This window comes from Gasterosteus aculeatus, chromosome 3 (genome assembly GCF_964276395.1).
Source record: "Gasterosteus aculeatus chromosome 3, fGasAcu3.hap1.1, whole genome shotgun sequence".
In the NCBI taxonomy this organism is placed as follows: Eukaryota; Metazoa; Chordata; class Actinopteri; order Perciformes; family Gasterosteidae; genus Gasterosteus; species Gasterosteus aculeatus.
Window position 1 is genome coordinate 11446038 of NC_135690.1, and position 115927 is coordinate 11561964.

Sequence of the window (115927 nt, forward strand, 5' to 3'; positions counted from 1 at the left end):
GTGTCATTGTCATGCAGCTTTTGTGTCTCGAAGGTGCTGCAAGTCTCTGGGATCAAAAGAGTGCCGACATTTCCTGCTCCGGTCGTCTGATTCAGTTCAAGGTTGCTTGACCAGAATTAGCCACGAATAAAGCACGAGCATCCCAGTTTATAGACCAAGCCTGCATCTTGAGGAAAAACACTTGTCAGAAACTAGTGAAAAGACAATAAGAAGACCTAAATCAAGTAACGCAAGATAACAAGAAGATTCATGAGACAAATGAAAACCACCTCCAGGCCTACGGCTGACTTGCTGGGTGAGTTATGGTGGTCTGACGATGATAAACGTTGAAGGAAAAAGGGCAGAGTCCCACAGGATAGAGAGCGGGGCGCTGTCTGCCACGGCTAGTTGCCCTCACACATTAGCACTCTGGGTAATAGAGCACAGATGAAGGGAAAGGCAAACGTATGGGTGTGTCGAGCTGGTATGGGTTTATTTAGGCAAGATATAAGTTATTTTGCATGACGGAAAAACAGATGTTAGTGATCAGTTCCTACCTAGAAACACCATCACATGACTTTTTAGAAGTTTTTACGAGTCTGTGCAGATTTTCATGCTCTCAAAAATGCAAAAGAAATAAAATGTGTCGTAACACTTTTGGTTGATACTTGGACGAATGCATGACAGTGTTGTCCATCAAGCTGTTAAGTCTTGCATTAGTTATAGGCCGCTAATCATTGATTTTCTTTTGAGATATTAGGTAAATGGTAAATTAAAGTTTGTCATTTGACCGTGGATATTGCAGGTTTTAATTTTTTTTTTTTTAACACTGTCCACCTTTGCCTTACATTAACGGGCATGTGTGACACAGGAAGTCTGCCAAAGCGTAGCATCAGGAAGCTGTAAAGGCTACCGGGCTGCATGTGGTGCGCAGACAGCAAAAATGTACAGAAAGCAATTATTCTCAAAACTTTGCCCTCAATGCTCAAACAACAATTACTTCAATGGAAAGATACAGCGGAGGTATGAGAGAACTGGAAATATGGTGAGAAATCTGCATCTGGAAGCAGTCCTGCCTCGTTTTGACTCCATCTGCTTATAAAGCACCCAAAGGCGTCCCACTGTTCCTGTGCTGTCTGGTACTTCTAAAGGTTTTAACTGAGCTGATAACTTGTGTTTGGGTTAAAGGCTAAATGAGGTTGTGCAATTATACTGAATATTAAAGAATTAATGTCCTTACGATTTGATAACGGTGATTTCTTCCTGGAATGCAACATACTGCTTATGGTGAAATACTTCCCCCCAAAGGACAGAGACAATCGTTTTTGTGGAATTAATATTTATTATGACTTCACATTTTTAACATTAGATAAGGTTGACAGTTACTTCTTTCAGAATGACAACACAATTGTATATATTAGTCTTATACACTTCTGTAATCTGAGGTTTAAATAAAAGCAATGATGCTCTAATTACATACACGGTATCAGCGGTCGTGCTACGAGGAAATCCATTCTATAATAGAATTATCAGCTTACAATGCTGATTGCACACTCATATGTAGGACTACAACTATTAGGAAAAAGGCAACTGTGATAAAGTGTGTAGATACGAGAGACAGCGTGTTAGCTGTGACTAATAACATTACAAACAGTTAAAAATCCCACACAACATTTAGGGACATTTACAAAATCCCAAGTACTTAAAAAGAGTAAGCTTTTGATATGCAGGTGGTAATATATTTAGTATAGAGATATAAGATCAAACATAATTCGGCACTTAAGTGTTGAGGCATAAAGTAAACTTGCATTGCGTTCATCTTATCAAAGGCATATTGGAGGATAATGGTAGTTAATTGTCGGTCATGGGCAGAGAAATTAGCAAGGTGTCAAAGATAAGCGGCCACATAATCTATGTTGAGCAGCAGCAGCCTCTTAATGTTTGCAGCTTTGGTTAATTTGGATAAATACATAAACACAGTGCTCATCTGCACAACTTCCACACATTTAACAACGCGGCCATAATATTGTTAAAGGGAATTTCACACACACATTCATTGTATGTTGGAACAGAAATATGACAATTCCCGCTGAATGGTTAACGACTATGAATGCGTTTGTAAAACGCTGTATGATATAACAATGAATTGGGGTTTTTTTGGTCCGTGCTGCAGTGGGAACCGTCAGAAAGACGTCCACGAAAGGGAATGAGTAATATAAAGTATAAATAAGAGGAGGAAGGATGAGAGGAACTTCTGCGTCACATTGGTTAAATGCGGCCTGCAGGAGGAGGTTTTAGCGCAGGATCTGGATGAGGAGGCGCTTGAAATCTCCACCACACTCTGAATCCAGGGCGTCCTTAAGGGTGACGTCGTACTTCTCCAGGTACATGTCCTTCACCGTCTCCAGGTCGATCTGTGGGTTCACAAGAGAATACTGCTGAAACAACTAAATCCTCTGGCCTTTTTGGTTTTAAAAAAAAACCATTAGCACACCCCAAACATACTTTTACAGCACCTTTAAGACCAAAGTAACGTTTCGGTCATCTGGAAATAAATGAAGACACTTGACTCACCTCAGAGCGGCCTACGATCAACCGAATGAGCGTGTCTTCATCGGTGCCCAGACCCTTCATGGCGGCATTAAGGCGCCGGGCGAAATACAGCTGCGGGTTCTTAGCGCACCGGACTTTACAACAAAACCCCAAAAAAGGCAGCGGGTTTATTACAATAACTGATATTTGATGAGTTCTGTCTAAGAATTACAGTAAAACCAACCCAGCGTTATGTAGCAGTCCTTCAGAGTTCCTGTTGCTTCGGAGTCGATGGTGTCCAAAATGTCTGTTCCTGAAAGCTGCAAGACAAAAAGTTAACATCATAACTCAACATTTAGAATATCAAAATGGGGCAGATAAGAAGTTATCATTACCGACTCGTAGATCTTGAAGGTGGCCTGAAGCTGCAGGTAGTTTCTGCGTGTCAGGATGAAGTTGAAGGTGGACTCATCGGTGCCAAATCTGCCTTCTCCTGCCTGACCGTGACAAGAGAGGGAAATGTATGCGGCAACATCGGGGAGCATTATGGACACGCTTATTTATTTCATGACAATAATGCAGCATGTGAGATGAGAGGAACCGGAGGATATTTACATTCTCACAACAGTTAACTTTGTTGGCGTGAAATTTGAGATGAAGCTTCACACCGTAGTTGTGAATTTCCCACAATCCTTTTATGTAATAAAACCACATCTTTGATTTAATAGGATCTGTACTTGGGATTTGCCAGTCACTCTCGGCTCACACGCTCAAACAACTAAATCTAGGATCACATTTCCCTTCCAAACGGTGGTGTGATTTGGGAACGTACCTCAATCAGAGACGTGGCATCCTGCTCGGCTAAACCCTCATCCACCTCATAGCCCTCGTCCCTGCTGGCCTGCAGATGCAAAGGGACACGAGGAGAGCGAGACACAGACATGTGGAGGGGAGGAAAGGTCAAGAGGACGGATTACAAAATAATCTCAGGCATTAAACGGGAAAACGTGATCGGCTCAATTGGAAACATTTGGAGGCCTCTTTGGAAAGACGCCCCTCGACAACATGAGTCACAGAGCTCGTCTTTTCTCTCCGGGGGAAAATAGGCAGAAGCGGTCTGGAAGCGCTGAAGCAGTTGGCACGGAGGACGAAGCATGCCAATGATGTGACGCGTGACGCATGTCTCCGTGGGCGAACAATCATTCATAGCGCCAGAATCAAGGTTATAAAAGAAGGATCAGTCTTTGATTCATGGCTTTTTATTCAGACTTTTACCAAATTGCCCCTAAAATTTTGACTTTTTTGTTGTGCAACATACATACATACATAAATATTTCAATGTTAGCAGTGTAGTCAATGGTCTTTACCTGCAGCAGCGACGTCAGCAAGTTCCTCACGTCTCCACTGGTGTCATCCTCAATGTCTGCCTCCAGGTCACGCTCATGCACTGTGAGGCACATCAGCAAACGCACAAAATCTGTTATAAATTCCTAAAAGCGGAGTGCTTACAACCCATTTTTCATCTAGCTGAAACAACGATACAATGAAACTGTACTCATAGCCAGCAAGAGAAGAAAACATGGCACATAACTCGCGTGATTCATTCCTAAAACACCCACAACATTATGACAAATGTAAAACTTGATGTGTGTCCGTTCCACACACTGGTTGAATTATGGGTCTTTTCAAGTGGAACATCAGATTTTAAACAGCCAAGAGGCTACATGACTGAATGGAAGCAAACTCACCCTTTGCATACGTGTCCTTGTAGCTCAAGATGTCCTGTCAAAAAGAAATAAGACAGTCAGCAGTAAAAAAAAATGTATGTATTCGTCCTGTGATTCAGATCAGTCACAACATTTACATGTTTTTTTTTTTAATGAATTCTGCTGGCAAAAAAAGAAACTATCACAAACCCGGTACACGAATACCTCACTTGTATGTATGAGCCAAAATGCAGCATGAGGTTTTCTTTGAATACAAACTCAACCGGCAGCCACCGTGTAGTAACTAAGGCATTAGAAGAGTAACCGGCAGTATTATTATTAGTATAACTGCATCCCTTGTTGACCGACCTCATTGGTAGCTGTGCACAGGATCTCCACCAGCACGTCTTCGTCCGTCCCCGCCCCCTTCATGGCCTTCCTCAGCTCCTTGGCAAAGTAAATGTGAGGCGGCTCCAACATGGCCATGGTGGCCTTCTCAAAACTACCCGTCAGCTCCTTCTTCAGGACCTCCTCCAACTCCTGAACAAAGACAGAATCAACTGCACGTACGTGCGAGCGTATCTGGGAGCGACGGAGAAGAAGGTGTCGGCAGGTACTTACGTCGTCGTACTTCTCAAAGTACGCCTGTTTGATTTCCACACGCTGAGCCGCAGAGCGATTGGCCAAGATCTGAATAATGGCCTCTTCATCGGTGCCTGGAGGATATACAGTGCGCACACAGACTCACATCAACGCAAGGGCTTAACACATTCATCTACACACACATCAAGCAGGTTGAAGTCTTTAGACAGGCCTTTTAGTCAAGTGTCAGCCGGTAAAAATGGGGAGAAATTAGTGTTTTTATGCATCGACAGATTGCCTGAAAATGTTCTGCATGGTCTCTGGTATCAGTCTGCACAATTTGTTTGTTGTTATTGCTCCTTTCTGATTAAGGAAATATGTAGGCATTGTAAACACATTCTAATTGGGTGATAATGGATGCAATCATTTCACAAAAATAGCAAATACATGACTAAAAAAAAACTGAACCAATTACAAAACTACACGTAGGAGGAACGAGTCACTTACCAAAACCCTTACATGCCTGTCTGATGGCCTTGATATCAGCAGTGACATCGAAGTCCTCATACGGGACTATGGTGGGCTAGAGAGTGAGAAGTGGATGTATTATTGGAAACATACATTTATAAAATGCACTTAGATTAAATCAACAAATCATTATGTCTACCCGAGCCATGCACTATTTGGGATTAAAACTTCACAGCCTGCAAAAGTCTTCTATATTTCGGATCACCTAAATATGTACTATTTTAAACTTTATTTCCGCAAACGTTCACACATGGATCCACTCGGATTAGAGTGCGCATGTGGAGGCTGTGCGGTGTTGCAGCACACGCAGGCCGCAGGAACAGGGCGCAGCCTGTGTGTGATCGCTGAGTCACTGGGCAGCAGCAGCATGGAGTCTCGTCTCCTCGTCTCCTCTCCTCCTCTCCTCGCCCACCCTCCGTTTCACACAATGCGGCCTTATTGATCAGCGTTTCGGGGGAAAAAATTCCTCCCTGCTGCTGAACTCAGCGCCTCTGCTCAACTAAACTGCGCAGGTCTCCACTTCTCAGCACTGATTGTAAAAAAAAAGGGTCTCATTAAATCTGGTTAACTCATGGCTGAGTTTAGTTTTTTGTTTGCCATGATTGAATAAAACACGATCTCTTCCCCCCCGTCGCAGTTTTATTTCACTCGGATTAGGAGTTAGAAATTCTTTTTTTTTTAAAAGCTGCAAATAGGCCATCCGGTGTTCCTACCTGCACGTTTCCCATCTTTGTTCCGGACCACTGCGTCCAGACGGGAGCTGTTCGTTTGTGCTGCTCTGGACGTGATGTGTCACGTCGGGTCGGCTTCTCTCCTGAAAGGACTCAGCTCTGTCCGGTGCCGCAGGGGTGACGTCACTGCCGTTTATTCATTTGCGCTGGGGAAGGGAGGAAGGAAGGAAGGGAGGGAGGGAGGATAGGAGGGGTATTATACATGATTCCTCGAGGTAAACAACACCCAGTTGCCGGATTGGTTCCAGTGAATCATTTTAACTACGTACAAAAACAAATCTGTTACCGAAAGCTGACTTGTGCACTTGTTCGTGTCAAGTAGTCTAATTGGGAAGCCTATTGGTACTCTACACATGATATGTGTATTTTTATTTTATTTAAGGCCCATTGACAGTCGCAGAAGCAGTGTTGTTGACCCTCCTCCTCCCGATCATCAGGTGTCCCTGGTGTTGGCGGTTACCTGTTGCAGGTGCTGATTGGAGGGATCGCCGGCTGGATGAGCCACACCTGAGCCGCTCATCAGTGATGTTCCACCCAATAAATACTGTTTATGTTGGCAGCCAGGCCACACGTCTCCCCATTGTTGATGATGTAAAAGAAGAGCGATGCGAAACGACTCTAAACCTTAACCTTAAATGATGGCTGATTGGTTAAATTGATTAAAGTTCTGGAAAAGCTTTAACCAGGACTTGACTGTTAATGAAATATAATGCTGCTTGAAACGTTTCCAGATGCATCTATTACTTTTGACCCTCCTGCCTTTGTTTCCAGAGAAGCCACTAGCATGGCGTCATGCTTGACTTAAGTGGCCTCTAATCTGCTATCAATACAATATTATAACTCCTTTCAGTCAAAACAAAAGCCGAAAGCAGATTCAGAGCAGCAGGTGTGTTTGTGGTCGCAGGGGGGCAGAGCTCCATGGCGGGAGGAAGATGATACTTATTGATGCTTGCTTTTGTTGAGTCCACCGCCACTGGTTGTTATTATAATCAGCATTATATCACCTGGCATTCTTGCAATAAATGCTTGAATCCATCTTAATCAATGCCCGAATAAATGCACCACCTGTCCAGTCGTGGCTCGCTGCGTCATGGCACACAATTTATTTTACTTATGTAAAGTATGTTGTTAAGTTACACACTTTATTTGTGCTAGTACTTTTTCTTGAACAAATACAACAGCAACCATTAGATTAGCCTAATCTCGCAATAAATCAGGTGAAACATTACAACATAATCCATCATTATTAAATAGTTGTGAAAGCATGACTCGTAATGTAATACTTAAAAGGTGTCATGTTGTGTTTAAATATATGTTACTTGCACTTGACCCCTGAAATGTAGCCGTCATTGAGTCTGATCTCTGCACTAGATTAGGATTAATTCAAATGAATCCACTCAGTGGTTGAGTCCCAGTCAGCATGATCACCTGTTATTAGGTCATTGTCATGCTTTGAATTTGAGAGGTGGCAAAAGTATTAAATATTTACTTATAATTAGCAATAGACCTTTACTTTAAGGTAAGTCCTTTTGCAAAAATATGAAATCATTGTGCATAATTGTGCGTATTTCACTTGCACTATTTGAGTAAGTAGTTCCCTTCCACGCCTGACGAAACAAAGCCTTATTCTCCTCGTGGTGGCAGTGTTGCGCAGGCAGCCACCACTAACAGATCACTAGAACTTGTTTGGTTGCATTTGCGATGTGGCAAACACAAGCGGGTATTTTACGGTTGAAAGCATAAAGGATTGCGTTGATTTTTATTTGTATTCCTTTGTTCAACCTTTTTTACCCTTTGATTTATTATTAAAGCTGGTTGTGATGTGCATTGCTTTAGTAAATTAAAGATTTGTTTATGATTGGTATCCATGGTGATCTATTATTGACTGATCTTTAGAAACATTTCACTAACAATATTGACAAAATCAATGATATGAAAAGCAAACTTTATATTTATAGAAATATTTAATCCAGAACTGAGAACGCGGTATTTACTGAATGTACATGCAACACATTATGAATGTACCATATAAATACTCCCATGTGGACGCTACAACATTTTGTAAGATTTTGGAGAAACACTTTACAGGATAACAAGCATAGAATACATTTAGTGGGCAAGATACAACATTGCATTTTCAAACCATCCGATAGAAAAAAAACGTGTGAAAGTTAGAGAGATGATTGATTGATAGTGATTATTCATGTTTATTTATCGAGCCTTTTACTTCATGGCATCTTCATAAAGTCATCTGATACAGGAAGGTCTTGATAACCACACGATGTCTGACATCTCTATCTGATGTGCTGTTAATTACGTATTAAGTATTTCATAATGAATGCAATCATTTTTTTTATTCTCTGGTGGATTTGCTCATTACTCTGGTACTTTCAGTGTCATGCACGCGTAACTGTAAAGAAGCTTAACCGACTATTGCGTGGCTGTATTTCAGGTGTAATTTGGTGGCTTATTACAGGACAGAAAGGGGCTATGTTTTTTTTTTTTTGGTGAATGTTAAAATGACTATTCGTATGCTCATGACAAAGTGACAAAAAAGCTTTGGCCATGCATAGTTGTTGTTCTAGCGATTGAATATGTGAAACGCTGTAAGAAAGTGTAAAATGGACCACCAAGTGACAGGAAAAAAATGCATTATTCACAGCTTCCTCCCTCGTCCGTCTTCACTCGTCACTGAAAGACCATCACATTATTTAGAGCTGTGTAGATACTACAGCCTCTTTTGAGAAGCGACATCCAGGGCTCCTGTAGCGCGTAAACTTTAAACAAAAATCAACCAAAGGGAGCGATGCACATCGTTTCAGAAGCCGTGTGGTACGTGAGCAGACGCATACCATAAGCAGCGACACGATCCAAAATGACCGTGTGCACGTTAACCGATGAACATTATTAACATCTTCATTTTTGATGCTAGTGTGCCACATGCGATTGCTTTTTTTTAATTAGACAAAAAAAACAACGACTGTATACTTTGCTGAAACATACAGTTTGGCTCCTTTTTAAAAAATACAGTACCACAACCCAATGTTATTCCCACGTTTCACTAATCAAACATAATTTTCATGCCATTCATTATGTATCTGGCCTGAAGCTGAGGCATCATAGCTGTGTCTGGGGCTCATATCCCATTCGCTTCTTTAGGGCTCGTGTTTCTCTGCCACCTGCTGGTTTTCATCATCACCATCTGATGCAACAATCTCCACTGGCCCAACGTGGAACTTCCTCAACGTAACAGGAAACAGTAAGCTCGATAGGCGTACTGTCATTGCTAAAAACGATTGTCCGACTTGCTCGTAAAATACAGCTTTGTTTTCATTTAGAAACTCAACGTAATAAAACATAGTTAAAATGTAAGTTTGATGAATGTGCAAGCGAAAGTGACCTCGAGGTTACAACAATGCGTTTGCTATTCAGCATTTATGTTCGTACTGCATTGATGGACAGCAGAATGAATATTCTTATTCTTCTCGCAAAACCTTTTTTCCCTCATCTATGTCATCCGGAGAACAATGTTTTTGTCCAATGCAACGTGTCATATTGGTCATTCAGTGGCCTCTGTCCTCGGCGCCGTCAGTCTGTGAATACAAAATAATCAAGGATCATCACAACAGTCATCATGCCCTCTCTCCAGAGTCTTGCTCCTCGAAGTCCCAGGGGCAAACGTCGGCCGCCTTCGCCCCGCTGACGGCTCTCACAGAGTTCTCCCTTTTCTTCTCTGTGGGTTTTTTAGTCTGAACAAAGCCGCCGTGCGAGGGCTGCTCCGTCTCCCGGGAGGGAACCTCCGCCCTCCTGACCTCCGTCACCTCTGGGTCTCTGGTCGAGCTCCTCCGCCGCTCGGACGCCGGCCCGCTGCACTCTGATGACTGGCTGACGCGTCTCTTCTCGGGCGCCGGCGGCTTGCTGGAGGAGCTCCGTCTCTCTCTGCTCTTCTCCCTCGCTTTCTCCCTCTCGGCCTTGTGGTTGGACGAGCAGGAGCCTTTCCGTTTCTTCTTGTGTGTGGTGGTGGGGCTTTTGCAGGCCCTTTCCTGCTTGGGCGAAGGCGGGCTGGTGTAATCCCACGGGCAGATCTCCACCATCAGGGAGGGGGGCTGCAAAAGGCTCCCCGTGGACTTGGAGTGGTCTGAGTGAAGCCCCTTGGGCTTCCCGTCGGTGGGCGTGACGCTCCTCTTACGCCTGATCCTGTCCGGCGAGATGGACTCTGAGTCTCCTCCGAGCGCGGGCTGCTCGTCGAAGTCCCAGGGACAGATGTCCGGCTTGAGAGGGAGAGGTGACCTGGGCGGGCGGGGTTTCCGCACCTCCCGCCCCGCCTCCTCCCTCTCTGCTCCTTTATCTTTGGAGCGGCGTCTGTTGGCAGGGGACTGCCCCGCCTTCTGCCTCTGCTGGGAACGGCTACCTTTGCTTATTCCAGCGCTGCTGCTGCTGCCTCTCCGGTCCGCCGTGGTTTCTCCGGGAGCGATGGAAACGTGTTTCTGGGTCTTGGCTTCTGTGGGAGTCTGAGGTTCTTCCAGATCCCAGGGACAAACCTCGGACACGTCGTAGAGGTTCCTCCCCGTCTCGGAGCAGATGGATGGCTGGCTGCCACTCACCTGTTAAAGGTAAACAGTAACATATCCAACAGGGTCTTTTCATGACGCACGTCATGAAACAAACAAAAGAAAGACGCCCCAACTCAACCTCTCTGCCCCCCCTCCTCAACCTCCTCTCTAATCTGTGTATGAGGGTTTCCACCCTCTAAAAATATATTAAAATCTCTGGAAAAAGGTAGTAAGTTGAGGTTGAGGTGCAATTTTGAGTTAAGGAATACTATTTTCAAAATATCTTTGGTCAAAGGGTATTTTATTCCAAACATAAAAACAACAAAACCTTAGATTTGAAGAGCTGGTTAAACAGAATGTATACATATATATATATATATATATATATATATATATATATATATATATATATATATATATATATATATATATTAAAAGGTGAATCAGAATAAGAATCAGAAGCCATTTATTGCCACACATGTTACACATAGAAGAATTTGACTTGCAATGTAAGAATAAAATATAACCCAATAATCGTTACCTAACCCCCCATTTTCTGTTGATGGACTGATAACTGAAGTAAACACTAGAGCTGAAACTCAATCAATTTGGATTTGGAATGTAAATGTTGACCGTACCTGTTGTTTCATGATTCCCATCTTCATAGGCGTCTTGGAGTACTCCACCGACTGGCTGATGATCATCTTGGGGTAATGCTCAGGCGTCTCATCCACCTCGGACAGCGTCCTCTCCTCCTGTCCCTTCTGACTCTTCTTATTGGCGTCCTCCCCGGCTTGCGTCTTGTTGGTCATCCCCGGCATCTTCTCCTTGGCACTCGCAATCACACTCAGAGACTTCTGCATGATGGAGGTCCGCAGGTGGACGGGCTTTTTCTCGTGCGTCAGGTTGTGGGCGCTGGCCGATTTCCAGAACAGTGGAACCGACTCGGTGGACTCGGCCGGTTCCAGCCTCGGCGGGGTGGCGGATGGTTCCAGCTGCTTCTTGGTGTTTTTCCGGCCAATCAGAGAACCCAGAAGAGATCCTTCCCCGCCACCTCCAACGGGAGTCACGTTGTCTCCTGCTGTCGAGTCGGTTTGGCGCTCGGTTTCTTCCTCCTGGTCACAAACATGGTCGTAGCTGAGGGACTTCTTCAGGCTTATTACTTTGTTCTTCTGGGAGTCGTCCCGAGGTTTACCTGAGGAAAGATTAAAACAGTAAATGGAAAAGTTGCAGCCAAACGGCTACTTTCACACTAAATTCTACAATTTCCCCCCCAAAAAGGTGGAGCCGTGATCTCACCGTGATGACTCGGTTCGAATGGGTTTCTCCTCAAGGTGCTGCGATTGCTGCCGTGTTCACTGCCGTCCTCGCGGCTGCACTGGCGGTGTATGTGCATGCTCTCTGGGATCTCCGTTATCCGTTTCATCAAAGTGCGTCCCAGCCCCTTCTTTGAGTTGCGTTTCTTTTGGAGGTGAGGGTTGTTGGCTAGCATCTTCTTATGCTTGTAGACCTCCAGCTGGGCATACAGCTTCTTCAACTCATCCTGAAAAAACGGGATTCAGACCGTACACGTCGGGTCTCTTTTGAGTGATTACATTAGTACTGTTTGATTCATATTGTCATGACGCTATGATCCTCAATGCTACTTTACCCGTATATCCTCAGGGTCCAAGCTGTGCTCACTCCAGGCCGAGGTAATGCTGTTATTGGGGTAAGAGCCAGACCTTCCCATGTCCAGCTCCTCCTCATAGGGCTCAGTGGCAATATCGTCCCTGGCCTGAGTCCCTTTGGAGAAGAACTACGACAAATGGAGAGCAAGAACCAATAATGGCATCACTGAGCCTGCCGCTGAGAAAGAGATGTCTAATTGGTAATGTGGTGTCTATGATTCAATTGAAATGAATAACACAAATATATGGATCTTATGTTATGGAAAAAATCTATTTCTTGAACACTGAACATTTACTGCGTTCTTTATCTGCATTTCAATAAATGCCTCCAACTAAATAAACGTTTAACTCTAATTTCAGCTTCTGTTGACTGCTGGAGCAAATGAGCTGAAACACAACAATATCAACAAGTTTTATTCTTTTAAATAATGCAAGTGTGAGTTAGAAGCAGAGCAAGTACATTCCTATATAATTTACTCTGTGTACATAGTACTATGCAAATCGTGTATATCTATTTAATGCATCTCACTAGGCACTAGTCTCCTCCATTCAAATAACACATTCAATTGAGAGGAGGGAATGAGCACTAATGATCTGTTGGTTTTGACTTTTCATGGCCCACTTATTCATGTTTGCTTAAAAAACAAATCTGGGAAACGAAACGAAGGCAAATATTTAGCGGAGATTCAGGAACAGAAGCAGTGTAAGAATAACTTCCTTCCCTTGTGCTTAATTATCCTTGTGTAGTTAACTGACTTGCACTTCTGAGGTGACTAATTATGAAGCGATGAAGGAACAGAGAGCGCTGAAGGTGTATTGCATTTTTTACACAGCAGGATAATTAAATGTTTTCCATCAGACTTCAGAGATAAAGACACCCACAAGAGTGCTTAGCTAAATTACAGTAACTACTAATGCAATCTGAAGGAGTTTAATGGCAGCAATTGTGCCTGCTTGCCTCTGTGTGTACAACACACGCACACACACACACACACACACACACACACACACACACACACACACACACACACACACACACACGCACAGAGGCAAGCAGTAAGATCAAATCAACTTAAGATGACTAATGGACACACAAGCTACAGTACAGAACAAGCCATCATGGATATCTGCCTGCACTCAATGTAACGTGTGCTTTGCAGATATTAGAAAACATTTAACAGCATAACAAATAGATTTTTGTTTGCCAAAATCTTATCACAATTTGCATGAGGATGCATTTGCATTGCTATCTCAAAAATGGGTTTTTAACAAGGAATTTTTCTCATTGACATCTCATGAAGAAGAATCTAGGCTTTGCTTGTTTCATGGGCTCATCACATGTTTTTGTATATAAAATCCCAATGAAAGAATACTATACACGCCAAATCAACGTACTGTAGTAAGAGTTCCTTCCAACCACTCACCCACAACCCAGTACACTAAAACCTGTTCACGGGGCGTTACCTTTGGAACAAGCAGCAGGCCGAGGGTCACAGTCACAGTCAGGTGAGTGTGAGCAAAGAACAACATGAGCATCCAGTCGGGGTGAAGGCCCGGCACCAGAGTGAACCTGCAGAGTGCAGCGAGAGAGAGTCAGAAGTGTACAGAGAGGTAAAAGTAAAACGGAGGAGAAATTATTAAAAGTGCTTGTAAACTGAGCTCAATAGTGATTGCCAACCTTTTGAACATCAAAATTGAACTTCAGTTACTCCACTGTCATTTTCAGAAAATCCTTTTGTAAAGAGTTTCCAGCCTCAAACTAAGCCAAACTAACACTAAATAAAAAAAGAATAAAAAGAAAAGAAGTACAATGAAAATAAGGAAATGGTATACAGACTGTGTAAACAACTATCTATTTATTTACAATTTATCCGTTTAACCATTAGGAACGATTATTTTCCAACTATGTCAAACATTTGCACACTTTCACACTTTCCTTTGCTAAAACAGATCATATTAAATGACCAACATAAGGTATTGAAAAGTACAAAAGTACCAGAAATAACAGCTGGGGACAAGGACACCAAGGCTGGACGAAGAAAGTCAAAGCAGGGACAGGACTGTTATAGGTAGATGTACATGTATATATATTACAAAGAAATGTCTATATTCAAGTCAAGTGTTCTGTGTATTGTTAATAATACAAGTAGTAAACATTGAGTGGGTAAACAAACTGATTATTTACACTATGTACAAGCAGTTTCTGTAGATTTAAAGTCATCCACAGCTGGTCTCAACTTAGGAAATAATTGTTGATCTCAACACGGAATTATACTATCTGCTTTGGTAGCATGTCAAATGTAACGTGTATCTCGAGCCCGGACAGAGCAAATATAGTAAGGATGGTGCCCTAATAAGCCCTTTTGCATCTACTCAAATAGTATCCGAGATAATGGCCTCCTCCCAAACACAGACTTTATGTGGAACCTAGAGTGATGTGGTTTTTTACGTCCTTGCTGCCCTTCACTGGGTGACTGATAACTTTGAAATAGATTTCACTGCTGGCATTTTAAAGCTCGGTGTAGCCTTTTTTTATTTGTAGTTGGTTTGCTCCCTATCAGTCTGATGGAAATCCTCCAGAAGGCACACGATAAAGAATAAGTCTGCTATTATTGCAATTTTGAAAATAAAACATTCCTCCAATTATTATGAATTAAAATGTATGAAGGTGAACAAAGGCATTTGTTTTGTGCCACCAACAAACAAGTTTTTATACACACAACCTGCGTAGCTTGTGGTTGCTGCTTTTGATCGGGACATAATTTCCATTATTGTGGCATTTTTCATCACACTTTTCACTGTTTTCACAACCAGCAGCACAGGTCATCACTCACGTTATTTCTGGACAGTAAGAAGAAAACACAAAAGCGTCAATAGCTTCTAACAACATGCTCCACAATGGCCGAATGACTACAATTATTAGGCAGAATCAAGCTGTTAAGTGCACTCGGTCCAAAGTCTGTGAAACGATTCCTCCGTGTGTAAGTGTGCGTTGTCGTACGTGTGCTTGTGCACGTGTGAGTGTTTTCCTGGAAGCTTGTCAGTGATCCACCAAGGTGGCTGAGAGGTTATTGGTCCTTTGTGTCGAAATCCAATTCACATTCACGATTCACATTAGACGTCCGAAAGCATTGTGTGCATTGCTTTCCATCGACCCAGACACACACACACACACACACACACACACACGCGTCCTGCTTGAGTCCAGCCTTATCTCCGGGACGCAGCAGGAAAAAGAAACATTTGTTCTATTCCCCAGGAAGCGACAACAGTTTGATTTATAAGAGTTTCACACCGTTGGTGAAGGTGTTCCCGTTGGACTTTTCACTCTCTCGACAGATTAAAAGGATGTGATCTTCTCCTTTTCTTCCGACTGAACACAATAGAGCGCTGCAACAATGAAAGAATATTCAATCACCTGCAGTTTTATCGGAGAGTGTGACAAATGGAATTTTCCGCCCCAGGCTACTCTGGACAACAATGTAAAATACGTGACCGGTTTTATTCCCACTGCAACAGGATGGACAAAAGTATTCTATGCTCCGGGAGTCTTTTGTACCCGTTCATTTTTTTCCCCCCAACTTAGATAGTGAGAACTGATATTCAGACATAAGCACGTAAGAAAACCAGCCTGTCCTCTGATAAGCTCCCACGAGGCAGACAAGGACGCGTAGTTGTGGGTGAGTCGGGATCAGGCGGCGACCCGCGGCTCTAAAAAGTGAAGCCGATGCGCAGCGGCCTTAAACTTGCGTTGTCTTTTGCAGGCATAAGAAACGACTCCTCTGGTTGTAAAAATAAGCCAGGTTGCATCCGGGGAAAGGGACCTGTGCTTCTCACTTGATTCATTACTGTTTACTAAACATGTGCTAGTTTCTAGTCATCAATGCAGCGTGGTGTCGCCATCGTTGGGTGTGGTAGTTGTCCACGATTTTCTCTCAGAACTTCCACCCTTTCATTGTGTGTTACGTTTGTGTGCGACAGTTGTGGCCTTTTAAAAATGTTTTATTCAGTGTTCACTGTTACTTAATTTCACCCTCTCGTGGCCTTTCTGCCAAGATGGCGACGGCCAAAATGTCAAACTCAAGGCTTTAAAGTGGCTTTTCACAAACCAGTGGATGATGTCATAATGACATATATACATATATCTATAGATATAGATATAAATATATATCTATACATATTTAATTCTAGATCTTTCTGTTCAAGTCATTTAGAATATAACGTTAATTTCATACATTTGTTTTTACAAACCTTCCTTATGCATTTTATAACAAAAGACGGGTTTTTCTTTTTCCAACCAGATGTTACCTTCAACTGTGTCACTTCTCATCAACACTGTACAGTGTAGTAGAGCTGGAAGGTGAAAACATGTATTATGCATCTCATTCAAGTTTTCAAGACTCTGTAAGCTGATTTACATGCAGCACAAACATGAAAAGGCTGCCTGAAGGCAGAGAAATAACACCCGTCAAACCAGCCCCCAGTATGCTTTGCGCAGCATTCGACACAGTTTGTTTTCAAATGCGTGATTCTATTTGCTTCCAAAGTGTTGAGACGTTTAGTTTGAGCTCGAGACTAACTAGGCTGGTAAAAACTTTATTGTTTTGTGTGTGAAATGACGAGGAGGAAACTACAAGAATTTTTATTATAATAATGTATCAATTATTAAAGTAGTATTTGTGTAAGTCAACAGTTGCCTTATTACATCTTCTCTCTCCTTTTAGGGCCACAATATCAAATAAAATAACGTTTAGATTAGTTCGCTTTAGAAACTGAGCTGCGTTACTGACTCTCGTTGCCCATGTGTGTACCTGCCATCTGGGACAGAAAGAGAGACAGTCCATTAACGGGTAGAAAGGGTTTATTTTGGGCTCTGGCACTAAATGCTGTGTCTCTGCCTTGCGAAGCAATTTCTATTCACCACTTTAAGTGGTCTAAGCCCGGCGTTATTGTCATATTCCCTCATTACTGTCGCAGAGTTGATCATCAAGGAAAATAAGAGAATTATTCTTCCCCTTTTAACCCTCTGTGAAGACGTCATTATTAGTGCACCGTTCTTTACTCGTTCCTCTCACCCACCTGATGATATGGAAGATGGCGGATATGAGGAGCTCGTTGTAGATGGCCACCGCCATGTAACGCGGCTCGTGGAAGGCCGACGGTACGGTGCGGACTGCGTAGCAGAGGTAGACGCCCCACAGCAGGAACAGGAACTCCGCTGGGACATGAAAAAAAAAGGAAATAACAAGTTCACATGGCGCGTTTGAAGACTGATTTTAAGTGTTTATTGTCTTTTATTGCGTACACAGCCCGCATGCTGGAACAAGCCTATATAATCCAAGAGATGTATCTTCACGTATAAAGTGCCTCCTTTTGACATTGGATATTCGTCTCTCGCTCATGCGCCAAACTCAATAAAGTCATTTCAGTCTGAGGGTGAGATGAGAACAGTAACGCTTTTAATGTCTCCCAGTTAAAAACGAAAGCGTTAAAACGGGGGAACCGGAGGGATCCGGCTTGCACGGCTCTGTCCGAAGTTCTAAAACAAGCCCATCCAGCATTTCCAAAGCCCACTAATTAAAATGTTGCATCTGCTTTGTTCTGCTCAAGAACTTGACAGTATTCAAATGTGACCACATTCAAATGTGTGGTTTAATCCATAAACAAAAGATTTGTGGTAAACACATTTTAATTTACTGCCGGTCATGATGCAACCAGACAGTGATTCTTAATTCTATTTAGTTGAATTAAGTTTTCTTTGAGTAGCGACTAAACAAAAAGTTTTTTTTTAACCTTTAGACAGGGAACATCTGTTTCCCCCAGTTTCCACCATGAATCACCTCACGTATCTCTAAAAATAAAGAACTATTCTTTGTTGCGTTGATTTGGTCTTTGTTTTTATTTGCGTGTTAAATCCTTTCTGCACTGTTGCTCTACAAACACGGGGCAAAGTCACTACTATTGAACACAGCAACACACTCATTCATCGCACACTGTATGAAACAAAGAGTTAAACAAAGTTGATCCTCCACTCTGCGTTCAAAGCGATGATGAAGCTCCAGATTTAGCATTTCCTGATCTAACAAGGATTCGCTGTGTTTCCTCGACAATGTTTTGACACCTTGCTGCTTTCGTCTGATCTCACCAAGGTCACACAGCAGTGCAATTTTACAGTGGAGATGTATTTAGAAATTTAGCCTTTAACACACAGGACGGGATTACATGCGCACAGATGTAGGTTGGCTTTTGGAGGTAGCAAATGATGTCAGCCCTGATATTTGCTGCACTGCGTTGTAGAAAAACATTCTTACTTTACAAAAATAAAAAAGTTTTCTATATACTGCACATGAAAACATCAGATGAGCATCACCGAGCGAGAGGTTTTCCTCAGAGTTACACGCTACATGAGCTTATTGTTTTGTTTGTAGACATAGATGAGCACCAGAAAGTGTGCCAGGAGTGTGTCGGCATGTGATTCCTTAACGTCCGTACTGTGATTACCGGCCATTAATATTCATGAACAGCCCTTGTCAATAAATCATCACTAATGCCTCTGAATCAAGATACATCAAAAGCTGTGTGGAAGAAGCAAGGAATAAAAAAATCCAACTAATGCAGATTTATTCCAGAATCAAGTGAATTGCTTATAGTTGGATTTATAAATATTGTTTTGCCTCAACTCCAATTTGAGACAAAATCGGATGATTTTATTCATTTCCAGACAAACATGTTTTCCCTTGTCGGCGTTACAAAATCACATGCTTTATTAAAATCCCTCAAAGCAGCTTTGCAGGGCGCCTTCTGTCCTTCAGTGCAGCCTCAGCACACACGTGTCTTCTGGCTGTCACAGCCAACACACACACACACACACACACACACACACACACACACACACACACACACACACACACACACACACACACACGCACAAACGTGAGGGATTGCGATGCTCTACGTGGTTTATTCCATAACGTTTGCAGAAAGCCGTCGCAGCAGGAGCCCACCGTCGCTCCCTGTGAAGACGCCTCGTGACTCAAGTCTTGCGTCCTCAGTGTCCCTTCACTTTCTCCTTCTCCTCCTCTCAAGTTCTCCCACTTCCCCAGCCGGTAGAAAACTCTCCGCATGGTTTCACACGTCCCTTCAAGCTTCATGTACTTCCCCAAGCCCCAACTCTTCTTACTGCCGGCAACTTCCTTCTCTCTCTCTCTCTCTCTCTCTCTCTCTCTCTCTCTCTCTCTCTCTCTCTCTCTCTCTCTGTCTGCCTGTCCATCAGTTCTCTGAAGAGGACCAGGCTTCTCTCAGGGATCCATCCTTTGCCTCTTTCCAAACAGGATTAGTCTGCCCTGCTGTCAGGCCGTCTTGGGTGAGGTGCCCATCACGGCCTCCTGCTTCCCGGATCTGTCATTGGGAATCTACTGTTTCGCACACACAAGCCCTTCTGGCTGACCTTCGGACACATGAAGGAAAGAAGCTGAAACTTCTCGGCAAATGCATCTCTCCTTCTTTCTATTCTTGATTTAGCGATGCATTTGATATTAGCTCCAAATCAAGGATAAATGATTTGGTGTTGCAATTTACTTAGAAGTTAAATAATGTTAATGTGCCTGTGTTGTTTTTCTAAGTAAGACACACGATTGAACAATTTATATCTGTCATGATTTATGGAAACATGGGAAAGAAAAGAAAGGGACACTCAAAGTGGTAATATAATGGAGTGGAAATTAAATAAAAGAGAAGTATGAGAAGTCAAGGTGAAAGGCAATAATATAACAAATGCACATTCACTACAGTGTCCAGTGATAAATTAAACCATTTAATTCTTCAATGAATGGTTATCTATAAAATTGGATAGGATTTGTTCAGTTCATCCTTCGAGACATGCTTTTTGGTGAAGGGCTGAAACAAAGATGTGTGGTACCTTCTACCTTCTTTAGCTTTAATGTCGGCAGCCCGAGACATAAAGATGTGCACTTTATCTTCATTAATTTAATATAGGGCATATTCCATTAAACTATTTGAGAACAAACCCTTCAGGGAAAGGTGAATTCAATAATGGACTCGGCCCTTAAAATTGACAGATGCATTCATTTTCCAAAGCAGATTTTTCTCAAAATGCCGCCTCGAGGCCAGACTGCTGAATAAACAGGCCTATTAGAGCATAATCACGTCTTAAGACAAGCAGGTGGCATATTTAGGAGCATTTTTACCTCGCTTGAATTAGTGGCTCTATTTATCTGCAACAAAAAATCTCCTAAAGCAGAGAAGGTTATTGCTTTTTTTCCCACACCTGTTTTGCTGACGGGATTTGTCACTTGAACAACAATGGGTGTATTGTGCAAAAGTCTCCCTGCAAGTTGCTAGAGAAACACTTTTCGTGAATGTGCATCTACAAAGCATTCAACGCAGAGTCAAACAAAGGTTTCCATAAACTGTGTTGGCGAATCAGTAGATGTCACCTGAGGTAACGGGCATTTATTTCCCCCCCGGAAGCCTTTTTACGAAAGTTTAAAAACTAAAACTTGTTCTTTAGCCTCACCCAAGCAGCCTCACAGCTTTAAGTGGTAAGAAGTACAGTAAGCTACAGAAAAGAAAAAAAAGCACTTGCACGCACTCACCGACGGCCATCATGTAGTCCCATCGATCCAGCAGACACATGCTGAACTGCAGGCCCTCCGGCGTGAGGCCTGCAGTGATCACGGCCTGGCTCAGCTGGGGGTTCTGGCACACCGAGGAGGTCCAGGCCACCAGGAACCACAGCACCACCACCAGGATCACCACTAGCAGCCGCAGGACCCGCCAGCTGGTCATGTAAGGCGTCCTCTGGGCGGTGCGGGACAGGAACACCTTTAACACCCTGAGATCGGAGCGCATTGAAGAGAGACAACGTCATCGTCCGAAGCCTTGAGGCGGCTCGGTGTGGTCGTGATGAGCGGTGTGGGTGAGTCACGGATTCTCACCCCCCCGGCTGTTGCTGTTGCTAACGTGCCCACTTGAATTAAAAGGATCAGGGAGAAAAGGGCGCAGTTATCTAGTTTCATTCCGCATCTCTTTCCGATGGGGGAAATAAAGGTAAAAGTCTAGGATGAGATTACAGATTTCTTAATGCGGTTCTTTATATCTAAATATAACATTCCAACAACTACGAACTTGAACTTAATTCATTACTGCAGAGGCAGTTTATTTGTAAGCTGTACAGTATCTCCACCGCATTTACACAAGACAATTCAGCCGGGGTCACATGAATTAAAAATCATTCAGCTGGGATGTCAATTTAAATGGCACTTAAACGCACTAAATGGGTTTAGTCTTGACAAATATAAATGCAATATAAGCAACTTTGCCTTTTCTGAAATGTGGAACAATTTGTTATTTGTTGTCTTATTTTCTCTTTACTATAGCTGCCTAATACGAAAAACCTGATTAAGCAATGGAATAATCTCTATTTGCTTCTAGAGCGGGAACAGTTTTAAAGTGATTTCATGCTGTGCAATCAGAGCTATAGGGGACGTTATATAAATATCCCCATCCAGACACCCGGTTCGCTATCATCTGTAGGCCGTGACAAATCTAAACTCAGATACACACTCGTTGAGACTGGGCTGTACGAGCTCGGCTTCGGGGCACACTTAACACCCAGCGAGCTCGGAAGAAAAATAAAAATCCCTCTCTGCGACACTTTCTCAGAGGACAGAGAGCAGGACAGGAGTTTATGTGTCTCAGCAGATGCAGAAAGACCTTCCCGATGGCAAATTGATATGTGCTTATTAACTGCATTAACTGTGTGTGTGACTGCAGACGGAGAGAAAGGTGAAGTATTGAAACACTACAGCTGACTCAAAGGGCAAGTTAATATCTGGAGAAGAGAGGACGGATGGGAGGACAAAGGGAGGAAGCAGATTAGAGGGCGAGAGAGGAGGGGGAAAGGAGCTAGGAAGAAAGGAGAGGAGATAAGGGGGTGTAAAAGGTAATTTGAAGAAAAAGAGAGGCAACAGAATAACATAGAGAGAGGATGGGGTAGAATAAAGGTGAAGAGTCAAGGCAACAGAGAGGAATTAGAGGAGAGGAGGCAAGGAGATCAGAAGATAGGAAGAGAAGGAGCAAGGAGCAAAGACAGAATCATATAAGAGATGGGAGAGAGGAAATGTCATTTCTCATATGATCTTTGATCCAGATGATTTGAGTCCACAGTACCTGTAGAGCTTGAGGATGACAGTTCCGTACATAACGGCGAAACCCAGGAGGCGAACCCACCTCAGGAGGATACAGCGAAACACACTGGGATGGAAGTACATGATCATCACCTGCAGAGTGGTACAAGACTTGGTGTTCACACTGAGGTACACAGATCAGCCGTATCATTTCTTTTTTTTTTTTTGTTTCTTTGTGACACTCCCAATGTTTCCGCTGACGGAATCAGAAAACGAAAATGGGTCTTGTGAGACGTGTGAGAAGCAGAGGTGGAGGCCTCGCCGATGTCCTGCGCTTCCAGAGCTCCCGCAGTAGTGCCTCAACAGTGCGTTGTTCCTACGTCGGCCTCCGGAACCAAATAGATGTGAGAGTTTCAACGGTTGGTTCTTACCTCCCCGGTGGTATTTAAGGAGCGATTGCAGCAAGTGTTTGCAGGTTTATTTGTATTAACGGTGGGTATACGGCCATCTGATTGGGCCCCGCGTCATTTTTGGAGTATTTTACGACACCTCATAACATGTCGGCCTTTCATTTCCAGCTTGTAGTGGGCTTTATTTCTACCTCTTACTGTTGCGTCATGTCCAGCTGTGCAGATCACAGCTTCCATTTGCACTCCTACTGCAGGTTTGTTCTATTTCATTAGCAGCGTGCACCTCAAAGAGACGCCCCGCGTCAAATCTCCAGTGACACGCGTGAAGCTGTTGATCCATCGCAGGGACTCTATTCTCATTTCCACTGAAGCAAAGAAAATGTGCTTTACTCACCTGGCGGATGCACATCCTGCAGGATGTCAAAGGACAACTCAGTCTTGCACATGCAAGTCACGTTTAATATACACGTTGTTAATCCATGATGTCCATCTTTATACATCCTCCCAAATTGTACTAATTCATTATCTCTGAGATGTAGCCGATACCGAACACACAGAATGGAGGAAAACATTTGACAGAAAAGAAGCGCTTTTTTGGGGTTTACAGTACTTGATTTTGTACTCATTCTTTCTTGCTCTGTTTGTTGTTAAAGCATCTCAACACGTCATGTTCCTTATCCTACTCCATCCACCGGAGGTTATTGTTTACCATGTGACATCATTTCAAATGCAGCAAAAATGCATTCCAGGAAAGTACAGCCTGTGATTCATCCAAACTCCTGGGATGCCTCGGCATTCAAGAGACGGCAGCTATCCAAAGTAATTGAGCAAACAAACAACAGCACCTGTAACCTCTTTTCCGTCAGAAAAGAAGCAGAACATCTGCGGCAAACTGAGCTGAAACCAGCCGACCCGGAGGCTGCAGAAGTATGAGTGTAAGTTATGTTCTAAGTAAGGGGAAACTAATGTAATGTACAACTGTTGGTTGTCTCAGGAAACAAATACAGATTATTCCATTGCTTTATCCTTTTCATCTGTATCAGGCAGCTATAGTAAATGTAGAAAAAAACATAAGACAGAACAACAAATTGTTCCAAATTTTAGCAAGGCAAAGATTTATTGCATTTATATCTGTCAAGCCTAATAAAAGCTTTTGCATTTAAATGCCATTTGTACTTACATTGCATAATAATTCCCCTATCTCACGAGTAGTTATATTCTGATTCTGGTGACAGGAGCATTGTGGGTAATCGGATGAAAACGTCTTTTGGCCATTTAAAAAAGATATATATATAATTTTAATAATAGTATTACTAGGTTACCATCTTAAAAAATGGTAATTAGCATTTGGATAAAAGCGTCAGCTAAATGACCTGTAATATACTTCTTGAATACTTCCACTGTTCTTAATCATGACTGAGTTAGTTGTATTTAAGTTTTACGCAAATCAGGGAAACCTTTGTGCCTCAATCCTTTTCCAATTCTGCCACATAATGCGTAGAAACATGTGCACCTGAATATCAAGCCAATAGGACTCTTTTAGTGATAAAATAATAGCGCAGACATACAAGTAAAGAAACAAACGTGTAAAGAACAGATTAACGAAGCAAATGTTGCCCACAATTCACAGAGCACTCGTGTTAACCCGCAGTCAGGATTACCATCCTGCTTGGCACCCTCGTCTCTTTGCCTCCTGAGCAAACACCCCCCAGCGCTCTGGTATAACCTACATGTCAGACAAAAAACTATAAATCACCTCCACAAACACAGAGAGTAAAAGTAGGCCACGCTGTTTCTTACACCCACATATCAATGCACAAATGCAAATCCCTGCACAAATGCACAAGCACACATTCACAGGATAAACTTCAAATTCAAAGCCAATCCATCCCGCCCGTAAACACACACACACACAAACATACACCGAGAGGCAGACACGGACGGACCCTTTCTGCTACCCGAGCGGACTACACAGTCCCCAAAAGCTACATTTTTATATTTCTCAGAAGAGAAGGTGGCCCTCCTGGTTTGCATCCAACCTCCGCCAGCGCCTCCACCATAAATTAATCAGCAGATTTTATTTTTAAAACAAGTTGTGCTGGAACTTGATGGACTGTTAAAAAATGCATCGAGCACCAGAGCGGAGCAGCTGCGCTAATCTTAGCTGAGAGGGCTGCACGGCCGTGGCTGCAACAAAGAAAAAGCAGCAGCAAAAAAAAAAACGAACGTTAGGCAGTGAGATGAGAAGGACACAAAGACGGGGCGGCGAGAGGACACGCAAAAGGGTAATGAAGGAAAAACATGGGGGGAAGGATGGACAGGGAAGAGGTGGTGATAGACAGACATGGTGCTGGAGAGGGAGGAAGAGACGCTTGATTGTATCCAAGGGTCTGTGAACATAAGAGAACAGCAGGATGACTTTAGGGAAGGTTTTTTTTGGAGTTATCGGGGAAAGAAAGGGGGATGGATGGCTGCAAAAACAAGTCCATTTTGAGCATCACACCTGAGGTTGGCCAATATTTAAACTCCCAAACTGGCATTATTGCTTTAAAAATAAATATTGTTTTGTTTTATTTTGTTCAGAGGCTCTCTGTGGATGCGTGGCAAACTATTTTGTTGCCTGTGAGTTCTGCGTTTGTAATTGAGAGCCGTGGAGTCCGTCTCTAATCCAACCCTGTTAATTGCTCAGCTTAAAAATACCTTGGCTCACATTCTCTGGCTTTCCTTTTCCATCTTCTCTGCTGGCTCCACGGGTAACTAATAGTGTATCGAATTGTTCAAAGCTTTGATTGTTCATTCACAAAGTGGTATTCAATAACTTTCGGAAAGTATAAATGTTGTAAACTCATCTCGTCATATAAATACTCCCTCAAATCAGACTCTTCCCTTAAACATCTGAACTGAATTCTTTAAAAGAAGACGCCTTAACTGCAGGCATCATTTTATAAAATGTTTCTTTTATTATACCTTTGCAATTGTGTGATTATTCTTCTAAACTATTATACGGTGTTTGTTGATATGCACCAATCTCCCAAGACCTGTTACATGGCGCTCGGGCTTGTTCCATCTGTTTCTCTGCTAAAGATGGGCTTCTCACTCGGTGCTCCAGGTGCACTATGGGCTGTGCACACGGGGGCCAAATACACACCCACACACAGCGCACGCTGGCACCAACCTGGACCTGTTTACGCATTCAGACAACACAAAGGCTGGCAATGGCTCACGCACAAAAAGACACACTTGTATTGATCATGCTCACCAAGTCTTTTTTTTTGTCCAGACAGTAATCAGAAGTACAGTACTGTAACAGTACAAGTAAGCACGGTTTACTGCTTTTTTTACACGCTAATATATTCTGAACAGGAATCCATTTTTAATAAAAAAGCGGTAAATAAACTTGCTGAGCAGGAGGTGGGTGCCACTGGAGATCAGAACGCATACTTACTGGAAAGTAGAGCAGTAAAGACCCGAACAAAATGGCTTCCAGTAGAATGAGACCAGATGTACGGATCCTCTGTTAATTAAAGAAAATAAAAGTTAAACAATCAATTAATCAATCACTGACAGGGAAGAATTATGTATTGTGTCTTAAGGGAGTTTGAAAAATAGTGTGCTGTCATAACATATTACTTCAAATATGATATAACGTTTCCTCAGCTTTGTGAATTGGAGTAAAACACAACGAGACAAATGTGAAAATGCATAAATTACAATTGAGAAATGCATAAATTCTTGCTTTAAATCTTGTATTGCTGTTTGTTTGTCATACACACTGGCAGATACATATACTTGCCAATGTTTTGTCTTCCCCTGAAACAAGAATATAAATGACAATAGCACCTTTTCTGGGTTGGATTTAATTATGTTTTTTTATGTAAATTCAAAGAGCTCCAGGGATATTTCTTGTGAAGAGTGAAGAGATTTTGTGAAGCGATTTTGAGGCAACACAAATGTCTATAAATAACACGCGGAAAAACTCAACTGAACTTAGAAGGGGGGGTTGTAATAATGCTACACTGTGAGGATCTCATATTTATTTTACTTCATTCTATCAAATGTCTATTCAAAAATATTTTTCCTCTGGGATTGGATTACATCCCACTGGAATGCCTCAAAGCTCCTATTGTTCCCATGGTAACTAAAATCAAAATCCGATTTTTAGATTTTTATATGCAGTCCACCAAAATTCCCCAAAAAATGGAATTATTTTTCCTTGTCTGAAGCGATTCAGACAAGGAAAAATAATTCCATATGATGAATTATGCATCAACATTAATTAGTGTGCACTGTTGCTTGCAGAGGGTTTGAGCATTGGCCTATATGTGGACACCCATATACAGGCCGGCTGCAAAAGTTGGTTCCTACAATTCCATTAATGCAATGCAATACTGTCTCTTTGTCTCTTTGTTGAGGTAATGCCATACTGTACATGTGCAATCACAGCACGCCAGCTACGTGCTGTTGAATTCACAGCATTCAATCTGCATCCGACACCCTTCCTCAGCGACCGCTTTGTCCCCCTTCACCTTCTTCCTCCTGAAGTGGTAGACCAGCACCATGCTGGCCAGGTCCAGCACCATGCACAGACCCTGGAAGGAGGCCAGCGTGAGCCGCAGGGGACCATCCTCGTGCACCAGGCACGGCGCGTCGTCCCGGCAATAGGAGCAGCCCTCGCGGCACGGCATGCACTTAGTGGACGCGTCCGCCGTCTCGTCTCTGTTAGAGCCCTGCTCCTTACCTGAGGACGTGGACATTTCGGACATTGTTGATTATTTGCATGCTATAAGTTAAAGCAAAGTAAAAGTGTTTGTTCCCTTCTAACCGAGGAAAAAAACATTTGATTAAAATTGCAACTTAGAGCACTAGTCTGATTTACTGTAGTGTTTTCAAGGATGATCAATGTAATTTAATTTGGTGTGGCTTTCACACTGACTTCTCATTAAATGCTCAGTTAATCAATTTGAAGGAATCAAAATCATCAGTCCAATAAATCAAAAGCCCTGGGGGTGATAATTACAGGAATGCAGCATTTAATTAGACAGATGAGGGAATAATGAAGGACAGGACGACACGCTCCCTTCATCACTCTGGGTTGGATAATTGTTGTTATACCAGCTTCAATGCGGTTTACCATATCTCATCCTATAACACATCTCATTTGAGTGGCCTTTAAAACCCAATTTTAACCACATACAAGTCAAGAAAGGACAGGCAATAGCAAAGATAGAATTCTGGAGTTAATCTTTAGCAGACATGGTGCTGCTTTTCTTGATATACAATATTTAATAAGAGCATGGAAGTCCCAGATCTCTTTCACTATACAAACACTGCAACAGAATGAGCAGAAATGACTGCTGGATGTATGTAATAATATACAATAAAAAGACAAATGATGAATAATTCAGGCACAGATTTAAGAAATCACACACAGTGGTTAAAGTTTTTCTAGTTAGTCTCATGTGTTTTAGGGTTTGGAAAAGATTGGAAGCAGGTGACTCGCGCTCTACCTCCTCACCGTCACTGGCCTTACAGCTGCAAATCCCCGTTTATCTTCTTTAATATTCGTGCATCTACGGATGTGAGTTTCACTGGTGTGAGGGAAAGCTGCCCGGAATGTTGCTGCCCACCAAAGACTATTTTCTCCCGGCACTGTTTCATAATGAACCTAAAATAGTTTTCCACCTTTAAACGATTTGGCGGGCCGGCCCTCTGTGGGAGCATTCTCACCACAGCATTGCACCGCGACCTGCTGGTTCTGACCGTGTCAACTTTACATCCCCCCGGCGAGTGATGGAGCCCCTTCCGCCTACAATTCTCATACATATTTCTGCCGTTATGTAACATCCCAACCGTACCTAAAGATTTAAATGTAATGGTTTCAAAGTCTAAACTCTCCACACTTGTCAACAAGTGTTTTTTTTCACTTTAAACCGCACATATAACAAAAGTAGAAGAAGAATCAGGTATTAATAAAGTACTTAAAGGAGTTGAAAGGTTTTCCACAGAATTGTTGAGCAATACTTGTATGTTATGGCTTCTTTGAGTGCAAGTGAAGCGTGAGGGAGACAGTCTTCACCTTCTGTGCTGGGATGTATTACACAGTGAAATTGAATTTACGAGCGGTGTTCAATTACAGAAGGGATCTCAATCAAATCTTTTGCATTTGATTAGATTGTTAAAAAGTGTGTCCACTTAGAATGTGAAGTGATCCAGAGCCACAAAGAACTAGGGCTTCACATCCATCTCCCATATTGCCAAAGGTTGAGCGTAGATTGATGCATGGATTTGATGACATCATCCCTTGAAATTGGCTGTTACTAGGTGACCTAAGCACATTTCAGACCTTGTTTATCAGGACGAGGATCTGGGCGATCTAAAATGGTTAAATATTACTGGATTTCAATGAATTATGTAAATATTTGTCAGTTTGACGTGTGTTTGTTTTGTTATTCAAATCGTCTGTTGAGCTGACCAACTTGTGTCATTGTGACATTCTGATGAAATTAAATTTTTCATGAGGTTCTACTGCGCACTTTATAATACTACATTGCTTTCCCCCGTTTGATATCTGTCCTATTGGCTTGTTGCTAGGGAACAAAACCAAATCTATTTCTAGCATGGTCTGTTTTCTGGGATGCACAAGGAATAACAGACAGGTTCCGGTGGGAAGAAACCAGGGTTGCGGAGTACCGCGACTCAATCTGAGCAATGACTTTTAATGAGTGGGTCGGCATTGGGTCACTTCATAGACTGAAGAGACACATCATGCTGCATTACAATAAAGCTCCAGCTTAGCATATTGCCCCCCCCTCGGGGGACTGTATTGTTTGAGTCATGGATGAAAACCCACAGCAGTTGCTTGATTATCTCGCTCATCGGGGCCGAGCTCTCCGCCCTGCATCGCTTTCAGTCGAGGTGTCAGAATACAGGCATTGAAAATCACAGCAGGAGCATGGAGGTAGAGCGACGGATGCACTAGAAAATAATACGAGCGACGGCATCAGAGGAGAACCTTTCCGAAAACAAAGTTTCGTGCAAATGCTCAGATTAGAAAGCTTTCGGCCCATATTCATTGTATCTGAATAAAAGAAATCGCAGCCAGACAAAGACAGTTAATACCAATTGACCACAAGATAAACTCATCCCTCAAACAGTGACTGCCCAAGATTTGATTTAGCAAAACTTTGGATTTCTCAATATAAATTATATTTCATTTAAATCTTTACTAATATAATATAACTATAATCCTCGGGATGAACATCTGAACTTGCAGATACATGAACAGTACTGCTACTTCATTTCCATATTTAGGCAGGTGACTAAACCTAATTGCGTCATTTCAGCCGCTTAAATCCAATGTCGTTGACTTTTGTTACTTCTTGCTGAAATCAAATAGCTTTTGTTTAAAAACATTACTTAGAATGATGCTCGAATGGCCTAGCAACAGTAACTAAGGGTTGGAGGGTTTATATCTACATCAACATGCGCACTCTGTCAACAGTGCACAGCCCTCAGTCCAACAGGTCTGTGATTCAGAAGCCACCTCTGAATAGAACCATAGCAGACATTTCCACAATAACAACAGTCAGTAAGTCCTTTGACTGAAGCTTGAGGTTTCATAACCTCACAGGTCCCAGGACACACATTCAAAGAGAAGAATTTCAAACTAAATGTCAGCTGAAAAGCACCAAAAATAAAACAGATGCATGTTGTTTTTTGCTTTCATTTTTCATGAATCCCAAAAGCGTGCTTTTGAACAAGTCAAAGTTTTGAGCTCAACGCGATAATATCACAAGAGGATATTGGAGGAACCTACTTTTAAAGCCATTGAGCACCACTCGGCTGGAATGGTAGAATCCGCTCCTGCACTGGCACTTGTACTTGTCCAACACAAATCCATGGCCGGCGATGGGAATGCACTGGGAGAAAGAAAAACAGATAGACGTTAAAAGAAGACAAGAAAAGAGAGCTATGTTCACTGATTTTAGTTGTTGATTCAATATCTCAGGTGTTAGTTGCATGGGGGCAACACTGAGAAGCTGAAATGGAAAACATGTGAAACAGCATGGAGGCGGGTGACCGACTTAGCCAATGCTTCATTTCTTTGCTTCTTCAATCCAAAAGCCAAAAGGGAGTAAAGTGATGACCTTTTTTCTGGTATTTAGAAATTTAGAAGCAGAATGGAATATTATAGCAGTCAACAGGAACAAGATATTCCCAGGACATTGTAATAAGCTTATTGCATTAAATATTCAATGCTTCAATCATGTTACCGAGGCTCCTCCTTCGTTTAAATGCTCCTCTGCAGTGTGAAGCAGAAGACGCTCCTATTAACATACCCCGTGTCACTTGAAATCACAGGGCTTTGCAAAATAACAGGGAAACTAATTAATATCTAAATTAAGAATAAAGGGTTGTTTGCAATTCATACGTGTCGGCAGAAATCCAGTTTGCATCAATAACTGCAAGCTACATGAGCTTACACACCATCTGGAGCAAAAAAACACTCACACAAAGGCACCATGTGGGTTCTGCACTCTCATGGGAACGCACACGTCCCCGTACTTAAATAAAGCTGCAATAAATTTGACATGAATGTTCATGAATAGTGCATTGTGTTGCATTGCTTGCAAAAACAAGTATATTTTCTGAGGGACGGTTACTGGATAACAGCATTTATACTGGAGAAATTTGTCACGGTGGCCGGTTCCAATATGTTATTAATTTTCAAATCAAAACGCCATGCTGAAGGAATTTACATTTTGGGAAACAGGCTAATTAACTTTCTTGAGCGTTGGATAAGAAAACTGTTATCATTCTTATGTCTGTGCGCTAAGCATGGAGCTACATGTACGGGAAGCAATGAGCCAAAAATCTTAGGCTTCTTACTATTATTTTGATTAAAAACAATGTAGTGCAATATATACGCATTTCTTTTTCAATTTGTGTTACTTTAAAGCTGAAGTTTACTGCTAAACTCCTGCACGGATCGGTATTTTCTCAAAGCTGAGAAACAGCCCTAAATCTCTGAACTGGGAAGCAGCAGCAGGGCGGATGAGTTGCTGTGGGTATAAACGCCTGAACTAAAATGGTTGAGAAAATAAACATGCGGTAAATTTCCCCCATGGAAAATCGGCTGATGAATGTTTCCACTTATTGGAGGAGAGTATTAACGTGAAAACTCCTCCTGATTCGGTTATACATTCTCTTATAGCCATTGTAAAGCTAGTCCTGCACAGTGCTTTTGCACAGTCTATTAATAAGAAATGGATTCTTTGCACAGTAATCAGCCACTAAACAAGAGTACACATTTGTAGTTCTACATTTTTAATCAAATTTAGAACTTCCTTAGACCGTGAGTATGCACAATAGAATATAGCCAACAACTTTTAATTAAATTCATTTAATACATAAACTGCATTCATTTGAAAAGGCTTTGATAGACAACATCACAAATATGTTTACGAATGCATTGGCCAGATGTATTAAATACCTGAATGACGCCATTTCATCCTCATTTGGTATGATCATGCTTCAAATATACTGTGTATATCAAGGCTTTTATATATAACACAAACATTTGATATTAAGATATTGATATTTGATGTTATTTTCGATATCATTACATCTATCTTTATCATCTATCATGTTGATGGGACTTTACAACGCTATGGAGGTATTTTAAATGTGGGATGTCAACGTTATGAATGGAGCATCAAAGTAATCTGTACAGGCCTTAAACCTCTGTCGTCCCTTTCACCCTAAATTCGTTTGTATAACAAATGCAACGAGTGTCCTATCTTGGCCTGACAGATCAGATTCCTCATCCTCCTCTATTTGTTCCCTTATTATCTTCTGCTCTGTTATTTATGTTTCCACCATTTGTTTTTCCATTTGACCTGAGGCACGACCTCAGAGGACACAGCATTCACCACTTTTCAGCCAAAGCCTTTTTTACCTTTTTTCACCTTAAACATAATTTCCTCAACCGCTCTTTATTAGTTTTTTATTTAGGGGCTGTACTTCTCTCTTTCACAACAATTTAAATGATAAATCTCTGGGCAAAAGTATTTTATTATATACAAAAGTGAAGAGAGAATTGCAAATAGAAGCCTGTCAGTTTAGAGGGTTTCTGATTCATACGCACAAAGGTAAGAACTAAATTGGCATTGGAGTCATTTTGCGATTGCAATCCTTTTTTACGAGAACATTTTACACCTATTAGCAAATGATGTCCTTTTTTAATAAAGACTTCTCTGTCGACACAAGACATGAATAGAAATTACTCGTGAATAGAAAGAAAAGCGAAATTCCAAGCTGCCACAATGGAGGGTGCATATAGGCTGAGGAAAGCTGGACACCCACACAGCGGTCGGTGCTGAGCTTCTCATAGCCGGGATGAAAAAAGCCTCTCTCCTACAGGCAGATGAGTCATGTAGTCTTTCTTTTTTTTAACTCCAAGTACAATTTGCATACAAAATAAAATTGGCACCTAGCAATCATAAAACAAAAACCCATCTGCTGCTCATCTACTGGCAAATCTATGTGTGTGTTGTCTCCTGTAAAGTCTACAAAACAAAGAAAGGGGGCCTTCATTTGAACTACAGTCTGCTCGTTCATTGTTTTTATAACAAGAAGGAATAAGGGTTTTTTTTGCCAGAATGTTTCTACCTCTCTGAGTGTTGAAGCCGGTGGTGAGGACTCAGGCTCCCGTAGGGCCGCAAACACATTAGGAGTCCAACTTTGAAACAGAAAAGATAAAAGACCTAGATGGATGGATGGAGCACGTAGCGCGTGCATGCATACATAAAGCGCACAAATACTGTATGGCAAATTGAGAAAAGGTCCCAACCACACACACACACTCACACACTCACGCTAAAGCAGACATAAAAATACACCACCAGTATTTGTTGTGAACTTATTTTTTGCTTACTCCAAAGGAAGTGGATTCTCATTACGATAAAATGCACCCAGGGACACTGAGGTGGGCAAGGATGAAATATTATGCTTTTTTTTATCTGGCTCTGTGCATCCAAATCGTTGCAATTATTGAAAATGTCTACACCATCGCAGCGGAAGCAATCTTGGTTCCCAATTCCATTTGAAAGCCCAGCAAATACGTGTAGAAGAAATAACTGCTCATTAATCCGGACATCCCCACTAATTTGAATCTTGTATAAGGAGCGTAACATTCTTTCCAACCTACAGATTTTTAAGAGTATAAATCTCTCAGAACTAGTGGAAGTGCAGATCCCAAAGGGTTCACGGGGAGATCGACAAGGGCCATCAAAACTACATTAAAGCCAATTAATAGTCAAAAGCACACAGCTCCATATGTCGTCTATCACCAGTGCTGCTTTCTCCAGTAAATCACACACACTCATGCCACATTAAGCGCACACAGACACACACACTCAGTCATAGCTAAAGGCTGAGGGTTTCACCGTGCCACGGGCGGCCTCTCTTTCCCTCAGCCACCATGAAAGGGCTGTGAAACAGTCGTTTGACGTGTCTCAGTTTGATGGATCACCTTCGACAGGCCGCAGGTTGAAAGTGAAAAAGTGTTTGATAATTGCTCCGTACTTTGGATGCAGCCAGAGACTCTAATTCCACTTTTTCTCCCCCCCATAAAGCTCGGCAGACAGGGTTCAAGGTTGCATTTTCAATCACACAAAGAGCAAAAGACTTTTAAGAAGGACATCCTGAAGAGAGCATGTTTTATTACAAGCATGGAGACTCCATGCTTGATTTTCTAAAAGATGTATAGTTTTGTCGAAGGCACCTAATCACTCAGACTTTCATTATTTTTTCCCCTGGGGCCAAAGATGGATATTGAGCAACAAGTCAAGACAACATGAATTGCAAGTGATCATATGTTTATTTATGTAAATACAAATGTAGATTTGACGTATACGTGTTTGTGTGATAGAGACATAATGAGAAATTGATCCAACCATGACTTCTTTTTTTGGAAAAAGTTAATAAATGAAACACTATCCAATTAAACTTAACAAATGACAAACAATCCAAACCACTATCACAACATAACAGCCCTGTGAATCCCTGTGAGCGGTTGCTAATCTGCCCGACATGTGAAAATCCACAGGTTTCAGCAGAGCCCGCAGCACAACAACGCATAACAATATAATTATATAAGTGTAAAACATACTTCACATGCGGACCGAAGCGCGAATCCTTCAAAATGAATTATCTGTAACTTTCACATTGAGGACAGCCTCACGTTTTTGGACGACAGGCTGCTGCTTCAGGTTTCTCGCCGTACAATTGAATAAAAAGCTGTGAACATGACACCAAGACGGTGGGTGTTCGCAAGAGAGGAGCAGAGGGAGGCAGAGAGAGAGAGAAAGAGGGAGAGCGAAGGAGCACTCTGCGTCCTTCAGAGATCTATAAATACACTAAAAAGCATTAAATCCTAAAAGCATTACTATCACCATGTCCCCTGGGTGTGGGATCTGCCTGCTGCTGTTTCACAAGACACCCCCCCCCCCCCCCAACCACTGCAACCGTGGCTGCCTGAGGAGAGGAAACCTTGGATTTAAGCCTGTCTGGTATTTCTCCATCAATTTATGAGGCAAACACTGCGATGAATAACCGCTTATTGATTGGTGGCCTGTCGCGCTTACGGTGCTGTGACTAGAGACGGAGTCACCGGCTGAGAGACGCTGTTTGGTCCCTGTTGTGAGACTTGTGAGTAACCCTCGGTCTCCCCACACAGACATCTGAGTGGGTGGTCCCCGGCTGCCTGTACGCGGACTCGATTGGGAGGCTTCATTCAATTAGGATTCAAATGCTCTCGCCGGCTTGACGAGCCCCTCTGCTTCTGGCCGTGGCAGACGCTGAGCTGCAGGCGGCAGATTAGGGGGTGTTTTTCTTCTGTGGAGGATGAATCCTTCCCGACGACTGCTGTCACTCCTCGTCCCTCCCTCCCACCCCGTCTCATCCTGCTCCGCATCCTCGTCCTTCTGCTCTCCTTCCCCACTTCATGCTACAATGCGTCACCAGTCGCAAGAGAAAACGAGAAATGTGCCGGACTTGACAGAAGACGCTACAAAGTATGCGCACTGCTACCTGCAGCTTTGTTAAAAAGAAAAATATTATGAATTTATTTATATACTTACATTTTTATATACTGTTAACGATAGAGCGGGCATTGAAGGGCACATTTCAAATGAAAAGTTGGGGCACTTGTAAGAGTTTAAGAAAGTGTCCCTTGTGTTGCTTCCTGTTAGCAGGGTGTTAAAAAAACATCCCCAACTCTATTAACAGATCAGATCCAGCTCCAGTTTTAATAAAAAATGAACCACATTAGTAATTTTTGGAAACTTTTTCAGAGAGGTTATTTATTTTCTTCTGTAAACTGTTGATGTATAAAAGTTGATGTGAGCTGTATTGATGCGATGCAGCAATATCACAGCCTTGGAATTATACAGAAAATCCAAAGCAAGGACATTAACAGAGAAATAAACCAGGGGGTCACTGTGACGGCATCATCTCTTCAGATGGCGATAGGCTTTACACAAGTTACAGTCATGCTCTTCTATGTGCATTCCCAGCAGCCCTTAGTAGAAACAAGTTTTTTTCAATGTATGTACATTTTCGCGGGCTGTATACTAAAGCTCGCTTTGTGAATATGAGAGTTTACTTACCTACGTTTGACCCCCTTTTTTTCAATGCAGCTTCGAATATTAACACTGGTGTTCTGTTTGATGATGAAGATGAAAAATCTACTTTAACGCACACATCCAGTGCCAACTGGTGTACAGATGCAGTGAGTGTTGCAACACTTCATCCCCGCTTTAGCTGTTGAGCTCCAAACTCCCCGAGGAGAGAAGGAAGAGCCTCTGGCAGAGCAAAACACAAAGGGGAGAGTGAAACCGGGAGAAAAAAACGGAGCAGAACTGCTTATTTTATGTCTCCTCTGCTCCTCAAGTCACTGATTTTAACTATTAGAGATGAAGCAGGTTAAAAAAAACCCCCACATCTTGCGAGTGTCTGCTTCTCTGACAAATGCCGAATGACATATCTAAGAAAGAAACCCCCAAAATCCAGCATATTCCCTCAACCTAACACTCCATTACTGCTATAATTCTGCACAGGCGTCTGCTGTCTCATTCGGTTGGATATCCCTCTCTTTACATGCAGTATTTATACCGACTCTAAGACTTTTGAAGCTCAAATCCTTTTTTTTTTTCCCTCCGCAATGTGCCAGAGACGATAAGAATTGCAAAGAGACTGGCAGTAGGGCAGAGACAAATATTTAATTTATGTCCCTTTTTTCACCTCATCCAGCCTGAGACTGCGGAGCCTCCATTCCTCCATTCCAGGACCACATGTGTATACTTCATTATTATTTTTTTACGTTACGAATAAAGGAACTCACATCACAATCACATTGTGCTCTCTGTCTCTGCCTCTGCATGAAGGTGTCTTGTTGCAGCCTTCTCAACGGTGCCTCGATTCAACTCAAATGATTATTTCCTGCTGTGTTAAAACTGGCAACGGCGGAGCAGGACACGCAGACAGACGTGCGGGTCATTTCTGACTTGTCTTTCTGCACTCCTCCCCACTCCGAGGAGTTAATTAGCTTCGAGAAATCGGCCGCAGAGAGAGAGCAGTGAGGGCCACGGAGACGGCAAAGTGAAAAGCCAGAGAGCGGAAAAGAGAGAGAGAGAGATGAGGAGGGAGGGGTGGCCAAAGATCAGAGGGAGATGTTTGGGAGAACGTGAACGGCCATGGAAACTGCAAATGCTGCTGAGGGGAGGAGGGAGAGCGGGAGGAGAGACGGGGGGGTAAACCCTCCTTGTCTGTCACAGCAGTTTAAACTCATTAGCGGAGCTCTGCTTTTGAAGTCCTTTATCTCCGGCGGCACGTTTCACAGGACAGACGGATAAAACACACACACACACACACACACACACACACACACACACAAGAGACACACAAAGACGCTTACTTACATTTTAAAAGCACACACAGAGAGAAATAAATAAATATAAACCTACTCAGATGCATCACCTCACAAATCCCCCACACTAATCATTCCTATTCTCACAGTACTCGTCTAATTATATAAGCAACGGCTCCTTATGTAAGCTGCTTCCTCTACGACTGACTATCCATAATGCATGAAGTCTTATTTGGTTCATGGTGACACATCCTACCTTCCTCCACAGACTCGCCTCCTATCTGGGAGTACGAATAAAAAAGGGCCGAGAAGAAGATGTAAAAGAAGGAGAGGAAGAAGCTCATGCAGCTGAGCACACGGATGCTCATTTGTGGAACCAGCTAACTTGGTTTCTATATTAAATTGGTTTGCTTTTTCAGTTAAACTATATGTACTCAAGAGCCTAAAGGTGGAAGAATCCCTTTTATGTATAATTACTATGGATCAAATGTCAATCTATATTGTGAAAAGGGAAACTAAGATAACTATTTAACTACTCTGGCTTCCCCTCAACAAGAGGAACTTGAAAAAAAGATACAGTGTATAGTTTGCTTTAAATCGGCTAAATCAATTGCATTAGCATCAATAATGGATTTGACTTACTACAAGTGAAGGCAGATTCGCAGCCATTCTGTCAAAGGTTTGTTAACAGTCACACAGTTCTTTGGCTGATTGAAAGAGATGTTTCAAACATCCGAGTGAACAGTTTCAATTTGCAATGTTTTGCCAACAATTGCCGACGCGGCTGGAAGAGACGGCCACCAACTTTCCCGAGTTGTTCAACTAGAACAGGTGATGTACATAACGTACATGTACATCACATTATAAACTCATAACGTATTGTTAGTGGACACACTCAGCAGCCACCGCTGGCGGTTGAATGTAGTGGAGCTATCAGCGAGCCAAACTGAAAGGAGAGTAAATATTAAACTTGCATCTGTCATTGTGTCAAAGACACGACTCCAGACGAACGCTGCAGGATGTTGCTATTTGTTTGATGGCTCTTTCATTAAGGAACTGCGCGCCAACAACAATCCTCACTCTCATTAGCAACTGGTGGATAAAAAAACCAATTAACGCTCGGACTGTAAATTGCCAGACATTAGGGAATCCTCTTAGGTTTTTGTACCAAACTGCCTTCACAACAAAGCCGAGGAAGCTCATATTCTCTATCGTGCCGAACAAAGTTGTGAAACTGCAGTGGTATCATAATAGTTGTTTGGTAACAAATGAAGTCATTAGGTCTGCACGGCGGTGAGAAGTGTACCGCCGTGGTAGAACTGTGCCGTGTCACACGCTGGAGAGTCTTTATGTGTCTCTGTGAGACGGAGCCCTCAAGGTGCGTTTGTTCTCAGCGGGGAAAGCAATGAGCCTCACACTGACTTTCCACAGCCCATTTCCCCAAAAATGTATTTATCGTGATTTAGAAATGAAAGTGCTTTTTTAAGAGTGTCTTAGGGACAAAAGGCAATTTATGCGTAGTCTGCGAAAACCAGCCTAGCCGTAGAATTCAAATTACCTTTTTGATGATTTGGACGGCACTGTTTTGACTTTGATTTGAAAGAAATCAAGCAATCAGCAATAGATTATATAGATTAGGGTAGAGTAGGCAAAAAAATGAAAATGAAAATGAAAAGAGAGAATGTTAAGAGGGAAATACCACCAGAGGAGAAATTACATGAGGAAGGACTATAACTGTGCTGATTCCCGTTTCTCGTTAAAGAACAAGATGTAAGTGACAGCTCGGAGACGTTACAGACTGTCAACTCCAATGAAACTATGTCTTCCATCACGAGTGGCTCTGTAAAAGGGTCGAGGGTTGATTTAAACCACTTGTCGACTTTTGGATGCATTGCCATTGCTGCCATGGCTATTGACTCCTAAACCTGTGTTTCAAAGCTTTATAATACAAATCACTTCTGCTGAAAAACCCTTTGTTGTAAAATCCTGAGAAACTGTATACATGCAGTGGACCGCTGTAATACATCTACATTTATCCTCTCTTCAAATATGAATTCCTATCATTTCTTTTTAGGGCTGTCCACCAAATACACTATGGTTGGTTTTTAGTTTTACTAAAACTAAAACGATTTTGATGACAAATTGGTAACGGATTAATAGACGAGTCAGAAAAACTGAGTTTATCCACAAAGAACCACATAAAAGCATCACTTTAAATGTTGCATTTTCCAGAAATGTAGAAGACGTCATCCAGCATGAAAAAGCATGAAGAGCCACTAGTAGACTAAACAGCTAAATGAATAATCCATCAAAGGAAAATATTAATGGCATGGTTAGACACAGATCAATTTTATTGGTCAATACAATATTTGTCCCCTAAGACGTTGCAGCAATGCAGCTTTTTAAATGATTTTAAATGATTACTTCTTGTATTCATAACAGAAACAATGAACATTTCTAATTCAAGACAACGCTGAATTATTGACTGCAGCTTAGCCAAACATGGTGTGTGAAGAAGAGTCATCAGAGGAGGAGAGTAATGAGCGGTACGCTCTGTAATGATCCCTCTGAACATCTCTTCTAATGGTCTTTCATGTTCAGGCTTAATTTTATCCACAGAAAATAAGCAGTTGCAATGTTTGCACAAAGCAGAAGGAAAGAATATATGCACGTAACGTATCAAATCATGTAGAAATGATTACAACCAAAATCCACCTCCTATGAAGTAGACTTGAATGGACTGGTTACGACGGTCTTGGTTGCTAAAATGATGGTGCTACAATAAAAAGACACCACACACTATTTTCACACACGAACATATCTGAACTAATATAAGATATAATTCAATAATCGGCGCCATTCAGATTTTGTCAGACAATAGCGATGAGAGAGGGTTGCTTATGACGATGGAACGATGCAGAAGAAAAAACCGATCTAAACGTGGCGACAGACCGTGTTTTCTCGACAAACCGAGAACGGCTGAGGCACACGGACAAAGAGCATCAGTCAATTATTCACCACGTCTTGCAGCCATCCATTACACTGCATGTATTATACATCGCGTGGCCGGCAACATGCCACGCAAGCCCCCTCGGCAGCTACTCGGCCTCTGGTGGAGGAAGAGAGGCTTCATGCAATACCTCACGTAACACACGCGTGCACACACACGGGCGCTCTAACAGATAACAACATGATGTACGGCTGCTGCCAGCTCCTTCGCACCGGTCACACAGGTACAAGCGCCGTACCACAGAGAGGACACGCTCACATACATATCAGCATCACCAGCACTCATCGCCACAGATACGCAAACCGCAGCCCACTCAGCCGACATCAACAGACACACAACTGTGACGCCACTGAGACGATCCCGGTGGCGTTTTTGCCGTGTTCGTGTTGCTGCGCAATGAATTACATTGTCAGCCCGTCAGTCATTACGCAGCTTGGATATGTGTTTATGTCTATGCTTCTCCTCTATTTGCCGTGGGATTTGTGACAGCGTTCATGGTCCCCCGAGGATAAAGTCTATTGATACATACGATCCACTGGCTTCTTCTCTAGCTCCATCGAGAGGTTCGCTTTCTTTTGTGTGAAATGTCTCAACAACTATTGGATGATTGAAGAGACATTTTGCACTGATATCCATGGTACTCCAAGGATGAAATGATTGCTGGGACTTGACCACTCTGGTGACCCCCTTTGACCTTTTGAACAGCACCACTAGCACAAACAAAAACCTTTTGATTATTCAGTAAAATAACATTGATCATCGATGATGAACCCTGATGTCTTGATGATGATCTGCTGACTTTTGCCCAACCAACATCATGGGGTTGATTCAAACAATCATGTTCCCCTCAGGAGGAATTGTTATTACTTTTCTACAATCCTGTACATTTTGATTTGTTGAATTCTAAATATATGCTAAGTTTATTTATTATTTATTTCTAGTCAGCTAACGCGAGCATGGTAACATACTAAACGTAGATTGTGAAGAAAAGATTAAACCTGCTACACATACAACATGTGAGCATGTCACTGTACTTGCATTTACATTTGGATAAATCACTTGTTGAACTTCTCTCTTTTTAACATTTTATACACTGTGGTCGAGTTGACAGACAGCTGTACTCTTAAGTTTACGTTTTTTTGCGATTTAGCTGATGCTTTAAACTAGAAAGCTTTGCAGTAAGTTGGCTGCGTCAGGGACACTTTATAATAAATAGTATGGTTATGAGGGGAAATGGTGAACAACACTAATGTCCAACGGGAAAGATTCTTGAAAAATGCCTCCTTCAAGTCTTTACTTCACGATATTTCAAAGCCGTTGATCATCTTTTTACTCTTTCACCTTGATGCACATTTGACTGCTGTGATCGCAGTGATTGATGTATTTTCTTTTACAAACAAAATGTTCTATGGTTGCACATGTGGTTGAATGCAACAGTGATACTGTTACTGGTGAGCAGACTCACCTCCATGCTAGTGAGATTACAGCGGTGAGTCCCAGCGAACCAGCCGCTGCTGGAGCACTGGTCGATGTCCACATCCTGCAGGTTCACGTCCACACGAATCACACCCCTGCCAGAGAGAGAAAGGGGGAGGGAAGAGGGGAGGAAATAAGGAGAATGGGAAGGATTGATGAGAACAGTTGGATGAAATAGTGAGAAAATCCATATGGATATCGGTGCCAAGATAGAGAAAAAATATAGTGGAGCCACAGAAATGTTATAAAAGAAGGATGAGAGAAGAGGATGGAAATGATGAAGAGGGCCAAATTAAATTAGGTTTGGGTAAGAATTAAACAAAGTAAAAAAAATGACATTACAAAATGAAAAGATTGGATTAATGATAACAAATAACACAGGAGAGACCGTAATATAATGTAGAAAGGAGTCATGGGAAATGTAATATGTGAGTAAGAAAAAAAAACGGGAATGTGGAGAGGTGACACAATAGTGTGAGGTCGAGCAGATCAGTGTGACGGGGGGGGGGGAGGAAATGGAGACGGAGAGAAAAAGAACGGAAGAGAAATAAATGATCAAGAACGAAAGAGTGGCGCTCAGGGGAAGTAAGGTCAATGGTGGACGAAGCAGCGAACGGGACGATGGTTATAAAGAGGAATGAATTTAACAGATGGGATTCGGAAAACGGAAGTAAGAGTGATGGAGGTGAAAGAGAGGAAAATAGAAGCAAAGAAAAAAGGAAAACAGATTTCAATCAACACAACACATACAACATCACACTATCCAACAGCAGACATTCGAAATGCACTGAGAGATATATAACGGTTAAATGGTTTAAAAACAATTTAGGTTTCCTCTTGCTTTTTAGGAAGAAAAGAAAATTTGTATTCTCATTCTCTTCGTTCTTAAACCTCCATAAACACAATATGTTGAGCAACGTTACTGTTTAAAGGAGATGCTTTATCACTGAACACTGTTTCTACGTTGTTAATGTTGTTAGGTTACGGACATGGGGAGACGTGTAACGACCGCTTCCCAAGGAGCCGGCCCAATATTTTGCACCAGCTGGCCTGAATCTCTCCCTCTCTCCGTAAACGCCAAGCTGCTCTCAGCGAAGGGGCTCAGATAAACCCACTGAACACCTGCCGACCACCAACTGCACAAAAACAAAGGTTCCGACAAACTGGTGAGCATAGTTGAGCAGCTATGGGGCCAGATATTTTACTGGGGAGATGGAGGAGACCAAAACAGAGCCAAAAGACGAGTGAATATGGAACTTGAGTTTACCACAGTTATCCAGAAGTCCAAATGAAAAAAAAAAACATTGTCGCTTGATGTTAGATTCTTATAGAAAAGTGTTTCTGCTTTCTAACCTGCACCCGTAAAACTAATGAAGGATTGAAGGGGTATAAAACCAGACATATTATTAGAGATATTGATTAAATACCTGCATCCAGTGCAAATCATTATGGAAGTAACTTGTCTTTGATTTGTGTTTCAATGTAAACGTTTAAAGACTTCAGTTAGACTTGAATTCTCTACTGTTCACCAACACTGCCACCATAAGGTGTTTTCACACCAAACCTGAAAAAGATTCTCACGTTTCCTCTCCGCTTGAAAACCCAAACATGTCTGCAGGACGTTGGCACAGTTCAAGACTCGTTCAAGACTTAAGTTCCCTTAAGCTGTTGACATTAGAGTTGATCTACTGGGTGTAGCCGAACGTGGTTCATCTTTCCCTCTCCCCCCTCTCCCTCACATATCCACATGAAAAAGCATGCTTTGTCTCTATGATTTTCATCTCATTCCCACATTCCCTCTTTCCTCTCTCTCCCTCTCTCTCTTTTTCGGTCTGCTGGGTGAGTCCGACACCACCAGCCTGCCTGGAAGGGGAACAAACAAGCATGGAGAAAGGCTTCGGCACCACCAGCTGTCCTCAAGTACACAACCACAGAGGCAAATGTATTGACACCTAAGTGACAACACATTTTGAGCTTCACAAATCAAAATATGGACATAATGATTTGGTTTGCAGAAACAAATGGGCTCTTTTCTGTGGTGCGAAAGCCGCTATCAGAACCAACTGCACCGGACAAAGACTGAGGTTTAAATTGGCCTTTGAAGGACAGAGAGAACAGGAGGGGAAAAAAAGATGAGAACGATGTTGCTTTGAGGCAGAGAGTATCAGAGATAGTGGAACTATCTACAGCGGCTTATGCTCTGTTCTCAGCCAACCAGCCTCCTATTTTTAGAAATGTCGCCACAGGACCGAGATGAGAGGCGGAAGTCACATAAAGTTGCGGACCACAAGCCACTTTATAAGAAGTGGAGTGAGGAGGAGAATAACATAAATCCAGCTCAGTCGTATAGTTATACTCAATTAACGAGTGCATCACTTTATGAGTCTGATCTTAACCGACCACTTTAGCGTGTTCCCTCTGCTGACATCCGAAAAACTCAATCTCCTCTTTCTACATTTTTCTAGAGCTTTCAACTATTTGAAATGGTTTTCATCAGATGACACTTTCTACTCGGCTGTCCCCAAGATCGATCTGTTGACATGCAAGCCCAGTGTTATGGATTCATAAATGATGAATAAAAACTAAACTATAACCTGTCCGGAGCAGCTGGTGGCTCCGTCGCGAGCTTCACAGAGGGGACTGTCTCTGTAGCAGGTAGTGATGTAGCACTTTGCTTAGGGACATGTCAGCAGGGTGGATGCCTGCAAGGCCCAAATCCGTAGCACTCTGTATTTTATAAATTCAATTTGGATCAATTTTACTAAACATATGCATGGTGTTTGTGAAGTATTTGTGGCTTCAGAAAATGAAAAAAATGTTTGTGCACTTAATCATTTCTGATAGAATTGGACTGGCCATCTGGGAGATACATCTCCAGACAGCAGTAAGGGTTTAATGCACCTGTATTTCAGAGTGTTGTCGTAACGCAGCGCGTGATCCTTCATTGTTATTGAATTAATTTAGATTTTTCTTTTTACAGGAGATCCTTGGTTGGTTTTATGCACCTATAGCATAAGCACACAGATGGCCACTTTACCCTCCACCAACACACGCACTTTGCAAAGCTTGCAGTGCTCATTAGATGCAGAAGAGAAGCGCAGCTGTGCTTTGACAGGTGAGCATATTCTATGAAAAAGGTCTACCTGTGTGCGAAGCCACTTTTGCACCACTTTTGCACCATCTGTTTCTTGCATCGATCCTTCATATCATGATCAAAATTTACATTTAGCCTCACTGAGTATTAATACAAAATAGTACATGACTGTTGAGTGAGTGTAATGTTGTGAACACCTATATTCGCCAAATGACACTGCATGCATCTTTAAGCACAGACTGCATATAGTTTTTTTATTTTTACATACACACGCGAACCCCCCTCAGCTCACCTGAACTCTGGTGCAAAGTCGCTCTTCAGTCCATAGAAGCCAGCAGACAATGTGAGCAGCCAATAGGGCACAAACGCCCCGTGTTCGCACTCCAGGTACGGTGCCGACCACTTGATCTGGTTCTTGTCGAGAAGGTAACTCCCACTCTTCGTGCCCGATAACTCCGGGACTCTTCTGTGCATGTGTGGTCTCCTGCCGTCCCTGAAATCATTGAACCAGTCCGACTCCGGGCTCCTGCTCCTCAGGTAAGGGTGCGCGGAGCCGGTCAAGTCCTGCAGCACCACCTCCTTCTCCGTCCTGGTCGCCTGGAGGAAAACGCTCGGGCCCTGCGTCGGTGCGTCCGCGTGGAACGTCACCACCGCCCTGTGGATTTTGGGGTCCCCTTCGAGGATACTCTGGACCAGCGCGTGGTACCAGTGCACGTCCCTCCACGAGGTTTGCTCCCGGGACCTGTTGGCCTGAAGGATCATGTTCAGGAGGTTTGTGGCGTGCGCCACGGTGTCCAGGATGCTGTGGAGGGAGTAGTGGGAGGCGACGTGCAGGCCGCCTCGCAGGCTGCTAAGCTCGTACCTCCGCGAGCAGTTGACCTGCCTGAGCGCCGAGGAGTCCCCGGAGTGCAGGAACGCGGTCACCACCCTCGGGAGGTCCTCCTCGATCTTGTGCGCCACCACCGCGCGGTCGGTGGCCGGCAGCGGGGAGTAGGTCGGGTGGTGGGGCGCCTCTCTGTTGATGACAGACGGGTGCTTCTCCTCCCGCTCGCTATCCGACCACTCCACGTACCCGTAGTTCGATCCCCAAACGAGCCCTGTCTGCAGGAGCAGCGGGACGACCAGGAGAGCCATGTCGTTCCGTTTTACAGGCACAGAGGAGAGACCGCGGGCACTCGGAGAAGTGTGGCGTGCATAACAAAAGCTACTCTGTTTATTCTTCGCTCAATGAGAAACACTTGAGGAAGCACACGTCAAAGAAAGGACGTCCTACATGTCGTACCGTTAAAGCGACGAAGCCTCTCCACTGACGGTCCTGTGCGCATTTTATCCGCGAAAACGCCGACTTTTCTTTTCCTCTTTCCCGTTTTTCTTACAGTGGCACTGTGTGATCGAAACACCCCCTCGGCCTCACAGCTCATTCAACAAATCCAACAACACTGACTCCTCATCGCCCCCCTTGTCCACCCAGAGGCGTAACGAGCGCTCGCAGTCTCTCTCTCTCTCTCTCTCTCTCGACTCCTTCTCTGAGAAAAAATCCACGTGCACGATGACAAGACGCGCAGCAGATTGTTCTCCAAGTCCCGTCCCTCCCAATATAACCCTAACAAGGCCACTTTTAGGTGTCGCCCACCGGTGCGTGCCAGTCTCCGGAGGTGGGCGGGGCGCGGGTGATACCGGAGCTGTCCGGTGCTGAAAGTAGCCGCCGTGGGAAAGAACCGTGAGGGCAGCAGGTGGCGGATCGAGGCAGGCTGCTCCTTTCGGTCGTCTTAAAGCAGAATAAAAAACATTCGTTTGAATGTGGGAGGGGGTGACAAAAAGCAACCACACAAGCCCGTGTTCACCTTATACCAACACAGTAAATCAGTTAAAAGCTGCTCAGCATTGTACTCAGTGAGCAAAGTGATTTTTACCACTTACTTTTACTCCCTATGTCACAGTTTGGGTTTATTTCCTGTCTTATTTTGTAGTTTTCTGCCTCTTGTCTCCCTGGGTAACTTCCCTTCCTGGCTTTTCCTGCACCTCCCTAGTATATTTAAACCACGTGTGTCTCATGTCACTTGTGGCTCATTGTTATTGTCCCATGTTGTACCCTCTGCGTTCCTGGTCCCCGTCTGCGGTTTGCCCCCTTGGCCTTGATCTTTTGGATTTTGACTATTAAAGTCTTTTTGTTTCCTTGAACTCTGCGTTTGAATCCTGCCTTCCCCGCACCCTGACATCCTAGCTTTGTATTTTGTGTTCTTTTCACCACTTGCCATTACTCGGTCATTCTGTTTGTTACTGTGTTATGCTTGTTATGGCCTGTCAAAGCACCACAGATTAACTGAAGCGTTAATCTGATACAGTGCATCAAATGGGGATGTTCATGGTTGAGCTGTACATGGTCCTTTTCAATAAACTATATTGGATTGAATTAACTTATCATATACGTTTTTGTGTGCAGTTTAGGAACCAAAGTATGTTGAAAGCTTAACATTCCACATTAGAGATGTTGCCATTTGGTTCCTAAAACTATCCATGTTTTACTTTACGGTTTCCCTCGAAAATCAAGCATTTTAATACAGCATCCTGGTGTGCTGTATAGATAATAAAGCACATTGAGTTTATTTATTTCCCGTACCACACCTCCCATTTGAAATGTAACAACACGCTCTGGACTACGCAACTGCATTTAAACTTTTACAGTTGATTTTGCGGTCAGCAACATTTGTATTTTGAACCTTAAATATACAGAAGATTTACAAAAATTGGAAATAAAATATAGCACAAGATGGCTCTTGGTATCTCTCACAACCTTCCACAGTTTCAACTTTGGAGACCTAAACTGAAAAGTGGCTGAATCTGTTGCGGAGAAGAATACCTTTTACTGACAAAATTATTCAGTCAGCAGTAAAGAGGATCGTTTGTTTTGTCATATCGTCCTCCATGATGGGTGAGCTGACAGAAGTATAGTGGCCGATATTGTAAGTTTATGTTCAGGAACTACAAATCAATACATTATGATAGCCATAATGCACACATAAAAGAAAATGGGAACAAGAGAAGTCAGAGAGACGACCATTCGTGTGACATCTGCCTCAGTGTTCATCAGTAAAACAAACAAACAAACAAACATTGATTTGGTGTCTGTCTCGTTTTGCTCATGAGGCTCATCAGGAGACAGCCTTGGATTTTAAATGGGCGTTGCGGCGTACTTCCGGCCCGGGGTGACTCCTGGGCCGTTGCCGTGGCAGCGGAAAGGTGACGACCGCAGAGGCCCCCCCCCCCCCCCCCCCCCCGCTGACTGCTGCAGCAAGAGGTGAGGAAGGTAGCCTGTCGGGACCTGCAGCGTAAGATCTACAGTGTACACCTCCCACACACATACACACCGACCAATCTGTTCCAAATCATTGGAGGTATATGTTCATAATGCCAGATGCAAACGCTGATGATAGAACAGATAACACTGAGAAGGAATTGTCCGAGAAATCACTAGGAACTCGTTCATTCAGTTTGTACATTGGTTCAAACGACTAAGCAGCCTCAGGGCTCCCATCCAAAAAGGTGTGTATGTGGTGGAGGTGGTGAATTGGGTGGAGGAGAAGAGACGGTACCAAGCAGTGAGAGATCATCACAGGGAAGGAGACGAAAGACTGTAGGAAACGATGGCTCCTGCCCCCTCTATTTCATCTTCTTTTACAAGCTGCACTGCCTCCCCTGCCCCGATGAATATTTGATGGGCATTTGCTGCTTCATCTGCATGCTTTACAACTCGAGTCCATCTGCAACAGTGCATGAGAGACTGCCGTTCTATCACACACGCTATCTGTTCTCCCAAAGGTTCCTCATGAATTTCCTCAGAAAAAAGCAAAATACTCATGACCAGAAGAATATATTTCTTCTGGCTGTTTATTTTTAAACCACACCCAAATCTGAGCAAATGAAGAAGCTGTCAACAACATGAATGTGGGAGATTCTTTTAATCTTTGGTTGCTGTGCAGCAAGACTGTTGGAAGTTGCCTGCTGTCTTGGTTGATCCTCAGTTTATTGCATTTGGGTATTCAAGTCTCCATCTTTGACCATGCACCTGCGGATATTAAAAGGGTAACCAAGAGATGAAAATAAGAAAGATGTGATATTTTAAATCTTATTTTGTTCAGCAGAATTCTGAGTCAAATCGGCCATCTTTGTGGTCCTATAAAACAAACAGGGTATCAAGATTATAATTAAAATAGAAAAAAATAGGAAAATAGTATAAGTTTCAAATTGATTTTGTTACCAACGCTAATGCTCTGGCTGCCATGTTATCTGCAGTTGCCTAATGAAGATGAAAAACGGTATACATGCTGATTTCCCCAGGTACAGTTTGTCAAAGGGAGGACAGTTAAATCAACTAATGCTGGTTGAGAATGTTCCAAATGAGTTTCTTTGTTATGGTATCTGATTTTGGCAAAATACTTTGTTCTTTAGCTTTGGACAAGAGTCCCCTTTGTTATTAGAAAGTGAAATAAAGAAAAATACGAATATCCTATTACACATTTGCAGCCTGTGTAAATGCCAGTCAAACACTTTCACATGCAGGGAGAAAACCCATCAGGAATAATACCTGAGAACACATACATGATGGCTTGGTATTCTCAATCTGCATCTAAACCAAATGCAAGTATGATGTAATTGAATTTATAAATAGATAAGTCTTGCTATTGGTGATAAGGTCCTTCTATTGCCTGTAAATCATGGGGGTCCCTCATGACCCGGCCTCAGTTAAAGTACATTATTGTATGCAGCAGTTTAGTACGGTGTTAGTTCAATACTTGAGCAGCAGTTATTTACATACATACATACATACATACATAATTAAATCATATATCCAATTGCGGCTCTATCACATCAGCTCTGTTTGACGAGCATCGCTGCGTATAGGGTGGTTTATTATAATTACACAGCAGATGTTTCCACAGACATAAGATAGGGTTAGGGTCACACCACATGCAGGAGTTGAGTGTGTAAATGACAATAAAAAATCTTTGAATCTTTGAGTGAATTCAGCTTTCGCAAACTCGTGTTTTTTTGAACGTCAATGACATGTGGCATTTAAGATAATAAAACATATTTCCACCAATCACATGAAGGTCGTACTCTCAATAACTTAATCACAACAGCTTTTGAGGGCATTTTGAGGGCATGCCTCATTGTCCATGCAGGAGTCAGAAGACATTCTGGGCCTTTGTCAATATCCCCAAAGAATTACACTGTGGAATGCGTGCGTGCATGTGTGTTCTCAAAGGAGGGGTCATAAATTATCTCCTACTATGCAAGCGTGAACAGGTGTGAAATCAACAACCTCCAGCTAAAATAGGCGCTAACTGCTGTGTACATCGTGTAGAATAAACCATGCTTTCACACAACAGACATCACACAAAAGTCTCTGTCTAACTGATTTTCGAGTTTACTCTTACCCCTATCGTTTTTATTGGACGGGATAAGATGTTTGCGCAGCTGGCACACAACGAGGTGTCACTGTGTGTAGTTTGCTGCCCTCTAGTTGTTGTTGCCCTCTAGTTGTTGCTTAAAATGAGACAATTGCCGCCAGGCGGTTCCAATTGTCTAATTTTAGTGTTATGAGTTATGTTTTATTATACGACGTAGCACAGGATCGTCCCTGAATAATACATAATGATAATACACACTACATTGATACTGAGGAATATTGCTAACGTTATACCACAGATGATATTGCACACAGATCTTGACCGCGTTGCTGTGTGTTTCGTTATTTCCGATAGCACTCAGAGGTAGCATGATTGTGACGGTGCATGACGTCAGAGGAAGTGAATGTCAACTAGCATTTTTCCCTGCGCGACAGCGAAGTTACTTAACTTACACGCGGTGAATACGGTAATGTTGAAGATTTTACGTTTGACAATCCTTTTCAGCCATTTCAATTGGTTAGTTGTGGTAAAGGTTGTAGTCTGTGTGACATAAAAGTAGTTCGATAACGTTAAACCAAATCCTGCCGTTGCAGTTAGTATAGCTGATGCTAGTCGGGCCGTGCTAATAACCGTTTGCTAACGTTAGCTGCTTGGAAGGGTATGCGCAGAAGGCGTTCTGAATCTCGCGGGTTGTTACAAACAAAGACAATGGGATAATACAGAGTTTGTTCATTAACTTTATGCAATGTTAAGTTTATTCACTCAACGTGTACGTCAGCAATGCTTACTATTGCTAAAAGAATTTGCGCTTGGTGTGAGGATAATTGCCTTATCCAACGGTTACGCATACTGTAACTGGTAATTGCCTTATCCAACGGTTACGCATACTGTATCTGGTTATAGAAGGTCGACACTCATTGTGTATATCCTTTTGACATTTCAGGGACATCATCTTTTGAAGATTGCCATATGGATTCTCCTCGGCGGGCGAAGAACCTGAATCGAGAACCAAAGCGCACTCAAAATCGGCCAAGCAATCCTCCCCAGAAAGATGCCTATGCCAGGCTCCTCGGCCAGCACCGCAGCAGCAAGTTCAGTCTGTATCTAGAGCAATACGCGAAGGACACAGAGTTTCAAAGGGAGGGAAATTGGCCGAGTCCCTCGCCAAAAGCCCAGAGTGACAGGCAGAACATACCACAGAAACAAAGGGATCAAGTGCCACATGATTTCTCTGATTCAAGTGACTTTTCCCCCTCTTCAATGAAACGTAAAGGAGAAGAGAGTTCGCTGTCATTGTACATGGAGAAAATCAGCACCCGCACTGCTCAGCAGGACTTTGAAAGGATGCCGGGTGTGTCTGACCGACAGCGATGCGGACAGAGAAGAGACACTGCCACCAGCCAAGATGGAGACGTGGAGTCTGGTGAGGAGCTTGGCTCTTTAAAACCCAATGAATCAAGGAAACACCAGAAGCAGCAGCGGAAAACCAAGGACTCTAACAAAGATGTTCCCTCAAAAGAGACTGACTCATTTGTTGCACGTCCCCAGTCCCCAAATACAGCTGGTACAAGTGGACAGGAGCAGGAGAAGATGAAGAAGTCAAAGAAAAAAAAGGCTCATTCAAGGCAGCCAGAAGAGGACAGAAGCGGAGAAGCATCATTCCAATCTGGGATGGACACTCTGACGTCAAGGCCAAAGTCCCCTCCTGGTATAGAGAGAAAACCGCAGCAGCCAAGATGTAAAGAATTTTATTTTGATTTTAAGTCTCAGCAGGCGTTATATTTTATAATATTAATATGATGTTAAACATTTTTCAGCTTCAAGTGCCAATTCTCCTGCTGACAAGGGTAAGAACAGAGGAGCCAGGGGATCAAAGAGACCGGTTTTTGAATCCTACATGACATTTGAGGAGGTTTCCCGTGGTCTCAAAAGAGGAGAACTCCTTCAGGTAGAAACCCAGAAGTACTATATTACAATCTACAGTGCCATGCAAAGGTGTGGACTCATTTTCTCTTTGAATCATAGAGAAAATGAGTCCAAGATATTACACTTCCAAGATATTACACAAGGTGGTCAATTTATTAAACCAGTGAATATCACAATATTAGTGGACTCATTTCTGAATTCTACACACTTTCTCTGCAGGGAAAATTAAGGATCAACCCCAAAAAATATCATGACAGTTTCATCCCATCTCCTGTAAGTTCAACCCTAAATAAATTTCACAATTAATGTTTTATTGCCTCATCAACTCTCTGGAATGTTTTACGAATTCCCAGTCATGCAGGGGAGTCAGCAGTCTCTTTATTTTTGCAGGATGACAGGCGAGACGTATTTCTGGATGGGATTGTAGCTCGTAACAGAGCGCTGAATGGTGACATAGTGGTGGTACAAATTCTCCCTCGGGAGCAGTGGAAGGTAGACTACGCTTAAGTATCTGTGTACAATACAACTTTAAGTTGCATGTCTGGAGCTCTGTCTGTTTTAGGGCACAGCCAAAAACACCATGATGAGTATGTATTTGTGTATGTTTGTTTAGGTCGTGAAGTCAGATACTGATTGTGAAGGCACAAGTGAGTCAGACACCCAGAAGGAAAACATGGGGCCAACAGTGCAGAAGAGGACAACAGAGCGTACGCCCAGGCCTGCTGGTGTTGAGGATGACCAGTGCAGCGACCAGGACGAACTCATTCGCAAATTGCAAAATACCGCCCTCACTGACACAGGTGCTGTTTTGAAATCTGAGTTATGATTGTAACAGCTGTTGCCTACCAAATCAAAATTGTTCCTCTCATCAAATAGAAATAGGCGAACATCTGGAAGACCCCTCAACCCCACGACCCAATGGGGAAATACTCCAGAAGACTGCTAAAGTGAGCGTCTCAGCTATTAGTTTTGCCATATTCTTTACTCGACCGCCCTTTTAAAAAAAATATTCACATAAAAATGACTACAAATAGCAGGGTTTATGCCTCAATTTCCCCCCAAGTCTTTAATTCTAAAAGCAAATTATTAAAAAATAGGCTGAACCGTCTTCAGCCTATTGACATGGCTGCAGGGGCATGTAGCCCCGTGTCTGCATTAACAATATTCCAAGGAAATCAGGAAAATATTGTCACTCGTATTCAGAATATTAAAGAGTCTTCTTTTTCTTGCAGGTGGTTTACATCGTTGAAAAGAAGCACTCGAGAGCCGTGACCGGCTTCCTGAAATTCTTACCAGACAAGCCTTTCGCCATGTTCTCTCCTGTGGACCACCGGGTGCCACGGATTAACGTTCTCCTCGCCGACTGTCCCGAAGACTTTAGTTCCCGTCCGGGCGACTACGCCAACACCTTGTTCATCTGTCGTATCACCAACTGGGCGGCCGACAGCAACTTTGCTGAAGGGTGAGTGTTTATATTCAAAAGTTGATGCGTGGAACCATTTGAGCAACCAAGCCGACTCTTTCCTACCGTGTTGTCCAGTCAACTTGCCAAGACGCTGGGTCAAGCGGGAGAAATCGAGCCAGAGACGGAGGGCATCCTCATAGAGTACGAGGTGGACTTTTCTGAGTTCTCAGATGCGGTGTTGAACTGTCTGCCCAAGAACCTGCCCTGGACCATCCCTGCTGAGGAGTTGAGTAAGAGGAGAGACCTGAGGTAACACATCTATATTCTGTAATGTATATCTGTGTCTGGGTGGGAACGCCACATGATCCAGCTTTGCACAAAAGGGGAAACGTGCGCTCTGTAGATTCCCATTGCCAGTGCATAACTGGGCTACTGAGAATTTCCATTCAATGGCAGAAAACAAGTATTTTTTGTTGAAAAATAAAGCACTTTTATGTATGGTTTGTAATCTCTGTATTATCATGCATAGGAAGGAGTGCATCTTCACAATCGACCCTTCTACCGCCAGAGACCTGGACGACGCTCTGTCCTGTAAACGGCTCCCCGATGGTAAACTGAAGAGCTCAGTGATGAAATTGAAATAATGATTTCTGATTTATAGATCCATGCACTCATGTGTCATATGAAGTTGTGTCATAGACTGTCTTTCGAAACACAGGTAACTTTGAGGTGGGAGTTCACATTGCTGATGTGAGCTACTTTGTGGGGGAGGACAACGCTCTGGATGCCGTCGCCAGTCGAAGAGCAACTAGTGTGTACATGGTGCAGAAGGTAAATGTTCCTTGACATTTATTTTTTTGAATATCCTAAACGAAATGAAGCAGCGATGAATGCTAATGCACGCACATGTCACGTGTTTTGTCTTGTCAAGGTGATCCCCATGTTGCCCCGGCTGCTGTGCGAGGAGCTGTGCAGCCTCAATCCTCTCACTGACAGGCTCACCTTCTCTGTCATTTGGACGATCACACCGCAGGGGAAGGTACGACCTTTGAAACAGGTTGATGGATGGAGCTGAAATTGTGATGCTGTCTTTTTTTTCGTTTCCTCACTGGTTCCACTTGGCCTAACTCCTCCCCACAGATCCTGAGCGAGTGGTTTGGCCGCTCGGTCATCTGCTCCTGCGTGAAGCTGAGTTACGACCATGCCCAGTCCATGATCGAGGCCCCTGAAAAGATGTTCGCTGCTGAGGAACTGCCCCCCGTGGACCCCATGCACCCCATTGATGAGATCCATCAGGCGGTGCTCAACCTGCACTCCATTGCAAAGAACCTCCGCGCCCAGCGCTTCACAGGAGGAGCCCTCAGACTGGAGCAGGTCAGCCTCCATTGTTTGACCTGTGTCGCTGTGGTAGTTTCCTTCCACTGTCTTTGTAGCTGGTGTTCATGCTTTTTTCTCGAGTTCTTCCAAGAGGATTAAAGATTCAACCAATACTATGAGTTTGCTAACATAATATAACCCAGTCCTACGTAATAGAAAAACGTATGGGAACAAGACTGATTATTTAATTTGTCAGCTTTACATAACTTTTTTTTTTTTTGTTTCAGTTGAAACTGTCCTTCACCCTGGACAAAGAGACCATGATGCCTCAAGGCTGCTACGTTTACCAATACAGGGACAGCAACAAGTGAGTGACGCATCCTCCCCTAACCCTTTAATCTTGTTTTGCTTCCCAAAAATGAAACTTCATTTAAGGTCACTGTACATACTCCACATCTCAATCATTCAGTGAATTATTTCTGGAGCTCTGGTCATTTTAACCAATGTATCGTTCAAATCTTTGTTTGGTTGTAGGTTGGTGGAGGAGTTCATGTTACTGGCTAACATTGCTACAGCCCACCACATCCACAAGAGGTTCCCCCAGATCGCCCTGCTCAGACGCCACCCTCCACCCAAGGCCAAAATGATAGATGAGCTGCAGGAGCATTGTGACCAGTTGGGAATCAACATAGATCTCTCCTCTGCAGGAGCATTGAATGTCAGTACTCGCAGTACGGCAAACGTAGCCCAGTTTCTTCTAATATCTCATAAAAACTAGAAGTTATATTTTGTGACTCGTTTAGTTTGTCCTTTTTTAGTGATAACATTTAAATCAGCATTAAATGCATTTTATTTAATGATTTTTACCGTTCTATGTAGGTAGTTCACTCGGGATCTGAAGCAACAAGTGACTGAAATATTATTCGCGTTACTAAAGTATAGATTGGTATTAATGATTTTAACCTTTCCTTTTCCGACATGCAGAAGAGTCTCAACACAAGTCTTGGAGATGATAAGTATACCAGTGCCAGAAAGGAAGTCCTCACCCACATGTGCTCCAGGCCCATGCAGGTTAGAGGCCCACCTTTTCTGCATCCATCTGTCAAGCTTGTGTGCAATACGTTTGCTTTTTTGTGTTTAATGGAAGTTTCTTAATGGGGGAAATTGGTTGATGCCATTCATGAAAAATGGGCCATCTTAACAAAAGGGGCAGGCAATTTGATCCAAAAGAATATTCAGAACTATTTGATCATTCTCAAGTTTCAAAAGCCTTTTTGTTTTGTCGGACTCAAATTGATTTAATACTTTAAAAATGTTTTTTTTTTTTACGAAACCTTTCCAGTGACTTTTCTGTAAGTTTCTGTATTCCATGTGGGATGTTGTTATTTTGCAGATGGCGTTGTACTTCTGTACCGGTGTTCTCAAGGATGAGCAGCTGTTTAAGCACTACGCACTCAACGTTCCTCTCTACACTCACTTCACGTCCCCTATCAGACGCTACGCTGACATTGTTGTCCACCGGCTGCTGGCTTCTTCGCTGAGTGAGTAAAGTCTCACATTTAAATAGAACACGGAATGTCCCGCTTGCTTCGTACAGTGTTGCAGTTGTATTGAATTGAAATGCACAAGAGAACAAAGACGCCTGAGGTCTCATTGGGTGGAAGCATTGTTGTGTGTGTGTGTGTGTGTGTGTGTGTGTGTGTGTGTGTGTGTGTGTGTGTGTCCATTTGAAATGTGCCTGGTCTTTTCCAGTACTCATTATGTGCATTGACTGTTTACCTGCAGATTGTGGGCCTAGTTTGGGGCTGTCAACAGAAGAAGTCGAAAAACAGGCATCGCACTGCAATGACAGGAAGACCGTGTCCAAGCGAGTCCAGGAGCTCAGCTCTGAGCTCTTCTTTGGAGTGTTCGTAAAGGTCGGTGGCAAAAGCATAGCTGGGGCACATACGTTCTATATTTGTTCTATAACGTTAGATGCATATTAAATACACATGTATTGAAAGGTGCTTCATATTACTCAGTGTTTTAGAGTAATATTGTGGTGGGCTTTGGTGCCGGGTGAAGTGATTTGAAACTTTTTTTTTTTTTTTCCCTCTAAAGAAAAGGGGTTCAGCAGTTAATCTGGATAATATACCTAAAATAAACCGGGGTTTTAACTAGTTGAATACAATAATAAAACGATTCCATCGATACACTGAAGTACTTTATGTTTTTTGCTCCATAGGAGTGTGGCCCTCTGGAGTCTGAGGCCATGGTGATGGGGGTCCTGGATCAGTCCTTCGATGTGCTTGTTCTCCGTTATAGAGTACAGAAACGCGTCTACTGCAAGGTGAGCTCCACTGCATGGTCTAAAGAGCAATATTGTAATAAATTAGTCGTCAAACCCAACCTCTAACTTTAGAGTGCGTACAGTTACATTCTAGTAACAAATGCTTGACGGGCACAGGAAGAGGAAAATGCTCTTCCTCACCTTCCAAGTTCAACCAGCATAAGCAGAGGATCCTGCAGCCACTTAGCGTTGCAACGGCAAACTTCAACTTTATGTCCTCTAGGAAAAATACCACCACTTACTACAGCCATGCCCTAATTTATAATCCCGGTTATTTTATCAAAGCAATGTGCCTTCTTTGAAACAATTGCAGCCACAAAGTTTGTGGCACCCCGGTGTTAATCTATCAACACCGAAACAAGTTCACTCAGGAGAGACTAAGTGAGTAATGGATCGAAAACTGTTTGTTTGTTTATTTCTTCCTTCAGTCTGTTGTGGGTCTGGACTCATTCCACCATCGTAAAGTGGGGAAGACATCTGAACTCACTCTGGTCTGGACAGCAGAGGACCGAGAGAAAGCTCCGGTAGAGCAGGTGAGAACTGCAAAAGCTAGAAAGTGATTCAGTTCTGTCTCAGGAATTGTATATTTTAACATTTTGATTCTAAAAACAATTGACGGCATTACAAATACAATATTTGCAACTTTTTTTTTGAAGAGATGGACCAGTTAGCTTGAGTTAAGACAGACCAAGCAAATTAACAGAATGTACATTGCAATAATCCCTTATTTCTTCGTTCCACCTGCAGGTCATTTCAGTCTTCACGTTGGTGGAGGTGCAGCTCAAAGCTGACGGTGCACCCATGAAATACAGTACTGTGCTCAGGAGGCCCGAGGAGAGCAAGTCAGACTCTGAAATGCGTTGAGAAGCACTCAAAACACAAGAATGGACATTTTGAATTGCACATTTTCTTTTGTTTGGTAGAAGCAGCGTTGCTGTGTTAAGCACTACTGAACAGGTCTCGGTCCGATTTTAAATTAATTTTCCATTGACTTTCGTTCTTAGTGTGAAGGCCCATCCGGTCTCTCTTTTTTTGTGGTTAAATATCTTTTTATGAGCTGAAAAGGGAACTCTGCGTCCCGATTTTCTTTGGTTTATGTTCATTTCCACAATACATGGAAGGACTTGCAACATGAACCCATTTGACACAAAAGGCAAGTTGAGTTTCATTCTGAAGAAATGAAAACATAAATGAGTCTATAATTTGAAAAATGTTGTCAATGTGACATTTAGGATTTGTAGTTTAGTGAACTTATTGGCACACTACCTAATGTAACTCAATGGATGGATTTGAAATCTAATTGTCACCCGGGTCTAATAAGAAAATAACCAAAGCAGCATTAGTTGTATTTTACTGTTTGATTTATTGAGGTCTGTATTGTTGTATTTGACTATTGTACGCGGTTTAATGTGCGAAAGCTGCTATTTCAGTTTAACATCAATATATTCCACACTTACACCACACTTTTGAAGCTGACTTTAGCTGTCCTGACCTGCTATGCTGGCTGTAAAATACCTCCCCGGATTGACAGAACAGCGATCGTAACTTTGTTTTGGGGACAATATAACAAGTGCCATATAAGCCATCCAGGATTTTCTCGGTGTCGTATGTATTTATTGTTTTATACCGGTTGATCTTTGCGACTCTTCTTTGTTTTTTTTGTTGTTCACAAAAAAATGTTTCCTGATTCTTGTGTGTGATTTGAGGGCCTTTTCAGGTCCTTCGTGTCACAGTCCTGAATCATAGGATTGTTCTTAAACGTATTGTTCTTGTATAAACTAAGCCACGTTTTCTGTTCTTAGTTTGCAAGATGGGCCGAGGTGTAATCTTTTCTCATCTAATTCTTACTGCTTTTAAAAGACAACAGGAATTGAATTGCCTTGAAAGTGACTGGTGGCCTCGGGATATTGATGAGCTTGTTTGGAGGCCTTTCCTTTGTTGTTTATTGTGGATTTACAAAGAAGTACTTTGTGGACCTCATTAATATCAACTGTGAACTTTTTAGCCTTAATTTAAGAGAGCTGAAAACTATTTTGTGAAGCTGTACATTTTTTAGTATGTTGTCCCATTTTGCTTTCAGTCTGTGTGCCTCTTAAGTTATCGGTGCCAATTAGTGTCATAAAGAAGCTGCTACCTCTGCACTATTTGTTTTATCTTCATATGTCTCAATGAGTAAAAGGCCTGTCATTTTTTTTTCCAATACCATTGGATAGCTTTTAACTTTCTTTTGCTTCCATGGACTTTTACTTTGTCATGTAAACTTTACATTCATTTTAAACCGTGTTTGTAACTGTGCAAAACGTCTGTACTGATTTAGTGTCTTTCTGTGATTTCACGTTGACAAAAAAAAAATGCCGTTAAATCATTCAAATATAGTACAATGTCTGTCTTTTGAAAAGTTCTATTGAGACATTTAACTTTGATTCATGTCTGTATGGAACGTTCATCTGTACTTTGTGCTTTCCCATGTCACAGAGAAAATAAACGCATACGTGAATGACTCAAACTAGTGTTTCTTTGCATACCAGTTGAAGTTGACGTACTGGTGGCGAGGAGGAAGCACCAAGCAGTGAGTAATCGCGGCTGCCAGTGACACATCGATCACCCCAATGAACTACTTTGTGGCACTGCCCTCTTCGGTTTAGTTCATATTGCAAACAAACTACGTCAATCTGTTGTTTATGACTAGGGAGTGTTTGTAAATAATCCACCATTAACCCACTGCACCGTCATATAGAAGATAATGAAGGAAGAAAAGCGGAAAGTTGTGTCACAGTTGATGGCCGCGCCTTTTATCGCAACAGGTATCCACACCCTGAAATCTCAGCTGCGTGTAAAGTCTTGACTTTACACCCACAACCATATGACTAACTTTACAACAGCAGATAATAAGATGCAGGTTTCCCTTGAGGTACAAAGACCAACTCGGATAACTGACTCAGTTTCATTAGGATTTGTATTTCCAAACTTAAAAGCCCAAAGTTGTCCCTCCTCTTAAATAAAAAGATGGTTTAATCTCATTTACATGACAGTCGGTGAGATTCCACCTCTGATTAAGCCGCCGTCCAAAAGCTGCACATAAATTCATTACGACACTCGTTTTATGACTTACAAGAAGACCATATATATATATAAAGGGTTGTTTGTTATCAATATATGAAATGTGCTCATTGTTTTAAAAAAATGGTCTGAAATGGCATCCGATTTGTATTTTTACATTTGCCATGGTTTTTCTTGATTACTTATCAGAACGCATTGCAGATTTACTCATCAAATAAAATTTGTGTGCAGTCAAGACCAGCCTGCTATGAAATAACCTCTGTGTAAGACCAGTCTCCTCCTCTTCCTTTTGCCTTACAGCGGGTTCAAAGTCGCGCCATAAAAATAAATGCGTCAGTCCAAGGAGAGCTGCGTCCGTTCCTTCATACTGAGACGGATTCAAGAGCTCGTCGGGTCATTCGGGAGCAGGACAGCGCGCTCGAAGAGCTGGAATTAATGAAGACCGCCGATTCACCATAGGTAGATCTCCTCAATTTGAACCAAACGTGATTCTTTTGCCACCATTTTTTCTTTGAAACATCCCAACTCATTATATGGATTTCTTTTTGTAGGAACGCTGAAAATTGGTGATGTTGAGAAAGGTAAGAGGAAAAAAAAAATCAGATATTAGTGTGGATTTTATAGATGAGATTACTGCTCAGCGGAAAAAAAGACCTTCCAGCAGTTTTTCATTCAAGAGAAGGCTTTAAACTGATAAACGCTGGTCATTAATCATTAATTCAGTATGCTGACGGACATTAAAACACAACAGTGGAATTGTTCACCTTTTATTGTGCTGCGTGTTTTCAGGGGGAGTGGGTGTGGGTGGACTCCGACATCGGGGTACCCATCGGAGCAAAGGTCAAAGTAACTAAATCTGGTCGGCGGTTACTGGTGGATGATGATGGAAAGGTAAACACTCGTTGGAGTAAAAGTCATGGGTTGAAGCATCATACACGCGTTTCCAGCCGGGATCTAGCTTCTGTAAAGCCTTCTCGTAAATTTGATACGTCGAGAAGGCCTGGAAGGACTCAAAATTCACTCGAACCTCCTTTCGAATTTGAGGACAAACTAGATTTCAGATTTTTTTGTGGTCATAGTTTCCAAATCTAAGGTCAATGGGGTTCTGCTCCGTAGAATTCTTTTGGTAGTTCCAGTTTCTTTGTTTTCAGGCTGATTTTGTGGATTTTGAGCCGGTCTTGTTGTGTGAAAAAGATATTTGTGATGTGTACGTTCCTTAAACTGTGGAGCTAATATTGGCAAATAACATTAGCACACTTATGCTAAACAAGCCGAGGAAGCTAAATCGAATGCAATACATATGCTGCTTTTAGCTTTATAATGATTGTTTAGTGTCATTCACTTTTACACTGCGATCTGTAGGACACAGCGTCTGTCTTTATTTTCTTAACCAGAATCATCAATATCCTTCTGTCCCCTTCTCTCTGAAATTCTCCTGTGTTTTATCTATGAATCAGTTATTCAATCAGTGAGTGCAGTTGGGGACAGTGTGAGCTCCACAGTGACGTCAGCTCTGACAGCGTTGAGGACGTAGCAGAAAGGGGCGGGGCTTAGCATCGTCATTTTCACGTCTGATGCGATAAAATGAGGATGACGATGATTTGGTGTGAACGTGACGTAAGCTGCAGCTTCATGGTTTGAGGGAGGCGCAGGACCACAAGGTGGTAATTCTTCTTTGACCTCCCAGGAAAAGAGTCTTTCCCAGGAGCAGGAAGCGTCCCTCAAGATCATGCACCCCACATCAGTGGAGGGTGTGGATGACATGATCAAACTCGGGGACATGAATGAGGCCGGCCTCCTCAGGAATCTCCTTCTACGACACAAACGAGACATCATCTATGTAAGGCACACACGCAACAAACAAATCATTTTCAAGTTCAGTTTTACCAAAATATTGTATTACAAATCAACACTGGGTTGAAGTATCTTCTCTTAATACAGTTACATAATTTTTCTGAAGGCTGGTTTATTGTTATAAACAAGATCTGATCCTGGTATCCTATAAATCTTGACAAAATAAACTGTCGTACATAATAAATGTTTTACACCCCCGTGTTCTTCTGTTTGTAGACCTACACCGGCTCCGTGCTGGTAGCAGTGAACCCGTATCAGGCCTACCCTCTATATTCAGTCGACCAGGTGGGGCTGGTAGAATCTACTAATAGCACAACAGTTTCTCATCGTTTTCCTGTAGATTGCATTGGCTCTTCATGTGTGCATCCTGCTGTCCTTCAGGTTCAGATGTACCACGGTCGACAGCTCGGGGAGCTCCCGCCCCACATCTATGCCATCGCTGAATCCGCCTACGGTAACATGACACGTAATCTCAGGAACCAGTGCTGCATCATCAGGTCAGAACGATCACTCTGCCGGAAACGGTTGCAGATAGGCAGTCTGGAATAGAGTTGGTATTCCGTATTTTCACCTCCTGATTCATTTTTTTCTCGCTTTTCCTCAGCGGGGAATCAGGAGCAGGGAAGACCGAGAGCACGAAGCTTATCCTGCAGTACTTGGCAGCAGTCAGCGGTGAGCTCTCCCACCAGCAGATTGAAGAGCAGATCCTGCAGTCTAACCCGATACTAGAAGGTACTACATCAACACAACTACTGCTAGTACTTCAATGATGCACAGATGTGCAACAGCTGTCAGCTGAGATAAAGAAAAATAACTCAAATGTCACTGTTCTTTCCCACGCAGCGTTTGGAAACGCAAAAACGATCCGAAACGATAACTCCAGCCGCTTCGGGAAATATTTAGAGATCTTCTTCAACAAGGACGGAGTGATCGAGGGCGCTCGCGTGGAACAGTATCTTCTGGAGAAGTCTCGTGTCTGCCATCAGGTGAGTTGTCTCTGTCCAAACACCTGTCTCCTGTTATCCGGGGCAGATTTATGCCGCAGACCCATAAAGCCAGGCCGGTTAGATAAACCTGCACTTATCCACGGTCAACAAGCTGCATCCTGTACAGGAAGTCAATCATTCCATGTTGCCTGTCACCACGCTCCTGCTCCGTGCTTAGGTTTGATGATACAAAAAAGCCACATGAAATGTTACTCGCTCAGCCATTTGCCAGAAAAGTGACACCATTTCACACGCCTTTTTATTTTGTAGCAATAATAGCGCATTGTCGTTCCACAACCTCAGGCGCCGCACGAGAGAAACTACCACATGTTTTACTGCATGCTGGCAGGAGTCACAGCAGAGGAGAAGAAGACTTTGAGCCTTGGAGATGCAAAGGAGTACACATTCCTCTCTAAGGTATTGCAATATCTACCTGTTGCTCATTTTGTCGCCTCAGGCAAAGCAAACACATTATCAATCGACAAGTGATCCATCTAAACCTCCCGTCTCATTCGCTGCAGGGCGACACTGTTGACTGTGAGGGCAGGGATGATGCTAAAGACTACAAAATCATTTGTTCCGCGATGAAAGTCTTGACCTTCTCAGAGAGCCAGTGTCAGGAAATCCTCAAGCTGCTGGCAGCCATATTGCATCTGGGGAACATCTGCTTCAAGGGTGAGTGTTAGCGTTTTAGATTTTTCTCTTAAAATAATCATTTTAATATGTCGATAGAAGTGCGGCGGCATAAATTCAGTCGTACGTACAAGCAGTGGGGATAAACAGCCGATGTGCAGGTTATATGTAATCATGTGTGATGCATAAATGTATAAACAGCATTTATTACAGGAAGTGAAAAAGATGTGCTGTATGTTTTGTGTACATTAACCTAAAACAATACATTCCACTTCACAAAATCACCAACGGTTTTGTTCATGATCATCTGCAAAGTAACTACACCTATTGAATAAATTAACTACAACTGTTTCCCCCTATATGTGATGGAGTAGATGTGTAAAGAAGCATGATTTGAAAGTACAGCACCTCCTCATTATAGTTCCTCAGATGATAAACCAGGAAGTTGCTCCATCAAATACTTTTTGTGTTGTTCTTACGTTTGATCATGTGTTCCCACCAGCAAACACGCAAAATAACTTGGAAACCAGTGAGGTCAGCAAGTCACAACACTTCAGCATCGCAGCATCAATCCTGGAGGTGAGTTCGTTTTTCTTTTTGTGTGTGTGCGTCGACACGAGTGAACCTTAACCTGCCGCACCATTAATCTTCATTCTTCAGCATTGAACAAGGAAGTTCCTGTCTGCTCTTTTCAGGTCCACAAGTCGTCCCTGGCGTCGAGCCTCACCCATCGTTCCTTTATGACCAACAGAGAGAGGGTGACCAAACCCCTCAGTGCCGAACAGGCCTCAGACAGCAGAGACGCTTTCGTCAAGGTAATGAAGCCAGTAAATCAATGTTTCATACTTCCTTATTGGATCTTGATTTTCAACCAAGGAGGAAACATGTGCACATTACCCTTTGGATGTTAGATATTGCGTAAGTCATAAGGAAGCGTGTCCAGTTCACCTACATGACGTGTTTTGAACTTTGATTGTAGAGAGAATAATTGAGTGGGACCTAAATAGCAGCATTCATTCAGTATAATAGAAGTGTGTGTGTGTAAGGAAGGGGGCAGAGTTGTTGGGACAGTTGGGATTGGAACAAACAACCATACAGTCACAAATGCATTTTAGTGGTTTATATTCCTTGGTTTCGTGTGGCTGATCACTCAGGCAATCTACAATAAACTGTTCGTGTGGATCGTCGGGAAAATCAACAATGTCATCTACAAGAAGTTGGCCAACAACCCCAAATCCTCCTTCCTTTCCATCGGCCTGCTTGACATCTTTGGCTTTGAGAACTTCAAAACAAACAGGTCAGGACATTTCTTCACTCTCCCTTCCAGCAGAGTGTAGCGCGACTCGCAGCTAAAAAAAAACCTGACGTCGTCCTGCTTCACAGCTTCGAGCAGCTGTGCATTAATTTTGCCAACGAAAAGCTGCAGCAGTTCTTCGTGGGCCACATCTTCAAGCTGGAGCAGAAGGAGTACCGGAAAGAAGACATCGTGTGGAACAAAATCCGCTTTAGTGACAATCAAAACATCCTGGACGTTCTGGCTGTGAAACCCTGCAACCTGCTGGCTCTTATCGATGAAGAAAGCCATTTTCCAAAGGTGACCATGCTGTTTTTTAGTCAATTCACACGCGCCAAAGACTATGCTGTAAAACCTGCTAATAAAATATTTTCTCTTGTTTTTGACTGGAAATATGTTTTGGTGTACCACAGGGCTCCGACCTAACTATGCTGAACAAGATGAACCAGCAGCACAGTGGGAACAAGTCCTACATCGCCTCCAAAAGTGAACACCACACAGACTTTGGGATTCGCCACTTTGCAGGCGTGGTTCACTATGACTCCAAAGGTACAACGGCAAAATGCAAGAAGAAGAAGTCCAACCGAATGAGTAATGTTAGGCGCTTAGCAATGTTCTTGTCTCTGTTCAGGGTTCCTGGAAAAGAACAGAGATGCCGTCAGTTTTGACATAATCAAGATGGTCGATTTGACCACCAACAAGCTGCTTCATCAAATATTTGAGACTGAGCTTTCAACCAACGTTGGGAAGATCGGTAACAACAGCAAGGTCATCATGACACCTAAGAACTCTCTGCGGGTAGGAAACAATAACCTCATCAGCAATTTGTGCATTTTGCTACAAATATAAACCCCTGGTTTTGATGGAGATTCTTTTTGTGGCGCATATTCCAATTTCCAAATCATTGCCCATTTTCCTAACGCGGGTCTCATCTCTCTCATCCGTGCAGGCTCAGAGTGACAGCCGTAAACAGGTGACGACGCTGAGCGCTCAGTTCCGTCAGTCCCTGGACTCCCTCATGAAGGCTCTGTCCGCCTGCCAGCCTTTCTTCATCCGCTGCTTCAAACCAAACAATGAAAAGCAGTCGAAGGTGAATGGCACAAGAGCTTTTTTTTCAGTATGTTCATTAAGCGAATGAGATTAAGGTTGAGAAAACAAACATCAAGACATTTCACGTAAATTAGTTTGTTTCCTAAAATAATGAAGGTGTTGCCTTAACCACATGTTTTAAATGAATTTTCCCATCTGACATCTGTCCTTGCACAGGATAACACTTACCTGTTTTGTGCCATAAAGTAATAGACCAAATTTCCGGCAAAATATCACCTGATGATATAGTTGGGGTCGTAAACTGGAACATTTTACGACCCCTTATCAATTAGTATGGTTTCTCTTCATTCATCCCCAGAATTTGTTTTTTAATCCTATATTACTGTCATGACTGTAGTGAAAGAAATTGGTCGACCATTTTGCCACTGATGGGAGTAACAGTAACTGGATGATTTTTTTGTATATTATTTTTGTTGATATGCTGCTGAAGGAAGAAAGCATTAATGCTGTTCTATAAACTCTACAATATCCTATAATTCATCTCCTGCAGGTGTTTGACAGAGAGCTGTGTATGCGTCAGCTGAGGTACTCCGGCATGATGGACACCATCCGCATCCGGAAGCTGGGGTACCCGATTCGCCACACCTTTGTGGAGTTCCTGCATCGCTACAGGGTGCTCCTGAAGACGACCGTCTGCGACCCCAAAACTGTTAGTCGTCATAATCACACGTTTGATCTCACAAATCCTCTGTGGGCGGTATTCCTTTCTCGTTGCTAAATGTCTCCCCATTTGATACTGTGCACGCGATTATTACGGCCACGTGATGGTTTACTGCCTTTGTTGGAATTTGGGCTGTCATTAGTGTCTCTTCAGCAACTTTATTGTCTCTCCAGGAAACAGCTGCTGCCTGTTGTGAAGCCATCTGCCAGACGGCGATAGAAGGAGCAGACGAGTGGAAAATAGGCAGGACCAAGATCTTCCTGAGGGTGAGGAAAATGTATAACTCCAGCCGTGCTGTTCCAAAGCGTCGACATAGTAGAACATTGCTGCATATTAGCTGTAATAACATTAGCTTAGAAAGTAGAAGCAGCTTAACGGTTGACATTACTTTCTGTCTTTGGTTCCCAGTGTTTACTGTGTGCTGCAGTAAATTTGATTTAGTTTTTTTTAATTGGATGACTTAATCCAAGATCATTATCCCACCTAATAAGAACAACAACAACAACAACGTTTCTCTGTATAAATTAGAAATTAGAAATGCGTCTTTTTTCACTTTGATTCAGGACGCTCATGATGCCGTCCTGGAACGACTGAGGGAACAAAGGCTCGGCAAGATCGCTTTGGTGATCCAGAGGGTCATGCTGGGACACAAAGACAGGTACAGCGTCTAAGGAGAGTAAAAAGGGAACTCTCATAGAGATAATGAGCTCAGAGCTGAACGAGGTCATGGCTACATTCTATTTCTTTATCTCAAAAGGTCTGTTTATCACTATAGATTAGGGACACATTGCGATGTGTTATCAAGATCTGTACTTTCACATGAAATATGGTGTATAAGTTAAAGACGTGTGTGACATAGAGTAACGGAGGTTTCTTTTGCCTTTGTCTGTCTTACAGGAAGTCTTTCCTGAAGAAGCGGAGGGCTGCTGTGGTGCTGCAGAAGAACTGGAGAGCTTACAAACAGGAGAAAATTAGGAGAAAGGTCTGACGATGAATAACCAGTCAGGGCGTGTAGCTGACAACATGCGCTCTCTTTGATGTTTGCATTAACTCCAGCGACCTTGTCCGTTTTTTTTTTTTCCACTCCTGCTCAACCAGATCCAGAAAGGCTTTGAGCGGCTGGTGTCAAAAATCCGCAGTCGGAAGCTGCGGTTACAGCACCTGAGACAGCGGGAGGCAGCACTCACCATACAGAGCCAGGTTCTTACTATACATAGATTCATTTACAGTGTTGTTTTATTAATCATTTTTGATGTCCCAAGTACCTTTGTTGTAATGAAAATGAACATATATATTTTGGTTTCACTCCTATTATTATTGTCAGTGCTTTTGCAACAAAAACATTTAAAGAAAAAGATTAGTTCATTATTTATACTATAATGATTCATTTCTGATGTACTGTAGGTTCGGGGCTACCGGGAGAGGAAAGGCTGGAAGCAGAAGAGAGAGGCAGTCATACTGCTGCAGGCTTGCAGCAGAGGACTCCTGGCCAGGAGAATAGCTGAGAAAAAGAGGAAAGATGTGAGTGCAAAAAAGTCCCAAAACTAGAATTAATTTAATCAATGTTAAAGAATAGGTGTGTTATAGAAATAAACCGTCCCACCTCCTGTTTCTATAGCTTCTCTTCACCCAAACCCCCTCACAGGCCTCCCTTCTGCTTCTGGCAAAAGAGAACCAACAGAAGATCGCCTCAGAGCTTCAGCAGCGCCTGGCAGCTATCGCTCGGTTACAACCAGCGCACCAGGAGCCCGAGCCAATCGTTGAGCGGGATTCAGAGGACGACGCAAGCGATCTCCAGCCCACGCCTCCCGTGGAAGTGATAAAACCGGAATCACCCCCATCCAATGGATTTCAGGTAAGACAATGAATAATTTGCGTGGTACCGTAATGTGATGCAAATACGCATTAGCCTTTTATCACGTCTAGTTTCCCAAACTTACCTTTTTTTCAAGAAGAGAAACGTGCCAACGCCGGTTGAGGAAACATCCGTTGAGACATCAGAGCAGAAAATCGTCACTGCGGCCTCATCAACACCCACCCCATCAGTTGAGGAGGAGGAGGAAGACAACGAGTTTGACGAGGGCAGCGATGAGTTTTCCTTCAACGCGTTCAGCAGCCTACACTTCCAGGGCAACGCCGACCACACGCACTTCAACCAGAGACTCAGGCAGCCGCTTCTGCACCACGACGACGAGGGCGATGCTCTGGTGAGGGGACATGGACCGACAAAGGGACAGCTGTCTTACTGCCAGAGATTTCAAAGACTTCTAGCTTTTTCCAAAGCTCACCCCAGTTTCTCCTCGTTCTTTTCTCATCTTGTCCCTCAGGCTTGTCTGACTATATGGTGGATCATACTGCGTTACATGGGGGACATGCCGGAACCGAGACCTGTGGACGCCACGTCCCAATCGTCCACCATCGCGTCCCGTCAGCTCCCTCAGAGGCAAGGCAGGAGGCTGAGCAGCCTGGTGGGCCTCGACCAGGTAACATGTGACAATCAGCTGCTGCTGCTGTAGTACAGAAGATCCCCCTTGAACGTCAAAGAACAGTCAGTACCGTCTAATCCTCATGTAATCTCTGAATAGAAAATAATGAGGAAGAACAAGAAGAAGCTCGGAGGTGGAAGCAGAAAAGCGTCCATGATTCCGGAGGAGGTCAGCACTAATGTCGCTATGAGTTGAACGGCTTTTTCTGTGTTGATTCATGTGCTAATTCATAGTAATTAATTGCAGCCAGAGAACTTTACAGAAGAGGACAACATTTTGATCGGAGAGGGCCCGACACTGGATCGCCCACTTTCATCTTTGGAGAAACTGCAGTTCATCATTGGATACGCTCTATCGAGACCAAACATCAGGTAGAGAAGGGATGATTGTTGACATGATGGAGAGAGAGAAATATAAATATCTAGATATATAACATTCATATACATTGGAGCAGCATTTTTGCATCCTTGTAGCACTGGATTTATACTATTCCAATGTGTTTTGTTTTACCCATCTTTAACATTCCAATCAATTTCTGAATTTCCAAGAGGTTCTCTTGCACTCATTGTTCACTTCTTCTTATCCTCTAATACGGTCTTGTTTATCGCGGTTTATTTCATGTTTCTTGGCCTGTGCAGGGATGAGATCTACTGCCAGATCTGTAAGCAGCTGGTGAACAATAAGAACAGGAGGAGTCGTATGCAAGGTTGGATCCTTCTTTCCATCTGTCTCGGGATCTTCCCCCCCTCAGAAGTCTTTATGAAGGTCAGTCTGCGGAACGCTTTCATTGAAACAGCAGCTTGAAATCCAAATACTTGATACCCTGTCTAGTGCCGCCTCACCTTGTAGTTAATGCCCACCCTCTGTGTTGATTTAAACAAAAGTATAAAAATAAGATAAAATACCTTGGATGCATCTTCAAACGTAGTCAACTAAAATTGACACCTTTGCTCAGCGTACATACTTACCTGAACGTCATGTATGTTCATTGCAACATAGTCAAGTCAAATGTCTTCTCATCTGCTCATTCTTTTTGGCATTTTTAAATATTTTTCCATGAAATCATTCTTTATTTGGTGATGTATTTAGCTGACCCTGTTCTATTCTTCTCTGTTCCACAGTATTTGGAGCGTTTTGTCTGCAGAGGTCCGGATGGTTACGGAAAGTACTGTGCTGAGCGACTGACTCGGACAGCAGCCAACTCAGCAAGAAAGGAGTTGCCCTGTTGGACCGAGGAACAGGTAGAAACACAGAATTTTCTTTTTTCTAATTATTTTCTTTTTTTAAAGTTTTTTGTTGAAGAAAACAAGCACACCTCACATGTATTAAACTTTAAAATATTGAATTGTTTTACGTAGTCCTCGATAAGCCCGGTCTGAGGGCGCAGGTGTTACACTCCATAACAGCAGGAACCCACATATCAGTGGAAATTATTCACAGGTGATAATGGCAGACTGGCAGTTGAATAATATTCTATAAACTGCTTATTTTCTTTTAGTACTAGTCCTGTAACTTTATTTCCACCACCTAAAGTCACCCTTTTTTCAGCTTCCTCTGTCACAAGCAAAAGCTAACCTCCGGTGGTGCGTGCAGTGCGCTACAAGAACGTGGAGCCTGTGTGTTTATCATCTCGGCCTGATTACAATACAGTCTTATCTGTGTTACCCTTACTGACAGGCTGCAAAGTCCAAGAAGCCAATAGATGTGGCTGTGACCATAGAGGACGATCGTGCCATCAGGTTACAAGTGGACTCCGCCTCCACCTCCGCTGAAGTCTGTCAAGCTGTGGCTGACCAGATTGGTCTTCGGGACACATATGGATTCTCCCTGTACATCAGTTTCAATGAAAAGGTGGGCGGCACTTGCACTCCTGTTTATTCGTTCAGAACTTCTGAGTGCACCTGCTTTTTGTTGACCCATAAAGTGAGATTCCAGTTTCTCAATATCGTTTAAATCGGTGCTCAATCGCAGTTCAAAGGATTGCAGGGAATCCCACTTAGTGAAACCGTCTCTCGTCTCCAGATGTGGTCTCTGGGCAGCAGTGGGAGACACGTATTCGATGCAGTGTCTCAGTGTGAGCAGGAGATGAGGAGGCAAGGCAAGAAGGAGAAGGATGCCCCCTGGAGACTTTCAATCCGCAAGGAACTGTTCACACCCTGGCACGACACCTCAGTCGACCCGATCAGCACCGACCTGATTTACAGACAGGTTATCAAGGGAATCAAGATGGGAGAGTACACCAGTGACAATGTGAGGCTTAGAAATACGAGGTCTTTACTTTGACATTCTTATCATAACTTCATTTCTTCAAAAAGACAACCCAGCCAATTTGTGTCGTCGCTGGTTATAATTTCTCTGTGGAAGACGATAAAAATATCCAATCCAATAAAAATATATTGCATCTCTCAGGACAACGATTACGTCCATCTGGGAGCGCAGAACTATTACATCCAGTTTGGGTCTGCCTGCAACAAAGACAACGTCGGAAAGGTGGTCGAGGAGTGCATCTCCACAACACTTCTTGAGAAGAAGTCAAAGACAAAGTGGATCGAACTCATCAACACAGCGCACATGGAGGTAAAGTGCATGCAATCAAAAAACAGTCCAAAATGAGATTCTTTCCCTTTATTTTCTATTGGCTACTATAGAAAGAGTCCCCAGGGGATAATTCTTACCTCCTGGTCCTGCAGGGTCCGTATATCAACGGGAACCAGACGTCAGACAGCGTAAAAGGAGAACTGGTCAGCAACGCACAACATGCATGGCCCTTGCACTTCTCCAAGTTTTATGAAGCTATGTTGATCTCAGGTGAGTCATCATGCTGCTGATAATACCCACAGGATTTAACATGCAGGTTCAACACCCAGAGGGGTCTTAAATGTTTTTCTAAAACGACGTTGTAAGGGAGTAAACAACATATTGTTACTCTAACTGGAGATTAAGCTTCTGTAACTTTGCATTTCCAGATATGTCCACAGGACCTTCTTTGCTCAAAAGCCGATTTTTTGTGGCTGTAAACTCGAGTGGCGTCTTCTTCATGGACGGCAGAGACAAGAGTCTCCTTCAGATTCCTTACCTCGAAGTAAAGGACGTACGCATAATCAAGTAAGGACCATTTGTAATTCTGCTGAAACAATCATTAATGCGAAAAAAATTGAGTAAACGTGTCAAACAAATAATACTTGGTTGTATACAACCTGTTTAGTGACAGTCATTTTAGTGACACAGGGTCACTGAGTTTGGCCACAGTCAAAGGAGAGTTTGTCCTGACATCGGCGGACGCCGTGGAAATGGCTGCCCTCATTGAGAAAAACCTCGACGGGCTGAGACGGCGCTCCGTGTACGCGCTGGCTCAACAGGATGTCGGTAAACCAGGTAGGAGCCCACAGATCACCGTGGCGGTGTTTCGTCCCACACGCGCAGTAAAAACACAGTTGCCTCTCTTTCTCTCGCCGTCTGCAGACGACCCCGCGTTCCTGCTTTGTAAACGAGGCGACCTTCTGCTAGTAAAAGATAAAGGCGGTTTTCCCGACAAGAACGTGATGAAAGTTACAAACCAGCGGACCGGTGCCGAGTGTGCGGTCCATAAGGATACGGTGCAGTTTCTGCCAACTCTTGAGAAGCCCACCGACGTTATGCTGGTAGAGTTACCCATCTTTTATTGTTAAATAAATGCATTTCGGCATTCAACTTTGGGTGAATACAAATGTAAAATATGAATATAGAAAGAGGGTTATCTATAAATTCCTTTAGTCAAATTGTTTTTAGTATTTACATAATGTCATTTTACGTGAGCTTTTAGGTGTGCGGATAAAGCCGTGGTTCCGTGAGGATGACGGTTTCCCCCCTTTGGTGTAATTAATGAACCACCTCTGACCCCTCAGGAGCTTCTCTGTCCGGGCCAGAGGAAACAATCAACCGCACAAAACAACAACCTGAGAAACGATACGGTGGCCCCCATCTCTTTGAAAGAGTTTGCATTTGATTACTTCAGGTATTATATTAATCACTATTTAGTTATTTTTTACCCATTCTGAATATTAATCTAACAATATGACAGACGTCATCACAACATTTTTCAAAGAGCAAAACTCTCTTCTTGGAAGCTTCCAAGACCGATGCGCTCACGCAGTTTGCTCGATGTCGCAGGCCCGCAGCTAAAGAATCCGGGCGACACGGTGCCGGTAAAGTGGTCGTCAGGGAGAGACTGTGGGCTTGCTCCAGAGAACCTCTCAAACAGCCTCTCTTGAAGAGCCTGCTCGGCAACTCTGATCTCAGCAACCTGGCCTGCAGCATCTTCACTGATATCCTTGGAACTAATGCTTCTCTGGTGCAGGCGAGGGCGAAGTTGGAACGCCCGTTCCACTCACATCCCCGTTTTCAGGAACATAGCCGAAACATTATTCATAGCATTTGATTGTTATACGCTATCATGCACCAAATGAATGGCGAGAAAACTGCGTTACATGAAGATTGTCAGGTATTGTAATAATATTTTTGTCAGGATGAGTCTGATAACCAAATGTGATATTCATTCAGCCGTAAAAGGTGCTCTGAATAAGCAAACTGGCTTCCCATTTAACACTAACAGAAATGGGAACCGGTCCGTTTTTTTCTAAAAAAGGTCATCCAGTGGGCCAATTTCTTTTCCTTTGGCCTTGTGTTTAACACCCCCTGGTCTACAAAACACAAAGGACTGTGTGACAAATTACCCGGTCTGTGTGAATCCTTGACCACGGCTGCCACCTGTCCTGAAGTACATGGGCGACTACCCCATCAAACACGCTCGCAGTCCTCTGGAGCTGACGGACCAGATCTTTGGTCCCGCCACCCAACATGAAGCTCTGCAGGATGAGGTCTACTGCCAGATCATGAGACAGATGACCAACAACCCGAGCAGGTGCTCCCTCCGCCCGCACTTCTGTATGTTGAACCGTTCACACAAAAAGAGCCGACGAATAAAATCCCATATTGTCCCCCCCCCTCCCACCCTCTGCCTGTTGCGCTCGCTCTTCCTCCCTCTCAGGTTGAGTATGGAGCGTGGGTGGCAGCTCATGTGGCTGTGTTTGGGCTTGTTCCGGCCCAGTCCCAATTTGCAGAAACACACTCAGCACTTCCTGGAGTCGCGGCCCAGAGACCAGCTGGCTCCTGGCTGCCTGAAGAGGCTGCACCAGATGTTCAGGTCAGGCTATAATAAGAAATGATTTGTTGTTCCCGTTTCTTTGCACCTGTGAGTTGATCGCTGTAATAGAAATCATCAGCGCATGTTGGTAAATCACAGTGGTTGTGCTTTGTGACCTCAGAAAGGAGCCCAGAAAGCTTCCCCCACATCCGGTAGAAGTGGATGCCATCCAACAGAACAGCACCCAGATCTTCCATAAAATCCACTTCCCGAACGACACAAGTGATGTACGACACAACACCCGCCTCCAGACACTCGGATGGGATATCCATCAGCGTGCACTTGATCATACTATTGATTTTATCTAGCATGATTTAAAAAATATATAATTTCTAATGGAGAGAGTTTTGAAGCTAAAATGTATTTTATTTCGTTATCAGTTTTTGGTGACTGTTTCCATACTTCAATATGTTATCACAGTCTATTTTCATATCAGCAAACGTTTTGTATTCTTTATGTTGTGCAGATATTTGAAGTGAAGTCGACGAGCACAATCGAAACCCTGTGCCGCAGCATCGCCATTAAGCTCAAAGTGAGCTCCGCTGAAGGATACGGCCTGTACCTAAAAACGCCAAACAAGGTCAGGTTGGAAAATGTGCCTGAAGAAGTTGCTTTTTTTTTTTTAGCCATTCATTACATTGTGTTTTGACAAAAAAGACAGAGATGTAATAAGATATGTTGATCATATACAGTCCAAGGTGACATTTCCTTCTATGGATTATATGACTCATTCAAGAACATTGACTCAACAATGGTGAATTAAAAATCTTCAGTTGGTGCCTGATAATTCCACGGATGTACTTCTAACCTGTTTCATAACATATTGACATTATTCTGTTTTTAGCTCGTAAGCATGGAGGAGCAGAACTATTTTTTTGACAGTTTAAGGCAGACTTCAGAGGCTCCAAAGAAAGCGAAGAAAGTGAAAGAAGGTAATTCTTCAATAGTAACACCTTCATATGTTTATAGTCGGTGGTTTTCCTTATTTATAACTGAGGTTAAACATCCCAGGCAACCCAGCCATGGCGCCGTACCGGGTGATCTTCAAGAGGAAGCTCTGGTTCAACGTGAGCCCGGGGAAAGACCTGGTCGCAGATCTAACTTTCCACTTCCCACAGGTATGCAACCAAAACGCACTCTTCACTTGGACGGCTTTCACTCCATTTTTTTCTTCGACACGCGCAGTATGGTCTTGTTTTTGCCGCCACATAGGAGCTGCCCAGGTACCTGCGTGGATACCACAATTGCACGAAAGAGGACATGACCAACTTGGGCGGGCTGCTCTTCAGGGTCGAAGTAGATTCGGACAGGTCGCAGTTCGTCATGATCCCCAGGATGCTGAGGGAGCTGGTTCCTGCCGACCAGTTAAAAATCATGTCCCCCGAAGAATGGAAGAAGGTAAAGGAAAGGACGTGCAGAGGCGGAGCAGACATTTACGACAATTCTTTTTTATCTTTTGAATAACTCTTTTTGAGAGGCACCAGGAGTAAACTGCCGTTTAATCCTATGAATCTGTTAAGGGAAGTTCACTGGGTAAAACTCTCTTTGCTTCTTTTTCCTGCTTGCAGCACATCGTATCTGCCTATAACAGGCAGAGTGGCATCACGGTGCAGGAGGCCAAAATCGCCTTCCTGAAAGACATTTCGAGTTGGCCGACCTTTGGCTGTTCCTTCTTTGAAGTCAAGGTGAGTCCTCAGGATGAATTTACAGCGTGGTTTGTCAGACAACAATTTGAGGAAACTGTTTGGCCTCATTAAAATGTTATGTGCGTTTGACTTTGCAGCAAACTTGTGACTCTAGCTACCCAAATACAGTTTTGATCTCCATCAGCAAGCAAGGGGTTTGCTTAATAGACCCAGTTACCAAGGTAAGTTTATTTAAATGATCCATAACATTATGCATCCTCTTCCTTATTAGTAATGTAACATATGGTATCTTGTCAGGTTTCTTTTTAGTATTTCCTTTCACTTATTAAATCTAGTATGTTGCATATTATTTCTGTATATTAAGCATTAGGGGGAAAGGGGGGGGGGGGGGGGGGTAATTCTCATGTATCCTAATCATACTTTAAACCTTTTAGGAGCTGCTTGTTATGCACCCATTCAGCCGCATCACAGAGTACCAAAGCGATAGCGGCTACTTTGAGATGACCATCGGCACCATGGGCAACATCTTTGTCTGTGAAACCACACAGGTTAGTGGCTGTTTTATATTTATTTTTAATAATGGAAAAATGCACAAGCAAATACATTATTCTATTGATCAGTCTGTTCCTGAGAGTTCATTTTTATTGTTTTTATTAATCGTTTCTTGACAAGGCCCACACAATGGAGGACCTTCTTAGATCGTACATCACCATGTACGAGAGGCAGAGGCAGAACTTCCGACCAAGGAACCAAATGTTTTCCTGAGGCTTCAAGAGCAACGGTGCATAATTTATATGTACTTTTGATTAGTATCTTAATAACTATTGCATTCCTTCACATTAAAATACAGTATACAGAACAAATATATTGTTTGCTTAATTCCATGTTTTCGTATATAAATATATTTTCTTCATCTGAACGCCCTCTTATTTCACTATTTTATTTTGGATTTGCACACTCGATTAATATAATACTCTGCCTGTACAATGAGGGGTATTATTTGTGATTTAATTTAGAAAAATAAAATATATATGAACATACTCAGAATTCTTTCTCATTTAATAGACTGCACACTGTAAACTTGTACCCTAAAGTATGCTAAATACAAGATTCTATCTGTCAAATTCTGAATGAAGACGTTTTCAATCGTTATTTGTCAAACTGTTCATCCACCTCCACAACTAGAAACTCTTCAAAAATATTAATAGATTTATTTATTTATTATTGTTAGAATTTTCCACTTGGAAAGTTAGCCTACAAATGTCAAAGATGGATTGCAATTCATGCAATCAAACTTTATTTAATAAACATTGGGTTTATCATATGGCCCCAAAAAAACATTCGAAAACACTACATATGTTTATACCTTTATATATTGACACATTTGCCTATCAATTGTTTAATGCCCTGGCAATTAAATAACTGGAAAACAATCCAGGGTGTAGCCTGTCTCTCCCCCAACGCCAGCTGGCATAGACTTCAGCCCTCCCACGGCCCGCTAAAGATAACCAGCAAAGAAGATGAATCAATCAATAAATCAATGGTTGGATTATCATCTAAATCCATGAACATGTCATTACATTGAATATTCATATCCACTTACATTGGACGTTGTAAAAATGCATACAGCATCATTAAATGTTGAGAAAAGTGTCTTTTTGAAATTGCTGACTTTAGTATACGATGTTTAAAATGACAAGCCAATTATTTAATGCCCGGGAAACTGAAACTATTTCAACAGAAAACATCTGTTTTTGTGCTTAAACTGTTCTTTGCTTTTTGCTGGATTAATGTTTGGTAATACGAATATCTGTGTTAAGACAGTTATGAAATATTATACCATGAGTAAATATACAACGTATTTTTCTCTTTGATTTGTTTTTTTTTTTAAACTTGTATTGATATTTCAAGAGCCTTCATTGTTTTTGACCTCAGCTGTGTGGCTGGTACACAAGCTGGAGACAAAATCAGCCAACACTTGTGATTTTCCATCAGACATTTGATGCCTCTGGAATGTCCCGACGCTGCTTGAATTTCAGTAAGCAGTCACTCTTTTACCGCAACACAACTCAAACGTCATACCTGAAAGGACATCACAAATGCGTTGTGCGATGTACTACATATAGTAGCACGTAGTAGTGTAATTGTCAACCACTTAAACAACCAGCCTCGTTGCCTGTCAAGACCATTGCTCTGTTACCATGGAAACCATGTGACCAAAAAAATCAGGTTACCGTGGGCAGGTGCATATGAGGTGCAGTATTATCGTCTGTGCCTCAGAGCCAATATTTCCAGATGAAATCTGACTGCAAGTGGAGCAGACACGAGACCCTATAGCAGTGTAATCACTGTAGTTTTAAAGACTATCTGAACCAATGAAATTACCCTGGATATTACTATTCAGATATTAAAGGCCAACATGCCAACAGTATATATATATATATATATATATATATATATATATATATATATATATATATATATACACATATATATATATATATATATATATATATATATATATATATATATATATATATATATATATATATATATATATAAAGTTTAATCTCACTCTGGTTTAAAGTAAATGTATTGTGTTGCATTCAAAATAAATGTAGAAAGTAATGTAAAAGTAAGATGTAGGCCATTCAGTTGAATGTCGAAGTCTGTATGTTTTGTGTCTGATGCCTTACAAGAAGGCAAATGCATTTTGATGCACTGCACCAAATTTGGAACAAAAGACCTTATAGCCCAGATCACATCACTATCCTCCCACCTGCATTAACCCCCCCCAGCCTTATATTTTAAGAAATTGTTATCGAGACCATATATATATATATATATATATGGTCTCGATAACAATTTCTTGTATATGTGTTCATATGAATAAATATAGTTGATATTTTATCAATAAATATATACATACATAAACACGCACGCACACGAAATACGGCGTGCGCGCACACGTGTGTGTGTGTGCGTGTGCGTGTGTGTATGCGTGCGCACGCTCATATTTTCTGTCATTCTCCTCAACCAGAAGAAGACAAAACCTTTCAGCCATTTTTTTTCCGGGGTGTTTGTTGTTCACGCAACAGACATGAGGCTGTTCTCAGGTCGCCGCTGAGATGCGCCTTCCGGTCGACCCGCGGCCGGCTCCGAGGAGGGTAAAATGATCCCAGATCAGTTTCTGTTTCGGTGTCACCGCCGCGGCTCCTTATCGCGCGGCAGCCTCGCGATAGCGCCTCGCCTTCCAGAATCAAAGCTTCCGTTTCGCGAGCTGGATGCTGCTGACAGACGCGCGGCGCGGTCGTCATGCAGAGGCTACACCGGATCCGCTCCAGCGAGTCTCTGAAGAAGCTGCTCCTCCGCCGGACCCGCACGGAGCACAGCGCGCGAGACGTCTAGCGGACGCCAACAACAACAACAACAAACAAACAAAAAGCTCGGGACTCGCGTTTTAGCGGCCCGTTTTGGCAACGGCAGGTGTCCGAACGATGGACGAAAGTTTAGGATTCCCGCAGACGGCGGTGTGTTCGCTGGATCCCATCAGCGGTAAAGTGGCTTCATGAGTGTCCAAAGTAACAGTGGAAGTGGTGGTGGAAGTTTGGAGGCGACGCCATCTTGGTCGCAGCTCTCCTCGTCCCCAACGATTTCTCAACAACATATAACGGCGACCGCAAAGAGCAAGGAAGGTATAATGGCTCGCCAAGTGCACAACTTAAAGCGCGGCCTTCACCTTAGAAGTGGATTTTATTTTCGTGCCGTGCCGCGCTAACGTTTGTTGTAGTAAAAAAAAAAATGGATGTCAAGTTCACTGATGTCGTGAATTCGGAAGCCAAACGTCAGCTGTCAGTTGGGTTGACGGCCAGCCCGAGTAGCAGCAAAGCTATCGTGTTGTGCACAAAGGAAGCGCCGGCTCGTTTTTTTGTTGTTGTTTTGTCCTTCTCACTTTGAAGTGGCCACTGTTTTGTAGCGTTCTCCTTCCCCGTCAACTGGCACCTAGATGGCTGTTCAATAACACGGCTAATGCACGCACCCGTCAATGCATCGACGTGCACGCAGAAACTTGCGAGCAGGCCCTGGCTTTTTGTTGTTGTTGTTGTTGTTTTGCATATTCGGTAGCATCTGACTATCCACGTTGTTGTCGTCGTTTTTGAGACTATTCACTTTGGTTGCCGGGTGTGATGTGCTAGAAGTTATCATCTTCCAGTTACGTGTATTGATTAACCCGCAGGACGTGATGTGTTAACGGGGACATATTGAGACCGCAACGGTGTAACAGATAATTCGCTCTGAATGACTGAAAACGTTACGGAAGCAATTGTGTAATGCGTGCTGGTCCACCGGAGTAAACGCTGTAACGTGAAGCTCTTGCTAGGATCATCGAGCTAAATCTCCCCCCACCCTGTCCTTAGGTAACCCCACACAGGCGTTATGGACTCACAATGTCCATCTTGCCTTTTTAACAAAACTTTTTTTTTTTTAGGGCTTGCCCCTGTGCAGAAGCTATGTAAAGATGTCAGCCAGGAAACGTCCAGCAAGGAAACAAACATTTGCAGGAGTCAGCAGGGAGCAGATGACCTGTGTGTGTGTGTGTGTGTGTGTGTGTCCCTGGAAGCTGGTTGTCATAGAACCAGGCCCAGTCGGGCAGCGTGCACGTCTCCGCCCGATGCTTGTGTTAAAGTCATGGTGTTGACGTTGTAGTGCAGATTTGCAGTGTTATGGTCCACCACCCCTGACGTCTGCAAATCTGCCCAATACAGGGAGGACATTTGGACGCTGCGAAGGTCTGTTTGGCAGCGTAACAAAAGCTAACTCTTGATTCAGCAGCAATCCGGAACATTGATGCAGATTCCTCATTGACTCTTGACACTTTTAGAGAAATGTGACCCTCCAAGCCTCCATTTTAAAAAGCTTCTTGCTCTGCAGGACCGGTTGGGCCTAGCCTAGACTCGTCTCCCTCCCGACTTCCCAGTAATGGAACGATCTTCCTGCTTATGTCAGAAATGAACTGTCACTCATCTGCAGTATCTTCCATCATAGCTAAAGCGCTACCTCTACTGCTCTTTGGGTGCAATCCATTTTTTCATGCAATGGTCTCCCGTTTCTTCTTAGTGCCCATTTTCTTTCTCTCTTGTAATCTGATCCCAAACAAATGTTCAGGGCTCAATAGCTCTTACTCCTTTTTTTTTTTTACTTGTCATCACCGTTTGCTTCCTATGGCGATAATGTAACCATCTAACCTCCCGCTGTTGATCCCTTAATATCAGGCCCCATGGAGGAGCTGCACAGCCTGGATCCCCGGAGACAGGAGTTGCTGGAGGCCAGGTTCACAGGAGCTGTCAGTGGTAACACAGGAGGCAGCACTGGGAGCACCAGTGGAGGTGCTAAGGTAACCGCGACACAGGAAAAACTGAAGCCTCGTTTTTGAGATGTGTCACACACACGAACACGCTGTGGATCCCGGGATCTAAAGAGCTTCGTGAGCTGAAAGTAGGATGCATCGTTTAGAAAACAATAAAATCTCTAACCTTGAGTTCTAACAGCAACACTAGCGACGACCAGTGCTCGCTTGCAGCCAAACGAATGCTGTAAACGAGCTGTAGTTTTTCCTTTAACTTTTATAGCACCTTTCACTTGTGGACAAAATATTCCTATGGTGTGCGTTCACTTATTGGTGTGACTTCTCTATATGTTCAGGGTCTGGCCAACGAGTCCTCTAACCACAGCTACGGCAGTCTGGGCTCCTCTAGCGACAAGGAATCAGAGGTAAACACACACACACACACACACACACACACGTCACTTCTGCAGTGGGTGTGGGTGACTGTATTTTGATAAGACGGAACAAAAGAAATTGAAAATGATTATGTCTTAATTTAATTATACAAATGGCAACAATGAAGCAAGTTGTCAGTACATCCTTGCACGGCCCACTCGTCTTTCTGTCTCTCCCACGGCCTCCACCTCTCCTTCTCTTCTCTTCCCAGAACTCTGATTTGAAAAGAGGGAGCTCCCCTGCCTACTCAGTATGTACTCGTTCTTCCTGCTACTCTTCCCCGCTGACCACCGGTGCTCGAATCGTCTTTTGTTAGGTAAAGCACAAGGGATTTATGCCTCTATTCTTATTTCATATGGATTCACAGACGCCGGAGAAAAAACACTCTGAATCATCCAGGGGGAGGAAAAGAAAAGCAGACACCTATTCAGAAAGCAGTCAAGGTACGACAAACACCTGCATGCAAGACATCTGTAACACGTAGAACACCTGCATGCAAGACATCTGTAACGCGTAGAGCACCTGCATGCAAGACATCTGTAACGCGTAGAACACCTGCATGCAAGACATCTGTAACGCGTAGAACACCTGCATGCAAGACATCTGTAACGCGTAGAACACCTGCATGCAAGACATCTGTAACGCGTAGAACACCTGCATGCAAGACATCTGTAACGCGTAGAGCACCTGCATGCAACACATCTGTAACGCGTAGAGCACCTGCATGCAACACATCTGTAACACGTGGAACACCTGCATGCAACACATCTGTAACACGTGGATATCGATGCCTTCGAGATCGGCCTACGTTAAATCTTTGTTAATATTTCAATGCAGGGAAGACGTCCACGCGAGGGCCCAAGATCAGTGACTACTTTGATGTGAGTATTAAAGCAACTTCCATTCTAAAAAGTTCCTCCTTAGTATTTTTGAAAATAATTTTTAAGGAAATGGCAAAATCTATGCAAAGTTCCAGAGTGGGAATGGTTCCAGTCCAGTCAGGGGTCTCCCCTCAGCCCGCCGCTCTCCACAGAACTCTCACTCTGCCCCAGGCTCAATCGTGAGTTTTTTTTTCCCCCACAAACGATACAATACCTTACATGAGGATCATTAATCCTCATAGTTGCACATGGGGTGAATGTGATTGTCAGTGTTTCATTGGTGTTTAAAAGTCCCTCTTTGTCTGTAGATCCGACAGAATAGCTCCTCTCCTACGAGTCTGTGTTTTGGTGACCACAATCCTAAAGCTTCCTCCAGCAAGTGTGTCCAGGTAATGTGATGCATACATTAAACACTGACATGACACCCTATTGCATTATTTTTAACACACCTCTGACTGATGCATATCTGAATTCTTCAGACGGATCTAACGGGGCTGAAACTTGCTGCTCTGGAGAGCAACAAGAGTCTGGACCTGGAAAAAAAAGAGGGGCGTATAGATGACCTGCTGAGAGTGAGTTCAACATCAATAACCTGAGTTGTGACGCCGAGTGCATGAAAGTCTAATGTACAGCAGGTCATCAAGTCAGATTTGTACTAATGCACTCTCTGCTGTTTTCCCTTAACAGGCCAACTGTGACCTGCGGAGGCAGATAGATGAACAGCAGAAACTCCTGGAGAAATACAAGGAGAGGCTCAATAAGTGCATCACCATGAGCAAGAAACTGCTAATAGAGAAGGTATCTGTCTCTGCCTGCATGGACCCCTCTGTGTGTTCATCATACAAAAAAAACGTAACTCCGTTAAGATGTTTTTGTTCTACTTTGGGCAGAATGAAAAACTACCCGAGTTCCCTCTGCGTCTAAGCTTGTATAGAGACACTATCCTCTAATCGGGTTCTTACTGTTAATGCGTTGGAAGATTTGCAATGTATTACTTGCAAAATAAACTGCCTATTTGCACCTGCTACTAACATGGAGCAGCAGCTTTTCTGATAATCCCTTCAATGTTCTCTGGTGTTTTTAGCTCTGCTTTGGTCCAACCCCCCGAGGGGTCTGTGGGTTGGTAGATCTTTGAATCTCTCCACCAATTACCCGTTTTCAGCATGGGCTCCACACTTATGGGCTGCAGGTGCGGTTAGCTGCACAGTAGTGGTGGGATTTATTGTGCAAGAAACCGTTTCACAACATGTATTTGATAGAGATTATAATATATTATCTTTGGCATTTTTTGTATTGTGGGATTTGTTGAATTTTAACTGGTAAAAAAAAAAACGCCGTCCGGAGCTGCTCCAGCAAGCGCTGTGTTGAGCTTAAGGCAGTAAATATTACTGATTTCAGTCGTAATCCTCTAAAATTAACATGAAAACACCCACATACGTCTGGTAAAGTTGGATGTAGCTGCAGCTGTGATTGTTCCTATATGATCGCAGTGCGGTGAGGACACAGACGTACACCAGACGAATATAATGCTCATTCAACCTTGTTGTATCCATCTCATTAGTCAGCCCTCATTAGTTAGTAGATACTTCAGTCCGCACTGTAGTTCATATATAAAGCAGTTATCTTTTGCACCATTCAACTTACGGTTGCACTAAAGTTATTTTAAAAAGGCCCATGTTGGTGTTGACACATTTCGTCTGGGTGGAGGGAAGTTGTAAGGGGGGATGGCTTTTTGTCACTCGTCACATCTTGTTTCTCCCATGCCCGTTGTCGTGAACAGAGCACCCAGGAGAAGCAGTCGTGTCGCGAGAAGAGCATGCAGGACCGCCTCCGTCTCGGTCACTTCACCACCGTCCGACACGGAGCGTCTTTCACGGAGCAGTGGACGGACGGCTACGCATTCCAGAACCTGATCAAGTGAGTGACGGCCAACGCCTGCTCCCATTTTTACACGAGCGCTGCAGCTCTAAACCTTGTTAAAAGGTCAGTGTAGTGTCTTTTGAGGGGATGCTTAAGTGGATCCTATGCATGCTCCACTTCACAGCCAGGGGCAAAGCATATGAAAGGCTTCTTATTGTCTGCTACAGTATGTTCCGCATGGCTCATTTCCTATGTACACTTCTGTGTAGGCAACAGGAGGGCATCAACCAGCAGAGGGAGGACATAGAGCGACAGAGGAAGCTGCTGGCCAAGAGGAAGCCTCCCAACCCTGCATCTCCCTCCCTCTCGGTTGCCTCCACTTCTGAAGCCAAGCAGCGGAAGGCTAAGGTGGTCAACGGCAACGACTCGGACCCGTTTCTCAAGCCCTCGCTGCCTCAACTGTGAGTACACTCAAATAGCTACACACTCAAATAGGGTAAAACATCTTTGAGTGGAGCTATTGGAGTGTGTCAATAGCTCCACTCAAAAATGTTTTACTCTTTAAAGAATGTGGGGCGATTGTCCCGTGTTTGTATCGTCTGTAGAACTCTTAGGCCTCTTTTTATATCTTTCCAATTCTGGAGTTTTCTTAAACTTGTCTGTCCCGCGATTTTGACTTGTACATATTTTGTCAGACTGACGCTCGCGGAGTACCACGAGCAGGAAGAAATCTTTAAGCTTCGCCTCGGACATCTGAAGAAGGTTGGTAGACGAAGAAAACAAAATCAATCTTTATCAAAGTTTATCTATTGTGTCAAAATGTCCTCTACATTTTAGAATGTAGTCAAAACAACGAATCGGTGCATTAATTCACTTGAATGGCTGCTGCAGTATTGCATTGTTTGATTATATACATGGGTTTTAAGTCCAAACGGGAAGAGAACAAAGTTCACCTGGTGTAATTCTACAGGAGGAAGCAGAGATCCAGGCAGAGCTGGAGCGGTTGGAGCGGGTGAGGAACCTCCACATCCGGGAGCTGAAGAGGATAAACAACGAGGACAGCTCTGCGTAAGTCCGCTCTACAAGTAGCCTAACAGTCGAGACCTGGGCTAAAAATCTGCTTCAATGCCAATGCACACGTTTAAGTAATGGAGGAGGCCTTTTGCAATTATAAGACATAAATCAAAGAATACTGAGGTGTGTTAAAATCATTTTTTTTTTTTTGAAGCAGTGGATATGACACGTTGTGCCTCCTTACAGTTTTAAAGACCATCCCACCTTGAATGAGAGGTACCTCCTGCTGCACTTGCTGGGCAGGGGTGGCTTCAGTGAAGTCTATAAGGTAACGTCTGCGTGGTCGGATTCCATTTTCTGTCCCCTCTCACATGAAGGATGTTTAAGAGACGTGTGCGTGCGTGTGCGTGCGTGTGTGTGCGTGCGTGTGTGTGTGTGTGTGTGTGTGTGTGTGTGTGTGTGTGTGTGTGTGTGTGTGTGTGTGTGTGTGTGTGTGTGTGTGTGTGTGTGTGTGTGTGTGTGTGTGTGTGTGTGTGTGTGTGTGTGTGTGTGTGTGTGTTTTTTTTCTTGTCACACAGGCTTTTGACCTGTTTGAGCAGCGCTACGCAGCTGTCAAAATCCACCAGCTCAACAAGAACTGGAGAGAAGAGAAAAAAGAGAACTACCACAAGTAGGTTTCACACACACAAGTTAGGATGCATAAAGATGAAATGTTTCTCAGCAGCTGGCACACTACTTTGACATTTATTTCCTCTCAGGCATGCATGCAGGGAGTACCGGATACACAAACAGCTGGACCATCCCAGAATAGTCAAACTCTATGACTATTTCTCCCTGGACACTGACACGTGAGTCACCTTTGACCTCTCTCTGCTGCAGTGCTGCTTCTGTGACGTGTCCTGTGTTCATAAGCATTTTTACACCAGTTTGAAAACGGCACGGTGCACCTTCGAGAGGCCCGACCCAGAGTACGTTTTTATTTTGCGTGTGAAGTTCTACACGTGAGCGCAAACATCACCGGCGGGTTATCAGATCGGGATGATCGTAAAAGCAGTTCCAAGAAGAACGTACAATTCAACGTCAACAGGCCGGACGATGGCTGTTTGATTGTTAGCTAAGCGCGTGAACTTTAGTCACCGTAGACGATGCTAGATGCTGTACGTCGGCTCAGATAAACCCATGAAAACATCTTCATGTTGGGTACAAAGGTTGAGCTCATTTAGTACCGCGCTAGCAAAGCTCTCCAGCTCACATTCCCGACTGGAAGCGTTAGTCATTCTCATTCAGTCGGAGAGTGCTGACCTACTGTGCTGACTCTGACCCTCGACCTCCATGCGGAGGAGGGGAAATTTCCCCCCTCAGCGTTCGGTCTTTTTCCGGCTCGTGCATCGAACTGTCTGCGCACTGCTCTCCCAGGTTCTGTACAGTTCTGGAGTTCTGTGAAGGCAACGACCTGGACTTCTACCTGAAGCAAAACAAGCTGATGTCAGAGAAGGAGGCGCGCTCCATCGTCATGCAGATCGTCAGCGCCCTGCGCTACCTCAACGAAATCAAACCCCCCATCATCCACTACGACCTCAAGCCCGGTGGGTCACCGGTTTAAAAAAAAACATATGTTCTGGATGAATTGCTATTGATGCAGAATAACAGACTCACTGTAGTCTGAAGGAATATGGGTCTTTTTTTTACGTGAACCTGATTACTGAGTCTCGTGATGTGATGTGCAGGTAACATCTTACTGGTGGACGGCACTGCGTGTGGAGAAATTAAAATCACAGACTTTGGCCTGTCTAAGATTATGGATGATGATAACTACGGTGTGGACGGGATGGACCTCACCTCACAGGGGGCGGGCACCTACTGGTAAGACACACACGTGTCCACAAACCAACATGGGCTGACAGTTACTTGCAATAAAGCCTCTTTTATGGTCAATCTGAAAGGTTCCACGCACTTTATCCGACTTCGATTCTGCAATATGTAACAAGAATACATTTCATAATCTTATGGAGAGTGGATTTTTTTGAATGAAATGAAATACTCATGAGAAGGTCAAGGAATCTGACTTCTTTGACATTGTATGAAATGTTTTTGATTCCGTGTGTGTGTCAGGTACCTTCCTCCCGAGTGTTTCGTGGTGGGGAAGGAGCCGCCTAAAATCTCCAACAAGGTGGACGTGTGGTCTGTGGGAGTGATCTTCTTCCAGTGCCTCTACGGCCGCAAGGTACGACACCTAAACGTCACGTCTTCCTCACGTTGGAGAAAACTGGGAGAAGGACGCTTGGACCGATTGTCAGAGGCACTTGGTGGTGATTGTGGACGTTTTGTTTTCCCAGCCGTTTGGTCACAACCAGTCACAGCAGGATATTCTCCAGGAAAACACCATCCTCAAAGCCACGGAGGTCCAGTTCCCTGCCAAACCACAGGCTAGCACAGAGGCCAAGGTAGAGCACACACACACACACACACGGCCTTGTATATGTGAGCTCAATACGATGTTTCAGAAATACTAATGATGAGAGATCAGATAAGGACGTTAGTGCTACAGTCCCGTGGTGTCAGAATAATCCGATGAAAGAGTTCCAGATCATATTGAATGGTTCATTTGATCGGTTTGCTATGTTTGTTCCTGTCAGCAAACAGGAAAACTGCTCTCAATGTCTTACATCAGAGTCGGCGGCAGTCGCGTGACTATTTGTGCCCCCCAGACGCTCCTGGCCGCCTTCCTATTTGGTGTTAGCGTTCGGGGAGCTCTCTCTTCAAGCATTCCTGATTTAACTTTCTCAAACATCACGGTCTATCAACAAGTCTATAAACTGCCCCATGAAGTAGCCCTACTGAGTGCTACTATTCTGTTTAAAGGGGGAGGGGGGGGTGCTTGTGTTAAAAGGATGACAACCTCAGTCTGAGGAAAGCGACAGCTGGCAATAGACTCATCGCTCTGTCCTACTCTCATAGCTATCGTCCTAATTTAAGTATTAGTGAAGGAAAACTTTTGAACATTTTTTAAATATCTTCACGGTCATCTTCAATGTTCAGCTATTTCAAATAACATACTTTGCGTCCATGTGGGCTAAAGGTGCAGTTTCTCTGAGTAAATATATATGGAGTCTACAAAAGCACACGGCACCCGCAGCTCTTTTTCTGACATCACCTTCTGATCTGCAGGCATTTATCCGACGTTGTCTGGCTTACCGCAAGGAGGACCGGTTTGATGTTCACCAACTGTGCTCGGACTCCTACCTCCTCCCTCACATGAGGCGTTCAAACTCCTCCGGCGCCCTGCAGTCCTCCGCCTCATCTCTTTCTACCTACTGACTGGCTCTCTCGCATCATTAAAAGTAGCCTCTGGCTGATCTCAAGACAGGGTTGTTGGAATTTAAAGATAATGGATGGGGCTCTTTTTTCTTCTTTTTTTTTTTCACCTGAGCTTTTCCCAAATGGATGAATAAGCAATAGAGCAGAGTTTAACTGAAAACACAAGATGGAAAGGAATGAAGAAGTGGAAGAAGGATACTCCCTTTGCACGGGTCGGCCAAAGTTGTGCCTCAGAACTCTACTGTGCAAGAGAGGGGAAGGAACATAACTGGAAAATAGGGGAGAGCGATAAAGCAGGGCAAGAATTGAAAGAGAGGCTCAGCATTGTTTGGACCCCGAAAAGAAAATGATGAATCTATGGACTTAATTCAATATTTCAACAACCGTAGGAGGTCTTCGATGCCGTGTGCAAGCCCACCTCTCTTGGCTCTACGCCACAATAAATCTCACAAGATGGCGCCACATTTCTTCAGCATGAAGAAGCTGTTGTAGACAATATCTCCAGCAGCAGGAATCGGAGTGAAAAGAGCAAACGGGTGTGCGTTGCAGAGCGAGTATGAGTGACAGAGCGCCAAATGTCGGCCAGCGGCTCGTATAAACTAAACTGCACATCATTGTTACGAGGCACAAAATGAGGGCTACATTTGATGGAGTTATAATCCCATTACTGATAATCCCACTTGTACATGATGGGGTTCACTTGAGAGAGAGAGATGTTGTGACCTCCACGTAAAAAAAAAAAAATGTCTGTGGTTGATTTGCACGTCCGGTCCGGGTGATCTGGTCTCGCACGTTTTGCCGTGAAGTACTGCAGCGCCGGCTTCTTCTGAACTAATCAGGCGCCCAAGTCCTCTGTTCACGTTTTTCTTTCATTGCAAGGCAATTCAGATCGACCGCTGTGTTTACAGGAAGTAGGTCTGTGAATATGTCTTAATCACCTCCGTTGGTCAGGTGAGAGTCTTAAGTATTACAGTACCATGTCTTCATTGGTGTCCTCATCGTCCGGCCCGAAGATGGAAGCTGGACTGACCTGAGCGACTGCATCGGCTCTTACTGTACCGCAAAGACCTGGGACTGAATTTGTGTGTACATTTCACATGCAGGAGACATTACTCACTAGCAGATCCATAATAATGAGGCTTAGCCTTCCTCCTCAGCGTCTCACTTTGCTCTCCGTTCATTCGTGTCTCCTCCTGAAAGCTGTTCTCAGTTTGCTGCTATAAATTTTGCTTTTAGTTTGTGACGTGTGAATGGCTTTTTTTTTTTTTGTTGCCTTGAATATGTGCATACTTGAACTGTGTTAAGAGGGAGCACTCATAACCCACCCCCACTGTGCTATTCGGGGTGTGCAACACACTTTAGTGCCACAAACACCAATGACCACATGTGTTTTGGTTTAATTTTAGGTACAAGTCCAAACGAGGACATACGGGGGCACAGTCCCAGTGTGCTGTGTTGGGAGGAATGGTGTGTTGCAGCATCTGTTTACTGCCACTCCTAAATCAAGTGGATATATCCCAAATGTTTTCACCCTATAAATAAAACACTTACCTGTACGTGGTTGTGACATGACGAAGCCTCTGAACTCCGTCCGATAAAAGACACGTGTGAGTTAGAGGGCTGCAACTTGTGGGAGTTTCTTCTCTCTTTGCTTCTGACTGCTTCCAAGCTTGTGATTGATTTTTTTTTTTTTAAATTTATGTGCCAACAATTACTTGAACAAACCCACCAGGCATGTAGTTACAGAAACATTAAACTGCGGGAAGCGATGAAGCGCAATGAAGGTGGTTATTTTCTTCCACTTCGGTGCGGTAAGGCCTAAAAAAACAACTCCTGTCCAATTGTTTTCTCCCTTCCATTTGAAGAAATAGCTTTAAAAAGTCATGGCAAGTGTAAGTGTTGGCATCAAAGGCTCGTGGTTAGTGACAACCTGGTGTCTACTGATGTGAATACAGCCAATAGGAATAAGATCAAATCACATTAGCAGTGACCTGAGGCCCCGCTGTTCAGATGCAATAAAGTTTCCCTGATAAGACTTCATGCTGCGGGAATCGTGTGGTAGATTATGCAGTGGGACTAGAACAAAGACATGTCGGTGTAATGGGACTTTGCGCCCCCCCCCCCCCCCCCCCACACAGTTTACAAAAAGACCTTTTTGGACCCCATTCAATTTGTAGAGTTAATTATTATGTAATATAAAATACAAATATAAAAACGTACGTGTTGTTCATTCAAACAACCAGCCAGCAGCTGAACAGAACATATGTCCAAAAAATAGTAAAAAGAACGTGATAGAGTTGACTTCTTTGGTATTGTCTTGCCAAAGAAGCGTCTTTGACTGGAATGGACAGCATGTCAGGTTAGTGGAGCTAATGGAGCTAACGTGGCAGAGGTTAGCGATGTTATGTATAAAAGTACTCTTTCTTGGATAGTTATCTTATATTTACTCGAATGCTGAATGAACCCTGATTATTGTCGTCAATGACTTAACACCCGTCATCACAGCCCCATTTGCTAGCAGCTAGTTAGCTTTCCCGGAGATGAGCATTTAGCCTACAAACCAAGTGACGTCAGCTCCGGGATTTCCTCCTACGTTGCGTTCAAAGACCAAATCTGGGCCCCATTTGAAGAAATAAACGCAACACCCTGCGATGGGAAACTCCCATAAAATTGCAATAATCCGGCCGACGCAGAGATAGGAACCGAGCTCATCTTGCAATTTTACACGTGAAATGCAATTATATACATTGAACATTGTAAATAATATATATGTTTTGATTGATTGACGTGGGAATAGTACAGCGGCCGGGCATATTTTGAAATTATATACATCAAAACATTATTGTAGACTGATCCAGGAGCCATCATCCTAAACATGTTTCTTTGTATTTTAAAATGTTGAAATATTATGTTTGCCTTTTATTAAAAAATGTTTTTGAAAAGATACAAAATTCATCCGAAACAGGACCATTGCAAATCGTAGTGTGTTGTCGCCACCTACTGGTGGAGTTAGTTATTTCAGACCTGCGCCACCTTATCAGGAACTAAATTGTGCTACTTGTGCTATTGGTCCCTCAGTCACAAAATGAGATTTCAAGTATTCAACAGAGAGACACAGGTTGTTTAGGACGAACTGAGTCCAAAATAAAGGGGGTATTGGAGGAATAGGCCTTCAGCATGAAGCGGACTGTGAACCAGCTCATTGCACTGTTTTTGAAGCTGCAGTACAAGAGGCCTTATGAAGCACTTTGTGTAGTAGACGGACACCTCGTCTCATTCAAGCTGTAGTAGTCACACACTTCATCACATAGAAAAGCAACATGTTAATAAGCTTATCTCTGAGGTGTAAATCTGGTAGCAGAACCTCCTGTTGGTGTCTTTATATTGGATGAATAGGGCCTCATTTCAAAGGGGATGGTGCTGCAAAAAGCCGGTCTGGATGTCCCTTTATACGAGTCCACAGGACCACGGGCACAGGGGATTGTCACACAGATTGTCTCCTCGGGTCTGAGGTTACGTGACACTTTTCAGGAGACGATGCTGGTCCGACGTTCATCTTGTCGTCCATTGTCGTACTGTCTGCTGTCACGCACGAACCGCCAAGTCAAATTCCTTGTATGTCTGACACATTATGCCAATAAATTTTTCCTGATTCCTGAACAGGATTGTTAGTTTTCTCAGGAGAGGGAAATGGAATAGTACTAATCTACTCTTTTTTTTAAAACTAGGACTGCATACCTGTAACAAAAGCCTGCAGCTTATTTCTGTCTGACAGATGGCAGCAAAGCACAAATCTACCAACGTGATTGTCAAAAAGTTTGAACCAAAGTGATTTCTGTCATCTGTTGTTACCGATGCCACATGTCAGCGTGGTGTGACACGTAACTGTCACACATAGAGGAATGTTTAGTGTGGCAAACACAATACACGACCAGTTAATATTGGCTTTAAAAAACAAACAGATGTGTTACTTCTTCAAAATATAGAAAGTAAAAAAATAAATTTAAAAAAGTCCAACTTAAAATCCAAGGACTGGCTTTGGAACCTCACCTGTGTGTGTGTGTGCGCGCGCGCCTCGCTCCTTATTTCTAGCGAACTACAACTCCCAGCATTCAAAGCGGGCAGCCTTTGGAAGCGGTTCCTCGGCTCTCTCGGTCCAGGCTCGGACGCGGAGCCGCATTTTTCCGCTCCTTTACAGCCGGATAAGGCTTTTTGAAATAACGAGCCGAACAGCGTCATCATGGGCAACGGCATCAACAAGGTACGAGAAGCTGTCCGTCCTCACGCGCACGACGGCTCGTTGACGAGGTGTCCGAGGAGGTGTCCTCTCCTGGAGACTCTTCCAGGGCTTTATTAATAGAAGTTGAGCTGATTGGATTTGGACGGGATTCGTTTAGAGTAAAGAATCCAGCCTAAAGCACGTCAACTAAAGTGGTCCAAGTACATGAATGTTTTGTATGGTGCTGATTTTTTTGTGAAGTGTTTTATTTTTTATAATCATATATAGTCACTTCCCAACTGCGATGTTATTCACTGTTTCCTGTGACTACATTAATGAGCTTATAGTTAACTCTGCTATGAAGCCAACTGCCCCTAAATAAATATACCACAAAAAGATGATTTCTTCTTAATGGAACGTATTCCTGCTCTCACAGGTGCTGCCTGACCTGTATTTGGGGAATTTCAGAGGTTTGTGCTTTTTCTTTTAATAAAAATTAGCTTTGGTTCTTTCATATGAAAGCAAAACCGCATTATCTTGCGGGTTTGTGGTGTCAATTTTGTTTTTCCGTCAGATGCAAGAGACCGGGAACAATTAGCCAGACACAACATCACACACATCCTGTCGATTCATGACAGCGCAGCTCCGATACTCCAGGTGAGAAGCGCTACGTTATTAACATCTTTTCCCTGGTGTGCTACTGTCATTCCTTATTAATAGGACGTGCAAAAATGTCCCAGCAAATGGAGCTGAACGGGTGTTATTGGGCCCTCCCTGTGCAGTCCCGGTGCACTGCACATGACCTGAGCTCTCAGACCGTAAACTGGTCTGACAGGTCGGTCGGGAATCCGCTTCATGTGATGGTTGTGACAGTATTGTGGAAAAATGTAAGTCAACAACAGTTGGTTCGGTCAGCGTGCTGTTGTTTGCCTGCGTGGGTTTGAGAGTAGGCGGTTGTTCTACATCCAGAGCGGACTGCGCCGCCTGGCTTCATTTATTTATCTTTCAAAGTCATTTCATTTGATGTGAAGCCACAGCCGCAAGTGCAGCTTATTTCCTCCCGTTTTTTAAAGGAGGGACGCACAGGTGCTACGAATCTGCACAACAATTTCGTTTGTTCCTCCACCAACAAAAGCCCACTTTGTGTCCACCATCAGAAGCGCACACTTGGGCTGCTATTGATCAGTGGCCCGCTGACCGGTAACTGGTGGCACTTTGTCCCTCAGGAGATGACCTATCTCTGCATTTCAGCTGCTGACCTGCCCTCACAAAACCTGTAAGTACCCAGATGAAACGCAAGCAACACCAGCCAGAACAACGACAGGCTGAGAGAGGGAGTGTAAAACATCAATGTAGGTGTCTGAGGTTCGTTTTTTCCTCAAGCTGATGTGTAAATGATATGCTTTCACAAGTTCAACATAGCTGTGAACCTGATCACAGTTACACCGGTGCATTCATCTGTGTTTTTTCTTTTTTTGACACGGTTGACGTGTACAAATCCACACCGCCGTTTTTTTTAATGTAACGCAAGAGGAAACGGAGGGAGACAAATTCCAGAAAATCAAGGTTTGAACCTATGTCCTCTCCGAATGACACCGTGCTTTGGAGGCCCTTTTAAATGCACGTGCAAAAATCCAAATTCACATATCAGGAGGCCTTTTTAGCAGGAAGGAAGTCTCGCAGCTCAGTTCTGCAGTTTGAACGCTGTGGTTGGTGCTGTGGCTCTATTTATATGCACCACCCTCCACAAATTTGCACATGGACATGCACGTGTGTGCGTGTGTGTGTGTGTGTGTGTGTGTGTGTGTGTGTGGGTGTATATATATATATATATATACACACACGCTAAAGCCATTGTCGCCGTTAGGGCCCCAGGTTGCCTCGCGCCTCTTCGGTTCAGGCCGCGAGGTGTTTGAAACATGTTACGCGATATATGACACCAACGTGACACGAACACACCCCCATAGTTGTCCCTCGTGGGATTAAAAAAAAAAAAGAAGTCCGGTACAAAATGTTTTTTTTTTGTCCACTTTAGATGAATGCTGACGCTCTGAAGTGCCTGTAAGGACAGAATAATCCGTTATCTTGCGGTGATCCTTTAATGTTTTAACGTGGCCCATTGTAACTGAGACTTCTATGCTCCACAGAACTCAGCACTTTAAACAAAGCATAACGTTCATGCACGAGTCCCGCCTGAAAGGAGAAGGCTGCCTCGTTCATTGGTGAGAGCAAGACGCCTTGTTGTACCTTGACCGCAAAAGCCAGATTCAAGGTGTCACACTCACACAAACAGGAGACGCCACAACAGGTTTTCTAGTTGTGTCAAATGGAAACGTTAAATTCATGCTGAGACAAAAAAAACAAACACCTGAGATCAACCAAGTAAACACGTGAACTCATGTGTAACGGCTGCACAGAGGGGATTAAATGATAAGCTGAAGCCTATTCTTGAACTTCCTAAAACGGAGTACAGTAACCAGAGTGAGACACATTGTGTTTGTGTAGTTTGTAGCTGACCGTGTGTTCAGTGGGGGAAAGTTATATTTGGTTAGACGGAGGGTCTTCTCAGAAATACAGGGGAACAAGAGGCTATTTATAAGCTGTGCACTGCTACAGCGTTCTTCACTGTGCATTAAGTGTTAAATCAGTTTTTACTCCTCAGCGCCGACGTTTAACGAGCAATTGTTGGATTTAATTGTGCGTGTAGTTTGGATGTTGAATCCTGCTGTAGATATCTACATACCGGCAGTCTTTGGGCTGTTTTGCATACGTTTTCAATTAGGGTGAGATCCGGTTTCAACCGCTTATACTATTTTACAACCCCATTTGTAATCTGGAAGTCTGTATTTGAATCTAGTTTTACACATATTCAAGTTATCTAACTATTTTAATGTTTTGATAAAAGTAATTCCTGATATTTGATTTCTTTTGAATTCCTTTCTTCAAGCTGAAATGCTAAACCTGATAAATACTGAACGTAAACTTTGAGCCAGCAGTTTAATCCTGAATTTTGTTTAAAAGTCACACTTGAATTAAGAATTCAACAGAGCTGCCGCACACGTATTGTATTGTATTGTCATGCAGGATTTCTTCTTACTCTAAAGAATATACTCCCACTTCCAGCTTGGCGGGCGTGTCCCGCAGCGTCACCCTGGTGCTGGCGTACATCATGACGGTCACGCGTCTGGGCTGGCAGGAGGCGCTGGCTGCAGTGCGGGTGGTCCGGCCCTGCGCCGGCCCCAACCTGGGCTTCCAGCGCCAACTCCAGGAGTTTGAGGCCACTCAAGCGGATCAGGTCAGACGCAGCACGAGAGAGAGAGAGAGAGCGTGTGGAATATAGCATTACATGACATTGATTATGGTGCGGAGAGATTGCAGCGTCAGTATTTAGTGTCCATTGTCATCAAAAATTACATTTTTTTTATGTTATTTTCCTGTAGTTCAGAGAATGGCTACAGAAGGAATACAAGGACAACTCCTTCAGTGATGAGGCTGATCTACGTGACTTGCTCGCTGCGGCGTCTAAAGTCAATGGTGACGGGGTGGAAAAGCAGGAATCTACCCCACCCGGAGACCTCTGATCAGACCTTTCGATGGAGATAATAAGATGATCCCGCCGATCGACACCACGGCGCTCAGGACCCATCTGGAGGTCTACGTTTCCTCCAGAGTGTGCTCCTGTCACGATGTTTATGCCCCCGAGTATCATGGACATTAACACTGAAAGAGACAATTGACACCTGAGGCAAAGATGCCGCTTTAGCTTTGGTTGGTGTTTATGCAGCTTTATCTTTTCTTCAAATGTATGGATGGATGTTGTTGTTGTTGTTGTTGTTGTTGTTTTTTTGTACTGTGTCATGATGATTTAAAACCACGTAGTTAAATGAGTAAAGAAAAAGTGCTTTGTGAAATCTTTGTCGACTTGACGGTGATAAGAAAACACGTGCTGTGCCCTGTTTACGTTTCCTGGTCGTCTTCCTGTTGGTCATATCGTACATGTGATATCCCAAAAAACACCAACCTCACGTTATTTTATCACACTTTCTTCAACATTGTCTTAATAGTCAAGTTAGAGCATTAATAGCCTCCAGTAGCAGATAGCTGGGCTGCACGTGCAATGCCACTGGAGGGCAGTGATACTATAGCGGCATAAAACATATTTAAATTCAGCCATGTGTCTCCAGACGTTGGTTCCTCGTGCATCTATTTGATATTTACCGAATCACAACATCATAAAAATCATATTTAGTAGTGAAAAAAAAAAGGTTGCAAGCGTATTCGTGATTTTCTTTTTTTTTTTTTTAAGACAAAATATATTTGGGGAAATTATTTTTGTTAACAATAATCTCTTCTCGGGTGACTTCTGCATTCCGCGTGGTGTCTGCTCAGGGTGTCGCTGGAGGGATTCCCCACCAAAGTGCTGCGCTGGCGGCGAGTTTCACAGAATTGAGTTTCACAGAATTGAGCGCATCTCCTCTTGAACTTCTCAGAGCGCGAGAAGCTCCTCCCTGCAACAAATCAAGATGTGATAAAGGAAACCGAAGAGCTTCAAAAGGGATTGCAGCGGGGAGAGCTCGCATGATCAACGGTAAGCGGCAGCAGCTTTAAATGAAAGACCGTATCGTCAACATTGAATTTAATAAATATTTGTAATGTACTGATTAGCCCCAAATAGCTTCAGTCAAATGCAAAATAGTAAAACCATTCATCTTTGAATTTCTAGCATTCACATAAATGTTGAATCTTATTGGTTGAAGGTTTAAGAAAAACATTATCAGCATAGATTAATTCGTGCGTGATTATATTATTTCTGTTTTCTCTTAATGCGAGTGTCTGAAATGAGTGACATCTTTTTAACAGAGAGGAAATTTTGACCTCTACCCGCAAGAGCAATCAGCAAGAATAAATGTGTCAAAACCATCATTAGATAAAATGTATTCAAAGGGATTTTTAATATTACAACTACGGGGCTGCTGAGGAGAAGTTACCCGGAGCCCAAACCAACACTGCTGTATCTTCTCTAAAAGCGGTGCAGTTCGCACTACACATGAACCTTCTTGGTTTCATTTCATTGAGTGAATCATTTAACTCTGTTTACAGTTGCGTCGTGCACTTTTGTCTCATTCCACCTCTCAGAAATGAACATTGATGAGGACACTGGCCTGTCAGTCAGCTCCGGCAATGGGAAATTGAGACAGTGGCTGATCGATCAGATCGACAGCGGCGTGTATGCCGGCCTGGTCTGGGAGAATCACCAAAAGAGCATCTTTAGGATTCCGTGGAAACACGCAGGGAAACAGGACTACAACAGAGACGAGGATGCAGCGCTCTTCAAGGTCTGACCATCCCGTCCCACGTCTCCTCATGCTGCACCTGCAGCCTCCAACAATTCCACCATTTCCAACAGTTGTAATGTCGTTACGCATCCATTCTTCAGAGGCCTAATATTGTACAATTGTTTGTACATAACCGTGACTAAACAGGACGTGTGTATTAATCGAATCAATGATTGTTTCAGGCATGGGCGATGTTTAAGGGAAAACATAAGGAGGGAGTCGATAAACCAGATCCCCCCACGTGGAAAACCAGACTACGCTGTGCTCTTAATAAAAGCAACGACTTTGATGAGTTAGTGGACAGAAGCCAACTAGACATCTCGGACCCCTATAAAGTCTACAGAATCATCCCAGAAGAAGCCAAAAGAGGTAAGTGAATGTAAACAGTCATGTATTTTGTGAGAACGGCTTTCAGCCGTCTGAGGCGTCAGATGTAACATGGGAAGTAAAATATTGTTTACAGTTGAAATTTGACAGTTTCTAAATCTAAAGACCGTCGCAGTGGTTCATTTGCATACTTTCTGCTTTCACATAGATTCTGACATTGTAGAAAGACTATTGGTAATTTTTGAACCTACACATGCAGTTGATTCGGATGCGGCAGGAAGCACAAAGGAAGCCAGAGCATGTACCAAAAAAAGGCCCATGCTTTTTTTAGAGGGCTTCGGTTACTAAGTGCAGGGTGCACAACACAATCAGGCGACCTCCAGCCTTGCATAACTAAGTCTGTGCCATCACGCAACAGCTTTTGTCACAGAAGAGCAATTTTTGCTCTCTAAGCATGACGATATGAAATCAACAGGATTCAGCCTGTTGCGCCCACTTTGCAAAACAGTCAAATGAAGAAAAACAGGACGTCAGAAAGGCACAAGTTAAACTACAGTTTGACTATTCCAAAAAGAATTAGGTTAGTTGGGTAAAATTAATGTTTTTAAATCAAAGCACTGACTGTATTGTGGACCCATTATGCCTTTCTGTTTTTTCTTTGCACAGGAATGAAGACAAGTATGGAGGAGACACCATCACATGTAAATCCACTTGGCTATATTCCACCGTATCCGCCTTCCCACGACCAGGTCAGCGCGCTGTTCTCGATCCCAAAACTTAACGGGCAGTGTAACTGATTGCAAACATCTAAGCCATCCGCGCGGTTCTTTTCCTAAGGCCTATATGGCGTCTCAGGAGAGACGGGACTGGAGGGATTACTCACCCTCAGAACAGCAACCTCTCGCCCCTCCGCATCAGCACGGGTCACATGCGGAGCTGCAGTACGGTCAGTTCCACTACCCATCATCGTTCGGCCGGCCTTGGCCCGGGTCACACTCCGAAAATGGTAAGATTCATGCAGGAATATTAAAATTAGGATATAATCATTTCATCTGAGTGTGTATTTACAGTACGATGCGTCTCTTATCTTCCATCACACCTGGTCTATTTTACATTTTGCAACGCAACAAATTTGATTTGTGTTATTATCATTAGAGCCATCATAATGGCAGCACAACATATTACTATTGAGCCATTATTTAATGAAATTACTAAGCAGCAACATTAAACTGCCTTATTTATTAATTTGACCTTCTCTTCAAGACAACATCCTATATAATGATCAAATTATGACCATTATCCATTTGATGTATTCTGCACAGGTTTTCATCTTTCCTTCCACACCTACTTTTCAGAGTCCCAACCACCTGTGTATTCAATCAACCAAAACAATGACATGACAGGTAAAGAAGATGCAAAGACTGATGCGCACAAACCTTCACCCACATGCTGGTTCACCTCTTTAAAAATGTACAACTCACTTACTTCCCTATTTGGAAGAGCAGCAGGCCAGTGAATTGGATGTTGATGGTTTAAAAAGTGATTCTCAGCATACCAATATTTTGTAGATTTGGCCTAATATTTTCCTTTTTCCGGTTTATCCTCCAGCCTGTTGTTTCAGATCCGCTAAACTCTCCCGTCTTTCTTCGCAGATTGCAGCCTCCACGTGTCCCTGTACTACAGAGAGTCTTTGGTGAAGGAGGTCACCACCACCAGCCCAGAAGGTTGTCGCATCACCTCCCATTCCTCCTCTTCTCCATCTTCCTCTTCCTCCTCCTCTTCCCCGTGCCAAGAGGACAAGTTTCACAGCGGGGCAGAAGTGGTCCTTTTTCCCTTCCCGTACCCGGAGTCTCAGCGGCAGGGCGCTGACATGCTCCCCAGCGTACTGGAGAAGGGGGTGCTCCTGTGGATGGCGTCTGATGGCTTGTACGCTAAGCGCCTCTGCCAGGGACGGGTTTACTGGGAAGGACCGCTGGCTCCTTTTATGGATAAACCCAACAAGCTGGAGAAGGAGCAACCGTGCAAACTGTTCGACACACAGCAATTCCTGATTGGTGAGCAAATGCGTGTGTCTGTTGTGCTCCGTTCACACCTGCAGCTTTTGGAAGCGATGGTAGAAACACATGCGGTGTGATGCAGTTCATATAGTCAGACACTGATAAAATATAACTTTTTCTATTAGGCACATTTAAATTGATCAAATAAGTTTTTAAATATGACAAACAACACTTTATATGGGATGTGAACAATGTATTAGTTTACGCACTGCTCGTACAGGCTGGTTACGTAAAGTGTGCATTAGATCGCATGTTTTGTATAGAAAAGAAACATACTTGTGTTGTAATATAAAGTATTTAATAAAGACGACTCCACTGCAGTAGTATTCCAAAATGATGAAGCCCAGTAACCAAGTAAATATACTTACAGCACAGGTGTTTATTCGGTATGTTTAGCCCATAGTTGAAGGTGTCATTGTATTTCCGTATCTATTTTATTAACTGATGTTTGTACAGTTGGTTGGTGTTTAACACTATTGCAACTGTTAAAAACATCAGCAACATCAAGTTTACAGAACGTTTCCCACCTTGTTTTGATTTTTTAAACCAAAAAAACGTTTAAAACTTTTCAGTTCAGTCAAGCTCTAATTTAAACCACTTGACTGCGTCATGTGGAGATTTCTGTCCACCTACGTGAATAGTTGCATTTTTTTCGTTTACTAATCAAAATAACTAGTGTACCAAAAATCTCTCCGCCACTGTCCATCTACAGAATGACGATGATCGCGGTCGTGTCGATGGGAGATGTGACGTTAATCATAACGACGGAGGACATTATGTAGTTGCTTTAGCTGAAGCGCTAAAAGGCTTGTCAGCTCTTCAGCAGGGGGGGAACGAGTGTGTGAAGTCCCCACCCACCGGCTGTGGTCCAACACCCTCCGTGACGAGATGCTGCTTTCTGACACATTTCACACTGAAATTTCCATCGTCCACACCAGTGCTTTCCAGACACTGATAAGAGAAAGTGTTTCTTCTAAAAGGGGATATGCTGGTGTGTGTGTGTGTGTGTGTGTGTGTGTGTGTGTGACTCCTCTTCCTTTGCTTGCTCTTCTTCTTTCAGAGCTTCAAGAGTTTTCCCACAATGGCCGCCATTTGCCGAGACATCAGGTGGTGCTGTGTTTTGGAGACGAGTACCCCGACCCGCAGCGGCCGAGGAAGATGATCACAGCGCAGGTAAACGTCCACCAGCTGCTTTCTCAGCTGGCAGAAAACATGTTTTAATCAACAACAGAAATGTTACAACCGTTACAATAGGAAAAATGGAGCACATATTTGGGTAAATTGAGACCTTATTCTGAATTTTTGTTTACTATGTAAATGTTTAATCTCCGTGAAAAGCAAAGCAAGAGAGCAATTGTTGTAATAAAAAATAACATAATCCCTTAAAGACCATAAATTAAGGCGTCATTGGTGTGTAGCAGAATATGCACCTTTTAACACTCTTTTTCTATATAGATTTAAATCCTGTTCTCTTCTTCCACGTGTATCAATTAGCAGAGCATGATCATTCGCAGTAACGCACATCATTCATACGTGCACCTAATTTTCATTTTAGGTGGAGCCGGTGTTTGCCAGAAAACTGGTGTACTGCTACCAGCAGAACAACGGCCACTACCTGCGGGCCTTTGATCACCTCCTGGAACAGAATCCATCCACAACTATCGACTATTCGCCTCAGAGGCCGTTACAGCATATTCAGGAGTGAGAAGCGCGCACGCACACACACAGACGCACACAGACGCACACGTAATATGCTTGAATGTGAATATCATCCAGCGAGTGTTTCTTGCGACTGCAGTGTGCCGTGAAGGAGGGAAGCTGGCGTGGATCAGAGGGGTAAAGATGGGGAAGACCCTGTTGTTTTTTACTCGCACACCTTTTGCGCGTCGTCGTCTTTGTGTCTGTGACTGTAGAGTTTTTCTACACGTATTATTGTGACAGTGTGAAGGATGCGGTTTGAGGGTGAGGGTACGAGGGGAGCAGAGGGCGAGTGAAACAGGAAGTACTCGCACAGGTGCACAGGAAGAATGGTCCCTAAGACAAACACTGATATGTGAAAGGGACAAAACGGAGCATGATTATTTATTGCTTATTGGCAGTGGACAGTGTGCTCGGTGCACTCGCGCGCCGAAGAGGCACAGAACATTTTAAACTTAGTCGACACGGCTGTTTTTTTATTTAATAGACATGTTGATGAGCAAAATAGAAAAGAAATTGCAGCGTGAGAGAGTGTCAACCATATTACGGTCCCTTGTGAGACCTCAATTTCATTCTGGTGTTGTAGTGGAGGAAGCTTCTCGGCCGTATGTTGCAGGACGACCTTGTGAAAATCTACTGATCGGCTGAATCTGAAAAGTGATTCCTTTAGATTACATCAATCTGACAAAAACAAGATGTAAGTTTATTACTTGTAAATATACTCCTTTCCTCTATGCATCGTTCATTTCTTGCTTTGCTTTTAGCTTTGCTTAGTTTTACTTCTTTAAGTGCCAAAGACGATCTGATTTGAAAACTGAGCCTCTAACAACTCAACAAGTAAAGAAACTTCTGACGAGGTTTTTTTTTTTTTAAGTAGGCTTCGTATTGCTTGGTCACAAGCAAAAGCATTGGCTTACAGCATGAGAGGAAACACTTTGGCCTGAGGGTCCGTGTCACCAGAAACATGGACATGAGACTGAAGTAGACTGGCTGGAAAAAAATCACACTCATCTCGTAACTTGCAAGGAAACTGCACCTCATAACCTGAAACTTTAGGTCTCACAAATGGGAAGAAAAACTACTTTTGTGGTCGGCGTGCGGGTCGAGCCGCGGCGGAGCGCCCTGGTTCCCTGCTACTGTTCACACACTGGATGTGACGTCCAGACCAAACTAAAACCATGACAACCTAGCGAGGAGTGTGTGTATCTCGTAGCACATGCGTGTCCGATAGGGAGGACAATGCAACTCCTCCAGCGGCTGAAGTAACAAAGGCTGCAGCAGAAAGGATAAACATTCTGTTATGTTTTTCCTCTGTGGTCCAGAGTTTCGATCTTTGCTTTTACTTCCTTCTCACTTAAACCACATCACTTTCACAATAGCTTCAAAAGTCCGACCAAAATCACAGGCAGGAATGTTTTGTGCGTGTGTGTGTGTGTGTGTGTGTTTTAACCATAAATAAGATTCTTCTAACATCTTAGTCTGATTTGGTGCTTGGGGAAATTTTTGTTGATGATGATGATGATTTACAGACCCATTCACAATAAAAGCAAACTAACTCCATCTACAGTATGCTGTTATGGTAAACATGCGTGGGTCTGTGTCTGTGTGTGTGTGTGTGTGTGTTTAGCAAAGGGCCATCTGCATGTGTGCGTCTCCATGTGTGTTGGTGGGTACACATACGTGTCACCAGTTGCACCATTACTGTTATCAGGAATTGACATTTATGGACTCAGGATGAAACATGTGACTTCCCCTTTTACAACATCAGTGACTCAAACACACACACACACACACACACACACACACACACACACACACACACACACACACACACACACACACACACACACACACACACAGCTATCCCATTAAAAACACTTTCCATGGTGTATTTGTGAATGTATTTAATGCATTATAAACATACGTAATAATATCCATAATGATTTTAATAATAGTAATAACTGTATAAAAAATAAGACACATCAAACACATAAAAAGGCATTTTAAAAAGACTTACAAACTCAAGTATTATAATTCTTCATAATAAGTAGTCACTCTTTAGTTATGAGTATGCATGTATGTATTATAAACATGTGCATAAATGAAAGTCTTGCTGAAAGGATAAACATGATTTTATTTGAAATAAACACATCAATCTTGTATTTCTCACGCCTGCTGTTTTGTCTTTGAGCTCTTTTTGATTTTCAAACAGGGAACAAGGGAGAAGGAGACAACTACATTTTGGTAAAACAGAAGGCGAAAAAAAGCATATTCACACATTCTTGGTGTTTCCCCTTCTGCAGGAAGCCACATCACTTGTAGTCGGGCTTCAGTTTTTCCGCCTCTGTGAGCCGTTATTCCAAGTGACATCGTCTTATTCCTTCAGTCCAATCTTTGAAAAGGACAGTTTGTTTTTCTGCTGCTCCCAATTATTGCTAAAAGAAGTTTTTCACAGAATTTAAACTACCGTTGAACACATCAAAATGCAACACTTCCTCCTCACCAAGTGGCTATGATTAATCTGTCTGTGCTGAGACTGGGACATTATTAACGTGCACTTCCGAAATGATTGTTGGTTTGTGTATCTATTAATAACCGATGAACCCATCGAGGGTCTGAGGCGAGAACAACTCAAGCTTCATCACAATAGAACTGAAGCAATGATTTGCTGACATCTGCTGGTTACTGTGGTTGTTAAACTCTTGTGAAAGTTAAATATGAAAAACAAAAGCTTCCGCTGCAAAAAAATACTGTTCATTTCTAAAAGATATTTATCCATCTCTTAGGTTGAAATCTCTGAGCGTTATCGAACATCTGATGGAGGAGTCGTGATTTAATCCAAACTCGTCAGGAACCACTCGGCCGATACGCAAAATCCTCCACACAGTTCGGGTTGTCTATTCCGCCCCAGAGCTCCCGTTAAGAAAATAAATACAACAAAAGCTGCTCACTGAGAACATCCTACTAGACTCACAGTCTGTGACCCCGGCTGGTGGAGGTCCGACCTTTTGCCCCGCAGCTGATGACAGCCCTGTTTCACCTTAGTCGACTCTGACTCGTTGACGCCGTGGAAAGGAAGGTGTTGACATCGTTCTACTTTCTGGCGAACTTTGACCCCCCCGAAATGATGTTGCAAATCCACCAATCGTCGCTCTCGTACCCACCGCCGATGTCATGTGTGTTGTGAAGCAGTGGTTGACAAATGACCATATTAAGACTTAAGTGATGAAAATAAGGACCAATAAACATACTTGTGTAGCAATAGCTGTAATGTCACTATCATTATATTATCTTTATTGTTATCATCAATTCTCAGGCATATGATCTACAAGGCATGAGAATTGCTCTCCTCCACCAGTAACCGTTATCGCCACAATGAATCAGTCTTGAATTGTTGTCAGATCTCTGTGTTTATCCCAAGACTCTTCAGATAACAACGTACTTGACCGAATACATTATGATGGCAGGAAGGCAATAATAGTTGTCGGATAAGGAGCAGCAAAGTAATGGAAAACAATCGGATGACTCGGGACGCCAGTGTAAACAGAAAAGGCCGATAAGCAAAACAATGTGGTGGTCTACCTGGCTCTGGTGCAAATAAGGCCGGGCTGCTTGTTTGTTTGTTTTGGCCGGGAACCAGCGGCGGGTTTTGGAGATAAAGGATGTTACGCTATAACGTCGTTAGACGGAGTAGGAAATGCTGCATTTTCACCATAATCGGGATTTCCTCCTGAGACGCACAACAGAGGAACGGCCGTTAACAACCAACCGCAAAGCGAGTGAAATGACCAGCAGGGAGTGATGTGTCACTGGTCGGCTGCTGTTTGAGCTGGAGAGAGTGGAAATAGGAATTCCACACATGCAAAGTAACAGCATGATGCTTTCACCAAACCCTTTAATCCCTGTTAATGGGAAATGCCTCAACGTTCAAAAATACACCCACACCTGCACACGCACACACACACACACGCACACACACACACACACACACACACACACACACACTGAATTATGAATTCCCCCGAAATGATTAGGACTCATTAACATGACCTAACCATGACGTCTCTGGACGTTTCTCCTGAACTGTTCCTATTAAAATAAAGAGTTTGTGGCTTCCCCTTCTTTGCTTTACCATCTCTGCCAACACGGTTGCTTTGTTCCGTGTGTCAGGTGACGGGAGGAACCGGCGCTGACGATGGAGAGGCGGAGGCGGTCGGAGTGACAGCTCGCGGCCTCCGTTGCGTGAGAGTGACTCGGGCTGTTCTCAGACTCTGTGTGGTCTGGGTGTGTGGTCTACAGCTGACGGGCAGGGAGGAGGACGGCAGGACCCTCTGAGTGTGTGTGTGTGTGTGTGTGTGTGCGCGTTGATTTGCTTACTTTATCCAGAGTCGGGTCTGGGCTCTCTACAGCCGTGGCTCGACTAAAAAGCTCTGCCTTCCGCCACTCGGCCTGAAGGGTAAACACACGCTGCCACCACTGTGACGCGGCTCGTCTATGGATCATTTTATCCAAGTATACGTATGAGACCTGATAGACCTCTTCGTTAAAGGGGCTTTAGCTCGTGTGTATTTTCTGAAACTACAACCTTGTGTAGAGTAATTGTTCCTAACATTATTAGATTAGAAATTGACACACAATTCCTTAATTGTACATACAGAGTGCTTTTATAGACTTTTAGCATATTTGCACTGTCTATTTTGTTAGCATTTTCTATAGTGCCTTATTCCTTTTTCATTTGGTCTGCAGACGGATCCAATAAAGTAAAACATAAGCAACACAGGCCTTTCAAAGGATCGTCTTAAAAATCATCAAGTGCAGATTCGCAGCGAAGAACGTGAGACCTCAAATAACCTCTGTAACGCTTCCCTCCTGCACACATTCAAACATTGGACTGCTCCACACTCTTCTCCCTCTCCCACAGCGATCTCAAGGGAAGGCCATGTAACGCAGCACTGCTGGGAACGCGCCATGAAAATATAAATACAACCTCGCCGCATTTCAACCATGTAAATAAACAGGGCCACCCAAATTTCCAATTAGATCTGGTGTGGAAGGCCGGAAATGGGGTAGACACGAATAGGCCGCGCCCCCTTCTCTCACCCCTGCGGTCCAGGCCCAGGTAAGGGGGGGGGGGACCAGGTCCAGGTCCAGGTCCAGGTTGCGGACACGGGGCGAAGGCAGTAGAGAGGGGAATATGCCGTGCAACATCCCATTCACCCTCCCTCCCCCAACTCCACTGTGCTCCTCCCCATGCGGACATGGAAAGAATGTTGGGATTTAATGCTTATACCTGTGAAATCACTATAATCTTGGTTCATTTTTTTGGTTCACTTGTCTTCACCCCCCACCGGCGTTGCTCGTTGGCTCCGCTCTTAAACACCAAAGCCCTTAAACACCAGCTCGCCTTATCAGTTCCATCGAGGCCATCAGGCAATTCCTCCCCGCCTGAAATGAAGCATTCTCGGTGTATTCCACGTTTTCTTGGAACAGCGAGGCCCCCGTTACTACGCTGCTAAGCCCCGAGACCACCCAGTGGCTGGGTGGTCTCGGGGCCGCAGGGCTGCGCACGGCAAGGCCCGGGTTGTTGTTGAGATAAGAAAGACAAGCTTTTCTCTGAGGACGGATGGCGATCTGAGAGAGCGTAGCGAAGGCTCTCCTGATAGCTGCCGGCGGACTCCCTCCCATTCGGGTCAAACTCGAGATGGCCCGTCGATCGCTGCTTCGGCGGACGCCGGTCGCCGAACATCGCGGGGGGCCTATTAGTTGGAATAAACATACAATTTAGGGAAATCACCCCAGAGAGTCAAGAGCTGCGTAATAAAAGTCACTTTCACTCCAGATATGGGGTTCGGATATGTCGCCACATTTCTTGATGACTTTAATTCACCCGGAAACGGTAGAGCTCATTTAGATAAAGAAGAAGAATCTGAAGGAAGCACTCGTCCTCACCGCGTATGCGCGCAGCAAACCTCGACGGGTGAGTTGGCGGTTAAAAGAAAGAGAAAAAAAAAGTCTCTCTGGAGCAAAATTCTCCGCCCGTCCATCATCCATTGTTCAAATGTTTATGTTCGAGTGGTCTCTGACTGCAGTGTTTCTTCCCTCGTAGGCTCCCGAGCAGCTATACAGGAAACACACAGTGTAAACACAGGGCTCAGGAGATCCTCTCTCGCCCTGCCTGTGAGCTGCAGAACCTCAATGTCAACAGAGACACCGGCTGACGGTCACCATTGTCGCAGTTCAGCTAACGTTGATACTAGAAGCAAAGCGATTGGGACTTCTTTGGTTTTTTGGAAGGTTTTCACACGGCTACAGGAAGGTCAGGGGATCGCTGACGTCGTTTGGATTAATCGTGTGCAAAAATGTATTAATCCATCTTTTAGGTGTTCAGATATCTCATATCTCTTCTGATGCTGCTATAGGAAGAGTCATTAGGTTTCATTGTGGTGGCATCGTGAACGTCATATATAGATATTTAGATAAGTGATGGAGTGACCAACATTAGACAAAGAGTTCTACAGTCCATTTGTGTCTTTCATTTACTTTCAGGAGTCCGCCGTACTCAATTGAAAAAAAGGGGGGGAAACACAATATCGCAGGATTATTGCTTAAGTGCACCGCTGCAATTACATTCTTCAAGACGTAAAAATGAAAAGGACACACTGCATTCGCTACCCTAATATTGACCTTCCATTAAACGAGACTTAAAACTTTCTGTCCTGCTTCGATGTTAAGACCTCTGCAAGCCCCCGGGGAATGTATTTTTAACAGCGGTGTGATGGTTTTAACAACCTCGGTTAGAACAACATGCTACTGAATGGTGCGGCGGGGAAACACCCCGATGCTGGATTAAACACCCTGATGCTGGATTAAACGGCCCAATGAGCATCAGTGGGAACAACTCGGAGATGTATTTGTCTAGAGAATGTTCATTCGCTGTGTGATAATAAAGATTAGCAGCGGTTTTGTCCGTCTGTAGAATATGAATGGAGCTCTGTGCTAAACCATAGTTTTTATGTTTGAGTTAATCTTGTCTCAGGTGTTGCTTTGTCTCGTAACAGGGTGCATTGCTGCTAAAGATGCACTAGTGTCTGGAAAAGGGTTCTCAGAGCAGAATTTTTGGGGTGTTGAAATTGTGAAGTGCACTCGTGTAATATAATTCAGTGAGTGGAAATTGTCAGGTACTTTGGAAATATTTTCTTTAACAAATTCCAACTTTTATAAAACTTTTAAAAATGTTTAAATTAAAAAATAATGTAATTTGAGACGTTTTAAGGCGAGTGTGGCTTGAATGCTACTTTTGACTGTTTCTTTTACTTAGATCATAAACATCCCATCAATAGATAATATACTTTTTGGAGAATCTGCAGGTCAGCATTTTCAGAAAATTATTAAGCAAATACAACCGAGACTATTTATGTTGGTTTTCTGTTTATTTAGTGTTTTATTATTTCTAGTGACATGACCCAAAAAAATGCACCAAAATCACCAAATAAATCAAATACACCCTCAATTTCTTGATACAGGTTTGACTGTTACTTTTCCATGTATGAAAACTATAATGTTTGGAAGCAAAATAAGAGTCAGGGGTTGAAGGGCAGAATAGTGTACGTTCCAGCCAAAAGCCTCCTGCCTCCATCAGGGGAATTGAGATCAGGTTCATTACGGGGTGGGTACAAAAAGGCAAGGAGGAAAGATGTCAGGGAGGAGAAGGAGACGCGTCCGCACATCGCCAGGGTGGAGAAAGAATTTGGATAGCGGCCCGGTCTCATTTATTAAGTTTAATTTAGTTTGTCGAACGCTGGAGATAAGCTTGTTTTTTCACGTCGTTTTATTCGTTTTCTAGCAGATTCCCTCTGCCTCTTCACTGCTGCACTGCCATTTTTTTGGTGTCCTCAGTGATATCCTGTTACATAAAAACAGTTTGTTCTCCAAATCAACTGTTCTAAAAGCTTTATTTTCTTGATACTTGATGGTATAAAATAATACTAATAGTACTTATACAGTGCATGATGATCCCTGTGCAGCATGCAATATTAATTATATGCTTACATTTAATTGATATTTGGGGTGGAAATGTTATTTTTATTTGGATTAAATGGTCATATTTCTGTCATTTGTTGTGGTGTGTAGTTGCTTTAGAACTGTTGCTTGGTGATTACCAAATGCAGTGCATGTACACCTCACAACATGTGAGCGGCTGAACAATTTAATTTGCAACAAAAGAAAAGACCATTACAGTGGAAGCTGTGCTTTGCTGAGATTATTACAAGTAAAATATAAAGTATTTCTATGAACTACAATATTTGCACTTTTTCCAAATGCAGGTTATCGAGCTACCAGCTAATCGTCTTGTGACAATTCAATTATAGAAGCCATGATACACGCTTAATGTGACAGAACATTTGACAGAAAACCAGCCGTCCCTTCTGCCCAACAGGGGGCGTTGTTGATCCCCCCTCTGTGACCATTTTGAATGAGCTCACATCAATTGTTCACTGGGAAGCCAAGAGTGTATTGTTAAAAACATGAGGATTCACAGGAGTATGTGAACATCAAGCCTAGGAAGCAGTTAGAATGGAAGTTTGTTTGATGAATAACATTATTCACAAAATACCCCCCCCCCCCCCACTCCGTAATGTTGGCCGGCTGTGCTCGAAGTGTGTGTGTGTGTGTGTGTGTGTGTGTGTGTGTGTGTGTGTGTGTGTGTGTGTGTGTGTGTCCGATCTTGGATCTCACTCTGACCGCCTCGCTCTCTGACACAAAGTGCCACATTAACCCTCCTTCCTTTGGATCATAGCTTATTTACACACGCGAACTATTTACACAGGATTATTTTCAGTAGGTAACCAACATTGTCGAGTTAATAACCAAACCAAAAGGGAAAATGACATGCAAAGTAATCAACTACCTAAAACCCAAATCAAAATGTGTGCCGAGACATTACCAAACCTTTTAGAAAACTCTGCACTCTTTGATCGTATGACAAATCAGTTGCGACATAGTAGCGTGATCCGGGGATAAACAGTTACATTGTTATCACTAGCAGAAAGTGAGAAAAGTCCTTTGACCCCTTAATGCCTCCAGAAGACTAAATCACACAAACTTGAAAAATACCTTGAAAAAAGGGGCCAAACTATTCAGTTCAGAAGTGCAAGTTTTAACTCTCTAGAGTACTTACTGTAAACAGTATGTCACGAGGAAGTATTTAGTATATTTTTAAAGCGATTGAGCAAATTCTGTGACTCTCTGACCATTACAAAAGTAAAGTAAATACACAACTAATATACTACTATGTATTGCTGCTTTATGTCATCAATTTTAAGTTGTTTTTTATACTATGGCCAAGAAACATTGAACTAACAACTAATAAATACCTTATAAGGGATGTGAACGCGGCACCTTCAGGTAAATGATTGTTGAAGTTTTTATAATACAATATCATCAAATGAATACTGCAAAACAGTATGTAGGAAACGAGATAACCAAAACAATAAATCACCTTGATCAGCGTGGTGGTTTGATTAATGAATTCATTTGATGTACTATTTTACATTAAAGTCCACCCGTCTTTATGCTCTGACTCATGTCCCTAATACAGCCGTGTGACTACAACGCAACGTGGGGTTTAACCAGGAAACGTGGATCAGTCACATTATCAAACGCATTGTGTAGAAAGTAGGAGTGACATTCTTGCACTAAATGATTACTGTGGTTACTAAAGCCGTCCATTAAGATGCCATTATTAAGTCACCATGGCATCGGTTCAGCCCGTGTTCATTTATCAACAAATCAGAGGGAAAGAAGCGGCCTCTTAGACTGCAGCGCTGGAGGGCCTGGCAGTCGGAGGCGGAGACCACTGCTGTGCCTCCATAGCGTGACTGGGCAGCACACAGCTGTTAGGAGGTGTGGAAAGGCCTCCCAGCTGTGGAAACAGATGAAAAGAAGCCCTCGCACACAAACAAACAGAAAGGTGAATTGCTTCATTAAGCTTTGTGACACGGTCATGGAATAGATTGCTGTGTTCCCGGAAGTTCTTTGGCGTTGTAAAAGAGAAATCGCTGCTGTAGAAGTACATTTTGACCTTGTTCATCTAATCTAATCTAATCTAATACATAATATATGATAAAAGTGGGTCTAATTGGCCAAAACGCTGAGTTAGCAAGCTGATCACAATGTGTCTACTAAGCTGCACTGAGTTCTAAAGGAAGACGGTTGTGATACCAGCAGATGACAAGTTAGTTACACAAAATTGAGATGACATGTTTTATATCTAAACATATATTATATACCTTCTAGTCTTACAACATTGTCTTTGCTGATGCAGGGTCGTCTCGGGTCTATCAGGTTATTATAACGGCTCATAAAAGCAGTTATTAAAACAGCTTAGCGCTTAGTCTCTCTTTTCAATTTCATGCAGATGGAAGTGAAGGAAGACAGAGTGGAAAACAATCATAAATCACATATCTGGTGTTCATAAATAAACTCATAGTATGATGCACTGAGATTGACCAGCTTTTGTCTCTTAATTTCTCCAATGCCTTTTCACCTTCTCTGTGCACAATGGGAAACGTGTAGCCAGACTCCATCTTGTTAAATAACACACAAGTGTTTCTCTCAAACGACAGTGTGTTCTTAGCATGTTCTTTAAATACATCCAGCATGAACGTTACATTTCCGACTCTTAAGTAAGTCTTCTCAAAGTCCCTTTGAGACGCGTCTAAGGTCTCTCTCTCTCTCTCTCTCTCTCTCTCTCTCTCTCTCTCTCTCTCTCTCTCTCTCAGCGTGAGGCCCGGGCGGAGCCATGCGCAGGTCTGTTTATGTCCGTGAGCTGGCATCGCGTGCCAGACAAGTGTCACCCTTGTCAACGCCAATCCCCCAAGCATAGAATTCCCTTCCATAGAGACGTTAGTCATCACTGTTTACTGGGTCTAACCCATCGGTTAGCTTCTAAGCTTTGAGATCCTTAGAAGAATAACACGGAGGAACTGCAGGGCTGTTTGTGAATGTGAGCCTCGCTGCCTTTCCTCAGATTGTGTGGATGTGGGCCTCACCCCAACCGACAGCCTGCATTCAAGTAGTGCTGCTTTTGTTTTATTCACGCCTGTGCTTAGATGCTGGGTAGGTTTTATTTTTTATTAAACTCTTGTGCAATCCCGTTGTAACACGGAACATTTTATTAGACATTTAATTCCGCTTTAGATTTGTACATTGACCCGAAAGGATAACGCAGCATGAACAGCTTTGCATGCTACCAGGTGGTGTTTAACTGTCAGCCTTTGCCAAAGTCACAACGAGAAGGTGTTCAAAACTGTACAGTTAACGTAACATGTTTTCAGTTTAACGGTTGCTTAGCGGCAGGTGTTTAACTTTGTGTTTTCCACCCAGGTTAAAAAAACAGTTACAGAAAATAATCCAGTGCGTGCGCACAGCGGTGATTAAAGTTATTATAGAGACAGCACTGCTTTGCAATTACACGCAAAAACAACAACCTGCTTTTGACTTTCAATGTTTTTCCTATTAAAGTGTAAGAACTATCTATGAAACATCAGATATTGAATAACTTACTGAACAAAAATGTTTCCGTCTCATAGTCATCATTTCTGTCCGTTATGGCAACAAGGTGCTCAAAGTATTTGTTAAAAATGCACACAATGTACACCAGTACTAAAGGGAATTCAACAGGGCGATTAAGTCAGACTATCAGACTAATTCTGTGGAATATAGATACTGCGACAGACGTCTGAGGTTTACCAGGTGACCACGAACCCGGCTGTTTGATCGTCTTATCGTCCGACCGCCTCTCTACCGGGACCTTTTGGACGTCGGGAAGTCATAAAGTCTAAGACTTCCTAAAGTCATAAGGAATCAGACCTCGTAAAGTCTCGGGATGATTACGGGAGGATTTCCCATCACCGTCATTTGGGACGATAGGAAGGGATTCGTGGCCTTGATTCAGTGTGTACTTGTACATTTGATGCTTATTTTTCAGGCCACCGATGAGTCAACAGTAGTAAAAATGTGCCGGTATGTAATACAGCCTGTTGTCGAGTGAAGTGTCAACAACTTCTATTCAATACCATTAATTGTTAGTGCTCTCATTCCGCTCTCATTGTTCCCTTCTTAGACAAAACCACTTTGTCTTCATTATGTGTAAAGGTCTTCCTCATTAAGATCAGCCACTGAGGATTTACAAAAATGTTTTTCTGAAGTCGACCTAATGTGTTACGATGAGTCACACAGTTTTTTGGCTCTCTGATTAAACATCAGAACCTCTTACAGAGGGAGTGCTGGTTGGGTTTTTCCCCTGTTGTAATTGTTCACCAGGTAAAAGCCTCATTTACGTTTTTCTGTCCACTCAATTTAGTATTTTGCCAAAGCGTTCATCGTCTTTGCATGAAAAGGTCTATGAGTCAACAAACAATGAATGCTCACATTAACGTTTAGGTTATCTGCAGGGTGTTTGAAGAAAGCCCTTTAGGGGTTTTGTTCACTCACTGTAACTTTAATGACACCGTTGGCAGCTGTGCTCTGAGGAATTTTAGCAATTCTGAACGTCTCACTGTTTAGCTCTCGTGAAACTCGATAGACTGTGTAAACCGTTGCCGCTCTCTGGTTCTTTTCAGAGATCAACATCTTTGCACCGTCGAGGATATTAGAATTATCGCTATCATTTATTGCTTTTACATGCGTCGCCTTCCTGCTTTACACTTACATTCTTATGCGATGTTTGCCATGCGGAACACGTATCCAACGCTACGTGATAAAAAAGTGCCCATCAGAAAGCAGA

General features: G+C 43.2%; 7 protein-coding genes across 36 annotated transcripts; 5 read left to right on the top strand and 2 right to left on the bottom strand.

The window, feature by feature from the left end:
• Positions 1 to 1301: 1301 nt before the first annotated feature.
• Positions 1302 to 6606, bottom strand: LOC120816273 (annexin A13). Its single transcript, XM_040171793.2, has 12 exons — positions 6519 to 6606; positions 6041 to 6204; positions 5307 to 5382; positions 4839 to 4933; positions 4587 to 4757; positions 4260 to 4293; positions 3879 to 3958; positions 3344 to 3412; positions 2907 to 3008; positions 2756 to 2831; positions 2554 to 2666; positions 1302 to 2393 (listed from the first exon to the last, which is right to left on the bottom strand). The coding sequence occupies exons 2-12, from the start codon at positions 6053 to 6055 to the stop codon at positions 2274 to 2276; spliced, it is 951 nt and encodes a 316-aa protein (XP_040027727.1). The 5' UTR covers positions 6056 to 6204; positions 6519 to 6606; the 3' UTR covers positions 1302 to 2273.
• Positions 6607 to 8003: 1397 nt separating this feature from the next.
• Positions 8004 to 46861, bottom strand: gpr158b (G protein-coupled receptor 158b). Its single transcript, XM_040171232.2, has 13 exons — positions 45641 to 46861; positions 42244 to 42349; positions 30656 to 30758; positions 27366 to 27577; positions 26285 to 26353; positions 22473 to 22582; positions 20897 to 21135; positions 17361 to 17499; positions 13746 to 13851; positions 12263 to 12409; positions 11911 to 12154; positions 11250 to 11806; positions 8004 to 10662 (listed from the first exon to the last, which is right to left on the bottom strand). Exons 1-13 carry the CDS (start codon positions 46480 to 46482, stop codon positions 9691 to 9693), a joined length of 3846 nt encoding a protein of 1281 aa, XP_040027166.2. The 5' UTR covers positions 46483 to 46861; the 3' UTR covers positions 8004 to 9690.
• Positions 46862 to 51066: 4205 nt separating this feature from the next.
• Positions 51067 to 60242, top strand: dis3l2 (DIS3 like 3'-5' exoribonuclease 2). Of its 2 annotated transcripts, none has more exons than XM_040171473.2 (21): positions 51067 to 51225; positions 51703 to 52497; positions 52577 to 52707; positions 52905 to 52958; positions 53076 to 53177; positions 53299 to 53485; positions 53562 to 53632; positions 53918 to 54147; positions 54226 to 54399; positions 54620 to 54699; positions 54809 to 54921; positions 55022 to 55129; positions 55231 to 55464; positions 55695 to 55774; positions 55942 to 56125; positions 56392 to 56478; positions 56801 to 56948; positions 57193 to 57323; positions 57632 to 57736; positions 58165 to 58269; positions 58484 to 60242. In XM_040171473.2, exons 2-21 carry the CDS (start codon positions 51729 to 51731, stop codon positions 58598 to 58600), a joined length of 3210 nt encoding a protein of 1069 aa, XP_040027407.2. In that variant the 5' UTR covers positions 51067 to 51225; positions 51703 to 51728; the 3' UTR covers positions 58601 to 60242. The 2 variants fall into 2 exon arrangements, with proteins under 2 accessions (XP_040027407.2, XP_040027409.2); XM_040171475.2 differs by having other exon boundaries at positions 51118 to 51225; positions 53568 to 53632.
• An 892-nt stretch (positions 60243 to 61134) lies between these two features.
• Positions 61135 to 77688, top strand: LOC120816483 (unconventional myosin-VIIa). The gene is made up of 50 exons (XM_040172119.2): positions 61135 to 61255; positions 61348 to 61377; positions 61586 to 61687; positions 62484 to 62636; positions 62867 to 62935; positions 63032 to 63147; positions 63255 to 63382; positions 63494 to 63636; positions 63940 to 64053; positions 64158 to 64311; positions 64772 to 64848; positions 64965 to 65084; positions 65424 to 65566; positions 65653 to 65863; positions 65977 to 66112; positions 66195 to 66361; positions 66513 to 66653; positions 67164 to 67322; positions 67508 to 67600; positions 67898 to 67992; positions 68232 to 68316; positions 68433 to 68534; positions 68739 to 68855; positions 68953 to 69189; positions 69287 to 69541; positions 69662 to 69817; positions 69920 to 69988; positions 70067 to 70191; positions 70459 to 70585; positions 70942 to 71061; positions 71498 to 71671; positions 71843 to 72070; positions 72230 to 72397; positions 72511 to 72628; positions 72787 to 72925; positions 73026 to 73195; positions 73283 to 73461; positions 73705 to 73814; positions 73970 to 74124; positions 74567 to 74720; positions 74847 to 75002; positions 75124 to 75229; positions 75469 to 75582; positions 75847 to 75934; positions 76014 to 76120; positions 76215 to 76400; positions 76571 to 76687; positions 76786 to 76869; positions 77083 to 77196; positions 77321 to 77688. Exons 2-50 carry the CDS (start codon positions 61366 to 61368, stop codon positions 77411 to 77413), a joined length of 6486 nt encoding a protein of 2161 aa, XP_040028053.2. The 5' UTR covers positions 61135 to 61255; positions 61348 to 61365; the 3' UTR covers positions 77414 to 77688.
• A 1931-nt stretch (positions 77689 to 79619) lies between these two features.
• LOC120815772 (serine/threonine-protein kinase tousled-like 1-B) lies at positions 79620 to 91271 on the top strand. Of its 20 annotated transcripts, none has more exons than XM_078099275.1 (23): positions 79686 to 79815; positions 81138 to 81234; positions 81922 to 82043; positions 82352 to 82420; positions 82642 to 82680; positions 82798 to 82873; positions 83268 to 83311; positions 83401 to 83490; positions 83620 to 83700; positions 83791 to 83883; positions 83999 to 84109; positions 85092 to 85228; positions 85441 to 85632; positions 85867 to 85933; positions 86142 to 86239; positions 86432 to 86513; positions 86764 to 86855; positions 86944 to 87033; positions 87602 to 87771; positions 87913 to 88048; positions 88298 to 88409; positions 88522 to 88629; positions 89354 to 91271. In XM_078099275.1, exons 1-23 carry the CDS (start codon positions 79777 to 79779, stop codon positions 89501 to 89503), a joined length of 2295 nt encoding a protein of 764 aa, XP_077955401.1. In that variant the 5' UTR covers positions 79686 to 79776; the 3' UTR covers positions 89504 to 91271. The 20 variants fall into 20 exon arrangements, with proteins under 20 accessions (XP_040026653.1, XP_077955410.1, XP_040026656.1 ...); XM_078099276.1 differs by having other exon boundaries at positions 79690 to 79815; positions 83407 to 83490; XM_078099281.1 differs by having other exon boundaries at positions 79712 to 80343; positions 89354 to 91059.
• Positions 91272 to 93393: 2122 nt separating this feature from the next.
• Positions 93394 to 97633, top strand: dusp22b (dual specificity phosphatase 22b). 7 transcript variants are annotated; one of them, XM_040170730.2, is made up of 7 exons: positions 93394 to 93764; positions 94159 to 94192; positions 94297 to 94379; positions 94949 to 94998; positions 95870 to 95944; positions 96846 to 97017; positions 97163 to 97633. In XM_040170730.2, the coding sequence occupies exons 1-7, from the start codon at positions 93744 to 93746 to the stop codon at positions 97301 to 97303; spliced, it is 576 nt and encodes a 191-aa protein (XP_040026664.2). In that variant the 5' UTR covers positions 93394 to 93743; the 3' UTR covers positions 97304 to 97633. The 7 variants fall into 7 exon arrangements, with proteins under 7 accessions (XP_040026664.2, XP_077955418.1, XP_040026663.2 ...); XM_078099292.1 differs by having other exon boundaries at positions 93601 to 93764; positions 94796 to 94998; XM_040170729.2 differs by having other exon boundaries at positions 93601 to 93764; positions 94880 to 94998.
• A 535-nt stretch (positions 97634 to 98168) lies between these two features.
• irf4a (interferon regulatory factor 4a) lies at positions 98169 to 105300 on the top strand. Of its 4 annotated transcripts, none has more exons than XM_040170727.2 (9): positions 98169 to 98310; positions 98859 to 99058; positions 99241 to 99427; positions 100052 to 100134; positions 100223 to 100391; positions 100708 to 100788; positions 101038 to 101439; positions 102503 to 102615; positions 102998 to 105300. In XM_040170727.2, the coding sequence occupies exons 1-9, from the start codon at positions 98301 to 98303 to the stop codon at positions 103145 to 103147; spliced, it is 1395 nt and encodes a 464-aa protein (XP_040026661.2). In that variant the 5' UTR covers positions 98169 to 98300; the 3' UTR covers positions 103148 to 105300. The 4 variants fall into 4 exon arrangements, with proteins under 4 accessions (XP_040026661.2, XP_077955417.1, XP_040026659.2 ...); XM_078099291.1 differs by having other exon boundaries at positions 100741 to 100788; XM_040170725.2 differs by having other exon boundaries at positions 98177 to 98310; positions 98823 to 99058.
• Positions 105301 to 115927: the final 10627 nt, after the last annotated feature.

Coding starts and splice junctions, on each gene's coding strand:
- irf4a (XM_040170725.2), top strand. Junction 100,135..100,222: donor ATCCGCCTTCCCACGACCAG/GTCAGCGCGCTG, acceptor TCTTTTCCTAAG/GCCTATATGGCGTCTCAGGA. Junction 102,616..102,997: donor GGAAGATGATCACAGCGCAG/GTAAACGTCCAC, acceptor TTTTCATTTTAG/GTGGAGCCGGTGTTTGCCAG.
- LOC120816483 (XM_040172119.2), top strand. Junction 67,601..67,897: donor GGACCAAGATCTTCCTGAGG/GTGAGGAAAATG, acceptor ACTTTGATTCAG/GACGCTCATGATGCCGTCCT. Junction 67,993..68,231: donor ATGCTGGGACACAAAGACAG/GTACAGCGTCTA, acceptor TCTGTCTTACAG/GAAGTCTTTCCTGAAGAAGC.
- dusp22b (XM_078099292.1), top strand. CDS start 93,744: ATGGGCAACGGCATCAACAAG. Junction 94,193..94,296: donor GTATTTGGGGAATTTCAGAG/GTTTGTGCTTTT, acceptor TTTTTCCGTCAG/ATGCAAGAGACCGGGAACAA. Junction 97,018..97,162: donor AGGCCACTCAAGCGGATCAG/GTCAGACGCAGC, acceptor ATTTTCCTGTAG/TTCAGAGAATGGCTACAGAA.
- LOC120816273 (XM_040171793.2), bottom strand. Junction 4,934..5,306: donor ACAGGCATGTAAGGGTTTTG/GTAAGTGACTCG, acceptor TATATCCTCCAG/GCACCGATGAAGAGGCCATT. Junction 3,009..3,343: donor ATGCCACGTCTCTGATTGAG/GTACGTTCCCAA, acceptor TGTCACGGTCAG/GCAGGAGAAGGCAGATTTGG.
- dis3l2 (XM_040171473.2), top strand. CDS start 51,729: ATGGATTCTCCTCGGCGGGCGAAGAACCTGAATCGAGAACCAAAGCGC. Junction 52,498..52,576: donor AAAACCGCAGCAGCCAAGAT/GTAAAGAATTTT, acceptor AACATTTTTCAG/CTTCAAGTGCCAATTCTCCT. Junction 55,130..55,230: donor CGATCACACCGCAGGGGAAG/GTACGACCTTTG, acceptor TCCTCCCCACAG/ATCCTGAGCGAGTGGTTTGG.
- LOC120815772 (XM_078099275.1), top strand. CDS start 79,777: ATGCGCCTTCCGGTCGACCCGCGGCCGGCTCCGAGGAGG. Junction 82,421..82,641: donor CTAGCGACAAGGAATCAGAG/GTAAACACACAC, acceptor TTCTCTTCCCAG/AACTCTGATTTGAAAAGAGG. Junction 86,514..86,763: donor GCTTCAGTGAAGTCTATAAG/GTAACGTCTGCG, acceptor CTTGTCACACAG/GCTTTTGACCTGTTTGAGCA.
- gpr158b (XM_040171232.2), bottom strand. CDS start 46,482: ATGGCTCTCCTGGTCGTCCCGCTGCTCCTGCAGACAGGGCTCGTTTGG. Junction 21,136..22,472: donor GTCATCCTCAAGCTCTACAG/GTACTGTGGACT, acceptor CTCCGATCTCAG/GGTGTTAAAGGTGTTCCTGT. Junction 13,852..17,360: donor GCCATCTTCCATATCATCAG/GTGGGTGAGAGG, acceptor TGCACTCTGCAG/GTTCACTCTGGTGCCGGGCC.